The sequence below is a fragment of the Gorilla gorilla genome, chromosome 20, assembly GCF_029281585.2.
Source record: "Gorilla gorilla gorilla isolate KB3781 chromosome 20, NHGRI_mGorGor1-v2.1_pri, whole genome shotgun sequence".
In the NCBI taxonomy this organism is placed as follows: domain Eukaryota; kingdom Metazoa; phylum Chordata; class Mammalia; order Primates; family Hominidae; genus Gorilla; species Gorilla gorilla.
In genome coordinates this window covers 15,938,319-16,072,042 of record NC_073244.2, presented here as the reverse complement: position 1 = coordinate 16,072,042, position 133,724 = coordinate 15,938,319, and the positions used below count along the sequence as shown (strand labels likewise).

General features: G+C 50.8%; 3 protein-coding genes across 7 annotated transcripts in view; 2 read left to right on the top strand and 1 right to left on the bottom strand.

The window, feature by feature from the left end:
• Positions 1-15,059: 15,059 nt before the first annotated feature.
• Positions 15,060-23,947, bottom strand: RDH8 (retinol dehydrogenase 8). Its single transcript, XM_004059971.5, has 6 exons — positions 23,830-23,947; positions 20,206-20,364; positions 18,489-18,668; positions 16,536-16,629; positions 15,901-16,084; positions 15,060-15,805 (listed from the first exon to the last, which is right to left on the bottom strand). The coding sequence occupies exons 1-6, from the start codon at positions 23,930-23,932 to the stop codon at positions 15,590-15,592; spliced, it is 936 nt and encodes a 311-aa protein (XP_004060019.2). The 5' UTR covers positions 23,933-23,947; the 3' UTR covers positions 15,060-15,589.
• Positions 23,948-26,860: 2,913 nt separating this feature from the next.
• COL5A3 (collagen type V alpha 3 chain) lies at positions 26,861-77,091 on the top strand. Of its 4 annotated transcripts, none has more exons than XM_055371590.2 (67): positions 26,861-27,131; positions 31,141-31,299; positions 31,387-31,576; positions 31,658-31,814; positions 33,227-33,331; positions 33,658-33,807; positions 35,493-35,606; positions 35,704-35,850; positions 39,267-39,314; positions 39,391-39,432; positions 39,983-40,045; positions 40,719-40,793; positions 40,892-40,975; positions 41,146-41,202; positions 41,289-41,342; positions 41,793-41,846; positions 43,580-43,633; positions 43,714-43,767; positions 43,953-44,006; positions 44,319-44,363; positions 44,506-44,559; positions 45,334-45,378; positions 45,542-45,595; positions 45,729-45,773; positions 47,838-47,891; positions 47,994-48,038; positions 48,183-48,236; positions 50,586-50,630; positions 50,738-50,791; positions 50,923-51,030; positions 51,457-51,510; positions 54,880-54,933; positions 55,867-55,911; positions 56,140-56,193; positions 56,307-56,351; positions 56,962-57,015; positions 57,117-57,170; positions 57,591-57,644; positions 57,769-57,876; positions 58,028-58,117; positions 58,380-58,433; positions 59,285-59,392; positions 59,514-59,621; positions 59,704-59,757; positions 60,378-60,431; positions 62,306-62,413; positions 62,490-62,543; positions 62,739-62,792; positions 62,902-62,955; positions 63,088-63,141; positions 63,685-63,792; positions 65,320-65,373; positions 65,550-65,603; positions 65,899-65,952; positions 66,877-66,930; positions 67,117-67,224; positions 67,397-67,450; positions 67,971-68,024; positions 68,207-68,314; positions 68,620-68,673; positions 68,760-68,795; positions 69,275-69,328; positions 69,937-70,147; positions 70,257-70,369; positions 73,758-73,826; positions 75,762-76,001; positions 76,095-77,091. In XM_055371590.2, the coding sequence occupies exons 1-67, from the start codon at positions 27,044-27,046 to the stop codon at positions 76,239-76,241; spliced, it is 5,238 nt and encodes a 1,745-aa protein (XP_055227565.1). In that variant the 5' UTR covers positions 26,861-27,043; the 3' UTR covers positions 76,242-77,091. The 4 variants fall into 4 exon arrangements, with proteins under 4 accessions (XP_055227565.1, XP_055227566.1, XP_063557049.1 ...); XM_055371591.1 differs by having other exon boundaries at positions 26,867-27,131; positions 31,390-31,576; XM_063700979.1 differs by lacking the exon at positions 35,493-35,606 and having other exon boundaries at positions 26,867-27,131; positions 31,390-31,576.
• Positions 77,092-97,869: 20,778 nt separating this feature from the next.
• The window catches only part of OLFM2 (olfactomedin 2), an 83,137-nt gene continuing 47,282 nt past the window's right edge, over positions 97,870-133,724 (top strand). The window contains exon 1 of one of the 2 annotated variants that reach the window (XM_031004562.3): positions 97,870-98,082. In XM_031004562.3, the coding sequence (XP_030860422.1) occupies positions 98,020-98,082 (63 nt within the window). In that variant the 5' untranslated portion in view covers positions 97,870-98,019. Of the gene's footprint in view, positions 98,083-120,520; positions 120,889-133,724 lie in introns of those variants that run through there. The other variant, XM_004059970.5, reaches the window with a different exon arrangement.

Here is a 133,724-nt window from a genome sequence, read left to right as displayed (position 1 = left end):
CAGGCTGGAGTGCAATGGCACAATGTCAGCTCACTGTAACCTCTGTCTCCCACGTTCAAGTAATTCTCATGCCTCAGCCTCCCAAGTAGCAGGGATTACACGCATGGGCCAGCAAGCTCATTTTGTACTTAGTACAAAAATACTAATTTTTGTATTTTTAATAGAGACAGGGTTTCACCATGTTGGCCAGGCTGGTCTTGAACTCCTGACCTCAAGTGATCCACCCGCCTCGACCTCCCAAAGTGCTGGGATTACGGGCATGAGCCACTGTGCCTGGCCATGAAGGTCATATCCTAAAGCCTTCCCCGCCCCCAGCAAGGAGCTTTGCACACCCAGGACACTGAACTCAGGGCTTGCTTGGGATTGGCTGGCAGGAGGAGAGCAAACATCTTTCTACCCTAGCCTGGATGGATTTTCCCTACTTTTGCCCTTGTGAAATTGGCAAAACAGGGCAGCTGCACAAACAGGGGAGGTGCTGGCATTTTTTCCCTGTTTCCCAATTCCGGGAGTGAGCAGCATGTGGCATTTGACCATCTGACCCCAGGATCCACCATAACGAAACCTCCTGAGAAATCCATGGGTCAAAGTCCTCTTCTTGGGCTTCAAATCCTTGCACTATATGGATTTCTTCATCCTTGCAGGAGACAGTTATGCTTGGTAAATTGTGACCATTGTCTATTGTTTCCTAAGTCATGCCAGAGTCTCTGGGTTCCTTTTCCAGAAGACAAATTATACATATTAAACCAGGGAAGGAAACACATCATGCTTGAAGCATTCCTGGAAAAAGGCTTTCTCTGTCCTCAAATAATTCTCACTGTTTAGCGGGCTTATTAAAGAGAATGTTGAGACGGCTTTGTGGTGTCTGCCTCTAAGAAGCAGTTGGGCTTGATGATGAGTCTGTTTGAATCTGCACCCTACAGTGATGTCAATTCAGCCAGCTTGGGAAATTTTGCCTATTGAAGGGTCCCTTATCCCCTCATCAAATGATAATATATATATTTTTTTCTTTAAAGACGGATCTCACTCTGTTGCCCAGGCTGTAGTGCAGTGGTGCGATCTCGGTTCACTGCAACCTTTGCCTCTCAGGTTCAAGCCATCTCCCGCCTCAGCCTCCTGAGTATCTGGGATTACAGGCGTGCACCACCACATCCAGGTAATTTTTTGTATTTTTAGTAGAGACGCAGTTTCACCATGTTGGCCAGGCTGGTCTCAAACGCCTGACCTCATGATCTGCCCACTTCAGCCTCCCAAAGTACAGGGATTACAGGCATGAGCCACTGCATCCAGCAGATAATATACATTTATCTGGCAAAGATTCATCAAGCATTTACTTTGAGCCTGGCCCCTACTTAGCATGCTGGGGACACAGCAGTGAACATGACAGACAAAATCCCTTCCTGTGTGGTGTGGACATTTACTGCAAACTTACTTACGAAGGGCATTTTCTACTGAAATCTCATAGTCTCCCATGAATTGGGGCTTAATGTGTGCCCATTTCCTAGATCATGCCTTTGTAGAGAGCTGAAACCAAGGATGTTAGAAGCAAAGGGAGGAGTAGGATCTAGTTATTTATTCCTTGGGCATTTGTCAAGCACCTACTAGGTGCCAGACATTGTTCAATGTGCTCTATGTCCCCTGATAGAAGTCTTGCAGCTGGGCCAGGAGTGGTAGCTCATGCCTGTAATCCTGGCACTGTAGGAAGCTGAGGCGGGAGGATTGTTTGAAGCCAGGAGTTCGAGACCAGCCCAGGCAACATAGTGAGACTCTGCCCCTACAAAACGAACAAACAAACAAACAAAAAAACCAGGTGTGGTAGTGCACACCTGTAGTCCCAGCTACTCAGGATGCTGAGGTGGGAGGATTGCTTGAGCCCAGGAGGTCAAGGCTGCAGTGAGCTGTGATTATACCACTGCACTCCAGCCTGGGTAACCCTACCTCAAAAGAAGAAGAAGAAAAGAAGAAGAAGTCATCTTGCAGCTATGCTGAAGTAATTCTCACCCATTGCAAAGATGAGGAGATTGAGGCCCCAAGAGGCTAAACAATTTGCCCCATGTCAGGCAGCTGAGGAGCAGTGAGTCTTCAGCTAATGCTTTTAAGTTGATGTTTTAGAGAGCAAAGACTCAATAGAATCAAATTAAAGCCTGGCTCAGGGAAGCAAATTATAGTTAATTTGGAAGGTTCTAGAACATTAGTGTCTATTTACTGTCCCAGGGTCTCAGGAATCTCCACTGGTTCTGTTTTTTTTTTTTTTTTCCCAGAGTCTCACTCTGTTGCCTAGGCTAGAGTGCAGTGGCACAATCTTGGGTTCAAGTGATTCTCCTGTCTTAGCCCCCCAAGTAGCTGAGGTTACAGGTGCAGGCCATCACAACCGGCTAATTTTTATATTTTTAGTAGAGACGAGGTTTCACCATGTTGGCCAGGCTGGTCTCAAACTCCTGACCTCACATAATCCGCCCACCTTGGCCTCCCAAAGTGCCAGGATTACAGGTCTGAGCCATCGTGCCTGGCCTCCACTGGTTCTGTTTAGCTCTGCCTGGGCTGGGGGTGAGTGTTCCCCTTCACCAGGTGTTCACATCCTCCCTCTGTTAGGGGCAGGGATTGCAGGAGTCTGGGACAGGCAATTGCCCAAAGGCAAAGGGCATCAGGGCCTGTCTCCGCAGTCCTTCCCTTCTTTTCCTCCAGTCTGAGCCCTGTCTCCCAGTACCAGTGTCTCCATCTACACAGTGGGAATTGCCAGGTAGAACTATCTGAGCCATTTTTAAAATTTTTATTTTTATTTTTTGTTTTTAGAGACAGTCTCCCTCTGTCATCCAGGCTGGAGTGCAGTGGCACAATCATAGCTCACTGCAGCCTTGATTTCCTAGACTCAAGTGATCCTCCCACCTCAGCCTCTAAAGTAGCTGGGACTACAGGCAGGCACCACCATGCCCAGCTAATTTTTTTGTATTTTTGGTAAAGACGGGGTCTCCCTATGTTACCCAGTCTGGTCTTGAACTCCTGGGCTCAAGCGATCCTCCAGCCTCGGCTTCCCAAAGCCCTGGGATTACAGGTGTGAGCCACCATGCCCAGCCTGGAGTGTATATTTTTACTGTAGCCACATTCACCTGGACTGTCTGTTTAAATTCTCTTAGCAATCTAATGAATTAAGGATCATCACTGGTCCATTTTACAGATGAAAAAACTCTCCAGACTCAGGGGTTGACACCTGGAATTCCAGCGCTTTGGGAGGCAGAGCCGGGAGGATCGCTTGAGACGAGGAGATCGAGACCAGCCTGGGCAACATAGCCAACCCTATCTCTACAAAATTTTTTAAAAAAATTAGCTGGGTATAGTGGTGTGTGTGACTGTAATCCCAACCGTAAGGTCCTCTGAACAGACTACGCCATGGTCAAGCCATTGTGACCCCTGTGAGCCACATGTACAGGCCTCCTGGGGTCACAAAGGCTGGAGCAACAAGGAGAACCACCAAAGAAACAGCTAGTTCCTGCCTTAACTTATTAACCGACCTTGGAACATTCCACCATTGTGATATGTTCCTGCCCTACCCTAACTAATCAATCGACGTTGTGATATCGTGCCTTGTGACCTCCCCCCACCCTGTGGCTATAAACCTTGTGACATTCTTCCCCTGCCCGAAAAAACTGCCCCTAACTCTAACTTTCCACTACCCTACCCCAAACCTATAAAACCAGTTCCACTCCAATCACCCTTCACTGACTTTTTTTTCGAACTCAGCCCGCTTGCATCCGAGTGAATAAACAGTCTTGTTGCTCACACTTAGCCTGTTCAGGGTGCCTCTTCAATTAGACGCGCGCAGAACATTTGGTGCTGAAAGTCCGGGATAGGGGATCTCCTCCGGGACACCTACCCCCTATTCCCCTGCACTCTTCCTCGAAGAGACTCCCTTCCACCTTGGGACTTCAGACCCACCCCTGCAAAATGACCCCACTCCTGCCTACAGATCCATTAAGCTGCCTCAGTCTCTCTTCGTCTCTCTCTCTTTTTCTTTCAGACAAGGAACCTCCTTTTATCTGTGTTTCTGAAATCCAACGTTGGTCACAGCCGTACAACCCAGGACTTCCATTCGGGATGCCCACTGAAGATCCCAGTGGTTGCTCTATTCTTTGTCTCTTTCTTTCCCATCCAATCTTCCCTCTTCTATCATGGGCAACCTCCCGCCATCCATCCCTCCTTCTTCCCCTCTGGCTTTTGTCCTCAAAAATCTCAAACCTCTTCAGCTTTCACCCAATCTAAAGCCTAAACGTTTATTTATTTTTTTCTGTAACATGCCTGGCCCCAGTGTAAATTAGACAACAGCCCTCGGTGGCCAGAAAACGGCACTTTCGATTTCTCTGTTTTGCGGGACTTAGACAACTTCCGTCACAAAATGGTCTAATGGTCTGAGGTACCCTATGTCCAGGCATTTTTTACACTATGATCTCTCCCTGCCGTCTGCTCCCAATGTGACCTGTCCCAAGTTTTCCTTATCTCCCTTCCGTCTACCCCTCCTTCTTCCATTGGCAATGCCGATTCCTCTTTGTCCGTTAATCCCTCTGATATTTCTCCCCCTCACCCACCCGAACTCGTTCTAATTCCCCCTCAGAACCTGATCCCTCTTCTACCCACAACCCACCCCCTTATGCCCCTCCCATCACCACCCCTCCTCACACCTTATCTGGCTTACAATTTGGCCCTGTGGCCGGTGCCCCTGCCCCTGCCCAGCAATTTCCCCTTCGAGAGGTGGCAGAAGCCGAAGGAATAGTCCAGGTTCATGTCCCTTTCTCCCTGTCAGACCTCTCCCAAAACAGTCAACGCCTAAGCTCTTTCCCGCCTGACCCCACCAACTATATACAAGAATTCCCATACTTAACCCAGTGCTATAATCTTAACTGGAGTGACTTAAACGTCATCCTCACCTCTACGTTCACTCCTGAGGAGCGAGAGCGAGTTTGGACACTAGCTCAGTCTTATGCTGATGACCACTGGTGCCTTGAGCCTGGCCTCCAAAAAGGTGCCAGGGAAGTACCCCGTGAAGACCCCCAGCGGACCTACCACGCAGGGGTCCAGGGCATAGCCAGGCGGGACTATATGATCTCTTGCCTAGCTCAAGGGCTTCAGAAGGCTGCATATAAAGTCATCAGTTATGACAAACTAAAAGAGACCACTCAGAACAAATATGAAAATCCAGCTTAGTTTATGGCCCATCTAGCTGCCACCCTCAGGCGATATACAGCACTAGACCCTGAAGGGCCAGAAGTCCGCCTTATTCTTTTTTTTTCTTTTATTTTCCTTTCTTTTTTGAGAAGGAGTCTCGCTCTGTCGCCCAGGCTGGAGTGCAGTGGCCTGATCTCCGCTCACTGCAAGCTCCGCCTCCCGGGTTCACGCCATTCTCCTGCCTCAGCCTCCAGAGTAGCTGGGACTACAGGCGCCTGCCACCACGCCTGGCTAATTTTTTGTATTTTTGGTAAAGACGGGGTTTCACCGTGTTAGCCAAGATGGTCTCGATCTGCAGACCTCGTGATCCGCCCGCCTCGGCCTCTCAAAGTGCTGGGATTACAGGCGTGAGCCACCGCGCCCGGCAGCCGCCTTATTCTTAACATGCATTTTATCACCCAGTCAGTTCCTGACATTAGAAAGAAATTTCAAAAATTAGAGTCTGGCCCTCAAATCCCACAACAGGATTTAATCAACCTCGCTTTCAAGGTGTTCAATAATAGGGAAGAGGCTGCCTGGCAGCGGCGTATTTCAGAACTGCAGAGGCTTGCCTCTGCCCTAAGACAAACCCCAGCTGCACCGCCTACGTGTAAGAACCTCAAGGCGTCCAAACGGCAGCATCTAAACCCCCGCTCCAGGACCTTGCTTCAAGTGTTGAAAACCTGGCCACTGGGCCAAGGAATGCCCGCAGCCCGGCATTCCTTCCAAGCCATGCCCTGTCTGTGCGGGCCCTCACTGGAAGTCGGACTGTCGGACTCTCATCGCCACTGCCGGAGCTCCTGGAGCTCAAACCCGAAACTCCCTGACCAACTCCTTCGCAGATCTCCTCGGCTTGGTGGCTGAAGACTGACGCTGCCCGAACGTCTCGGAGGCCCCCTGGACCATCATGGACACCGAGTTTTGGGCAACTCTTACGGTGGAGGGTAAGTCCGTCCCTTTGATTGATATGAGGGCTACCCACTCCACATTACCTTCTTCTCAAGAGCCTGCTTCTCTTGCCCCCATAACTGCTGTGGGTATTGACGGCCAAGTTTCTAAACCCCTTAAAAGTCCCCAACTCTGGTGTCAAATCGGGCAACACTCTTTCAGGCATTCCTTCCTGGTTATCCCCACCTGCCCAGTCCCCTTATCAGGCCAAGATATTTTAACTAAATTATCTGCCTCCCTGACTATTCCTGGACTACAGCCACATCTCATAGCTACCCTTTTATCCAATTCCAACCCTCCCTGGCAACCTCCCCTTTCATCTCCCCACCTCAACCTTAAAGTGTAGGATACTTCCACTCCTTCCCTTGCAACTGTCCATTCACCCTTTATCATCCCATTAAAACCTAACCACCCTTATCCTGCTCAATGCCAATACCCCATCCCACAACAGGCATTAAGGGGCCTAAAGCCTGTTATTACCTGTCTACTACAGCATGGCCTCTTAGTTCCTACCAACTCCCCTTACAACTCTCCCATCCTACCTGTTCAAAAGCCAGATAAATCCTACAGACTAGTCCAAGACCTTCGCCTTATTAATCAGATTGTCCTCCCCTCCATCCTGTTCCTTCCTTGGCTAAAAATTGTTGGCTATGCATTTCCCTCTCTTCCTCCTACTACACAGCTGTCCCTGCCCTACCAGCTGACTGGGCAACATCCCCCATCTCCCTACACCTCCGAACCTCTTTCAGTGACCCCCACCTTTGCCCTCCCGAACAAATTCTTTACTTTCTAGACAAATTCAGTAAAAATTCCCCTGACATGTTTTAACAACAAGCTGCTGCTCTCCTCCGTACCTACCTAAAAAAGCTGTCTGCCTATATCAATTCCACACCCCCTGTTCTTGGACCCCTCACTACACAGAAAACTATCCCCATTGCTGCCCCCTTATACGTCTCCCAGCAATTACCTACTAGAATTCCCTTAGGGAGCCTCCCATCTTCCTTATGTTCCTTTACCCTTCCATGAAAACAGAACCTCTCCCTCTGCACAACAACCCTATCAAACCCCACTACAACCTTTAACAACTGCTGCCCTTGCTGGATCCCTAGGGGTCTGGGTGTAGGACCCCACTTCCAAAACACACTCTCACCATTTTACTCTGCACTTCCAGTTTTGCATGCCTCAAAGACTCTTTTTTCTCTGTGGCTTTTCCACCTACATGTGCCTCCCTGCCAATCAGACAGGAACCCATACTCTAGTTTTCCTTACTTCCAAAATCAAGTTTGCAAATGGTAGTGAATAGCTGCCTGTTCCTCTCTTAACCTCAGCACGACAAAAAAAAAGTCATTCCATTAATTCCGTTTGTAGGACTAGAAGTCTCTGCCGCTTCAGTCGGGACAGGAGTAGCAGGCCTTACAACATCACTACTTTTCTCAGTCTCTCCAATGACTTCTCCGCTAGCCTTACCGATATAACTCAAACACTCTCTGCCCTCCAAGCCCAGGTCGATTCCTTGGGTGCAGTTGTCCTCCACAATCGCCGAGGCCTCAATCTGCTTACTGCTGAAAAAGGAGGACTCTGCCTATTCTTAAATGAAGAATGCTGCTTTTACTTAAATCAATCTGGCCTCGTATATGATAACATCAAAAAATTTAAAGACAAAGCTCAAAAACTTGCAAATCAGGCAAATAATTATTCTGGACCTACCTTGCCATTCTCTAGCCTAGCTTCAAGGCTCCTTCCACTAACAGGCCCTTTCATCCTTCTCCTCCTCTTGATCGGACCTTGTCTTTTCAGGCTAATCTCTCAGTTTATACAAAATTGCATCTAAGCTATTACTAATCAATCAATACGGCAAATACTCCTCCTAAAACCTCACAATATCGCCCCCTACACCAAGATCTTTCTTCAGTTTAATCTCTCCAACTTTAGGTTCCCATGCTGCCCCTAACCCCGCTTGAAGCAGCCCTGAGAAACATTACCCATCATCCCAAAACATCACCGATCACCCCTCCATACCATCCCGAAAATTTTCACCCCAACATCCCAACATTACACTACTCTTTCTCGTTTTACTTCTTTCTCATTTTATTTTTCATTATTAAACATAAAAAGACAGGAATGTAAGGTCCTCTGAACAGGCTACACCATGGTCCAGCCATTGTGATCCCTGTGAGCCACACGTACAGGCCTCCTGGAGTCACGAAGCCTGGAGCAACAGGAGAACCACTAAAGAAGAAACAGCTAGTTCCTGCCTTAACTTATTAACCAACCTTGTGACATTCCACCATTGTGATCTGCTCCTGCCCTGCCCTAACTAATCAATCAACCTTGTGATATCGTGCCTTGTGACCTCCCACCTCGTGACTATGCACCTTGTGACATTCTTCCCCTGCCCGAAGAAATTGCCCCTAACTGTAACTTTCCACTACCTACCCCAAACCTATAAAACCAGTTCCACTCCAACCACCCTTCGCTGATTCCCTTTTCGGACTCAGCCGAAAAGTGAGTAAACAGCCTTGTTGCTCACACTTAGCCTGTTCAGGGTGTCTCTTCAATTAGAAGCGTGCATAACACCAACTACTCAGGGGGTTGAGGTGGGAGGATCGCTTGAGCACAGGAGTCAAGGCTACAGTGAACAGTAATCCTGCCACTGCACTCTGGCCTGGGCAACAGAGTGAGATTGTGTCCAAAAATTAAAAAAGGAAGAAAGAAAGAAAAAGAAAAAATGAAGGCAACCAGGGTGGTGGCTTACTCTTGTAATCCCAGCATTTTGGGAGGCCAAAGCAGGAGGATTGCTTGAGCCCAGGAGTTTGAGACCAGCCTGGGCAACACAGTGAGACCCCATCTCTATAACAGAAAGAAAGAAAGAAAGAAAGAAAGAAAGGAGAGAAAGAAGAGAAAAAGAAAAAGAAAAAGAAGAAGAAAGAGAAAGAACGAACGAATGAAAAGAAAGAGAAAGAAAGAAGGAAAGAAAGAAAGAAAAAGGAGAAAAGAAAGAAAAAGTGGCACTAAAAAGGTAAAGGATCCTGTCCCAAATTGCACAGCTAAGAAACTGTGGCACAGGGAGGTTGAGTGTCTTGCTCAGGGTCACACAGCAAGTTTAGTGATGGAAGCTGAGTTCGTGAACCCGGATGGTAAAGGGAGCCCAAGAAAGGTAGGGGGTAGACCTAGCTCCACCCGGGTCCACCTGAGCTGCAGACAGTGGCCTAGAACAGACCGGCTGCTGGTGCGCAAGTCCACGTGGCCTCTCGTACTTGGACACCAGAGGGCGCAAGCGAGCCTCCGGCCCGGCGGGCAGCTGCGCTCGGCCCCTCCCTCAGGAATGCCAGTGCTGGAGGGAGGGGACCTTGGCCGCCCGCCCGGAGCAGCTGCGCCTGCCGCTCAGATTCCGCCCGCCTTCCCCTCCCTGGGATCGGGAGTTTGCACCGAGAAGGCGCGGGCGGGAGGGGTGGACTTGCAGGGATGTGTCCTTGCAGAGATGCAGCCTCTGGTTTTACTCCCTCCTCCAGGGCTTTGAGCTCAGAGCTTCCCAGGGAAGGCCGGGCAGGACCCAGGAGACCAAGGAATAAGGCTACCATCAACATAACTATTAAGGGCTCTAATTTATTAGACACCGACTACATTCCAGCCCTTAATATAACTTTCTCCCTGGCAAGTTCCATTTCACAGATGAAGAAACTGAGGGTCAGAGAAGTACCCTGTCTTGTCCAGGTAGGAGGTGTCAGGAGCTTCTCAGGGTGGACTGTACTGCCAGGATGTGCCAGCTTGGTTAACTCCTTGAGTCATTTTTTGGTTTCCACGGTGCTGGTGATGTGGGTAGAGCAAATAGACAACAGTCCCCTGCCCATGGAGCTGACATTTTAGTGGGTGGAGACAAGCAAGAAACAGTGGTATATGCCTGCTGGGCGTGGTGGCTCATGTCTGTAATCCCAGCACTTTGAGAGGCCGAGGTGGGAGGATCACTTGAGCCCAGGAATTCAAAAGCAGCCTGCTCAATAAAGCAAGACCCCTGTTTCTATTATTATTTTTTTTTAGAATGAAAGAAAGAGAAGGAAGGAAGGGAGGAAGGGAGGGAGGAAGGAAGGAAGGAAGAAAGAAAAAAAAAGAGAGAGAACCATGTCAGATCATGGGAAATAAAACACGTAAGAAAATAAAGGGACAGTGTGCTATCTTGAGGTGAGCCTGGAGGACCTCTTGGAGGAGGTGGTATTTGAGGGTATTTGAGCGCATGAAGGAAATGAGGAAGGGAACCTTGTGGATATTTGGGAAAAGCATTCTATGTAGAGGGAACAGCAAGTGCAAAGGTATTGAGGTTGGAGTGTTTAAGAAACAGCAAGTAGGCCAGGCGTGGTGGCTCACACCAGTAACACCAGCACTTTAGGAGGCCAAGCCTGAAGGATCACTTGAGTCCAGGAGTTTGAGGTTGCAGTGAACTATGATCATGCCACTGCACACCAGCCTGGGTGACAGAGAGAGACCCTGTCTCTAAAAAGAGATAAAGACAGACAGACAGACAGACGAAACGGCACAGCAAAGAAGTCAGTGTTGCTGGAGTGAGTGGGTGATGGGGAAAAAGTAGGAGATAATTTGAGACAAATATTCAGTGGCCAGATGATGCAGTTTTGATCTGAGTCTAAATAAGAGGGGAAGCATGCCGGACATCATGGCTCACACCTGTAATCCCAGCACTTTGAGAGGCCAAGGTGGAAGGATTGCTTGAGACCAGGAGTTCAAGACCAGCCTGGCCAACATAGTGAGACTCCCCCCCTCTACAAAAAATGTTTAAAAAGTTAGCTAGGCATGGTGGCACGCACCTGTGGTCCCAGCTACTCAGGAGGCTGAGGTGGGAGGATCTCTTGAGCCTAGCAGGTCGAGGCTGAGTGATTGCACCACTGTACTTCGATCTGAATGACAGAGCAAGACCCTGTCTCAAAAAAAAAAACAAAAAGTCTAAATAAGAGGAGAAACCACTGCAGAGGTTTGAAAAGGGCATTGACATTGTCTTTGTGTGTGTGTGTGTGTGTGTGTGTGTGTGTGTGTGTGTGTGTGTGTGTGTGTTGTTTTTGTTTTTTTTTTGTGAGACGGAGTCTCACTCTGTCGCCCAGGCTGGAGTGCAGTGGTGCAATGTCGGCTTGCTGCATTGGCATGATCTCGGCTCACTGCAAGCTCCGCCTCCCGGGTTCATGCCATTCTCCTGCCTCAGCCTCCCGAGTAGCTGGGACTACAGGCGCCCGCCACCATGCCTGGCTAATTTTTTGTACTTTTAGTAGACACGGGGTTTCACCATGTTAACCAGGATGGTCTCGATCTCCTGACCTCGTGATCCGCCCACCTCGGCCTCCCAAAGTGCTGGGATTACAGGCATGAGCCACCGCATCCGGCCTGTCTTTGTGTTTTAACAGAATCAGTCTGTGTATGTCCTTTCTTATTTTATTTATTTATTTGAGACAGGGACTGTCTCTCTCAGCAGGCTGGAGTGCAGTGGTGCGATCATATTTTACTGCAGCCTCCAATTCCTGGATGCAAGAGATCCTCCTGCTTCAACCTCCTGAGTAGCTGAGACTACAAGGACATGACACCACACCAGGCTAATTTTTAAAAATTTTTTGTAGAGATGGGGTTTTGCTATGCTGCCCAGGCTGGTCTCAAAATCCTGGACTCAAGTGATTCTCTTGCCTCCACCTCCCAGTGTTGGGATTACATGCGTGAGCCACTGTGCTATCAGTATGTTCTTTGTTTCTGTGTCTTGAAATTTAAAAGTAAAATAATAATAATGGCCAGGTATGGTGGCTCACGCCTGTAATCCCAGGACATTGGGAGGCTGAGGCAGGTGGATCACCTGAGGTCGGGAGTTTGAGACCAGCCTGACCAACATGGAGAAACCCCATCTCTACTGAAAATACAAAAATTAGCCGGGTGTGGTGGCACATGCCGGTAATCCCAGCTACTCGGGAGGCTGAGGCAGGGGAATCACTTGAACTCGGGAGGAGGAGGTTGTGCTGAGCCGAGATCGCACCATTGCACTCCAGCCTGGGCAACAAGAATGAAACTTCATCTCAAATAATAGTGATAATAACAATTCCACAACATAAAAATAAGGCCAAACACCCTTAACAGATAAGTTAAAAAAGAAAAAAAAAAAGCAAACTGGGAATGAAAGGGTCTGCACTTTGTATCAGACTCCTTAATTTCTTCAATATATAAAGTTTCTAGAATTGAATAATAAAAACATCAACAATCCAACAGAAAATAAATTGGGCAAAGGTGTGATCAGAATGCCCACTAAAAATGAAACACAAAAGGTTCTTTAACATTTGAAAAGATATTCAGCTTCTCTCATAATAAGAGAAGTACAATTTAAAACCACACCAAGATACCAATTTTTATCCATTAGATTTGCATAAATTCAGAAGACAGATAACACGGTGTGTGCCAAAGGTATTGCCAAGCAAGGAGGCTAACATATGGACATTGGTCCTCCAGGACGGACAAGAATTTGATAATGTTCAGAAAAATTACAAATGCATAGATACTTTGGCCAAATAATCTCATGACAGAAACTCTTGCACATGTGTGAGATGATATGAGGTTTGTCATTGCTGCCATTTATGTAATAGCAAACATTTGGAGAGAATCCAGAGATCTATTAGTAGAGAAAAGAGTTGCATAAATTATTGCTTATCTCCACAATGGAATAAACTCCAGATCTGCAAAGAATGAGGATGTCTGCTTGGGCCGATATGGAAAACCCTGCGACCAGGCACAGTGGCTCACGCCTGTAATCCCAGCACTTTGGGAGGCCAAGGAGGGCGAATCAGTCAGGAGTTTGAGACCAGCCTGGCTAACACAGTGAAACCCTGTCTCTACTAAAAATACAAAAATTAGCCAGGCGTGGTGGCACAAGCCTGTAGTCCCAGCTACTCAGGAGGCTGAGGTGGGAGAATCACCTGAACCCGGGAGGCAGAGGTTGCAGTGAGCCGAGATTGCGCCGCTGCACCCCAGCCTGGGGGAGAGAGTGAGACCCTGTCTCAAAAAAGAAAAAAAAGAAAATCCTCCAAGGTATACATGATTCAAGGAAACAACTAAAGTTCACATTTATTTGTATAGTATGCTGCTTTTAGTGAAAAAGCTTTTTAAAAAGTATATATTCCATTTTTTTGTTTGTTTGGTTTTTGTTTTGAGACAGAGTCTCACTCTGTCACCCAGGCTGGAGTGCAGAGGTGCAATCTCAGCTGACCACAACCTCTGCCTCCTGGGTTCAGGCAATTATCATGCCTCAGCCTCTGGAGTATCTGGGATTACAGGCGCGCACCACAATGCCTAGCTAATTTTTGTATTTTTAGTAGAGATGGGGTTTTTCCATGTTGGCCAGGATGGTCTCAAACTCCTGACTTCAGGTGATCCACCTGCCTTGGCCTCCCAAAGTGCTGGAATTACAGGCGTGAGCTACTGTGCCTGGTCTATATTCAGTTTTTTTTTTTTAAACTAAAACACTCTATGTCTGTTTTCAAAGTTGTGGTAAAATATGTGCACTACAAAATTTACCATTTTTGGCTGGGCGCAGTGGCTTATGCCTGTAATCCCAGCACTTTGGGGGGCCAAGGTGGGAGGGTCATCTGAGGTCAAGAGTTTGAGATCAGCCTGGCCAACATGGAAAAAACCCATCTCTACTAAAAATACAAAAATTAGCTAGGCGTGGTGGTGGGTGCCTGTAATCCCAGCTACTCAGGAGAGTGAGGCAGGAGAATCGCTAGAACTCAGGAGGCAGAGATTGCAGTGAGCTGAGATTCTGCCACTGCACTCTAGCCTGGGTGACAGCGAGACTCTGACTCAAAAAAAAAAAATTACCATTTTAACCATTTATAACTGTACAGATCAGTGGCCTTAGGTTCATTCACACTGTTGTGCAACCATCACCGCTATCCATCTCCAGAACTTTCTCATCTTCCCAAACTGAAACTCTGTCCCCATGAAACACTAATTCCCCATTCTGTCCTCCCTCAGCCCCTGGCGCCCACTGTGTGACTTTCTATCTCTATGAATTTGACTACCTTAGGCATCTCAGATAAGTGGAATTTTCTATCTGGTTTATTTCACTCAGTATGGTATTCTCAGTATTTACCCACGTGTCAGAATTTCCTTTCTCTTTAAGAATATACAAAAGTTGGCCGGGCGCGGTGGCTCACGCCTGTAATCCCAGCACTTTGCGAGGCCGAGGTGGGCAGATCACAAGGTCAGGAGATCAAGACCATCCTGGCTAACATGGTGAAACTCCATCTCTACTAAAAATACAAAAAATTAGCCGGGTGTGGTGGCGGGCGCCTGTAGTTCCAGCTACTTGGGAGGCTGAGGCAGGAAAATGGCAGGAACCCGGGAGGCAGAGCTTGCAGTGAGCCGAGATCGCGCCACTGTACTCCAGCCTGGGCGACAGAGCGAGACTCCATCTCAAAGAAAAAAAAAAAGAATATACAAAAGTCTATTTATCCATTCATGAGTTTTTGTTTTTGTATTTTTTTGAGACAAAGTCTCATTCTGTTGCCCAGGCTGGAGTGCAGTGGCGCCGTCTTGGCCTCACTGCAACCTCCGCCTCCTGGGTTCAAGTGATTCTCATGCCTCAGCTTCCTGAGTAGCTGGGATTACAGGCGCCTGCCACCACGCACAGCTAATTTTTGTATTTTTAGTAGACAGAATGTTTCTCTATGTTGGCCAGACTGATCTCAAACTCCTGGCCTCCACTTGCCTCGGCCTCCCGAAGTGCTGGGATTACAGGCATGAGGCACCATGTCTGGCTTGCTTGCTTGCTTTCTCTCTCTTTCTCTCTCTCTCTCTTTGGAGCCAGTAGTTCAACTGGCTTTTTAAGTTTTTATTTAATTTTAAGAAATTGAGCTTTATTAAATAGTAAATGTAACTACAACTTGTGGTTATACATATATATTTAATGAAAAAAATATACATACATTGCTGGTGTGTGCTCAAATACATTTTGCTGATGGAGTGTGTGACCAGGAATGTCCCCTTGGTCCACAGAGCTCTGGTGTATGCATGGAGGTGGGGGGTGGGCTATGAATCATTCCTGTATTCTCAGACCCAGGATCATGAAGTCACGAGGTTGAATGTAACAGAGTCTGTCTCTTCCTTCAAGGCTCATAACAATGCCGCTTCCTCCAGGAAGCCTCCCTTGCTTTCCCAGAGACAGCTGTGGCTTCCTGCTCTGGGCTTCCCAGGCCAAGTTCCCAGGGTCCCTCTCTGTGCTCCAGCTGTGACCACAGAGGAGTCTATGCCTGAAAATAAAGGCCCTTCTGGGATTCTAGCCATGTCTAGGCACAGAGGAGGGGAGGGGGAGTTTGCAGAATGAATAAATGAAGAGTCTGTTCATCCTTTGAATTAGATGTGGAATGAAGAGGTCTGGTTGTTCAGGGATGGGGATCGCGAAGCTCTGTTCTGCTCATCTTGGCCGCACCCGCGTTGGGAGGCAGCCGCAGGACAGACATTGAAGGCCAAGGTTGAGGAGGCGTGGACAGCGGAAGAGGAGGCGGTGGGTCGTTCGCACATACAGGCTGCCAGAGGAGTCCACGGTTTTGAGTGTGGTCAGCGGCGAGTAGCGGATGTTGGTCTGTTGGCGCAGGGGTGGTCGAGTCGAGCTGATGACGTTGACGATGGCCTGCAGAATGGAGGCCCTGAGCGCTGGGACCCAGGGAGGGCCTCACCCCGCAACATACCTGAGCCACGTCTTGGGGCTCTGGGCCCTTCACTCACCTGAACCACGTCCTGTGGGCTCTGTCCCACGGAGCGAAACAGCTCCCTGGAGGCTGGGAGATAGAGGTCCCGGAAGTAGTGCAGGGTCTCAGGGTCAGTGCCTGGGAACTCAGCCGTAGAAACCTGCGCCAGAAGCTTCCCCTCAAACTCGGTGACCACGGGGCCTGGCTCCACCAGGGAGATGCTGGCGACCAGGCATGGGTAGTGTAAGTCTGATGCCCCAACCACTCCCTGACCTATTTTGTCCAATTTTTTTTTTTTAAAGATACAGGGTCTCACTCTGTTGCCCAGGCTGGGGTGCAGTGGCATGATCATAGCTGTCTGCAGCCTCCAACTCCTGGGTTCAAACAATCCTCCGCCTCAGCCTCCTGAGTAGCTGGGACTGCAGGTACACACACCACCACCCTTGGCTAATTTTTAAATTTTGGGCTGAGATGGGGGTCTCACTATGTTGCCCAGGCTGGTCTCAAATGCCTGACCTCAAGCGATCCTCCCATTTCAGCCTCTCAAAACGTTGGAATTACAGGTGTGAGCCACGGCACTCAGCTTCATTGTCTTCATCTCTCCTCTCCCCCTTTCGATCGCACCTCCCCATCACTGCCTCCAAGCCCCCTCTGCCCACGTGCCCGCCTCACAAGATGTTGAACTGCAGCAGCTGGATAGCGAGGCTTTCGAAGAATCCCTCCAGGGCGAACTTGGAAGCTGCATAGACATCGTTGAAGATGACACCTGTGAGGGTCAGAGGGAGGAGAGCTCTTTGGGGGTCTGGGAGGTGGGCTTTGTGGGTTCCAGGGTGATGGGGTCTTTGGGAGACAGAGCAAAGAGGATGTGGGAACCAGAGAAAGCAGATACATGGTGCCAAGATGATGGGTGTATGGCATTGTGTGATGGGGTCATATGGGGTCAGAAAGAGGTTGTTCTCGGGTGCCGGGTGCCACCTCCTCCCAGCTCCACCTGGTCCCAGGAAACTCCCCTATTTCCCTCCATTCTCTAAACCTTTGGGGCCGCTTGGGGATCCCCTTCATTTTTCTCTTCATTAGGGCCCTTGTCTCTCTTCCTCCCTCCCTTTCTTCCTCCCTCCCTTTCTTCCTCCCTCCCTTCCTTCCTTCCTTCCTTCCTTCCTCCCTCCCTCCCTCCCTCCTTCCTTCCTTCCTTCCTTCCTTCTCTCTCTCTCTCTTTTTCTTTTTCTTTTTTGATAGGGTGTTGCTCTGTTCTGCAGTCTGGGGTGCAGTGGTGCAATCATGGCTCACTGCAGCCTTGAACTCCTGAGCTTAAGCGATCCTCCCACTTCAGCCTCCTGAGTAACTGGGACTACAGGCACACACTAGGATGCTTGGCTGATTTTTTTATTTAATTTAATTTTTTTTGGCGGGGGGGAGACGGAGTCTCACTCTGTCATCCAGGCTGGAGTGCAGCCTCTGCCTCCTGAGATCAAGTGAATCTCCTGCCTCAGCCTCCTGAGTAGCTGGGACTACAGGTGCACACCACCACGCCCGGCTAATTTTTGTATTTTTACTAGAGACGGAGTTTCACCATGTTGGCCATTCTGGTCTCCAACTCCTGACCTCAAGTGATCCATCAGCCTCAGCCTCACAAAGTGCTGGGATTACAGGCATGAACCACCACGTCTGGCCAAAGTTTTGTTGTTGTTTTTTTTGTTTGTTTGTTTGTTTACTTACTTATTTATTTATTTTTTAGACAGAGTCTTGCTCTTGTTGCCCAGGCTGGAGTGCAATGGCGCAATCTCAGCTCATTGCGACCTCTGCCTCCGGGGCTCAAGCAATTCTCCTGCTTCAGCCCCCCGAGTAGCTGGGACTACAGGTGTGTGCCACCACACACGGCTAATTTTTTTGTATTTTTAGTAGAGATGGGATTTCACAATGTTGGCCAGGCTGGTCTTGAACTCCTGATCTTGGGTAATCCACCTGCCTCGGCCTCCCAAAGTGTTGGGATTACAGGCATGAGTCACCGTGCCTGGCCCAATTTTAAAAAAATTTTTAGTAGTGATGAGGACTCCCTGTGTTGACCAGGCTGGTCTCAAACTCCTGAGCTCAAACAGCCCTCCTGCCTAGGCCACGCAAAGTACTGGGATTATAGACGTGAGTCACCATGTCTGGCCACTTTTTCCTTCTGAACTTCAGAATCCTTCTGAACACAATTCTCCAGGCTAATTTATTTTATTTTATTATTATTATTTTTTTGAGACAGAATTTCACTTTGTTGCCTAGGCTGGAGTGCAGTGGCACGATCTTGGCTCACTGCAACCTCCACCTCCCAGGTTCAAGCAATTCTCGTGCCTCAGCCTCCTGAGTAGCTGGGATTACAGGCACATGCCACCATGCCCGGCTGATTTTTTTGTATTTTAGTAGGAACGGGCTTTCACCATGTTGCCCAGGCTGGTCTCAAACTCCTGAGCTCAGGCAATCCACCCGTCTCAGCCTCCCAAAGTGCTAAGATTACCGGCATGAATCACCGTGCCCGGGGTCCATGCTAATTTAGAATATGATCTAAAACCCATTCGCCATCCTCCCAGTCTGGGGAGGATCAGACACTGGTGGGATTTCCAGGGTTGGGTCCCCACAGCTCACCCTGCAGGCCCATGACACTGCTGATCACCACGATGTGGCCCTGCCGCCTCCTCTTCATGCCTGGAAGCACAGCTTTGACGAGACGGACAGCTCCGAAAAAGTTGGTGTCAAAGACATTCTGCATGGCAGCAAGGCTGAGCCCCTCCAGGGGCCCCACCAGGCCCATTCCAGCATTATTCACTAAGAGAAGAGGTACTAAGGGTTACCTTAAAGTCCCTCACTCTTCTAGCATTACTTCTAGACACTCCCTGAAACACCTCACCCCGTACTCCAAGTCCAAGGCCAGTCCAGGGTATCTTGGATGGACAAATATGAAACCTTGGTGACCTTTAAACACAGTTTAGCATTTGTCATAGGGGATCCTCAGCCCTGAGTGGGAGGAAGGGCTGCTGGGAATAGTGCCCCCCTTAATCTATGAGCAATTCAATTCTGACCCCAAATTACATCAAGACAGCGACACCCACCTTCCTGCGAAGGTTAGGGACCTTATGACTTATTTCTGTATCATGCTGTCTTCCCCAAGTGACTCATCCAAGTAATTTCCCCAACCACATATGGCTTTCTCCATATATGAGAATTTCTATTCCATGAAATCTGCCCCACCTCCAGGCCTCAGATTGTTACTAGTGTCTCTAATATTTTTGTTTTTTAAAAAAATTGATTTTTGAGCTAGACATGGTGGCTCATGCCTGTAATCTCAGCACTTCGGGAGGCCAAGGCGAGTGGATCACCTGAGGTCAGGCTTCGAGACCAGCCTGACGAACATGGAGAAACCCCGTCTCTACTAAAAATACAAAATTAGCCAAGTGTAGTGGCGCCTGCCTGTAATCCCAGCTACTTGGGAGGCTGAGACAGGAGAATCACTTGAACCCAGGAGGTGGAGGTTGCAGTGAGCCGAGATTGCGCCATTGCACTGTAGCCTAGGCAACAAGAGTGAAATTCCATCTCAAAAAAAATTGATTTTTGGCCAGGTGTGGTGGTGCATGCCTGTAATTCCAGCACTCTGGGAGGTCGAGGTGGGCAGATCACTTGAGGTCAGGAGTTTGAGACCAGCCTGACCAACATGGTGAAACCTCGTCTCTAAGAAAAATACAAAAATTAGCTGGGCATGGTGGCAGGCACCTGTAATCCCAGCTACTCAGGAGGCGAGGCAGGAGAATTGCTTGAACCTGGGAGGTGGAGGTTGCAGGGAGCCGAGATCACACCACTGCACTCCAGCCCGGGTGCAGAGCAAGACTCCGTCTCAAAAAAAAAAAATTATTTTTGAGACAAGGTCTTGCTCTGTCTCCCCAGACTGGCTCTATCATAACTCACTGCAGCCTCAAACTCCTGGGCTCAAGGGATCCTCCCACCTTGGCCTCCCGAGTAGCTAGGATTAGGCATGCACCACTATGACTGGCTAATTTTTAATTTTTTTGTAGAGTCAGAGTCTCACTATTTTGCTCAGGCTGGTCTTGAGCTCCTGGGCTCAAGCAATCCTCCTTTCTCGGCCTCCCAAAGTGCTAGGATTACAGGTATGAGCCACTGCACCCAGCCCTTAATAAATCAATTGGTAGGACCAACTGGTCTACCCCTCTCGGCCAACTGGTCTACCCCTTCTGCCCAGGTTCAGAGATTGCTGAAGAAGCCAGAGAGCTGGTGCTCAGACCTTGCCGTATTGAGGGTCTATACTCAGACCAGGATGGGGCTTAGTGAATCAGGGGCTGTGAAGTCTCACCCAGCACGTCCACTTCTCCCTGGATACAGCTGAGACACTGGGCCACCGACTCATCACTGCACACGTCCAGCTGGGCCACGGTGAGGGTCTGCCCCAGAGCCTCCCCAGCAGCTGCCTCCAGTGTCTCCTTCTTCCCCAGGTCCCTCATGGTGGCCACCACTGGGGGGCAGAGAGTAAAGCAGGGACAGGCACTGAGCTCCTTTCCCCTTGGTGTGGGCGCCGCGTGTCTGTGATCTTGCATTACAAGTCACAGAGAGATGGAAACTCACAAGTTTACACACCTACATTTATCACTCAGCCAACAAGTGCACACTTGTGTACACGCATCTCCACGTACCTATATCCATCCTTCCAACCATGAGTTCAACAGACATTTATTGAGCATCTACTATACACTATGCCCTATTCTGGGTGCTGAGGCTATGGCATGAAATAAGATAAAGTCACCAGGTGTGGTGGCTCAAGCCTGTAATTCCAGCACGTTGGGAAGCTGAGGTGGGAGGATTGCTTGACCCCAGGAGTTTGAGACCAGCCTGGGAAGTATAGCGAGATCCCATCTCTACAAAAAAATTATATACACAAATTTGCCAGGTGTGGTGGGTGGCCCCCACCTGTAGTCCTGGCTACTTGGGAGGCTGCGGTGGGAGGATTGCTTGAGCCCAGGAGGTTGAGGCTGCAGTGAGCCGAGATGGAGCCACTGCACTACCGTCTGGGTGACAGAGTGAGACCCTGTCTCAAAAAATAAAAAATAAGGCCGGGCGGCCCGGCGCAGTGGCTCAGGCCTGTAATCCCAGCACTTTGGGAGGCTGAGGCGGGCAGATCACGAGGTCAGGAGATGGAGACCATCCTGGCTAACATGGTGAAACCCCGTCTCTACTAAAAATACAAAAAAAAAAAAAAAAAAAAAAATTAGCCTGGCGTGGTGGCAGGCGCCTGTAGTCCCAGCTACTCGGGAGGCTGAGGCAGGAGAATGGCGTGAACCCGGGAGGCGGAGCTTGCAGTGAGCCGAGATAGCGCCACTGCACTCCAGCCTGGCAACAGAGCGAGACTGTCTCAAAATAAATAAATAAATAAATAAATAAATAAATAAATAAATAAATAAGGTAAAGTTTCTGCCTTCATGGAATTTATAGCCTAGTAGGTAAGACAATAAAATATATAAACATAAAACAGATTGCCATGAAAAAAATGCATACACAACTATAGCCAACATATGTGCATATATGAACACTGAAGTGAATAGCCATATATATATATATATATATTTTTTTTTTTTTGGGACGAAGTTTCACTGTTGTTTGTTGCCCAGTCTGGAGTACAGGGGTGCAGTCTCGGCTCACTGCAACCTCCACCTCCTGGGTTCAAGCAATTCCCCTGCCTCAGCCTCCCAAGTAGCTGTGATTACAGGTGTACAGGTGCCTGCCACCACACCTGGCTAATCTTTTGTATTTTTAGTAGAGATGGGGTTTCACCATATTGGTCAGGCTGGTCTCGAACCTCAGGTGATCTGCCCACCTCATCCTCCCAAAGTGCTGGGATTACAGGTGTGAGGAGCCAGAGAGCCACAGCACCTGGCCAAGTTTATGCTCTTTTTTTTTTTTTTTTTTTTTTGAGATGGAGTCTCGCTCTTGGTGCCCAGGCTGGAATACAGTGGTGAAATCTCAGCTCACTGCAACCTCTGTCTCCCGGTTCAAGCAATTCTCCTGCCTTAGCCTCTCAAGTGGCTGGGATTACAGGCACTGCCACCATGCCTGGCTAATTTTTGTATATTTATTTATTTATTTATTGAGACAGAGTCATGCTCTGTCGCCTAGGCTGGAGTGCAGTGGCATGATCTCGACTCACTGCAAGCTCCACCCCACAGGTTCACGCCATTCTTCTGCCTCAGCCTCCCGAATAGCTGGGACTACAGGCATCCACTACCACGCCTGGCTAATTTTTTGTATTTTTAGTAGAGACGGGGTTTCACCATGTCAGCCAGGCTGGTCTCAAACTCCTGATCTCAGGTGATCTGTCCACCTAGGCCTCCCGAAGTGCTGAGATTACAGGCATGAGCCACTGTGCCCAGCCTCAAGCTTATGTTCTTAAGCAGGACCTCAGCATATGTACTATGTCTGCACACGCACCAGCATACGTGTTTGATATCCCCCAATGTGTGCACCCATAATCACCCATGAACACTCCTGGGGGCATTTGCCTCTTGTCTTCGGGCCAGTGTGATTTGTGGGTAGCAGGCACGTGAATGGGGTCACTTGCATCTACATGTGATATAGTGGGAAACATGGGTGCAAGGGATGGGCTGCCTGAGTTCAAATCCCAGCTCTGCTACTTTGCAGCTGGGAGACCTTGAGCAAAGACCTTTCACAGTCTGCACCTTAGTTTCCTCATTTCTAAAATAGGGCAGGCCAGGCACGGTGGCTCATGCCTGTAATCCCAGCACTTTGGGAGGCCCAGGCAGGCAGATCACCTGAGACCAGGAGTTCGAGACCGGTCTGGCCAACATGGTGAAACCTTGTCTATTAAAAATACAAAAACTTAGCCGGGTGTGGTGGTGCATGCCTTAATCCCAGAAACTCGGGAGGCCAAGGCATGAAAATCACTTGAACGTGGGAGGTGGAGGCTGCAGTGAGCCAAGATGCACCACTGCACTCAGCCTGGGTGACAGAGCAAGACTCTGACTCAAAATAAATAAATAATAAAATAATAATAAAATGGGGTGAATGATTGTGCCTGCCTCATGGGTGTGATGTGAGGATTAAATGACTTCCTGGATTCAGGGCACTTAGAATGCAGCCTGGTGCATTACATTAGCCTCCAGCAGTTTCATACACCCATCTGCCCGCCCATAGGGACACACGTTATTCCCTGCACACTGGCACTCAGGCTGTCATGCTCAAAGCTGTGTGTGTCTCTAAAACAGAGGGCAGAGGGCTGGGAGAAGCAGCCCTGCCAACTGGGGCAATGCCCTCACCCCCAGTCGCCTCTTTGTAAGTAACAACCCTTTGCCCACTTTGACTCCAGCATGCTCCCTCTGGGTCAGGGGTTCTCCTGGTTGGTTAGGATGCAGGTCCCAGGGATTTATTCTAGAGGTGCAGAAGGGCAAGTTCTTAGAACTAGAAGGCCATCCCTTCAACCCCCAAGGTCAGGAGCACTTAAGAAGCTTATCTCAGTAAAAGCAGTAATCTGGGGAGACGTGGAAGAGTGAGCATCAGGGTAATGATTATTCTAATCTAGGAAATGCCCTAGTGAAACCCTTCTAAAAATAACACCCACCCACCCCCTGCCACTCTCAGCATGCTTTATTTTGTGTCTCAGCACTTATTCCCACCAGATATAGCAACAATTTCTTTTTATCTGTTTATCACCCATTCTCCCTCTCCTCCCCACATGACACCCATCCCGAGGGCTGAGATTTTTGTCTATTTCATCCCCAGTTGTGTTGCCAGCATTCAGAGCACCCAGAAGGTGCTCAAGAAATATTTCTAGGATGAGGGGATGATTCCTGGAGGGAATCCTGGGTCTCCCCAAGCCCACAAGTGCAGCTGGGAGAGATGGGTAGGGGAGACAGTGCTGGGGAAGCCGTTTCCACCCGGCTGCCTCCTAGTGCCACCCTGCACTTCTTACCCTGGTAGCGCTTCTTGGGGTCATGGGCCAGTTGCACTGCAAGTTCCAGACCAATTCCTGATGAACAGCCGGAGATCAACACAGTCCGGGGTGCAGCGGCCATGTTGATCCCCTCCCTGGACTCGTGACCTCTGCCGGGCAGCACCTGACTCTGACCATTCATCCTGGGCTCACCTGCTCCCTCCTAACCCCCTCCCACAGATCCCCTGCAGGGCAAAGCCTCTGTCCTCCCCCGGAGACCCTCAATTCTGGACTGACCCTGAACAGGCAGTAAGAGAGAATCTCTTAAATCCTCTCTTCAGCTCATTTTCTTCATCTGCCAAACATTTCTTCTCCACACCTACTATAGACATCACTGGTTTTTGTTTGTTTGTTTTTAAGAGACAGCGTCTTGCTCTATCACTCAGGCTGGAGTGCAGTGGCACCATCATAGCTCACCACAGCCTCAAGCGATCCTCCTATCTCAGCCTCCAGAGTAGCTGGGCTACCGGCGCACACTACCATGCCCAGATAATTTTTAAATTTCTTTTTCTTTTAGACATGGGATCTTGCTATGTTGCCCAGATTGGTCTCGAACTCTTGGCTTCAAGTGATCCTCCTGCCTTGGACATTTGTAACTGTTTTCTTAATTTATAATTTCTATTATGACTGTAAATTATTATTATTATTTTGAGACAGAGTCTTGCTCTTGTCACCCAGGCTGGAGTGCAGTGGTGCAATTTCAGCTCACTACAACCTCAGCTTTCCAGGGTAAAATGATTCTCCTGCCTCAACCTCCTGAGTAGCTGGGATTACAGGTGTGTGCCACCACACCCAGCTAATTTTTGTATTTTTAGTAGAGATGAGGTTTCGCCATGTTGGCCAGGCTGGTCTTGAACTCCTGACCTCAAGTGGTCCAGCCGCCTCAGCCTCCCAAAGTGCTGGGATTACAAGCATGAGACACTGAGCCTGGCCGAGTATAAATTATTTAGGGTTGGGGAGAGTTTCTGTGAAAGTTGGGGGGAATTAGTGTCTGTATTCTGGGTGAAGAATCTCTGATTGAAGGGAGAGAGTGAGAGAAGGAGACAGAGAATGTGGATCCAGAAGTGTTTCATAGAGGGAAGGGGTGTAGAACTGTCAGAAGATGTAGTTAGACTATAGGAAGAACTTCCAGCAAGGCAGGGCAGGGCAGGAATTTTGTGAGAGTCTTTTAGTTGGAGAAGTCTCAGCCTCAGATGTCCCTGCGGTGGGAGGAGGCACAGCTTACAGAGACACCCTCTCCTCCTCCCACCCTGGGGGGCCCCCATCTCCCCCTCAGGCTTGATGGGGCCCCAACCCCTCCTCTTCAGGGACACAGAGACTCTTTGTCTGGGGAGTCAGAGGCTGGGAGGGAGGCACCGCTTGCGTCTCCCTCTTCCCCTGGGGCGGAGGTGGGGGAAGCAGGGTTCGGGGAGCAGTTCAGGGCTCAGAATACGCCTCTTGGTTCCTCCCCTCCCTGGGGAAGCACCCTCACATCCTGCGTGTCTGCGCTTGTCCAATTGCATAAAAGCTCTATTTGACCTCATGGGGGCCTCTTCATGCTGGAGGTGGGGGTCCCAGCACGGTGAGGGGGGCCTCTGCCTCATCCCAAGAATGGCTAGAATCCACCCCTTCCTCCCCGGTGGCTGTGCGTTGCTTTGCGACAGAGACAGATTCCCACCACCTCCCCACCCCCCGCCGGCCTTTTTTTTTGAGACAGACAGAGTCTTGCTCTGTTGTCCAGGCTGGATCGCAGTGGCACAACCTCAGCTCACTGCAACCTCCACCTCCCGTGTTCAAGTGATCCTCCCACCTCAGCCTCCCAAGTAGCTGGGACTACAGGCGCCAGTCACAATGCCTGGCTAATTTTTGTATTTTTAGTGGAGATGGGGTTTCATCATGTCGGCCAGCTGATCTCTAACTCCTGGACTCAAGCGATCTGCCCGCCCCAGCCTCTCAAAATGCTGGGATTACAGGCATGAGCCACCGCACCCAGCTCAGACTCCCTCATTTGGTGGGGATTTGGGATTGAGGCCGGGGCATCCACTGGAGACCTGAGTTGGGGCGGGGGGAGATGAGGGTTAGGGATGGAGATGAGACCTTTTATTTGAGGAATCAAGAATTTGGGGAAAGTGAAAACTGTGTTTTGGGATCTGTGGTGAGAATTTGGGACCAGGACACGTGACTCAGGGATTTGAGTGGAGAGATGAAGGTTTGGAGTAAGGCTGGGGACCCCATTTTGGGATCTGGGGTGAGGTTTGAGGTGGGAGGAGGACCCATTAGGGACTTGAAGGAAAAGGCTTTGGGGCTGAGGATGGTACCTCCTATTGTGCAGCTGAGGGACTGAGGATAAAGCAGGTGGGTGAGTGAGAGTTCGGGGTGAGGTTGGGACCCTAGTTGGGGCCTAAGTGAGGCAGAAAGGACTTGGTGCCAGGGGTGGTGGCTCATGCCTGTAACTCCAGCGCTTTGGGAGGGCAAGGCCGGAGGATCGCTTGAGACCAGAAGTTCAAGACCGGCCTGGGCAGCATAGCAAGACCCCGGTCTCTACAAAAAATATATATTTTAAAATTAGCTGGGTGTGGCAGTGTGTGCCTGTGGTACCTGCTTCTCAGGAGGCTGAGGCAGGTGGATGGCTTGAACGCAGGAGTTGGAGGCTGCAGTGAGCTATGATTGCACCACTGCACTCCAGCTTGGGTGACAGATCAAGACCCTGTCTCCAAAATAAAATGTAAAAATAATAGAAAATAAAAAAGTTTTGGTATAAAGCTGCACCTCCTCCTAATTCTAGGGCCTGGATGGAGGCTGAAGTCTTGAATGAGGTTAAGGTCTCCTTTGAGGGGATCTGCTAGGCGGAAAAGGTTTGGGGTAAGACTGGAACCCTCGAACTCTAGGGCTGGGTGGGAGTGACCCTTCTCCTCCACTGTGGGGTGGGGCAGGAACAACCCAGCTCCTGGCGCTGGGCTCCACCCCAGCCAGCCAATCAGCGCTCAGCACAAAGTTTCCCAACTTCCCAGTCCAGCTGTCAGCGCTCCCCCTCCACAGAGCCCCGCCTGGCCAGGCGCTGGAGCGCAGGGCGAGGCCAGGGCGGGGTTTCGGGCAGTTTCCCGCGGACCCTGAGAGGAGCGGCCGCCGCGAGTGACTGCACCGAGCCCGAGAAGTCGCCGCGCCCCGCAGCCGCCCCGACTGGTCCCCCGCCTTGCCCGTGGGCCCCGCCGGGATGGGGAACCGCCGGGGCCTGGGCCAGCCGCGGGCCGGTCTCTGCCTGCTCCTGGCCGCGCTGCAGCTTCTGCCGGGGACGCAGGCCGGTGAGCCGGGAGGGAAGAGATGGGACCCAGGGTCCACGACTCAGAGAGGCCCTAAAAGAGCGAGGGGTGGAGGGGGGTGGAGGGGCGTGGAGGGGAAGGGCGTGGGCGCCGCGTGCGGCCCCGGTGTGATGTGGGCGCATGAGTATCTGACTCTGGGTGATTTGTGGGTGTGACAGCTCGGGGTGGGGGTGGGGATGTGTGAGTGCGTTTTCTGGCGAGCGCGTGGGAATGCATGCAATGTGCAGGTGTGTGCATGTGTGTATGTGTGTGTAGCATGTGTGTGCATTTGGAGTGAAGTTGCGTATGTGCTTGCATGTGGAGGTTGATGGTGATAGTGTGACTGTGAGTGACAGGGCAGTGCTGGGAGGGTGTGTATTGCGACAGGTGAGTATGCACTTGTGCACTTGTCTATGTCCTGATTTTCGAGGGTAACCGTGTGAGTGGTTATGCGTGTGATTGTGTGTCTCTGAGTGCCCCTAAGAGGGGTGTAGTTATGATTTTTGGGTGCAAATAATTGCCCATGAGGATGAAGGTGGGTGGGGACAAGTATTGGGGGGTGCTCTTCGGGAACCCACAGTTTCCTTTGCGTCTCTTTAAATGGCTTCACCTCATTCTCCCTTTTCCTCCTCTGCCCCAAATTGGCGAGCGCCCATCTCCTCCCCTCCCTCCCTGTTGCCCCCTCCCCCACCCCGCGGTCCCCAGAGCCGCGATCAGCACCATGGACAGGGCCTCGGGGAGGGCCGCGGTGAGGGGCGAGGCGGGGCGGGGCGCAGGGCGGGGCAGGAGTGGAAGTTGCTCCCCCCCTCCCCACCCCAGCTGCTGGAGCCTTGGGTGTTTTTCCCGAGGAATTTCTCAGGAGCCCCCAAGGGGTCCCGGGGGCCGCCGGATGGGTGAGTCAGCGCTGACGCACGCCCAGCTGCGCGCATCTGGCTGGGCGCCCTGTCCCGCCCCGCAGGGTTCAGAGTGGGGGGCGCTTCGGGAGTCAGGGGATGGCGTAGCTTCTCAAGTGTTGGAGATGGGGCTTCCCTGATCTGAGAGACCCTAGACTAGGTCCTCCTGGAAATCCCTTTCTAAGGTGAGCTCAGTCTCCCAACACACACACACACACACACACACACACACACAGACACACACACACCACAGCACACTTCTTACTTTGGAGTCCAGGAAGGTGCCTGTCCATATGGTTAATCCCTGATTGGACTATGCCGCATTCCCACGCTCACACATCCACATGGTCGTGGAATCTCAGGCATCCACTCTGAATATAAGTCCCCTGGGACTCCAGGAATGTGAAACACCGTGTCCAGGCAACCCCCTTCAGCCACCCGCCAAATGGTCCCAGCTTTTATGACCCTCCCACTCGCTCAAATTCTCACACATGCTGCCCCTGACATCCGAACAAACACTGTCAACATTCACAACCCATCACCCACTCACCCGCTGGGTCACACTCTCACACAGAACGGCACTCCCCCATCAGAAGTCCGAGGTGTTAAAGTCACAGACACACCTGCAAGCTCACTGCAAGCGTTACATGGCCACACGTCAAGCAAGTGTATCTAATCCCTCCATTAGAAGACAAATATTTGCACACATTGACACCTGGAGAAACGACATATACCCAGCTATTCTCTGCCTGTCTCACTCAGACTCACCCACGCTTGTACAATATCATGCACATACACATATTTGCACACACATCGCACACCTGGGGGGTTCCCAGCCATGCCCTGACTCAGTCCCCACCTCTGTCCCTCCACATCCCAGACCCCACCCAACATCCCCGTGGGGGCCCTGACCAGCACAGGGGAGAGTGGCAGGGGGCAGGCTGGGCCCCTGACAGACCCCCACACCCCTTGTCCCCTGTAGGCAGGACTCAATGCAGCTTGTGTGCCTTTTTGTCATAATGCCAGCTGTGAAAAGAAAGGGCAGTCAGTTTCTGAAAGGTCATTCCAGAGGGGACACAAGTTTCAAGCAGGAGAGCTTTGAGTTGGATGCCGGGAAGGACTTTCTTAATGTAAATGAGTGGTAGTTGAGGGAAGACCCTCTTTCCTCTGCAGAGAGGTTAGGGTGCGGGTCAGGGGAGAGCCTCCAGGCTGGGTGAGGTCGTCGGTCTCAATCCTGCCCTGGGCCCCAGGCTGAGATGGGGCAGCTGGGATGATTGTTCCGTAGGGAAGTGACTCTTGTGGTCAGCAGAGCCTGGGAGCCCAGATCTCAGCCCCAGGGGACTGCAACCCAGATTTCTCTTAATGACAGCCCAGCCACAAAACAGGCAATTAGAGATGGGGGCTGGGGTGATGGGTTGGGGAAGGCGGGTGGAGAGAGAGAGAGATTGAGAAGAGAGAGAGAGAATGAGAGAAAGAGAGAGAGAGAGAGAGAGAGAAAGAGACTTGGACACAGATGGAGGCCTGGAAAGACCCGGCACAGAAAGTGGGACAGAGAGAGGGTGGGCAGGGATGGGGAGAGAAGGAGATTGGAGGCAAGAGGAAACAGAGGCTGAAACAGGCCTCCGAGGAGTCTGGAAAATGAGGGTTCTGACCTAGGAAGAGTGGGAATGGGGGTCCTTCATCCAAGCCCCTGTCTCCCCAACGTCTTACCCCCCCACCCCAGCTCCCCGTGGTGAGATCAGCAGAGCCGCCCCCAGGGGTGAGGTCATGGCAGATTCTGGAGAATCCAGCTTCTGCCAAGAGGCTGGGGCAGGGGGTCAGTGGGACAGTTTGCTGAGGGTGGGGGGATGGGGGAATCAGACAGGGGCTCGGGGCCCAGGGGAAGCCCCCACCCGCCCCTGCCCAAGCCATGTGGTTCCACTTAGCACTGGCTGGGCTGCCTGCTGGGGTGGGGCTGGTAGCATGGCCTAGATTAGGAACTGTTGGGCCAGACAAGTCCTTTCCTTAGCTGGGATGAAAGAGGGAGAGGGTCAGACAGGGGAGGTCTGGAGGTTATCGGAGACAGCTGGTCAGAAGGAGGAAGTCAGAGAGATGAAATGAGGAGGTCATGGGTCAGATGGAGGAGATCAGGATAGGCAGTGGGAGAAGGTCAGGGGGTAGTCAGAGGGAGGAGGTCAGAGGGGAAAGTTAGAGGGAGTTGATCAGAAGGGAATGTCAGAGGGAGGAGGTCAGAGGGGTATGTCAGAGGGAGGAGGTCAGAGGGGAAAGTCAGAAGGAAGAGGTCAAAGGGGAAAGTCAGAGGGAGGAGGTCAGAGGGGAAAGTCAGGAGAGGAGATCAGAGGAGACATTCAGAGGGAGGAGGTCAGAGGGGAAAGTCCGAGAGAGGAAGGTCATAGAGGAGGGTCAGAGGGAAGAGGTTAGAGGTGAAAGTCAGAGGGAAGAGGTCAAAGGGGAAATTCAGAAGGAGGAGTTCGGGGTCAGACAGAAAAAGGAGATCAGAGGGAATAGGCTGGGGTCAGGCAGAAGAAGATCAGAAGGTCAGAGGGGGTAACCAGAAAAAGAAGTTAGTGGGCATGGTCAGAGGCAGATGGTCAGAGGGAGGAGGTCCAAAATGGCTGTAGACAAAAGGAAGAGGTTGTGGGTGATGGTGGTCAAAGGAGGAGGTTAGAGAGAGGGAGGAGGTGGGGGAAGAAAACACACTGGAAGCCCCTCCTCTCCACCTGGGTTTCGCCTGGCAAGGGGGCTCCAGGCCTGGGATGTAGCCCTAGGGAGCCTGCGCGGGGGAGCGGGGAGAGGGGGACCATTCCACTCTGGGGCTTAGGCCAGGAAGCTTTGATTCATCCCAGAACTAGGTCAACTTTTTTTCTCACCAAAAACCAAGGGGAAAAAAAAAAACAGAGTCAACAGGCTGCTGAGGTCGGAACATCTGTGGGGTGGTGAGGAGGCGGGGGGTGCTGGGGGCCCAGGCCGGCTCCTTCTTCCTGAGACACAAACACATGGTGTGAGGGAGGGAGAGGCTGAGCCCCCTAAAAAACCCCTGAGCCTCTATCCTGGAGTCCTGGGCTTATTCTAGCTGTTCCCCACCTCTGCCTGACACCCCCGGCTTCTCTCTGCTGCAGATCCTGTGGATGTCCTGAAGGCCCTGGGTGTGCGGGGAGGCCAGGCTGGGGTCCCTGAGGGGCCTGGCTTCTGTCCCCAGAGGACTCCAGAGGGTGACCGGGCATTCAGAATTGGCCAGGCCAGCACACTTGGCATCCCCACGTGGGAACTCTTTCCAGGTGAGTTGGAGTAGGAAGCCTGGGTACCTCCCCGGAGGGAGGCACTGCTGGGCCCTCTGAGCTGCCCTGTTCCCTCTGCCCACCCAGAAGGCCACTTTCCTGAGAACTTCTCCTTGCTGATCACCTTGCGGGGCCAGCCAGCCAATCAGTCTGTCCTGCTGTCCATTTATGATGAAAGGGGTGCCCGGCAGTTGGGCCTGGCACTGGGGCCAGCGCTGGGTCTCCTAGGTGACCCCTTCCGCCCCCTCCCCCAGCAGGTCAACCTCACAGATGGCAGGTGAGCATGGGTAGAGTGGGCAGGGGTCCGTGGATAAGGGGTGGGGTGAGAAGCACCCGCACTGAGGCCGTCCCCTTGCAGGTGGCACCGTGTGGCAGTCAGCATAGATGGTGAGATGGTGACCCTGGTAGCTGACTGTGAAGCTCAGCCCCCTGTTTTGGGCCATGGCCCCCGCTTCATCAGCATAGCTGGACTCACTGTGCTGGGGACCCAGGACCTTGGGGAAAAGACTTTCGAGGTAGGAGTTCAGTGATGGGGGAAACTGAGGCAGAGGGTGGGATGTTTTGTCTACAGCCTGAATCTGGAGAGGATATTAAAGAAGGAAGATGTCAAGCTTCAATCTATCCCCAGGAAGCTAAGGGAAGCGAGTTCATGCTTTCGTGCACCGTTGCAGCGTGTGATTGTGAGACTGCAGAGCCACAAGACAATAATTTTTTTTTTTTTTTGAGATGGAGCCGTGCTCTGTCACCCAGGCTGGAGTGCAGTGGCTCGATCTCAGCTCACTGCAACCTCCACCTCATGGGTTCAAGCGATTCTCAGCCTCCCAAGTAGCTGAGATTACAGGTGTGTGCCACCACGCCCAGCTAATTTTTGAATTTTTAGTAGAGACAAGGTTTTGACACGTTGGCCAAGCTGGTGCTGAACTCCTGGCCTCAAGTGATCCACCCACCTTGGCCTCCCAAAGTGCTGGGATTACAGATATGAGCCACCACGCCCGGCCAAGACCATAAACTGTGACGATGCCTACTTGGCTTGTTGTGGGAAGATCCAGTTGTGCCAGTGCATGCTTGTGTGTGCTGTTGCAGTGCATGACTGTGAGATTGCAGAGCCACAAGACCATAAATCGTGACACAGCCTACTTGGCTTGTTGTGGAAAGATCTGGTGGTGTTGTGTGTCTGAGACTGTGACCTGAGATGGTGCTGGTTGCTGTGATAGTGTGTGATTGTGTGGGGGCGGTTATGACTTTGGGAGCCAGCAAGCAGCTGTGTTGTGTGGTTGTGTGATATGTGTTCTGGGTGTGGAGACCTTTGTTAGCTGTGTGTGACCGTGATGTGTGTCACCTCTGGGAGGTCAGGGACCTGACCTATCTCATGTTCCTCCTTATCCCCAGTACCAGATCTTCCCACAACAAGCCAAGTAGGCATCGTCACAATTTATGGTCTTGGCCGGGCGCGGTGGCTCATATCTGTAATCCCAGCACTTTGGGAGGCCAAGGCGGGTGGATCACTTGAGGCCAGGAGTTCGGGACCAGCCTGGCCAACATGGCAAAACCTTGTCTCTACTAAAAATTCAAAAATTAACTGGGCGTGGTGGCACACGCCTGTAATCTCAGCTACTTGGGAGGTTGAGAATCACTTGAACCGGTGAAGGAACTAATGCACCTCTAGTGGGGCAGATGTGTGGGATGTGGCTTGTGGTTGGGATCGGGTGTACCCCTGATAGGATCTTTCCTTCTCTTAGTTACAGGGCATAGAGAGATCACTAGGGCTGTGATGGGGTCATCTCTTCCTTATACTTAGCGTGCTCTGGGTGGGGGATCGTTGCACCCTGGTGCCAGGAGGTGGGCAGGACTGCTGGGGGTTGGGGGGTCAGAGTAAGCCTATGGCTGTATGGCTGCCTTCCTTGACTCCTACACCCCCAACTCCCAGGGAGACATTCAGGAGCTGCTGATAAGCCCAGATCCTCAGGCTGCCTTCCAGGCTTGTGAGCGGTACCTCCCCGACTGTGACAACCTGGCACCGACAGCCACAGTGGTGAGTGAGGGACTCCGTGACTCCTAATCTCAGGACACAGGCTGGGTCCTTCCTGGCTCCAGATCTCTAGAAAGAGTGAATTCTCATCCCCCAGACATGGGGTTAAGTGACCCGTGACCTCCAACACATCCCAGGCATGAATGACTTTGACCTCAAGTCATATTCCTGAGCCACCCTTGACCCCAGGTTACATGAATAACGTTGACTCCAGGTCACAGGGCTGAGTGAGGACCCATGGGCCATGAGCCAGCCTCACCCCAGGTGACCTGAATGATGGGATCTCTGCTGGTGGGATGCTCTAGACCTGACTGGAACCCTTCTCCCAGGCTCCCCAGGGTGAACCAGAAACCCCTCGTCCTCGGCGGAAGGGGAAGGGAAAAGGGAGGAAGAAAGGGCGAGGTCGCAAGGGGAAGGGCAGGAAAAAGAACAAGGAAATTTTGACCTCAAGTCCACCTCCTGACTCCCCAGAGAACCAGGTAAGGGCTCTGAGACCTCTCACTTCCGGTTTTGACCACCTGACTTCCGGTCTTGACTGTCTGACTTCTGGTCTTGGTGCTTGACTTCTAGTCTCCCATCTCTACTAATCTCTGGTCCCTCATCTATGATCTTTTTCTCTGGTCTCGGATCCATGAGCTCTGACTTCTCTCAGCTGACTGATGACTGTCAGGGTGACTGATAACAGGGTGGGGGTGGGTCCCATCTTATGACCTCTCCCATCTCTGACCCCCTCAATCTCCAGTACTGGGGCACTAGAGGGAGGGGACAGAACCAGATAAGTTCCTGATTTTAAGGGAGTTCTTGATGAGGGCTACTGTTTAAGGGGGGATCATTGGCTGGGTTGAATGACGTGTTCATTAGTTAGTGTGTCATTGTTTGGGGTTCCCTGCTTGGGGTCACTGGGGACAGTTATTCATTGGGAGAGTCATTAATTGGGGGCATTATTTGGCTTCCCTGATAGGGATTGCTGGATAGTGGGGAATCATTGAGGGAGATATTAATTGAGGTCAGTGTTTGGGGTGCACCTAGCTGGGGATCACAGTGGAAGGTCATGGATAGAAACCATTATTGGTGTTACTGATGTCCCTAGTTTAGGGTCAATGACTGGGGGGTTGTTGGTGGGTGGTCACTGACTGGAAGTCATAGTGGGGTCACTCATTGGGGCCACAAGTTGGAAGAGTGATTTTCAGGGGGTCGCGGATGGGGTAATTGGTTTGGGAGTCCCTGAGGGAATTATTAGTTAGGAAGTCATTGATGGGTGGAATTACTGTTTGGGGGTCATTGGTTAGGACGCTTTTGTTGTGCTCATTTATGGGTATTCACTGTTGGAGCATCACTGGTTAGAGGAATAATTGATTAGGGGTCACTGATGGGGGTTATTAGTTGGAGAGTCACTAATTAGTGCTAATAGTCAAGAGAGTGTCACTGGTTGAGGTCACTGGTTAGGAAAATCACTGAATGGAGCAGTAACGGGTTGAGGCCATTGATGGGAGTGGGAGGGGTTGTTTGTGGGTCTCTGGTTCTAGAATCACTGGGGTCTGTTGATGTAGGTCATTCTTGGTGGGTCACTGGGTTGGGGGGTCCTTGGTGGGGGTCATTGCTTGGGGTCTTTGGCTGGTGGGGGAGTCACTGGTTGCACTACATCTCAGTTCCAGATCTTCTTGGCCAAGAATACAAACACCAGGAGTAGTGGGCCCTTCTTCAGCCCCTTCCTCAGCCTTGTCCCCTCACCTGGGACCCCACCACCCTCTTCCCACACCCCCCCCAACCCCTGCCTTGACCCAGTTCCTCTGCAGCTGTCCAGGCCAGAAGGAGCCGCCACTCCCTCTCTGGCTGTGGCCTGCTGGCCGCTGAACTCTGCCTTGGGAGAGGACATGTGGGCTAGGCTTCCGGGAGCCTGGCCCTGAATGTTGGACCTTGACCTTGACCACTGGGCTTCAGGGCCAGCCTGACTCAGCACCTCCTCCATCCACGGTGGCTCCCTCTGCTGGCAGCCCTGGTCCAGCTGGCACACTTTTGTCTCCATTGGCCTCTGGTGCTCTTTGGGGAGCCTCCTCTGTCCCTGTCCCCGGACAGGGAGCTCCTGGGGACAGTGGGAGGGTGCCTCCCTTTTGTCTTGATTGCCCTCACCCGAGACCCAATGCTCCCTCCATCCCTGCTCCAGACCTCCACTGACATCCCCAAGACAGAGACTCCAGCTCCAAATCTGCCTCCGACCCCCACGCCTTTGGTCGTCACCTCCACTGTGACTACTGTACTCAATACCACGATCCTAGAGGTTGGATGGGGCTGGAAGAGGGGAGACCCCAAGGGTTACGGGGGTGGCAGAAAATAAGGAGGTTAGGGAAAACTTTGGTCTTTCCTAACGTTCTCAGGGGAGCTTGGACCCTGACAGTGGAACCGAGCTGGGGACCCTGGAGACCAAGGCAGCCAGGGAGGATGAAGAAGGAGATGATTCCACCATGGGCCCTGACTTCCGGGCAGCAGAATATCCATCTCGGACTCAGTTCCAGATCTTTCCTGTGAGTTTCTAGGTGGCTGGGGTTAGGTGCAAGAGAGTGGGATTCCTATTAAAAATTTTTTTTAAATTTATTTATTTAGGCAGGGTGCAGTGGCTCCCGCCTGTAATCCCAACACTTTGGGAGACCGAGGTGGGCAGATCATTTGAGGTCAGGAGATTGAGACTAGCCTGACCAACGTGGTGAAATCCCATGTCTACTAAAAATACAAAAAATTAGCTGGGAGCGCGCTAATTAGTGGCGCGCGCCTGTGATCCCAGCCACTGGGAAGGCTGAGGCAGGAGAATTGCTTGAACCCGGGAGGCAGAGGCTGCAATGAGCCAAGATCGTGCCACTGCACTCCAGCCTGGGCAACAAAGTGAGACTCCATCTTGAAAAAAAAACAGAACAATTTAAAAAAATTATTTAATTTAATTTTTTCTTTTTTTAAAAAAACTTTTATCTTAAGTTCAGGGGTACAAGTGCAGGCTTGTTACATAGGTAAGCTTGTGTCATGGGGTTTTGTTGTACAGATTATTTATTTCGTTACTCAGGTATTAAGCCTAGTACTCATTAGTTATTTTTCCTGATCCTCTCCCTCCTCCCACCCTCCACCCTCCGATAGGTCCCAGTGTCTGTTGTTCCCCTCTATGTGTCCATGTGTTCTCATTTAGCTCCCACTTATAAGTGAGAACATGTGGTATATGGTCTTCTGTTCCTGTGTTATTTTATTTACTTACTTTTCTCACATCTTGAGGTCTTAGAAGGGATTTCTACCTGGAGCCACGAAAGGCCAGTCTCTCTTTTGACTTCTGCACCTGCTTGTGTCAGGCACTGTGCTAATAGTTGACTCTGTGACTAGAGAGAGGCGCTTGGCTTTTACTCCAAGCACCAGGAGATGCCACTCGAGCACTTGTGAAGGAACATGATCTGACTTGGAGCTTTAAAAGCTCCCCCTGGGCCGGGGGCAGTGGCTCACGGCTGTAATCCCAATGCTTTGGGCGGCTGAGGCGGGAGGATCGCTTGAGGCCAGGAGTTTGAGGCCAGCCTGGGCAACAGTGAGACCCATCTCTTAAAAAAAAAAAAAAAAAAAAAAAAAAAAAAAGAGCTCTCTGGCTGCTGAATGGCACATGGACAGTAGGGGGAGCCAGAGGGGCAGCAGGGAAGCCCGCAATCTGCAGTCGGGACGTGACCTGGAGGAAGATGGGAGGGAGGGACGCAGAGAAGTGGACCAATTTGGGACATGCTCCATTTTGGTCTTGGAGAAAGATGGATACGCATTCGATGTAACCGAACCCAAGCTCGGTGGCTTGATGTTTGAAAGGAAAACAAGAGAGACGAGAATTGGTGGAAGGAAAAGCAGGTTTATTCCAAGAGACAGCAAACCAAGAAGATGGTGGACTGTTGTTCCGAAGCACCATCTTAAGTCAGTACAAATTTTAGGCTTTTTTTAATGTTAAGGTCAGGGAGAAGAGAAGAGGGTAGAGATCAAGAGGTAACTGAGGCCAGGTACGGCGGCTCACACCTATAATCTCAGCAATTTGGTAGGTTGAGGCGGGAAGATCACTTGAGCCCAAGAGTTTGGGACAAGCCTGGGTAACATAGCGAGACCCTATCTTTACGAAATATACAAAAAATTAATCGAACGTGGTGGTTCGTGCCTCTGGTCCCAGCTGAAGCAGGAGGATCGCTTGAGCCCAGGAGGTGGAGGCTTCAGGGAGCCATGATCACACCACAGCACTGCAGCCCGGGTGGCAGAGCAAGACCTTTCTCTAGAGAAAAGAAAAGAGGCTTGGGCCGGGCGCGGTGGCTCACGCCTGTAATCCCAACACTTTGGGAGGCCGAGGAAGGCTGATCACGAAGTCAGGAGATTGAGACCATCCTGGCTAACATGGTGAAACGCTGTCTGTACTAAAAAATACAAAAAATTAGCCGGGCGTGGTGGCGGGCGCCTGTAGTCCCAGCTACTCGGGAGGCTGAGGCAGAATGGCGTGAACCCGGGAGGCGGAGCTTGCAGCGAGCCGAGACTACGCCACTGCACTCCAGCCTGGGCGCGAGAGGGAGACTCTGTCTCAAAAAAAAAAAAAAAAAAAGAAAGAAAAAAGAAAAGAAAAAAGGCCAGGTGCAGTGGCTCCCAGTTTGAGTTCAGCCTGGGCAACATAGCAAGACCCTGTCTCTACAAAAAAAAAAAAAAAAATTAGCTGGGCATGGTGGTGTGTGCACCTGCGGTCCCAGCTACTCAGGAGGCTGAGGGAGGATCACCTGAGTCTGAGGAGATCGAGGTTGCAGTGAGCCATGACTGTACCCCTGCATTCTAGCCTGGGCAATAGAGTGACCGTGTGTCAAAAAAAAAAAAAAAAATGCCAAGCAAAGCAAGCAAGCAAGAGAAGGAAGGAAGGAAGGAAGGAAAAGAGAGAGAGAAAAAAGGAAAAGCCTGCCTGGGCAATAGGGTGACTCTGAAAAAAAAGAAAAAAGAAAGAAGAAAGAAAAAGAGAAAGAAAGAGATAGAAAGAAAAAGAAAGAGAAAGAAGAAAGAAAGAAAGAAAAAGAAAAGAAAGAAAGGAAGGAAGGAGCCAAGCATGGTGGCTCACGCCTGTAATCTCAGCACTTTGGGAGGATGAGGCGGGTGGATCACCTAGGTCAGGAGGTCGAGACCAGCCTAACCAACATGGTGAAACCTCGTCTCTACTAAAAATATAAAAATTAGCCAGGTGTGTTGGCGGGCACCTGTAGTCCCAGCTACTGGGGAGGCTGAGGCAGGAGAATCACTAGAACCCAGGAGGTAGAAGGTGCAGCGAGCTGAGATCACACCACAGCACTCCAGCCTGGGGTACAGAGCAAGACACCATTTCAAAAAAAAAACAAAAAAAAAAAAAACAAAAAAAAAAAAAAAGAAAAAAGAAAGAAAAAGAAGAAGGAAAGAAAGAAAGGGAGAAAGGAAAAGCCTAAGTGTTCCACAGGGGAGGCACATAGACACATAGTTGTAACCAACTTGCCCTTGCTACCTTGTTACCTGGAGTGCTTGTTGTGTGCCAAGCATTGTTTTAATTCATTCATCTTTGCATGCGATATACACAGGCATCATTCATCCACTGACTTTACAGGTTGACCAGTTACCTGTAAGTGGCCATAGGGGTTGACTAAGTTTCCCAACTTAGTTAGATCACTCAGTTAGTAAGAGGCAGATGCAGGATCAGTATTGGGCAGCAGTCTCTGGATTTCACGCTCTTCATTCACCTTGGCATGGCATTGCCCGGTGGATGCGGGGGGCTGAGCTTCTCAGTGCATATTGGTTACAGTAGAGGAGAAGGGCCTCTGAGGGTGGACTCCGTGTATGTGTGTGTGTGTGTGTGTGTGCACGTGTGTGTGATCAGATAACTGAAGGGCTTATGTCCAAGTTCACATCTCTTTTCTCCCCATCTCCCCTGACCCCACCCCAGGGTGCTGGAGAGAAAGGAGCAAAAGGAGAGCCCACAGTGATTGAAAAGGTGAGGGGTCTGGATTGTGAGGGGGTTGAGAGGCTTCATGATGACAGCGGTCACCGACACTCATTTCTCCCTTCAGGGGCAGCAGTTTGAGGGACCTCCAGGAGCCCCAGGACCCCAAGTAAGTCATGGCTGTGTTTCCTTCTTCCAGTCTTTCCCTTCCAGCTGAGGGGTGTTTAATCCCCTGGAGTGAGGAGTTGGGGTGTAATGTTGCCTGGCCAAGTGGAGGGTAGTGGACATTTGAGGCTTAAAGGATGAGTCAAAATAGGGAGGATGAACAACATAGAGACTGGGCAACATAGCAAGACCCCATCTCTTTAAAAATAGCCATGTATTTTTTTAAAAAATAGTGGCACCCAACTGTAGTCCCAACTACTTGGGAGGCCAAGGTGGGAGGATTGCTTGAGCCCAGGAGTTGGAGGCTGCAGTGAGCTATGATCACGCCACTGCACTCCAGCGTGGGTGACAGAGTGAGACCGTCTCTAAAAAAAGAAGAGGGGTCCGAGAGTAGCGTTGGGGGTGAGTGGGGGTCAGCATTGCATTAGGGGAGTTGGAGTGGCTCTGTAGTGGAGTAGGGAGGTCAGCCTAAGGTTAGAGTCAGTGGTAGGTAGAAAGTCAGCCTAGCTCAAAATTTGCACTTCCTGTGACTCCAGTTTCTCTGTCCCCAACAGGGGGTGGTTGGCCCCTCAGGCCCTCCCGGCCCCCCAGGATTCCCTGGTGACCCTGGTCCACCGGTAAGAGACTCCCACTGGGGTGTACACTTCTCAGAGGAGTGAGGTTTGGGGCTGGGAGCGTGACAGTCTGAACATAGATATGAGGGTGTGGCACTCGGGAACACCATCCCGGGGCTGGCACTGACCTCTTCTGTTCTCTGTCTCCCATCTGTGAACTATTTCTCTGGTTCACCTTGTGTTGCTGGGGCCTACTCTTTGCTTTTCTTCTTTTGCCTGTCTCTGTTTCTGAGTGTCTTTTATCTCTGTCTTTCTCCTGTTGTGACTCTGTCTCTGTCTCTCTTCTGTCTCTCTCTGTTGGTCTCTGTCCCTCTCCCTCCCTCCATCTCTCTATGTTTGCCTCTCTCTCTATTTCTCCATCTCTGTCTGTCTTTCACTGGCTCTTCTGTCTCTGTCTATCTCTCTCTGTCTCTCTTTGTTTCTGTCTCTGTATGTCTCTCCATCTGCCTCCATCCTTCTCCATCCCTCTCTCCCCTTCTCTTTGTCTCTGTTCCATCTCTGTCTTTTCCTTTCCACTTCTCTCTCTTTCCTTGCCATGATCCCTCTTTGATTCTGTGTCTCTCTCCATCTCTCCCTCTCTCTCTCTTTCTGACTCATCCTTCTGTGCCTCCCCTGTCCTCGCTCTCTCTCTCCCTCTCTCCCTGTCTCCACCTCTCTTCCCCCATCCCTCTCTCAGGGCCCTGCTGGCCTCCCAGGAATCCCCGGCGTTGATGGGATCCGAGGCCCACCGGGCACTGTGATCATGATGCCGGTAAGAAGGAGATGGAGTGGCCCAGCCTTGGGGAGTGGAGTCCTGATCCAGGAGGGGGCCTCTCCTGGGGGCTTCCCTCACCACTAAATTCCTCCCAGTTCCAGTTTGCAGGCGGCTCCTTTAAAGGACCCCCAGTCTCATTCCAGCAGGCCCAGGCTCAGGCAGTTCTGCAGCAGACTCAGGTGAGTGGGAGGTGTGGACATAGTGGGAGGAACCCCAGAGAGTGATAGAGCCTCGGCGTAAGGAGGGGCTGGGCAGGAGAAGGGGGTTATTTTTCTCCCGAAGATGCCTCTGTGGGGAATGTTGGGGGTCTTGTGGGAGGCCCCAAGCTCTGACTCCTCTGTCTTTCCAGCTCTCTATGAAAGGCCCCCCTGGTCCAGTGGGGCTCACTGGGCGCCCAGGCCCTGTGGTGAGTAAGGCGACTGCGTGGAGGGGGCGGTGCATGCATTAGTGAAGAATCATCTAACCACACTCCTCCATCTCTCCTCCCCCAAGGGTCTCCCCGGGCATCCAGGTCTGAAAGGAGAGGAGGGAGCAGAAGGGCCACAGGTGAGACTTGTGGAGATAGGGCAGGATAGGATGGGAAGAGCCTTCCCCCAGGACCACAGGATACAGTGCTGGATGGGGAAAATGCCAAAGGGGCTGGGGATACCCTTGCAATTGATGACTTTCCTAGAGAATGGTGGCTCACATCTGGAATCCCAGAACTTTGGGAGGCCGAGGTGGGAGGATTGCTTGAGGCCAGGAGTTCAAGACCAGTCTGGGCAACATAGGGAGACCCTGTCTATACAATAAATAAATATGTCCTTCCAAGCTGGGTACAGTGGCACACACTTGTCTCAGCTACTTGGGAGGCTGAGGAGGGAGTATTGCTTGAGCCCAGGTGTCTGGCCTGGGCAATACAGCAAGACCCCATCTCTAATTTTTTTTTTAATACAATAGAATAAGTCCCTCTTTCTTCTTATTTTCCTTTCCTTCCTCCTTTTCTCTTTCTTCTAGGGTCCCCGAGGCCTGCAGGGACCTCATGGACCCCCTGGCCGAGTGGGCAAGATGGTGAGTGACAGCTAGGTCCCCAGACCACCCCTTATCCATCCCTCAACACCCAACATGAGCCTTGGCTTTGTGACCTTGGGGTCTGCTGGTGTCGTTAGTGGGAAAAGAGTGCTGAAGGCAGGGAATGGCAGCTCCACTGAGTGTGTGTCAAAGGAATCCGGCCAGGCCGTAGAGTCAGGAAGGACTTGCCTGCAGGAGTGATGCTTGCCCTGAGATCTGAAATAGAACCAGATGAACAGATGGGGAAGTGGAAGAAACAGCACGGCAAAAAAGAGGCCTGTCACATGGAAGGAAATGACAAACAAGTCAACTTCAGATAGAGTCATGCACCACATAATGATGCTTATAAGATGATTGGCTGCGTGCAGTGGCTCATGCCTGTAATACCAGCACTTAGGGAGGCCGAGGCAGGTGGATCATTTGAGGTCAGGAGTTTGAGATCAACCTGGCCAACATGGGGAAACCCCGTCTCTACTAAAAATACAAAAATTAGCCAGGCATGGCAGCGTGCGCCTGTAATCCCAGCTACTCAGGAGGCTGAGGCATGAGAATGGCTTGAATCCAGGAAGCGGAGGTTGCAGTGAGCCACTGCACACCAGCTTGGGTGGCAGAGTGAGATTGTGTCTCAAAAAATAATAATAATAATAATAATAATAAATAAATAAGATGCTGGTCCCATGAGATTATAATACTGTATTTTTACTGTACCATTTCTATGTTTGGATATGTTTAGACATACAAATACTTACTATAGTGTTACAATTGCCTGTGATATTCAGTACAGTCGCACATTGTTCAGGTTTGTAGTCTGAGAGCACTAGGTTATACCGCATAGCCTGGGTGTTTGGTAGGTTGTACCATCCAGAGTTGTGTAAGTGCATTCTATGATGTTCACACAATGACAAAATTGCCCACTGATGCATTTCTCAGAATGTATCCCTGTTGTTCAGTGACATGTGACCATATATATATATATGTATGTATGTAAAACATATATGTAACTCCAGCCTGGGCAACAGAGCAAGACGCCATCTCCAAAAAATAAAATAAAATAAAATCAGCCATGGCATAGCGGCTGATATCTGTAATCCCAGCACTTTGGGAGGCTGAGGTGAAAGGATGGCTTGAGCCCAGGAGTTTGAGACCAGCTTGCGCAACATGGCAAAACCCGGTCTCTACACAAAATACAAATAAAAAATTAGCCAGGTGTGGTGGTGCGCACTTGTAGTCCCAGCTACTTGGGAGGCTGAGGTGGGAGGATTGCTTGAGCCAGGAATTCGAAGCTGCGTTGAGCCATGATCATGCCACTGCACTCCAGCCTGGGCAAGAGAGCAAGACCTCAGCTCTAAAATACATAAATAAATTTTTAAAAATAATATCTTAGCCTTGGCATGGTGGCTCATGCCTGTAATCCCAGCAGTTTGGGAGGCTGAGGTGGGTGGATCACTTGCATTCAGGAGTTCGAGACCAGCCTGAGCAACAGGGTGAAACCCCCACCATCTCTACCAAAAATATAAAAAATTAGCCAGGCCTGGTGGCATGCACCTGTGGTCCCAGCTACTCAGGAGGCTGAGGTTGCAGTGAGCTGAGAACGTGCCACTGCACTCCAACCTGAGTGACAGAGTGAGACCCCGTCAAAAAAAAAAAATCTTGATGATGAAGTTGGGTTCCTAATTTGGCAGAGGGGTACAGGGAAGGCTCATCCTTGACTCTTGGGCTTACTTTCTCCATAGGGCCGCCCTGGAGCAGATGGAGCTCGGGGCCTCCCAGGGGACACTGGACCTAAGGTAGGTGATGGGGGCTGAGATAAGACTTGGTGGGAGCTGTCAGGCTTATGGGGTCAAGGCTCACTGGTGTCTCTGGACAGGGTGATCGTGGCTTCGATGGTCTCCCAGGGCTGCCTGGTGAAAAGGGCCAAAGGGTGAGTGTGTGAGGTCCCTCCCCCAAGTCTAAGCCCTCCTCCCAATATTCAAGCCCCCCCAACTTCTCCCTCAGTATCAGAGTCATGATCCCCGTGTCCCTCCTCACACCCCATCTGCCTTCCCAGGGGGATGGTCTCTCCGCCCACACCCTTCCACTCTGAACTCCCCTCTGTTCCCTCTCCAGGGTGACTTTGGCCATGTGGGGCAACCCGGTCCCCCAGGAGAGGATGGTGAGAGGGTAAGTTTGGAAGAGAGTCAGGGCCTGGTTTGGAAAGTAAGTTTGGAAGCCTGAGTGAGAATCAGAGAGGAAGATCTGGAGGTCTCAGTGGCCAGCTTGAGAGCTAGGGACAAATTGTGGGGTGAGGAGGTGAGACTTGCAGGTCTAGGATTGGAGTCAGGGGCCTGAATGGAATCCCATGAACTTAGTCTGCAGGTTCTCAGGGATCCTGGTCTAATTCCGAGACCCCCTGGAAGGGGCTGCCCAGATGAGGGGAGGTGGCTCTCCGAGGGTTGTACCTTCCTGTTCCCAAGTAATGACGCTTTTCCACAGGGAGCAGAGGGACCTCCGGGGCCCACTGGCCAGGCTGGGGAGCCGGTGAGTATCAGGGATCCCTGGGCCCCTTGCTTGGTGCAGGGGAGGGAGTCAGGACTCCCAGGGCCCCAGGACTCATAGGCCCCCTAGAGCTCACATGGCCACACAGAGATGATGTGGAGATAATTCGCCTGCTCCCTTGCAGGGTCCACGAGGACTGCTTGGCCCCAGAGGCTCTCCTGGCCCCACGGGTCGCCCGGTGAGTGTCACTGGCTCTCTGCATCCCTGTCTGTCTTTTTGTTTGTTTTGAGATTAGGGTCTCGCTCTGTCGCCCAGGCTGGAGTGCGGTGGCGAGATCTCAGCTCTCTGCAACCTCCGCCTCCTGGGTTCAGGTGATTCTCATGCTTCAGCCTCCTGAGTAGCTGGGACTACAGGCACCCACCAGCACACCTGGCTAATTTTTGTATTTTTAGTAGAGACAGGGTTTCACCATGTTAGTTAGGCTGGTCTCGAACTCCTGGCCTCAAGTGATCCTCCCAAAGTGCTGGGATTACAGGCCTGAGCCACTGTTCCTGGCCCGTCTGTCTTTTTTTTCTCGCTTTTCTGCCCTCTGCATGTCCATATCTGTTGCTGGCTTCTCTGCCTGCTCACATTTTTTTTTTTTTTTTTTTTTAGACAGAGTTTTGCTCTTGTTGCCCAGGCTGGAGTGCAATGGCACGATCTCTGCTCACTGCAAACTCCGCCTTCCACGTTCAAGCTATTCTTCTGCCTCAGCCTCCTGAGTAGCTGAGATTACATGCCTGGCTAATTTTTGTGTTTTTAGTAAAGACGGGGTTTCACAATGTTGGCCAGGCTGGTCTTAAACTCCCGACCTCAGGTGATCCACCTGCCTCAGCCTCCCAAAATGCTGGGATTACAAGCATGAGCCACAGTGCCCGGCCCTGCTCACCTTTCCACCTGCATCTCTCGGTGTCTCAGACTCAGGCTCCCAGCTTGTTGCTCTGTCTTGGTCTCACATCCTCTTTTCCCCTAGGGTGTGACTGGAATTGATGGTGCTCCTGGTGCCAAAGGCAATGTGGTACGTGCCCTGTGCCCTTTGACCTCTGACCCTTCTGACACTCTGACCCCGATTGTCCACATCCCTATTCCCTTCCATGACTGACCCCCCACCAAGTCAATTTCACTAACGCCTCAACACCATGACCCCTCTTAGCTTCACTGAAACCCCACTTTCTCCCCAGGGTCCTCCAGGAGAACCAGGCCCTCCGGGACAGCAGGGAAACCATGGGTCCCAGGTGTGAACTGTCTTTCCCAATAATGGGGCATGGGAGTGGTCAGTTAAGACCTTAGACCATGACCAGGCTTCCCAACCTCCACACTCACCGCTTCTTTCTTATGCCTTCCCTCATCTTCTTTTTCTGTCCCCAGGGACTCCCCGGTCCCCAGGGACTCATTGGCACTCCTGGGGAGAAGGTGAGTGACAGCTCCACCTACCGCGACCTCCTCAAGTCTTCTTCCTTCAACTCTGTTGCCAGGAAAATCTTCCCACCAAGACCCCTCTGTTAGCTCTGGATAGTGATAAACTGCAACATTCCCTAAACCAGCCCGGAGTTACAAAGTGTCCTTGTTGGGGAAGGATTGGTTGCAAGAAACAGAAACCCACCAAGGCTAGCTCACATAAGGGATATTGTCAGGATACAGAGAGCCCACAGAAGCCTGTCACAGAAGATATTACCAAGAGGCACAGGCCCTGTGGGTCTCATCTTTGTTCCCTGGCACATCTGCTTCCGCCTTCCCTGGCAGACACACTTCTTTCTGCACATATCTTTTTTTGGGGGGCGTGGACAGGGTCTCACTCTGTCGCCCAGGCTGGAGTGCAGTGGCTCAATAATGCCTCACTGCAGCCTTGACTTCCCCAGGCGAGGTGGTTCTCCCACCTCATCCACCCGAGTAGCTGGGACTATCAGTGCATGCCACTGTGCCTGGCTAATTTTTCTTTTCTTTTCTTATGTTCTTTTTTTTGTAGAGATGGGGTCTGCCTGTGTTGCCCAGGCTGGTCTTGAACTCCTGGGCTCATGCAGTTCATCTGCCTTGGCCCCCCAAAATGCTGGGATTACAGGCGAGAGCCATCATGCCTGGCTGGGCATTTTTAAAGAAAGGGGCGTGGCTGTGAAGCTTCTATTTCAACATGTCTCTTGCACTGTTTTAATTTAATTTTATTGGTCAGGTGCGGTGGATCACACCTGTAATCCTAGCACTTTGGGAGGCTGAGATGGGGGGATCACGAGGTCAGGAGATCGAGACCATCCTGGCTAACATGGTGAAACCCTGTCTCTACTAAAAATACAAAAAAATTAGCCGGGTGTGGTGGCGCGCGCCTGTAGTCCCAGCTACTCGGGAGGCTGAGTCAGGAGAATGGCATGAACCTGGGAGGCGGAGCTTGCAGTGAGCCGAGATCGTGCCACTGCACTCCAGCCTGGGCGACAGAGCGAGACTCCACCTCAAAAAAAAAAAATTAATTTTATTTATTATCTTTGTGGGTACATAGTAGGTATATACTTATGGAGTGCATGAGATGTTTTGATACAGGCATGCGCATAAGAATCATGTCATGTAGTATCCATCCCCTCAAGTATTTATTCTTTGTGTTACAAACAATCCAGTTATACTATTTTAGTTTTTTTTTGACAGAATTTCACTCTTGTTGTCCAGGCTGGAGTGCAATGGCATGATCTCAGCTCACTGCAACCTCCACCTCCCGGGTTCAAGTGATTCTCCCACCTCAGCCTCCCAAGTAGCTGGGATTACAGGTGCCCACGACTACGCCCAGCTAATTTTTGTATTTTCAGTAGAAACGGGGTTTCACTATGTTGGCCAGGCTGGTCTTGAACTCCTGACCTAAGGTGATCCACCCTCCTCGGCCTTCTAAAGTGCTGGGATTACAGGTGTGAGCCACCACGCCCGGCCTCTTTTAGTTATTTTTAAATGTACAAGTAAATTATTACTGAAGCCGGGCACAGTGGCTCACGCCTGTAATCTCAGCACTTTGGGAGGCCGAGGTGGGTGGATCACTTGAGGTCAGGAGTTTGAGACCAGCCTGGCCAGCATAGTGAAACTCCATCTCTAATAAAATTACAAAAATTAGCCGGGTGCTGTAGTCCCAGCTACTCGAGAAGCTGAGGCAGGAGAATCACTTGAGCCTGGGAAGAGGTTGCAGTGAGCTGAGATCATGCTACTGCACTCCAACCTGGGCGACATATAATTGACTATAGTTACCCTGTTGTGCTATCAATCTTGTACTGTTTTTTTGTTCTTCCTTGCAACCTTCCCAGAGGCAGTGGATTTCTGAGGATCAGAGAGGGAAATGGGCTTGCCTGGGGTCACACAGCAAGTTTGGGCAGAGCTGGGATAGATTTCCTGGCCAGTGAGGTCTGCTTATTTCTTAACCTTGAGGCGGCTGCATGTCTGCGTAGATCCTAGTGGTGCTCCAGGGCTTTGAGCACCTCTGTCTCTCCCCTGCTGTTCATCTTCTTTCAGGGTCCCCCTGGAAACCCAGGAATTCCAGGCCTCCCAGGATCCGATGGCCCTCCGGTGAGAACCACGAGCTGGGAAAAGGAGGAAGGAGAAAGGGGAGTCTTGGGAATTGGAATGGCAAGTTTTGGTCTCTGACAACTTAGAATGTTTCTTCCCCAGGGTCACCCAGGACATGAGGGCCCCACGGGAGAGAAAGGGGCTCAGGTGAGTGATCAGGAGGTTAGGCTGGGTTGGGGACGAGGGTCGGGAGGCAGGGCCTGCAGTCAGGGGCCACAGAGGAGAGAGATGAGGACTCTTAGAATGTGGAAAGGACTGTCTAGAATGGCACTGACCTTATTTTCCTCCCAGGGTCCACCAGGGTCAGCAGGCCCTCCGGGCTATCCTGGACCTCGGGGAGTGAAGGTAGGTGATACCGGGGCTTGCAGATATGAGTGATTTACCAGCTTTGGGTTCAGGCATACGATGCAGCTCCATCAGAAACTTCTGGATGTGTGGAGAGGGGAATCAGTTGGCCAGGCCAAATGTAGTGGGACTGGGGTTTGGAGCTGCACAGCCAAGGACAGCCTTACAGTGTGGTTGTCACCTTGTTGTTAGAACAGCTAAGCCCATTAGAGGCCAAACACATTTCTTTCTTTTCTTTTTTCCTTTTTCCTTTTCTTTTTTTTTTTTTGAGACAGAGTCTCGCTTTGTTGCCCAGGCTGGAGTGCAGTGGAGTGATCTCCACTCACTGCAACCTCTGCCTCCTCCTGGATTCAAGCGATTCTACTGCCTCAGCTTCCTGAGTAGCTGGGACTGCAGGCATGCACCACCACTCCTGGGTAATTTTTGTATTTTTAGTAGAGACAGGGTTTCACCATGTTGGCCAGGCTGGTCTCGAACTCCTGACCTCAGGTGATCCACCCTCCTTGGCTTCCCAAAGTGCTGGGATTACAGGCATGAGCCACTGTGCCTGGCCCGAGGGTTGTGTTCTAACCCAAGCTCAGAATCACATAAGCACAGTATGCTGGGTTAAGCCAAGAGCTGCAACCTGGCTAAATAGAGGTGCAGGGGCATTAGAGTTCATATCCATATGGAAGCTGAGTCCAGTGACATTGTAGCCAAATACAGATGTAATTTACCTGAACATGTGTGCATTAGACAAGCTTAGACACACTATAATCAAGGAATTGGCTATACTGTAGCAGGCACAGAGTCTGGCAAGCATCACCCTCAGAGTTACATTGTAGCCAAGCATAGTTACATTTTTAATCTTTTTTTGTTTTTGTTTTTGAGACCTGGTTCTGCTCTTGTTGCCCAGGCTAGAGTGCAATGATGCCACCTGGGCTCACCGCAACCTCTGCCTCCCAGGTTCAAGCGATTCTCCCGCCTCAGCCTCTCGAGTAGTGGTATTACAGGCATGTGCCACCATGCCTGGCTAATTTTTGTATTTTTAATAGAGACAGGGTTTCTCCATGTTGGTCAGGCTGGTCTTGAACGCCTGACCTCAGGTGATCCGCCCGCCTCGGCCTCTCAAAGTGCTGGGATTACAGGCATGAGCCACCACACCCGGCCCTAAATGTTTTATTTTTTAGAGACAGGGTCTTCTCTGTTGCCCAGGCTGGAATATAGTAGCATAATGATGGCTCACTGCAGCCTTGAACTCCCGTGCTCAAGTAATCCCCTCACTTTAGCCTCCTGAATAGCTAGGACTATAGGCGTATCCCACCAGGCTTGGCAGTTTTTTCATTTGATTATTATTATTATTATTATTATTGAGACAGCGTCTCACTCTGTTACCCATGCTGGAGTGCAGTACCACCATCACAGTTCACTCACTGCAGCCTGGAGCTCCCAGGCTCAATCAGTCCTCCCACCTCACCCTCCCAGGTAGCTGGGACTATAGGTGCATGTCACCACATCCGGCTACCTTTTTTCTTTTTTTTTGTACTTTTTGTATAGATGAGGTTTTCCTATGTTGCCCAGGCTGTTCTGGAACTCCTGGGCTCAAGCAATCCTCCAGCCTCTGCCTCCCAAAATGTTGGGATTACAGGTGTAAGCCACCATGCCCAGCCTCTAGTAACATTAATTGACCCCTATGTTGTAGTTGAGTCTAGTTACATTGTAGCCAACCCCTATGTTGTAGTTGAGTCTAGTTACACTGTAGCCAAAGCTGGAGAACAACTTGTAGCGAAGCTCAGTTACATTGTGATCAAGTGAATTTCTCTGTAGCTGGAGACTAACCACATGGGTTGTATTGTATCCAAGCGCAATTTCATTGTAGCCCGCTGAGCTCAGAGATGTTGTAGCCAAGTGCAGTTTTCAGAGTTTGGTGTGAGCAGCATCCAGACTTGAACTAAGCGCTCTCTCCATAGCCAAGCACAGAGGTCATCTTGTTGCCAAGCACAGAGTCGCCTTGTAGCTGGCACAATGGGGAACATGCCTTTGCCTTTATAATGAGGTCCGGGCCTGGAATGTTCATCCTCTTTCTCCTGCCAGAAGGAACTGTGGACAAAGCGTCTCCAGGAGATGGGAATCACTTACTTGGAAATTTGGCCTTCCCTGCACACCCCCGCACAGATGACCTTGAGAGGCCTCCAGTGGGGAGGGAGGGGCCTCTGGGGAAAGATCATTTCTTCTGAAGCTGCCCCTCCCAGCTTCTGCCTAGCATCCTCTTGGGACTATCCTGGCTGCTTTAGAGCAGGGGACTGAGTCTGGGTCACTTCTTAAGCAGGGAAGAGGCTTGAGAGCTTTTTTTTTTATTTTATTTTCCAGGGCACTTCAGGCAACCGGGGCCTCCAGGGGGAGAAAGGCGAGAAGGTGAGGAGAGAAGGAACTCATCAGAGGAGAGGGAGTCCCAATCATGGGGTCCTGGTTGTGTCCCTTCCCCGAGGCCCTCACTTCTGGCCTCTGTCTCTCCCACCCAGGGAGAGGACGGCTTCCCAGGCTTCAAGGGCGATGTGGGGCTCAAAGGTGATCAGGTAAGACCAGCTCCAGATGAGGGGTGGTGTGGGTCCGGGGGGCTCGGGGAAGATAGGGAGGGGATGAACTGGGGCTAGACAGAGCAGGAAGGACAAAAAATGGATATTAAAGACTCTCCTTTTTCCTCCAGGGGAAACCCGGAGCTCCAGGTCCCCGGGGAGAGGATGGTCCTGAGGGGCCGAAGGGGCAGGCGGGGCAGGCTGGCGAGGAGGGGCCCCCAGGCTCAGCTGGGGAGAAGGTAAATGACTCTCCACCCTCTAGCCTCCCACAGTCAAGGTGTCCCCAATCTTTTCCCTCTGCCCTTTGCCCTTTGCCCTTTTATTATACCTTCGACCTCAGGAGGTTGCTACCAACCTTGTCATCTTTAATTCCTCAGCTCAGCATTACAGAGCAATTTAATGCACGCAACTTATGTGTTCATCTCCATAACCACCACATGCAATAGGCATTTTCATCCCATTTTACAGACAAGGAAAACTGAGACTTGGAATGGCTGAATGACCTGCCCAAGGACATGCCCCTAGCAGGCAGGAGCAAGGACTTGAACCTTGTTTCCCCAACTCCCATCCCATTAGCCCATTCACCATGCCCCAGCCAGCCTGACCTTTCCGCCTCTGACCTCCAGGTTGCAATTTCTGACCTTTGTCCCATAACCTTTCTGCAGGGCAAGCTTGGGGTGCCAGGCCTCCCAGGTTATCCAGGACGCCCTGGACCTAAGGTAGGAAGCTGGGGGTGGGGGGTGGAGATGGATATGGGCAGGATTCAGAGACTAACATCTGGGGGTCCAGGCTGTGGTCTTGGGGGATGAGCTGCCCACCCCAAGGGTCACTGAGAGAATGTAAAATGTGGGCTTTGGCCAGGCATAGTGGCTCTTGGCTATAATCCCAGCACCCTGAGAGGCTGAGGTGAGAGGATTGCTTGAGCGAGCCCAGGAGTTCGAGACCAGACTGGGCAACGTGGCAAAATGTGGTCTCTATGAAAACATACAAAAATTAGCCGGATGTGGCTGGGCGCGGTGGCTCATGGCCGTAATCCCAACACTTTGGGAGGCAGAGGCAGGCAGATCACTTGAGGTCAGGAGTTTGAGACCAGCCTGGCCAAAGTGGTAAAACCCTGTCACTACTAAAAATACAAAAAAAATTAGCCGGGCATAGTAGCATGCACCTGTAATCCCAGCTACCCAAGAGGCTGAGACAGGAGAATTGTTTGACCCCAGGAGGCAGAGGTTGCAGTGAGCCAAGATCACACCGGTGAACTCCAGCCTGGTGACAAAGCAAGATTCCATCTCAAAAAAAAAAAAAAAAAAATTAGCCAGATGTGGTCCCAGCTACTTGGGAGGCTGAGATGGGAGGATCACCTGAGCCCAAGGAGATTGAGCCTGCAGTGAGCTATGATCGAGCCACTGCACCCCAGCGTGGGTGACAGAGGGGGACTCTGTCTCAAAAATTTTTTTAAAAAGTGAGCTTTGACATCAGACAGACTTGGGGTCAAATGCCCTCTTACCCGCTATGTGATCTTGGGCAAGTTTCTTGAGCCTGTTTTCTCTGCTGTGAAACAGACATCCCAGTAATTTCCACCTTATCAATTTGATTATAATAATGTTGATAATGCTGATGATGACAATGATTATAAAACTGTAGGATCCTTTTATTTGGTGTGATTAAGTTTCATTCACCAACAAAGTCAGTTAAAGGGGAGAATCATAGAATCATAAAATACACATCTTACATATCTTGAATTAATTATAACTTATAGTCAAATGTACTTATGCAAAAACGTACTTATATGAAAACATAACATTTGTTTGCCAATGTTTTGATGGGTGAGGACACTGATGAGATTCATTTTTCTGCCTAAACTAGTCCCATATTATATCACTGATGAATTCTGTTTCTCTAGAGTAGAGCAGGAACCTAAAGACATTTGGGGCTGGGCGCATTGGCTCATGGCTGTAATCCCAGCACTTTGGGAGGCCGAGGCGAGTGGATCACCTGAGGTCAGGAGTTCACCACCAGCCTGGCCAACATGGCAGAACCCCATCTCTATGAAAAATACAAGAATTAGCTGGGTGCAGTGGCGGGTACCTGTAATCCCAGGTACATGGAGGCTGAGGCAGGAGAATTGCTTGAGCCCGGGAAGCAGAGGATGCAGTGAGCTGAGATCGTGCCACTTACTCCACCCTGGGCAACAGAGTGAGACTCTGTCTCAAAAGAAAAAAAATAGACATTTGGGAAGATAATTGAGTGCAGAATCCTCCTAGAGTTTCACATTTTTGCGCTGTTGAGCTGATAGTTATCTTGCCTACGCTGGATTTGACAGTGGTTTTTTTTTTTTTTTTCAGTGATTTCCCTTTACATTGACTCCTTTTCCTTTAACTTAGATTTTTTTTTCTTTTTAACGATTGAGAAAAAAACTTTTAACTTAGTTTTGATGGACAACTTTATTCTCCTTCCTTCCTTCCTCCTTTCTTCCCTCCCTCCCTCACGGAGTCCCCCTCTCTTTTTTCTTTTCTTTTCTTTCTTTTTTCTCTTTCTTTCCTTCTTTCTTTCTTTCTTTCTTTCTTTCTTTCTTTCTTTCTTTCTTTCTTTCTTTCTTTCTTTCTTTCTTTCTGTCTTTCTCTCTCTCTCTCTTCTTTCTTTCTTTCTCTCTCTCTCTCTTTCCCTTTCTTTCTTTCTTCTTTCTTTTTGCTTGCTTGCTTGCTTTCCTTTCAGACAGGGTGTCACTCTGTCATTCAGGCTGGAGTGCAATAGTACAATCATAGCTTATTGCAGCCCCCAATTCTTGGACTTAAGCAGTCCTCCTGCCTCAGCCTCCTGAGTAGCTGGGAACGACAGGTGCGCACCACCTGATGAATTTTTAAATTTTTTACAGAGACAGGGTCTCGCTATGTTGCCCAGGCTGATCTCAAACTCCCAGCTTCAAGTGATTCTCCTACCTTGGCCTCCCAAAGTGCTGGGATTACAAGCGTAAGCCACTGTACCTGGCATAGACTAAGATTTTAGAAAGTCCTTGTGTGCATGTGTTCAGGATCCTTGAAGAGTGTTGGGGCCAGGTTGGTGGCTCACACCTGTAATCTCAGCACTTTCAGAGGCTGAGGTAGGAGAATCACTAGAGGCCAGGAGTTCAAGACCAGCCTGGGCAACATAGTGAGACCCCATATCTACTAAAAATTTATTTCAAAAATTAGCTGGACATGGTGGCGTGAACCTGTAGTCCTAGCTATTCAGGAGGTTGAGGTAGGAGGATCACTTGAGCCCAAAAGGTTGAAGCTGCAGTGAGCTATGATTGCACCACTGCACTCCAGCCTGGGTGACAAAGTGAGACTCTGTCTCTTAAAAATAAAACAAACAAAAAAAGAGTATAGAGACCATGGAACCCCCAGATGGGAAGGGAGAGTAGAGGGAGCCTGAAATGGGCTTTCAGGCGGGATGCCACCACAGACTGCGTAACTTGGGCAACTGTCTTTTCTGATCTGAACTCAGTCTGCACAGTGAGGTGTGGGAGAGGATATCAGAGCCTGTGATGTCTTCCCCCAGGTGGAGGAAGGGTTCCTCCAGCACAGACTGGAGTCAGTTAACAAATATTAAAAAGCACTCACTGTGTGCCAGGCAGTGGCGAATAAGACCAGTGAGCTATGTCACAGTGGGAGAAAACAGGCATTGAATAAATAAGTCAATAAGGGTCATTTCAACGCAAGTGTTCTTGGGAAAACAAAATAGCACAATGTGACAGACAGAGGGTGACTTGGGCAATGTGGAAGCCAGGATGGTGGCAGAAAGGCATTCTAAGGAGGTGACATCTGAATGAGATCGAAATGGTCAGGAGTGGCTGACTTTGTGGAGGCCTAGGAGACGAGCATTTCAGCCAAAGACAGCAGCCAGTGCAAAGGGCTGCAGTGAAATGAGAAAGGAGGAGAGGAAGGGAGAGGAGAGAAGAGGGCTGCCTTGTAGGAGGCTGGGGCTGTAGAGACCAAGGAAGCTTCTGGAATCAGTGACCTGGAAATGCCTCAAAGGATGGTATGAGGGGCCAATTCCACCCACCACTCACTCCTCACCCTCATGTCTTCTTTCTAATTCTCTCCACTCAGGGATCTATTGGATTTCCCGGTCCCCTGGGACCCATAGGAGAGAAAGGGAAGTCGGTGAGTCATGACCGGGGGTAAGGGAGAGGGGAGAACTTGTCTGAGGGGAACAGCATGTGTGGTTGTGTCTGATGATGGGTGGACCCTGGGTGTTTGTGTCTATGCCTGGAAGCATTTGTGTGCACACATGCTATTATATGCAATGCATGACACATGTAGGTGATTACACATGGTATTATCATGAATATGACTGTAAGCACATGTATATGTGTTTCATGTATCTTTCAATATAGATGAGACAGGGTTTGAATGCCGCAGCCTGCAGGCCTGTGCCTGGGTGAACAAGGGCATGAATCTGCATGCACTTTGCATGATGGTGGGCATAAATGTGTGCAAGAAGCTTGTACATATGTGTGAAAGGACATGTGTATACACATGTATGTGTTCCTGTGCACACTGAGTGATGGGTATACATGCATGTATTGTATTTGTGTTGCTATGTGTGTATCGTAACAGTGTTAATGAACATTGTATGTACGTACATGAGTGTATGTATACTGCTGTGCTTACCAAGACAAAGTCCTCAGCTGAATCCAGGCCTGCATGTGTTTACAGTGGGTATACATGTGTGCAAGAGATGTATTGCATGATGAGTTCTGTGTCATCTTCAGGCTGTGGATTGCCAAATGCATGCCATGATTACATGCAATCATGTATGCATACTGCACAGCTGTGATCAATATATGTCTTGTGGGCAAACATGCTTGCACGTTTGTACTCTGTAGATGCAGTCATAGTTGTAATTGTGTGTTTGAGATCTTTGTGTGGTTTTGAGTATAAGTTGTATTTGTGTGTATGTGTATGACTGAAAAGCTTGTGAATAAATATGTGGCAGACAGCTTTCTGGGTCTGTGACTGCGTGTCTTTTTGTGTTTGCATCATACCTTTGCACCCTAACTCTCTTCTGCTTTCTCTCTTACAATTCATTTTCAGGGAAAGGCAGGGCAGCCAGGCCTGGAAGGAGAGCGGGGAGCACCAGTAAGAAAATAGACAGTGCCCCCTACCCTGCTGGGACTTGGGGACAGGGCTGGGAAGGGAAGGTAGTGGAGAGGTCATCTGTGGGCAGGGAAAGGGTTTGGGTTATATCAATGTCCCTGGTCGGGCAGGAGAGGGAGTCACAAGGGGAGGGGACCTGGAAGACTTGGTCTCATCTCCCAGGCTCCCCCACCCCCTCATATCTGATCTTTGCCTTTTTTTGTTGTTCAGGGTTCCCGTGGAGAGAGGGGGCAACCGGGTGCCACAGGGCAACCAGGCCCCAAGGTATGGGATGGGTGGGCAATCAAGGCCCCCCATGCCCCAGGCTCAGCCAGTCCCTCCAAATTCTTCCCAGTTGAGTTTGTTCTGGGGCCTGAGTCTCATTCACTCTGTCCTAGGGCGATGTGGGCCAGGATGGAGCCCCTGGGATCCCTGGAGAAAAGGTGAGTGTGTGTGTGTGTGTGTGTGTGTGTGTGTGAATGTGTGTGTGTGTGTGAGAGAGAGAGAGATTCTGAGTGGAGGACAAGCCCAAGAGATGAAGAGACATTATAATGCAGTGGTAAGAGCACAGCTTAATTGGGTGTGGTGGTGCACGCCTGTAGTCCCACCTATGCTGGAAGCTGAGATGAGAGGATTGCTTGAGCCCAGGAGTTGGAAGCTGAAGTGAGCTAATCACACCACTGCACTCCAGCTTGGGTGACAGAGCAAGACTCCATCTTTAAGAAAAGAAAAAAAGAAGGAGCACAGCCTCTGAAGTCAGAGAGCCATGAGTTCAAGTCCTGGCTCTGCCACTCACCTACTGTGTGACCTTGGGCAAGTCACTTAACCACTCTGTGCCTTAGTTTTCTCCTCTGTAAAATGGGAGTAACCTCAGTCTCCAACCCAAAGGGCTACAGTGGTGAATAAAATGACTGACTTGTGGAGAATGCCCTGCCCATGCCTGGCATGCAGTAAGCACTCAATATGTGCTCGATCCTGCTGTCATTATGTGGGGCTCAGGGAGTGGGCAGGGAGGCAGGAGGGATGAGATAATGATTTCTGGTTCCATTTCAGGGCCTCCCTGGTCTGCAAGGCCCTCCAGGATTCCCTGGGCCAAAGGGCCCCCCTGTGAGTGAGGTCACCCTCATTGGGGGTTGGGTGGGTGGAGGATGTGGGAAGGGATGAAGCCCTGTATCTGTGCCCCAACTCTTTCCCACCTCATCCCCCAGGGTCACCAAGGTAAAGATGGGCGACCAGGGCACCCTGGACAGAGAGGAGAACTGGTGAGTAACCTCTCAACCTTTGATTCCTGATCCTTTTTTTTTTTTCTTTTTGAGACAGAGTCTCACTCTGTCGCCTGGGCTAGAGTGCAGTGGGGCAATCTTGGCTCACTGCAACCTTTGCCTCCCAGGTTCAAGCAATTCTCCTGCCTCAGCCTCCTGAGTGGCACTACAGGTGCGTGCCACCATGCCCGGCTAATTTTTGTATTTTTAGTAGAGACGGGGCTTCATCATGTTGACCAGGCTGCTCTCAAACTCCTGGCTTCAAGTGACCCACCTGCCTCTGCCTCCCAAAGTTCTGGGATTACAGGCGTGAGCCACCGGGCCCAGCCAGATTCCTGATCCTATCAGGCCTTCCCTGTCTCCCGCTCCTCCATCCCTTCCCCATGTAACACCGCCCCCGCATTTAATTTTTCTCTCTAGGGCTTCCAAGGTCAGACAGGCCCGCCTGGACCAGCTGGTGTCTTAGGCCCTCAGGTCAGAGTGGACTCCATAAACCTCCCTTGTTTTGTACCAGTTGGGGGATATTTAGGGGAAAGCTGGACTCCTGAGCGACTCCCCTAGGCCACCCCCACTCAACAGGAGCCTTCTTCTTCACCAGGGAAAGACAGGAGAAGTGGGACCTCTGGGTGAAAGGGGGCCTCCAGGCCCCCCTGGACCTCCTGGTGAACAAGGTCTTCCTGGCCTGGAAGGCAGAGAGGGGGCCAAGGTGAGACACTGTCCATTGGAGATCTTGGTTGAACATCCAAGATCAACCAAGGACTCAGAATCAGTCTCATGGGGGAGGGGGCCCTGAGTCACAGATTGGAGGGAGACATCCCCTCCCTGGAGCTTGACTTCCCTCCTTTGCACTCCTGTAGGGGGAACTGGGACCACCAGGACCCCTTGGGAAAGAAGGGCCAGCTGGACTCAGGGGCTTTCCTGGCCCCAAGGGGGGCCCTGGGGACCCGGTGAGTATCTTTGGAGACCCTCCTGCATGTCCCTTAGAGAAGGAAAGGATGGGGGGGTCAGGGGAGGGATGGGGAATAGCATTTGGGGTGCAGGAAATGATGAAAGCAAAAAAATGGTGGAGGGAACTGGGGAAGGCAGAGCCCTCAAAGCTCAGTGTCCAGTCCCAGGAGAGAGGTGGGGACTGTGAGCTCCCCACAGAGGAAGACAGGACCTGGGGACACCCTTGGGAGTCTCTTAACTGTGAATTATCTCCTCCTTCAGGGACCTACTGGCTTAAAGGGTGATAAGGGCCCCCCAGGGCCCGTGGGGGCCAATGTAAGTATAACCCCATGTGCTGGGTGGGGGCAGGGTGGAGGGGACTCAAGGTGTCTTGGAAGCTTGACATTGTCATGATAAAACCCATGATGGAGGCCGAGGCAGGCAGATCACTTGAGGTCAGGAGTTCAAGATCAGCCTGGCCAACATGGTGGAACCCCGTCTCTACTAAAAATACAAAAATTAGCCAGGCATGGAGGCGGATGCCTGTAATCCCAGCTACTCTAGAGGCTGAGGCAGGAGAATCGCTTGAACCTGGGAGGTGGAGGTTGCAGTGAGCCAAGGTCAGTTCTGTTGCTCACTGGCTGGGCCGTTGTATTCCCTGGCAAGCCTCAGTTTCCTTGTCTGTAAAATAGCCATGATGAGAAGCCTTATCTCATGTATGATCACAAACCTCATTGAGATCATTTATCCAACAAATACTTGCCTGTGCATTGGCCATCAACATATAAAAACCACTTTTCTTGGGCCAGGTGTAGTTGCTCATGCCTATAATCCCAGCTCTTTGGGAGGCTCAGGCTGGAGGATTGCTTGAGCCCAGGAGTTTGAGACCAGCCTGGGCAACATAGCCAGGTCCTGTCTCTACAAATATATATATATATATATATATAGGCTGCCAGGAGGACTATGCTTTTGTTCTAAGTGAGATGGGAGCCATGGAGGGTTCTTGAGCAGGAGAAGAATATGCCCTGCCCCTCAAGTGCTCACAGGCACCCTCTGGCTGCTGCAGGAAGGGAACAGGTTAGATACAATCCTGGTAACCTCAGAACTCAGTGCCTGGTGGCTTAAAAACCCTCCATAAAGGACAGCTACTACTGGTATTATACCTGACTCATCACCCCTGTTCTCAGGGCTCCCCTGGTGAGCGCGGTCCTTTGGGCCCAGCAGGAGGCATTGGACTTCCTGGCCAAAGTGGCAGCCAAGGCCCGGTTGGCCCTGCAGGCGAGAAGGGGTCCCCGGTAAGTGACTTGCCCATCCCATTCCTAGGGCCTCCTCAGGGTCTGGCCCTGCCACATCCCAGGACATGGCTCCTGCAGGACATTCCTGCCCTGACATCCCCCTTTCCATTCCCCACAACAGGGAGAACGTGGCCCCCCTGGCCCCACTGGCAAAGATGGGATCCCAGGGCCCCTGGGGCCTCTGGGACCCCCTGGAGCTGCTGGGCCTTCTGGCGAGGAAGGGGACAAGGTGAGGGGTTCACAGAGAGGAAGGGTCCAGGGGAGGATGGGGGTGAATGGAAGCTGGGTCCCTCATCCCATTTCCTCTGCAGGGGGATGTGGGTGCCCCCGGACACAAGGGGAGTAAAGGCGATAAAGGAGATGTGGTGAGTGAAGATCCCCAGTGAGGCAGGGTGGGGTGGGTAGCAGAAGAAAGAGGAGGCCAGGGATGTAGAGATCATTCTCCATGGGGTAGGAGAGGCCATGGAGTTTTCTGCCTTCTCGGGTACCATCTTGACAATTACATGCAACAGAAGGTACTTGAGCTGCCTGGAGGGATGGGTCCACAGAACCCAACTGCAGACAGGATAGGGATAGCTGGGGCTCCCAAAGAACTGGAAAGGCACTGGGGTGCGGGTAACCTCCTTCTCCATTCTTAGTGACACGTCCTTCCCTCTGCCTGTGACTCTGCATGGCAGGCACTGAGGCATCTGATACCCAACTTCCCCCCACCCCGAATGTCAGCTCCAGTGGCTTGCATCATTGAGCCAGCTTCGTCCCTGGGTCTTGGTGGAACTTGTGGCCAGGGCTGGGCTTAGGACAGACGTCTGTCTGATCCCATCCGTTGGTGGCTGAGAAGACAGGATTTGGGGGGATGTAGCTGTTGCTGCCTGGTAGGGGAAGTTGTTCTCATAAAGGGGGTGTGGGAGGCAGTGATTGATAGCTCCAGTGCCCTCTCTAATCTTAAACCTGAGGAAATTTTTGATTCTGTTTCCTGTTCTCCCAGGGCCCACCTGGACAACCAGGGATACGGGGTCCTGCAGGACACCCAGGTCCCCCGGTGAGTGCCCCCAGCTTTTCAGTCCTTCTCTGGATCCTTGAAGGGAGGGATAGTGGGAGCAAACGACAGTAGAAGCACACTGACTTAATCCAAACCTCAAACCCAACCCTGATCTTCCCTCAGTACTGACACCCAATGTGAACTCAATCCAAGAATCGGAGTCAATCCCAATCCAACCATGTTGTCCCCTCAATACCAACACTCAATATGAACTCACCCTCAGAATCTGATTCAATCCCAACCCAACTATGTCTTCCCCTCAGTACCAACACCCAGTATGAACCCAATCCCAGATTCAGAGTCAACCCCAACCCAACCATGTCTTCTTCTCAATACTGACATCCAATGTGAACTCAACCCCAGAATTTGGCCCAATCTCAACCCAACTATGTCTTCCCCTCAATGCCAACACCCAATGTGAACTCAACCCTAGAATTTGGCTCAATCCCAATCCAACCATGTCTTCCCCTCAATGCTGACACCCAATGTGAACTCAACCCCAGAATCTGATTCAATCCCAGCCCAACCATGTGTTCCCCCTCAATACCAACACCCAATGTGAACTCAACCCCAGAATCCTGCCCAGTCCCAACCCAACCATGTCTTTCCCTCAATACCAAAATCCAATATGAACTCACCCCCAGAATTTGGCTCAATCTCAACTCCAACCATGTCTTCCCCTCAATGCCAACATCCAATATGGACTCAACCCCAGAATCTGGTTCAATCTCAACCTTATGCTCAACTTTGATCTGCCCCTCTATATTGATGTCCAATATACACTCAACCTTAAAATCAGACTAAATTCCAACCTAAACCCAGCTCTGAACCCCCACTTCAGCCCTAGTCTCAACTCTACTCATGACCTTAACCTCAGTTCTACTCAAACCTTATCTCCAGCCAGGTGCGGTGGCTCATGCCTGTAATCCTAGTACTTTGGGAGGCCAAGGCGGGTGGATCACCTGAGGTCAGGAGTTCAATATCAGCCTGGCCAAAATGGTGAAACCCCATCTCTACTAAAAGTACAAAAAAAAAAAAAAAAAAAAAATTAGCTGCGCATGGTGGCGGGCCCCTGTAATCCCAGCTACTTGGGAGGCTGTGCCAGGAGAATTGCTTGAACCCAGGAGGCAGAGGTTGCAGTGAGCCAAGATAGCACCACTGCACTCCAGCCTGTGTGATAGAGGGAGACTCCATCTCAAAAGAGGAAAAAAAAAAAAAGCCAGGCACAGTGGCACACACTTGTAATCCCAGCTATTCAGGAGACTGAAGCAGGAGAATTGCTTGAACCAGGGAGGCAGAGGTTGCAGTGAGCAGAGATCGCGCCACTGCACTCCAGCCTGGGTGACAGAGTGAGACTCCTTCTCAAAACAAAACAAAACAAAAACAAAAACAAACAAAAACAAACAAACAAACAAACAAAAGCCTTATCTTCAAATCTCTTAACCAAGCCCTGACCCAGACCTGTCCTTTTTTGTTTATTACCATACAATAGAAACATACGGCCCTATCCTTAACCCCAACTCTGACCCACTCTTCCAATGCTGACCCCAGACCTGAACTCAAACTTTGAACAAGACCCTGGGCCCAACCTCAAACCCAACCCTAAATTCCATCTCAACCCCAGTTGAACCCTGCCCAAGACCTGAACCTCAGCTGCAAATCCGACTCACTGTTTAACACTTTGACTCAACCCTTGACGTCATTCCCAAGCCCTGTTCCTTAACCTAGACCCCAACTCCAACTCAACACTGACCCTCTCTAAACTTAATCTGAACCCTGACTCCAACCCTTAACCTCATTCTTGACCCTTGAGCCTCACTCTGCCCTAATCACTGACCCAGACCTTAAATGTGCCCCTGTTTGTGTTCTTCCAGGGAGCAGACGGGGCTCAGGGGCGCCGGGGACCCCCAGGCCTCTTTGGGCAGAAAGGAGATGACGGAGTCAGAGGCTTTGTGGGGGTGATTGGCCCTCCTGGACTGCAGGTGGGTGTCTGGGTTTGGGGGTGGCACTTCTGATTCTCCCTACCTGGTGCCCCAATCTTGCTTCTTTGTTCCACAGGGGCTGCCAGGCCCTCCCGGAGAGAAAGGGGAGGTCGGAGACGTCGGGTCCATGGTATGCACTCCCAGAGGAAGGTGGGAGGGGGAGGATGGTGGGGTTATAGGTTGGCGGCAGGCATTAGATTCATTTGAGGGACATTGTCATTTTAAGGGCCCTGAGGGTCACCAGCATTGAGAGTGGTATCTGTGGTCAATGTGGCCTTTTGGGGGGGGCCTGGGGTCACTGGATACTAATTCTGACCTTCCACAGGGTCCCCATGGAGCTCCAGGTCCTCGGGGTCCCCAAGGCCCCAGTGGATCAGAGGTGAGAACTCTTGGGGGGCCAGGAAGGCTCAGAGATGGGGACACCCATTTCCTAAGAAGAGGATGTTGGGATTCCACAGTCCCGCTCTTACCCCTTGCTGTCTCTCCAGGGCACTCCAGGGCTGCCTGGAGGAGTTGGTCAGCCAGGCGCCGTGGGTGAGAAGGTGAGCGAGGGAAGGCAGGGGCTACACGGGGGGAAGAGATAAATCTAGTCCTATTGGGCAGGGACGTTCTGGGGAGCCCCTCCCTGTCTGCTAGGATGGGACCTCTCCCCACTCTCACTTTGCCTCCTGCAGGGTGAGCCAGGGGACGCTGGAGACCCAGGGCCTCCAGGAGCCCCAGGCATCCTGGTGAGTGACTGTGTGATGTGGTCCCTGCACCCAACTCAGGGAACCCCTGACCCCTGGGCATCTTGGGCCACTTTGACCTCTGGACAGTCCAAGATCATCCACTCACCCCTGTCCTGTGGCCATCCCTGATTACCTTGAGGAAGGACACCTGGAAGGTCTCAGATAGGGCTGCTATGTACAGTTCTGCAGGTTGCACACTGCACAAGACTACATGACCCAGGGGATAGGTGAGGGCTCAAATCTGAGTCATGAGTCCTGACTTGAGGATGAGTTGCCCAGATGCGGCCCCTCTTCCAATTCGCTCAAGGGCAGCACATGGGCTAGGCCAACCTTGCACATGACCAATGGACACCTAGACCATCCAGACCTTTCACTGTCTTAAGTCCTAGCTCCTTCTGACCTTTGACCCTTGGACAACCTAGGCCACTCTGAACCCTGACCCCAGAAAAGTCCCAGACCACCCCAATGCCTGAATCCAAGTATGCTAATCCTTGATCCCTGGAGAGTCCAGGCCACTCTGACCTCTGACCTCTTTCTGTAAAGGGGCCCAAGGGAGACATTGGTGAAAAGGGGGACTCAGGCCCATCTGGAGCTGCTGGACCCCCAGGCAAGAAAGGTCCCCCTGGAGAGGATGGAGCCAAAGGGAGCATGGTGAGTCCTGCGGGGAAGTGGGGGCAGACATGGGAGGGGGCACTTGAATGTACTTGAAGCTCTCCCAAACTTTTTTTTTTTTTGAGATGGAGTCTTGCTCTGTCACCAGGCTGGAGTGCAGTGGCACGATCTCAGCTCACTGCAACCTCCGTCTTCCGGGTTCAAGCGATTCTTCTGCCTCAGCCTCCCAAGTAGCCAGGACTACAGGCACGCGCCACCATACCCAGCTAATTTTTGTATTTTTAGTAGAGATGGGTGTTCACTATGTTGGCCAGGATGGTCTTGATCTCCTGACCTCGTGATCAGCATGCCTCAGCCTCCCAAAGTGCTGGGATTACAGGCATGAGCCACCGCGCTCGGCCAAAACTCTCCCAAACTTCTAGCCAGGGATTGCATCCTCTAATTTACTGATCTCATGAGTAACCCCCAGAACACGGATGAATGAATGAATGGGTGGATGGATGGATTAATGAATGAGTGGATGAATGTATGAATGAGTGAATTAATGAATGGACAAGTGAATAACTCAGTGGATGGATGAATACGTGAATGAATAAATGGATGAATAAATGAGTGAATGGATGAACGAGTGAATGAATGGATGAACGAGGGAATGAATGAGTGAATGAGTGAATTAATGGAAAAATGAATAAATCAGTGGATATATGAATATGTGAATGAACAAATGTGCACGAATAAATGAGTGAATGAATGGATGAATGAGTAAATTAATGGATGAATAAGTAAATTAATGGATTCATGAATATGAATGAATGGATGAATGAATGAGTGGCCGAATGGACAAATGAGTGAATGAGTGAGTGAATGGATGCATGAATGAATGGACAGAGGCGTAAGTGAACAAAATGACTGAAGAGATGAGTGAATAAACGAATGGATGGATGGATGAGTGAATTAGTGAGTAAATGTGTGAATGAAACATAAACGTGCAGTGGTTATACATCATTGAATGGCAAGAAAGTTGATTTCACGGCAGATCATTCTAACACTGTTGCGAAGATTAAGGTTGAATTGGGTCAGATTTGGGGTGGATGTGGGATTTGGCTTTGAGGCGAAGGCTGAGGCCCTTCTGTCACCACAGTAGAGTTTGGGGTGGGTGGAGGTCAGGAAGGGGCTTTAGCATCTGTGGGACCTCGACTTGAATGGCATTATTTGGTGTGTCCCTTCTCTGAGTGTATGAATGAATGGATGGATGGATGAATGAATGAATGAATGAATAGACGAATGAATGAATGAATAGACAAATGAATGGCCAGTTTTCTCTGTGAGTCCCGAGCTGAGAGGCTGTGAGGAGGCTGCAGTGAGACCACGCGTGCGGCATTCTTAGCTCAGCGTCTGCACCCATGAAACACGAGAATGTTCGCTCTACCAAGCCAGGGATTTTATGTTTTGTTCACTAATGTGTCCGCAGAAACCAAACTGTTCCTGGATACAGTTGATCTGTTCCATAAATGCATGATTGCTCCACAATTCAGAGATGTGATTATTAATCATTCTGTGTTCCAGGGCCCCACGGGGCTCCCCGGAGATCTAGGGCCCCCAGGAGACCCTGGAGTTTCAGTGAGTGTGACCCCCTCCCCAATCCTGGCATATTTCCTAATTCTGTCCCCATCTTCCTACCCCCACAGACCTGGGCACTGACAGTGGAACCAAAAACGTTCTTTTGCCTCCCAGCCCCACCCCAAATTTTCACGTACCCTCATCACCCCTCCCAACTCTGTCTTCCCCCCATGCAGGGCATAGATGGTTCCCCAGGGGAGAAGGGAGACCCTGGTGATGCTGGGGGACCGGTGAGTGGGAAAACAGAGGGTGTGGTGCTGAGGGGGTTGGGGAGCTAATGAGTGAGTGAATTGGGGAGCAGGGGAGTGGGCTAGTGGGGTACCCAAGGCCCCTGCAGATGCTCCCGCTTCACCTCTCTGGGGACCCCCAGGAATGTGAGCAGCTTGAGGGAGTAGGTGGGAGGTGGGAGTACCCGGTGCTGGGGTGAGGCTTGGGGAAGGCTGTCCTCTGGTCCAAGGCGTCCTAAAACAGTCAGGCTCAAACAATGTTAGCTGAGACCACAGCTGGTGTCCTTGTCTCCTCCAGGGTCCGCCTGGAGCTTCTGGGGAACCCGGCGCCCCCGGGCCCCCCGGCAAGAGGGTGAGTGATAAGCCACCTCCTGGGTCCTCAGCTTATCTACAGACCCCACTCACCTTACAGACCTCACTCATCCCACAGCCCTCAACTCACCCCACAGCCCCCACACACCCACAGACCCCAACTCACCCCACAGCCCCCACTCACCCACAGCCCCCACTCACCCCACAGCCCCCACTCACCCCACAGCCCCCACTCACCCCACAGCCCCCACTCACCCCACAGACCCCGCTCACTCCACAGCCCCCACTCACCCCACAGCCCCCACTCACCCCACAGCCCCCACTCACCCCACAGCCCCCACTCACCCCACAGACCTCAGTCAACCACAGACCCCACTCATCCACACACCCCACTCACCCCACAGCCCCCACTCACCTTACAGACCCCCACTCACCCCACAGACCCCACTCACCCCACAGACCCCACTCACCCCACAGACCCCACTCACCCCACAGACCCCACTCACCCACAGACCTCATTCACCCCACAGACCCCACTCACCTTACAGACCCCCACTCACCCATAACCCCCCAATCACCCAGACCCCACTCACCCCACAGACCCCACTCACCTTACAGACCCCCACTCACCCCACAGACCCCACTCACCCACAGACCCCACTCACCCCACAGACCCCACTCACCCACAGACCTCATTCACCCCACAGACCCCACTCACCTTACAGACCCCCACTCACCCATAACCCCCCAATCACCCAGACCTCACTCACCCCACAGACCCCACTCACCCCACAGACCCCACTCACCCACAGACCCCACTCACCCCACAGACCTCATTCACCCCACAGACCCCACTCACCCACAGACCCCACTCACCCATAACCCCCCAATCACGCAGACCCCACTCACCCCTCTGACCCTCAGTCAGCCCCTAGACCCCCCCTCACTGTCTTTCCCTTCCCAGGGTCCTTCAGGCCACATGGGTCGAGAAGGCAGAGAAGGGGAGAAAGGTGCCAAGGTGAGTCCCCCTGACAAGGGGAAGGGTCCCTGCACTACTCTAGGCCAACAGTGGGGCCATCAGGAGAGGGTGGACCTGTGACCACTCCGTGCACCTACTCCCTCCCGATCCCAGATGCTTCTTGGCAGGGGTCAGGAGGCAGGAACCCTCTGACTCTGGCCCCTCCCTTGCCTGTGTCCATTTCAGGGGGAGCCAGGTCCTGATGGGCCCCCAGGGAGGACGGGTCCAATGGGGGCTAGAGGGCCCCCTGGACGTGTGGGGCCTGAGGGTCTTCGAGGGATCCCTGGCCCTGTGGTGAGTGGAGCGGGGCAGGGGTGCGACAGGGTGGATCCAGCTCCTCTCTGCCTGCTCCCAGCTTGTGATCCCATCACTGTTTGGAGGGGCTGCCCCTGGTGCATGGTGGTGGGGGGGTCCACACTGTGTTCTGACAGGGTGCAGCCCACCCCATGTTCTGTTCCATTCTCAGGGTGAACCAGGCCTCCTGGGAGCCCCTGGACAGATGGGCCCTCCCGGCCCCCTGGTAAGAGACTTGTTCATCCTTGAGGTTCTGGCTCTGAGGACCACTCTGGGCACCTAGTGACCACCTAGTGAGCATTGGTGCAGGCTAGCCCTCACTGACCATCCATCTGAGTGTCCATACTGCCTGTCTCTACTAACCATCTGCTCTGACCTTCCACCTTGATGGTCTACACTGCCCATCTCTATAACCCTCTGCTCTAATACTCCACCTTGATGGTCTACACTGACCACACTGACCCTCCATCTTGATGCCTGCACTGACTCTCCATCTTAATGGTCTACACTGATCACGCACGCTGACCTTGGCCACTGACCACTCACGTTGTCCATCCTCCAGTCAACCCCTCATTAGCTCTCATCATCCCACCTTGGTGGCCTAGTCTGACCATCCCTTGACCTCATCCCTGGTAATTCCCATTTGAAATCTGCATAATTTCCCATTTGACCATCCCCTAACCACCCACACAGACCTCGAGAGTTCACATTTGAGAATCCCTAACTGACCCTTGCTCTTCTCCCAGGGGCCCTCTGGCCTTCCAGGGCTGAAGGGAGACACTGGCCCCAAGGGGGAAAAGGTAAGGACATCATTCCATTATTCTCTTCCCCATCTCCTCCCCTCTTTCCCTCCCTCCCTGGCTGGGGGGCTGGGAGATTGGCACATCCTCTGCTCCCAAACCCATCACCCTAAGGCTCTAGGAGAAAAACCTCCCTGAATCCTCCCACGACCTCCCCTGCCTGTGCCTCTTTTGTCCTTCAGGGCCACATTGGATTGATCGGTCTCATTGGCCCCCCGGGAGAAGCTGGTGAGAAAGGAGATCAGGGGTTGCCAGGCGTGCAGGGACCCCCTGGTCCCAAGGGAGACCCTGTGAGTGTCCTGACCTGAGTGGGAAGAATGCATTTGAAGGAGGGGGTGGGTTGAGAGACTGTGGGTGTGGGGTCTGGGAAACGTGGGTCTGGATTAATGAGGGTGTGTGTGGGGAAAATAGGGGGATGTATCTGGGAACTGGCAAGTTGGAGGCTGTGTCTGGGGTTTGGGGTCTCTCTGTGGGGGAATTGGAGGCTTGTCTAGGGTTCGGGGTCTTCCTTTGGTAGGATTGAAGGCTTGTCTGGGGGATGTGTCAGGGCAATAGGGTGTACCCCGCCATTACTGACCCGATGTCCTTTTCCTAGGGTCCCCCTGGTCCCATTGGCTCTCTGGGCCACCCTGGGCCCCCAGGTGTGGCGGTGAGTATGCAGGGAATCTTTTGTGGGATGAGGTCACTATGGCGGTCCAGGCCAGGACCTCAGCTCTCCCTATCTGTACCCTACAGGGCCCTCTAGGACAGAAAGGCTCAAAGGGGTCTCCGGTGAGTACACCCTGCTTCCGTGGGCTTACACATCCCAGCTCCCCACCCCCTTCACTGCACCAGAACCCTCCATGCCTTTGCCTTCATTTATTTATTTATTCATGCAATCGTGCGTTCGACAAATATTTATTCAACACCTACGGTTGTATTTCATCAGATCCAAAATGCCATCAATTATAAGATGTACCATTATTTTACAAACTGCTAGGAAAGAAAACAGTTCTGCCAAGTAAACTATGACTTGCCAAAGATGTTAAGAAGCTGATTTCAGAGACATTAAAACATGAAAAGAAAATTTGTGTCTGATGCCTAATGCTGAAAACTGCATGTCTCTTCCCCAAGCCTGTATGTGTGTGTGTGTGAGTGTGTGTGTGAGTGTGTGAGACTGTGTGTTTGAGCGTGTGTGTGTGTTTGTGTGTATGTTGGTGGGAAGGGTCTCCATAGACAGCGTTCATTCTCCAAGTGACTTCTCCCTACAGGGGTCCATGGGCCCCCGTGGAGACACTGGACCTGCAGGCCCACCAGGCCCCCCGGTGAGTTCCCTGGGGTGGGGAGGGGGAATGGACACCAAAACCTGGGGGGAGAGCAAGGACTATGTCTGGGTGTCCCCAGAGGGTCCTTCCGTGCCCAGCACTGGGCCAGGCACACACTAGGTGTTCAGAGGATGTAGGTGAAGAGGGTAGTTCCCTGCAAAACCCCAAGGAAGGTCTGGCCTGGGAGGGGGGACTTGGGGGGACACCCATGGGGGCTCTGACCTAGGTCTTGTCTCTCGGACCCCATCTCTCCCTCCCTGTCTCTGTCCATCTCCCTTATCTGTCTCTGTCTCGATACTGGCGCCACTATTTCATCTTCTGTCTCTCTCCCTGCTCTCTCTCCCTGTCTCTGCTATTCTTGCGCTTTCTCTTTTGTCCTCTTACAACTTGGCTTCTCCCCATCTCTGAATCTGTCTCTCTCTTTCCTGTGTGTCTCTCCCTGTCTGCTTATCTCTCCTTTCTCTATCTCTGCCCCTTGTTTATCTCTCTCCCTCCTCTTTCTCACTTGTGTCTGTCTGCCTCTTCATCTCTGCCTGTCTCTCTTTCTCCCTCTCTCTCCCTCCCCCATCTCCCCTCTCTTCTCTTCCGTCCCCATCCCCTACGCCCAGGGTCCCCCTGCCGAGCTGCACGGGCTGCGCAGGCGCCGGCGCTTCGTCCCAGTCCCGCTCCCAGTCGTGGAGGGCGGCCTGGAGGAGGTGCTGGCCTCGCTCACATCGCTGAGCTTGGAGCTGGAGCAGCTGCGGCGTCCTCCCGGCACTGCGGAGCGCCCGGGCCTCGTGTGCCACGAGCTGCACCGCAACCACCCGCACCTGCCTGATGGTGAGGTCCGGTCTCCCCGCCACTTGGATGGGCGGAGTCGGGGTGTGGGGAGGTTTGGGGTCCGTCGGGTCCCATCCGGACTCACCCACCCTGCCTGGCTCTGCGGCAGGGGAATACTGGATTGACCCCAACCAGGGCTGCGCGCGGGACTCGTTCAGGGTTTTTTGCAACTTCACGGCGGGAGGAGAGACCTGCCTCTATCCCGACAAGAAGTTCGAGATCGTGAGTAACCCAAACCTCTCATCGCCTCCCCCAGGAAGGGCTGTCCCCTGCTCCCCACACCCACAACCACCTTGTCTGGGACGTTATCCTTCCTTCAACCGGCATTTATTGAGCACTTACTGTATGCCAAGTCCTGCCTCAAGAGCTGGGACTACAGCAGAGGATCAAAAAGAAAAAAAATCAGGCCAGCCTGGTGGCACATGCCTATAATCTCAGCATTTTGGGAGGCTGAGGCGGGAGGATCGCTTGAGGTCAGGAGTTCGAGACCAGCCTGAGCAACATAGCAAAACCCCATTTCTACAAGAATTAAAAAACTGGCCGGGCATGGTGGTGCGAGCCTGTAGTCCCAGCTACTCTGGAGACTGAGGCGGGAGGATCCTTTGAACCCTAGAGGCAGAGGTTACTGTGAGCCGAGATTGTGCCACTGCACTCCAGCCTGGGAGACAGAGCAAGTCTCCAGCTCAAAAAAAAGAAAGAAAAGAAAACAAACTATCTCTGTTTTATGGAACTCATACCTTCCATGGGAAGACAGACAAGGAAAACTCCAAAAGAAATCGATAGGCTGGATGTGGTAGCTCACACCTGTAATCCCAGCACTTTGGGAGGCCAAGGGGGGCAGAACACCTGAGGTCAGGAGTTCGAGACCAGGCTGACCAACATGGTGAAACCCCATCTCTACTAAAAATAAAAAAATCAGCTGAGCGTGATGGTGGGCGCCTGTAATCCCAGCTACTCGGGGGCTGAAGCAGCAGAATCACTTGAACTTGGGAGACAGAGGTTGCAATGAGCCAAGATTGCACCATTGCACTCCAGCCTGGGCGACAGAGTGAGACTCCACCTAGAAAAAAAAAAAAGAAGGCCGGGCGCGGTGGCTCACTCCTGTAATCCCAGCACTTTGGGAGGCCGAGGCGGGCGGATCACAAGGTCAGGAGATTGAGACCACCCTGGCTAACATGGTGAAACCCTATCTCTACTAAAAAAATGCAAAAAATTAGCCAGGCATGGTGGCAGGCGCCTGTAGTCCCAGCTACTCGGGAGGCTGAGGCAGGAGAATGGCGTGAACCCGGAAGGCGGAGCTTGCAGAGAGCCGAGATCGTGTCCCTGAACTTCAGCCTGGGCGACAGAGCGAGACTCCATCTCAAAAAAAAAAAAAAGAAAAGAAAAGAAAAGAAAAAAGAAAGTATCTACTTCATACAGTGGCTGTGCAATTCAGATACTGATGCAAAAACAAATATCAGTGAACTGTTTTGTTTTTTTGTGTGTGTGAGACAGAGTCTGTCTCTGTCTCCCAGCCTGGAATGCAGTGGCGTGATCTCAGCTCACTGCAACCTCTGCCTCCCAGGTTCAAGCGTTTCTCCTGCCTCAGCCTCCCCAGGAGCTGTAATTACAGGCATGTGCCACCATGCCCAGCTGATTATTTTTTTTTTAGTAGAGACGGGGTTTCACTACGTTGGTTAGGCTGGTCTTGACCTCAGGTGATCTGCCCACCTTGGCCTCCCAAAGTGCTGGGATTACAGGCGTGAGCCACCACACCTGGCCTGCAGGGAACATTTACTAAACCCTGACTACATGTAGTGCTGGGCTAATACCTCTATCTGCAGGTAAAGCACTTAGCAAGAACCTGGCCAGTATAAGTGTGAAATAATATTTATTGTTATTGTTATTTTTATCTGTTTTTCAGACAGGGTCTCACTCTGTCACCCAGGCTAGAGCACAGTGGTGGGATCACAGCTCACTGCAGCCTTAACCTCCTGGGTTCAATGATCCTCCTGTCTCAGCCTCCCGAGTAGCTGTGCATCACACAGGTGTACATCACCATGTCTGGCTAATTTTTTAAATTTCTTATAGAGATGAGGGTCTCACTATGTTGCCCAGGCTGGTCTTGAACTCCTGGCCTCAAGAGATCCTCCTGCATTGGCCTCCCAAGGTATTGTGATTATAGGCATAAACCACCACACCCGGTCTATTCTAATTTTTTTAGACAGGGTCTTTCTCTATCACCCAGGCTGGAGTGCAGTGGCATCATCATAGCTCACTGTAACCTAAAGCACTGGGATTAAGCAGTGGGAGAAAGCCACTGTGCCCAGTCCCATATTGTTTTGTTCTTTTGAGACATAGTCTCACTCTGTTGCCCAGGCTGGAGTGCAGTGGCGTGATCTTGGTTCACTGCAACTTCCACCTCCCCAGTTCAAGCAATTCTCCTGCCTTAGCCTCCCGAGTAGCTGAGATTACAGGTGCCTGCCACCACACCCGGCTCATTTTGTATTGTATTTTTAGCAGAGACGGGGTTTCACCATGTTGGCCAGGCTGGTCTCAAACTCATGGCCTCGAGTGATCCACCCATCTCGGCCTCCCAAAGTGCTGAGATTACAGGTTTGAGCCACCGCACCTGGCCCCATGTTGTTATTTTTAACTGGCTTATTTTCTCCTGGTTTAGTGGGAGCTCAGATGCCCAGTGGATGGGAATTTAGACAAGCTTGGACTTCCCACTGGGCCTGGAGTGCAGGACTTGATCCCTAAACAATTACTAACATCTGAGGACCTCCTCTTCACTCACCTGCTTAGCCTAAAGGGAGAGGCTGAGGCTGGGCACAGTGGCTCATACCTGTAATCCCAGCACTTTGGGAGGCTGAGGCTGAGGTGGGAGGATCGCTTGAGCCCAGGAGTTCAAGACCAGCCTGGGCAACATAGAAAGACCCCCTCCACCCGCTCCCCCCCCAAAAAAACAGGCATGGTGTCACACTCCTATTATCCCAGCTACTTAGGAGGCTGAGGTCAGAGGATTGCTTGAACTTTGGAAGTCGAGGCTGCAGTGAGCCAGTGATCACACCACTGCACTCCAAGACCCTGTGACAGAACAAGACTCTGTCTCAAAAAATAAAAATTTAAAAAAGCTGGGCATGGGGGTACATGCCTGTAGTTCTAGCTACTTGGGAGGCTGCAGTGGGAGGATTGCTTGAGCCCAGGAGTTTGAGGCTGCAGTGAACTATGATTATGTCACTGCACTTCAGCCTGGGTGACAGAGTGAGATCCTGTCTCAAAAATTAATTAATTAATTAAAATAAAATGGTGCCATTGGAGACCCAGAGCTCAATCCCACTGGGGAGCCCTGGGAGACTGTGTAGCACAGGCACCTGAGAGTTATCCCCCTTGGAGGCGAGGGTGCTGGGGTATTTATCCACCAACTCCCATTAGTCATTGGGTGAGGGCTGCCTCAGGGGCATGAACTTCCTTCCCCCATTGTGCACTGGCAGAGCTCGTCCATCCCAGAAGCCAGAGAACATCCTGACATAGTCACAGCAGCCTACGGTGTGAGGAGGGAAATGCAGACGAGATCTAGATGGCACCAAGGGCGTCAGCTATAGTGACCCTCCCTTTTCTCCTCCAGGTAAAATTGGCCTCCTGGTCCAAGGAAAAGCCTGGAGGCTGGTATAGCACATTCCGTCGAGGGAAGAAGGTGAGTCACCAGAGGCTGAGGTGGGGAGTGACATGAAAATTGATGGGAACCAGCAGGGGGGCTTGAGGGGTGGGTTCTGAGAGGTGAGATGAACAGGATAGGCTTTCCTGTACCTTCCTAGGGATCGCAAGCTGGAGGTGGGGTGGCAGCAGCATCAGATGTGTAACAGGCAGTCAATTGCCATACAGAATGATGGTGCCAGGATAGGGGAAGCACAGGGCGTGGTGGAAATTTAGAGGCAGTGTTGGAAAGACCGGAAGGCTTCCTAGTAGAGATCACAGCTCATCTGAAGCCTAAAGAATGCACTGTGTTAGCAAGCTAGGAAGGACAAGGACAAGTGTTCCAGGGAGAGGGAAAGGCATATGCAAAGGCTCAGTCAAGACAGGGTCTGGTGAATTTGAAGAAGAAAAAGCCACATGGCTGGGTACAGTGGCCTGTAATTCCAGCACTTTGGGAGGCCAAGGTGGGTGGATCACCTGAGGTCAGGAGTTCAAGACCAGCCTGGCCAACATTGTAAAACCCCATCTCTGCTAAAAATACAAAAAATTAGCCAGACATGGCGATGTGTGCCTGTAATCCCAGCTACTCAGGAGGCTGAGGCAGGAAAATCACTTGAGCCCTGGAGGAAGAGGTTGCAGTGAGCCAAAACCGTGCCACTGCACTCCAGCCTGGGCAACAGAGCAAGATTCCGTCTAAAAAAAAAAAAAAAAGCATTATTAAGATATTTTGTATTTTTTTCAGATTAGCTCTTCAAAATCTGATGGAGATTTTACATTTATAGTACATCACAATTTGAATGCTAAATTTTATTGGGAATATTTGCTCTATATTTAGATTTCATAAAACCATTGAACAACAGTTCAAAAAGTAGATTCAGACTCAAGTTGTTCCAAGCATAAGCTTTCTGATAACTGGATTGAAGCTCAGTCATTAGTTGTGAATTTTTTTAAGTAAAAGAATTCAGGGCCAGGCGCAGTGGCTCACGCCTGTAATCACAGCACTTTGGGAGGCCAAGGTGGGCGGATCACGAGGTCAGGAGATCGAGACCATCCTGGCTAACATGGTGAAACTCCGTCTCTACTAAAAATACAAAAAATTAGCTGGGCGTGGTGGCAGGCGCCCGTAGTCCCAGTTACTTGGGAGGCTGAGGCAGGAGAAAGGTGTGAACCCGGGAGGCGGAGCTTGCAGTAAGCTGAGACCATGCCACTGCACTCCAGCCTGGGCGACAGAGCGAGACTCTGTCTCAAAAAAAAAAAAAAAATTAAATGAAGTTAAAAAAAAAAAAGTCCCAGCCAGGCATGGTGGTGTGCACCTGTAGTCCCAGCTACTTGGGAGGCTGAGATGGGAGGATGACTTGAGCTCAGGAGATGGAGGCTGGAATGAGCCAGGATTGTGCCAGTGCACCCCAACTTGGGCAAAAGAGCAAGACCCCAACCCTTACCCCCCCAAAAAGGAAAAAAAATTAAATAAAGTAAAAAAAAAAATCCCTCCTTCAAATCAGCCACATTTCAAGTGCTCAAAATCCACGTGGCTATTAGACATGTGGCTGCCATATTGGACAGGGCAGAAATCTGGTATTCAGGGACAGTGAGCTCTGTAGATCCAGCGACTCACAAGAGTGGAGGCAGAGTTGTGTCTTCTGGGTGGGGATGAGTGTGTTAAAACCCTGGATTGGTGGATGAAGCAATCAGAATTTGGGAGGTCAGATGGAGTGGGCATGGAGGCCTACTGGATGGAGAGGTGGACAGAGTGGATGTTCAGGTGACTCTTGGGATTCTGCCAGGGATCTCTAGGTGGCTGGTGGGAACTCCTCAGAGATGGTGACATGGGGGGGGGGGTGGCTTGTCTGCCAGTGGATGGAGATTCCGGGGGGTGGCTTCTGCAGAAAGAGGCTCATGGAGCCCCTCATCCTCTGCCTTGCCCTCCTCCTACCAGTTCTCCTACGTGGACGCCGACGGGTCCCCAGTGAATGTCGTGCAGCTGAACTTCCTGAAACTGCTGAGTGCCACAGCTCGCCAGAACTTCACCTACTCCTGCCAGAATGCGGCTGCCTGGCTGGACAAAGCCACGGGTGACTACAGCCACTCCGCCCGCTTCCTTGGCACCAATGGAGAGGAGCTGTCTTTCAACCAGACGACAGCAGCCACCGTCAGCGTCCCCCAGGATGGCTGCCGGGTAAGAGGGTGGGGCAGTGGCCAGCTAGAGAGGGGAGGCAAGACGTCGGCCACCTTCCCGGTAACTCACCATCTCTGTCTTCTCTGGGGACAGCTCCGGAAAGGACAGACGAAGACCCTTTTCGAATTCAGCTCTTCTCGAGCGGGATTTCTGCCCCTGTGGGATGTGGCGGCCACTGACTTTGGCCAGACGAACCAAAAGTTTGGGTTTGAACTGGGCCCCGTCTGCTTCAGCAGCTGAGAGTGTCCGGGGTGGGAGGGACCGTGAGGGAGCCCCAGAATGGGGTGCATTTGGTGCTGAGGCTTTGAAGCCACCGTATTTATCGTTACCTGTGACTATGGAGCCAATGGGATGTGACTTCGCTCATCACGGTCAGTCATTCCTTCTCCTTTCCAGGGTGCTGGGGGCTGGGGTTCCCTGGCCCAAGGGTCCAGCCTCCTCTCACCCCATTCCAGGTGGCATACTGCAGTCTGGCTCTTTCTCCCCTCCCTCCCCACCCAAGCCTCACCTCCCCACCCCTTGAACCCCCATGCAATGAGCTTCTAACTCAGAGCTGATGAACAAAAGCCCCCCCACCCCCCAATGCCTGCCTCCTCACTCCTCCGTCACTGCCCTTCACACCTTTTGGTGCTACCCCTCCCCAGAGTTAAGCACTGGATGTCTCCTGATCCCAGGCTGGGACCCCTACCCCCACCCACTTTGATCCTTTCTACTTCCACGGTGAAAGGACTGAGGTCAGACTACAGAGGGAAGAGGGACTTCCCTTGACTGGGTTGTGTTTCTTCTCCTGCCTCAGCCCAGCTCTGCAAATCCCCTCCCCCTGCCCCCCACCTCCCCAGGCTCACCTTGCCATGCCAGGTGGTTTGGGGACCAAGATGGTGGGGGGTGAATCAGGATCCTAATGGTGCTGCCCTATTTATACCTGGGTCTGTATTAAAAGGGAAAGTCCCCCCTGTTGTAGATTTCATCTGCTTCCTCCTTAGGGAAGGCTGGGATATGATGAGAGATTCCAGCCCAAGCCCGGCCTCCCATCGCCAGGCCATAGGGCATAATTTGCATCTCAAATCTGAGAATAAACTGATGAACTGTGTTTCTGTCTCTGTGTATTTCTTTCTAAAAAAAATTTTTTTTTAATTTATTTATCCTTGAGACGCAGTCTTGCTCTGTCACCCAGGCTGGAGTGCAGTGGTGCAAGCTTGGCTCACTGCAACCTCCGCCTCCCGGGTTCAAACAATTCTCCTGCCTCAGCCTCCCTAGAAGCTGGGGTTGCAGATATGCACCACCACACCCGGCTAATTTTTATAATTTTAGTAGAGATGGGATTTCACCTTGTTGGCCAGGCTGGTCTTGAACTCCTGACTTCAGGTGATCCGCCCGCCTTGGTCTCCCAAAGTGCTGGGATTACAGATGTGAGCCACCATGCTCAGCCCTTGTTTGCTCGTTTTTAGAGACTGGGTCTCACTCTGTCGCCCAGTCTGGAGTGCAAGGGCATGATCATGGCTCACTGCAGCCTCCAACTCTGGGACTCGAGTGATCCTCCTTCTTCAGCCTCTTGAGTACCTGGGACCACAGGCATGCACCATCACACCCAGCTGGGTTGTTTTGTGTGTGTGTGTGTGTGTGTGTGTGTGTGTGTGTGTGTATGTGTGTTTGTGTACAGATGGTGTCTTTCTTTGTTGCCCAGGCTTGTCTCAAACTACTAGCCTCAAGCAATCCTCCCACCTCAGCCTCCTGAGCTGCTGAGATTACAGGTATGAGCCACCTCGCCCAGCTCTTGATCTCTTTCATCTGATGTGGCCCATATCTGTCTTGGGATCTGGCTCTTGTCTCATCTGAGGTACCTGTCACCACCTGTATTAATTAGGTATGTCTTTTGGGAATGCAATTATAATGAGACTCACTGGAGATTATAGGCCTATTTATTCACCCAGGCTCCTAGAGGAAAAGGTGAAAATTGTCAGCTTGGGCTGGGAGGCCCAAGTCAGCTTAAACCAGAAGTTTGGCCTCTTTACAAAAAAATTTTTTTTAATTAGCTGGGCATGGAGGAGCATGCCTGTGGTTTCAGCTACTCAGGAGGCTGAGGTGGGAGAACGACTTGAGCCTGGGAGGCGGAGGTTGCAGTAAGCTGAGATTGCACCACTGTGCTCCAGCCTGGGTGACACCACAGCAAGACCTTGTCTCAAAAAAAAAAAAAAAAAATTTGGTTTGGGATGATTTGAATTAGGAGTAAGATGTTGGTTTGAGGTATATTTTTAACTGATTTATTGAGATAGAATTCATTTACCCATTACCATATAATTCATTACCATATAATTCACCCATTTAAGCTGTGTAATTAAAAGAAATCCTATACCCATTAGTGGTCACTCCTCATGTCTTTCCAACCTCCCAGCTGTAGGCAACCACGAATCTGCTTTCTGTCTCTAAGGATTTGCCTATTCTGGACAGAAATGTCCATTTCATATAAATGGAATCACGCTAGGTGAGGTGGCTCACTCCTGCAACCCCAGCATTTTGGGAGGCCAAGGCAGGAGGATCGCTTGAGGCCAGGAGTTCCAGACCAGCCTAGGCAACATAACAAGACCCCATCTCTACGAAAATGAAAATAAAAACATTAGCCAGGTACAGTGGTGCATATCTGTAGTCCCAGCTACCCAAGAGGCTGAGGCGGGAGAATCACTGGAGGCCAGGAGTTGGAGGCTGCAGTGAGCTGTGATCTCACCACTGCACTCCAGCCTGGGAAACAGAGTGAGACCTTGTCTCTAAAAAAAAAAAAAAAAAAAAAAAAAAAGGAATAAATACAAATAAATGATATAATGATATATGGCCCTATGTATCTGGCATTTTCAGCAAAACGGTTTCCAGGAGTTTTTTGTTTTGTGGGCAGTCTCACTCTGTCACCCAGGCTGGAGTGCAGTAGCGTGATCTCGGCTCACTGCAACCTCCCCCTCCAGGGTTCAAGCAATTCTCCTTTCTCAGCCTCCCGAGTAGCTGGGACTACAGGCACGCACCATCATCCCTGGCTAATTTTTGTATTTTTAGTAGAAACGGAGTTTCACCATGTCGGCCAGGCTGGTCTCGAACCCCTGGCCTCAAGTGATTCACCCACCTCGATCTCCCAAAGTGCTGAGATTACAGACATTAACCACAGTGCTTGGCTGGTTTCCAGGTTTATTTGCAGCATGCATCAGTACTTCATTCCTTTTTATTGCCAAGTAATATTCAGTCGTCTCCCACCTTCGGCTAATTCATTCATCGTTGATGGGCACTGTTGGCTTGAGTTTAGTTAGGAGTGATGGAGAAATGGTGTGAGTTGAGTTGGGTCAGATGGGATTGGGTGGGTAGAAACTTCAGGTTGGGGTGAGTTTTCTCCCTCAAACCCAAGGCTCTCACCCTACTACTCCTGCCACCAGCTCCTTAAGGCCACCTGAATACTTGTCCTCATTCATTGAATCAACGTTGCTAAGAGTCCTGACTCCATGAAGACTGTTGGTGCCCAGAGGTTGATGATTCGTTCATTCATGTTTTTTTAGAATCATTTTTTTTTCTTGCTGTTGCCCAGGCTGGAGTGCAGTGGTGCAATCATAGCTCACTGCAGTCTCCAACTCCTGGACTCAAGTGATCCTCCCACCTCAGCCTCTCAAGTAGCTGGGACTATATTCATGTGCCACCACACCCAGCTAATTTTTAAACTTTTTTTTTTTTTTTTTTTTGAGACAGAGTCTTGCTCTGTCGCCAGGCTGGAGTGCAGTGGCGTGATCTCGGCTCGTTGCAACCTCTGCCTCCTGGGTTCAAGCAACTACCCTGCCTCAGACTCCCTAGTAGCTGGGACTATAGGTGTGCGCCATCATGCCTGGCTAATTTTTTGTATTTTACTAGAGACGGGGTTTCACCATGTTGTCCAGGATGGTCTTGATCTCCTGACTTCATGATCCACCCATCTTGGCCTCCTAAATGCTGGGATTACAGGCATGAGCCACCGTGCCCAGCCAATTTTTAAACTTTTTTAAAGAGACAGGGTCTGGGGGGAGGGGGGAGGGACAGCATTAGGAGATATACCTAATGTAAATGAGTTAATGGGTGCAGCACACCAACATGGCACATGTATACCTATGTAACAAACCTGCACGTTGTGCACATGTACCCTAGAACTTAAAGTATAATTAAAAAAAAAAAAAAAACAGAGAGACAGGGTCTCGGCTGGGCACAGTGGCTCACACCTGTAATCCCAGCACTTTGGGAGGCCGAGGCGGGTGGATCATGAGGTCAGGAGTTTGAGACCAGCCTGGCCAATATGGTGAAACCCCGTCTCTACTAAAAATACAAAAATTAGCTGGGCATGGTGGCATGTGCCTGTAGTTCCAGCTGCTCTGGAGGCTGAGCTATGAGAATTGCTTGAACCAGGGAGGTGGAGGTTGCAGTGAGCCGAGACTGTGCCACTGCACTCCAGCCTGGGTGACAGAGCGAGACTCTGTCTCAAAAAAAAAAAAAAAAAAAGACAAGGTCTCACTGTGTTGCCCAGGCTGGTCTCAGGCTCCTGGGCTCAAGGTATCATTCAGCCTCAGCTTCCCAAAGTGCTGGGATTACAGGCGTGAGACACCATGCCCAGCCTCAACTAACACTATTAATCTTAGTCATAGTTGCCATTTATTACTCATATGCCAGACACTGTTCATCAAATGTTTTACCTCGATTAATTGAATTATCCCACATAACAACCTTTGAGGGATGTTCTATTATTATCTCTGTGGTGCAGATAAAGAAACTGAGGAACAGAGAGAGGTGGAATAATTTATCCAAAGTCTAGAACTAGAAAGTGATGAAGACCATCGGCCAGGCACGGTGGCTCACGCCTGTAATCCCAGCACTTTGGGAGGCCAAGGCGGGTGGATCATGAGGTCAGGAGATCGAGACCATCCTGGCTAACCCAGTGAAACCCCGTCTCTACTAAAAATACAAAAAATTAGCAGGGCGTGGTGGCGGGCGCCTGTAGTCCCAGCTACTCAGGAGGCTGAGACAGGAGAATGGCGTGAACCCGGGAGGTGGAGCTTGCAGTGAGCCGAGATCGCACCACTGCACTGCAGCCTGGGCGACAGAGTGAGACTCCGTCAAAAAAAAAAAAAAAAAAAAGAAGAAAGTGATGAAGATCATCAATAGATTTTGCTAAACAGAGCTGGGCATGGTGACATGCACCTGTAGCTCCAGCTATTTAGGAGCCTAAGGTGGGAGATCTGGAGTGAGTTTGAGCCCAGGACTTCAAGTCAACATGGGCAACATACCAAGATCCCATCTCTTAAAAACGAAAAACAAAAAACACAAAAACATTTTGCTAAACAAAAAGCCATTCTCTGTCTTAAGGGAATTTTGGCTGTTGCTGTTTTTCAAAATTACACCCCTGGTCTCAGCACTTTACATGTATCCTCTTTCTTAATTATCACAGTCCACTTTAATATCTCCCTTTCCTTTTATTTATATTTATATTTATTTTATTTTAATTATTATTTATTTATTTTTGAGAAGGAGTTTCGCTCTGTCACCCAGGCTTGAGAGCAATGGCATGAACTCAGCTCACTGCAACCTCTGCCTCCTGAGATCAAGCGATTCTCCTGCCTCAGCCTCCCGTGTACCTGGGATTATGGGCGTGTGCCACCATGCCCAACTAATTTTTGTATTTTTAGTAGAGACGGGGATTTCATCATGTTGGTCAGGCTGGTCTCGAACTCCTGACCTCAGGTGATCCACTCGCCTTAGCCTCCCAAAGTGCTGGGATTACAGGTGTGAGCCACCGTGCTCGGCCTATTTCTTTTATTTTATTTTATTTATTGTATTTATTTATTTTTTGAGACAGAGTCTTGCTCTGTTGACCAGGCTGGAGTACAGTAGCATGATCTCAGCTCACTGCAGCCTTTGCCTCCTGGGTTCAAGCAATTCTCCTGTCTCAGCCTCCTGAGCAACTGGGACTACAGGCACGTGCCATCACACCCAGCTAATTTTTGCATCTTTAGTAGAGACGGGGCTTTCACTATGTTGGACAGGCTGGACTTGAACTCCTGACCCCAGCCTTTTATTTTTTTGAAACAGGATCTTTCTCTGTTGCCCAGGCTGGAGTGCAGTGACACGATCATAGCTCACTGCAGCCTCCAACACCTGGGCTCAACCAACCCTCTTGCCTCCACCTCCTGAGTAGCTGGGACTACAGGTGCGCTTCACCATGCTCAGCTAATTTTCAAATTTTTTTTGTAGAGAAAGGGTCTTGCTATGTTGCCCAGGCTGGTCTCAAACTCCTGTCCTCAGGCGATCCTCCCGCCTTGGCCTCCCAAAGTGTTGAGATTATAGGCATGAGCCACGGGGCGCTTGCCCCCATGCCCCCATGTCTGTTTGTTTGCATTTTACAGGAAGGAAACAGGTTCAGAGAGGGGAGGCGTCTGCCCACAGTACACAGCCAGGCATTTGAATGCAGGTCGGCCTGTCTCGGTTTTGCAACTCCATTCCCATCCCAGTGCAGGCGTTTTGGAAAGGAGGGACAATTTATAGAGTTTAATGAGGACTCTTTAATGAGCCCAAAGCTCGTTAATGAATGAGAAACCCAACCCCATAAATGAAACGTTAATTGACAAAGGTGTGAGAAGGGAATTCTGGGCCTTGCTAAGCTCCTTGTGTTTATTCAGCATTAGTGCCAGCACCCAGGCGGCTGCCCGGAAAACCCCCAGCTGATTTGCATATTTAGCAGCCATAATTAATCACACTGCTAGTGCTCCCTGAGCAATTACTGACACCCAGTGTTCCAGCCAGGGGTGGAGTGGGGTGGCCAGAGTGGGGGCCGCCTGTGGCTTTATACAGAGATGGCTGTGGTCGGGCGTGGGGCAGATATGGTAGGGGAGTGTATTTGTTTAGGAGTTGGGGTCTTGCTCTGTCACCAGGCTGGAGTGCAGTGGTGTGATCCTGGCTTACTGTAGCTTCCACCTCCCCTGCGCAAGTGATCCTCCTGCCTCAGCCTCCAGAGTAGCTGGGACTGAAGGTGCATCCCACCACTCCCCACTAATGGTTTTTAATTTATTTTTTTAGAGACAGGGTCCTGTGCTGTCACCCAAGCTGAAGTTCAGTGGCTTGATCATAGCTCACTGCAGCCTCAAATTCCTGGCTTTAAGCAATCCTCCTGCCTCAGCCTCCCTCATAGCTGGGACTACAGGTGCGCACCACCATGCCCGGCTATTTCTTTTGTTGTTGTTGTTGTTGTTGTTGTTTTTGAGACGGTCTCGTTCTGTTGCCTGGGCTGGAGTAGAGCCTCAACATCCCAGTCTCAAGAGATCCTCACATCTCAGCCTCCTGAGTAGCTGGGACCACAGGCTCGTGCCACCACACCCACCTAATTTTTAAATCTTTTGTAGAGACAAGGGCTCACTATGTTGCCCAGGCTGGTCTGGAACTCCTGAGCTCAAGCGGTTCTCCTGCCTCAGCCTCTCAAAATGCTGGGATGACAGGTGTTAGCCAGGGTGCCGGGCCTAGCAGGGAATTTTACACACGCACACCGATAACTTCGTTTTGTTTTGTTTGAGATGAAGTCTTGCCCTGTAGCCCAGGCTGGAATGCAGTGGCAGTGGCACAATCTTGGCTCACTGCAACCTCCGCCTCCCAGGTTCAAGCAATTCCCCTGACTCAGCCTCCTGAGTAGCTGGGACTACAGGTGTGTGCCACCATTCCTGGCTTTTTTTTTTTTTAATTTTTATTAGAGACGGGGTTTGGCAATGTTGGCGAGGCTAGTCTCAAACTCCTGACCTCAGACGATCTGCCTGCCTTGACCTCTCAAAGTGCTGGGATTACAGGCATGAGCCACCGTGCCCGGCCACAACTTTGATGGGGACACTCACACACAATTATATATCAGAACCAAGGACCCTCAAAGTCAGACTTTTCTCTTGTCACCCCTGCCACGGCTGCAGGTCATGTTCCAAACTCCCATACACACACCCACATCCTCAGCCAGGTTCAGACACACTGGCACCAATAGCAGGGCACACACACAGTCACATACTCCCAGCTGTGAAAGGAAAATTGCAACTTGGGGCTCCAAACTCAACTGTGGCAAAAGGGAAAAGTGAAGCTTGGGAACTGAGTCAGGCGAAAACTGCTTTCCTTTTGTTCCCAAGGAGATAGCTGTAATTTCACTTGCTTACTCTGTCTTACGTAAAATGTAGATTTACTGAGCTGGAGCCGATTGCATAATCTACCCCTCTCTTTTCACATGTAAAATGCAGATTCACTAAGCGGTAATCAAAGCCTCACATGAATGAAACCACTTGCCTCACTGCCTACTCTCTCCCCTATTTTTCCCTTCCTCCTTCCCCTCCTTTTTGCTTTTTCCCCTTAAATTTGTTTTAATTTTTTTCTCTTCTTTGAGATGGAGTCTTGCTTTGTCACCCAGGCTGGAGTGCAATGATGTGATCTCGGTTCATTGCAACCTCTGCCTCCCGAGTTCAAGCGATTCTCATACCTGAGCCTCCCAAGTAGCTGGGATTACAGGCACGTGCTGCCACATTCGGCTAATTTTTTGTATTTTTAGTAGAGATGGGGTTTTGCCATGTTGGCCAGGCTGGTCTTGAACTCCTGGCCTCAAGTGATCTGCCCGCCTTGACCTCCCAAAGTGTGGGATTACAGGTATGAGCCATAGTGCCCACTCTAATTTTTTTTCTTAAAAAAATTTCTTTTTGGAGATAGGGTCTCGCTGTGTTGCCCAGGCTGAAGTGCAATGGTGCCATCACAGCTCACTGCAGCCTCAAACTCCCGGGCTCAAGTGATCCTCCCACTTCGGCCTCCTAAAGCACTGGGATTGCAGGCATGAACCACTACACCCAGTCCCCTTTAAATAGTGAAGTCCTAAAAACTCTCTTTGGACAAAGCACAGGCGGCAGATCCTACTGTAACTTGTGTTTCTTTTTCCCAGGCGTGTCCTTAACCTTGGCAAAACCAACCTCTAAATTGATTGAGATCTGCCTTTGTTACTTATTGGTTTATTTATTTATTTATTTATTTATTTATTTATTGAGACAGAGTCTCGCTCTGTCGCCCAGGCTGGAGTGCAGCGGTGCCATCTCGACTCACTGCAAGCTCTGCCTCCCGTGTTCACGCCATTTTCCTGCCTCAGCCTCCTGAGTAGCTGGGACTACAGGCGCTCGCCTGTACGTCTCAAAAAATAAATAAATAAAAAATAATAAAAAAAAATATATATATGTATGTATATAACATAACGTTTTCCATTGTAACTAGTTTCAAGTGTATAGTCCAGTGGCTGGAGTACAATCGCATTACTGTGCAACCATCACCACCACTCATCTCCAGAATGTTCTCATCTTCCCAGGCTGAACTACTGTCCCCATGAAACACTCTTTCCCCATTATCCCACCCCTCTGAGTGTGGGAATGGCTGTTCCCAGAATGCTTTTCCAAATGTACTGCATATGGACTGCTGTATCCATGGATGACACACATGATTTGGCAGATTTTTAAATGATCTCTAACTGGTTCAAGGTTGAACACGTTCTTTTGCAACTTGCTTTGTTAGCTCAACTGGAGGTCTTGCCTGTCCTTGTAGATACAAGTATCTCTCTCTCTCTCTCTCTCCCTGTCTCTCTGAGACAGGGTATTGCTCTCTTGCCCATGCTAAAGTGCATGCTAACGTGTGACCTTACCTCTGTATAGTTACTCATTCTATGCATGAACTCTTAGGTTTTTCCCATTTTGTTTCTGTTTAAACATTCTGGCATGCGTCTTTTTTTTTTTTTAGACGGAGTCTCGCTCTTTCACCCAGGCTGGAGTGCAGTGGCGCTATCTCAGCTGACTGCAAGCTCCGCCTCCCGGGTTCACGCCATTCTCCTGCCTCAGCCTCCTGAGTAGCTGGGACTACAGGCGCCCGCCACCATGCCCGGCTAATTTTTTGTATTTTTAGTAGAGACAGGGTTTCACTGTGTTAGCCAGGATGGTATCGATCTCCTGACCTCGTGATCCACCCACCTTGGCCTCCCAAAGTGCTGGGATTACAGGCGAGAGCCACTGTGCCCGACCATGTGTCTTTTTTTTTTTTTTTTTTTTTTTTTTTTTGGGACAGACTGTCGGTCTGTCACCCAGGCTGGAATGCAGTGGCGTGATCTTGGCTCACTGCAACCTCCGCCTCGCGGGTTCAAGTGATTCTCCTGCCTCAGCCTCCTGAGTAGCTAGGACTACAGGTGCGCACCACCACGCCCGGCTAATTTTTGTATTTTTAGTAGAGACGGGGGTTTCACCATGTTGGCCAGGCTGGTCTCGAACTCCTGACCTTGTGATCCACCCACCTCGGCCTCCCAAAGTGCTGGGATTACAGGCATGAGCCACTGCACCCGGCCCAGCCATGTGTCTTTTTTTTTTTTTAAGAGACAGGGTCTTGCTCTTGCCCAGGCTGGGGTGCAGCGGTGCCATCATAGCTCACTGCAGCCTTCAACTCCTGGGCTCAAGTGATTCTCCCACCTCATCCTCCCAAATAGAAGGCGCAAATCACCATGGCCAGGTAGTTTTTTAATTTTTATTATTATTATTATTTTACAGAGAGGAGGTCTTGCCCTGTTGCCCAGGCTGGTCTGGAACTCATGGGCTCAACCCATCCTTCCGCCTTGGCCTCCCAAAGCGCTGGGATTGCAGGCAAGAGCCACTGCACCCGGCCACAGTGTGTGTCTTTTATGCACATAGATAAGTGTCTCTAGGGTGTATAGATTGCTAAGAATAGAAATTCTGGGTTATGGGGGAGGCACATGTTCAGCTGTCCTGGGTGTGGACTTTGTGCTGGTCACTCAGACTTCACCCTGTCCCTTTCCTCTCACCATTCTTCTGAGGCTTCCCTGTTGACCCTAAGATAAAGCCCAAGTCCTCTGACCTAGAATCTTGGGCTTCCCCTGTCACTGTCCCTCACCAGGTGACCTAACTCTCTGAACCTTGCAGCCCCAGGGTCTTCTCGCTGCCCACTGAGCCCTGCTAGCTCCTCTGCATCCTGCAGATTTCATCTCCAGCATCCGCCCCTCATGGCAAACAACCCAGGCTACGTCAGGGCCTCCCATACACGCCCAGAGAACCTTGCCCACATGTGCACACAGCACGCTCTTGACTCTAAGTTATTTGAGGATAGGGCTGGTTTTTTCTTTCCTTTTTTTTTTTTCTTTTTTTTTTTTGAGACAGAGCCTCACTCTGCTCCCCAGGCTGGAGTGCAGTAGCGTGATCTCGGCTCACTGCAACCTCCACCTCCTGGATTCAAGTGATTCTCCTGCCTCAGTCTCCCCAGTAGCAGGGACTACAGGCACACACCACCACATTTGACTAATTTTTTGTATTTTTAGTAAAGACAGGGTTTCATCATATTGGTCAGGCTGGTCTCAAATTCCTGGCCTCAAGTGATCCATCTGCCTTGGCCTCCCAAAGTGCTGGGATTACTTGCAAGAGCCACCGCGCCTGGCCAGAGCTGGCTGTTTCAGAGCCACAAATCCAGTGCAGCCTGGTCCAGGTGTCAGTTCTTGATCTCTACTTGTAGCTTAAATGGAGGGGTCCTGGCCTCTACTACAAGATGGGGAGAGGAGGCTGCACAGAGACAAGGGCTTGAATCCTAGCTCCTCTACCTCCTTGCTGTGTGACCTCAGGCAAGTTGCTTCACCTTTCTGAATGTCAGTTTCCTCCCCTATGAAACCCTCCAAGGAGGATTGCTTGAGGCCAGGATGTCGAGGCTGCAGTGAGCCATGATTGCGCCACTGTACTCCAGCCTGGGCGACAGAGCAAGACCCTGTCTCAAAAAAAAAAAAAAAAGAAAAAAGTCCAGGCCGGGTGGCTCATACCTGTAATCCCAACCCTTTGGGAGACCAAGGCGAGTTGATCACTTGAGCCCAGGAGTTCAAGACCAGAACAGCCTGGGCAACATGGTGAAACCCCATCTCTATAAAAAATACAAGAATTAGCTGGGCATGGTGGTGGTGTGCACCTGTAGTACCAGCTACCTGGGAGGCTGAGGTAGGAGGATCACCTGAGCCTGGGGAGGTCGAGGCTACAATGAGCTGTGATTGTTCTACTGCACTCCAGCCTGGGTGACAGAGTGAGGCCCTGTCTCAAAAAAAGAAAGAAAGGGGCCCGGCTTGGTGGCTCATGCCTGTAATCCCAGCACTTTGGGAGGCCGAGGCAGGCGTATCACCTGAGGTCAGGAGTTGGAGACCAGCCTGACCAACATGGTGAAACCCTGTCTCTACTAAAAATACAAAAATTAGCCAGGCATGTGGCAGGAGCCTGTAATCCCAGCTACTCGGGTAGCTGAGGCAGGAGAATCGCTTGAACCTGGGAGGTGGAGGTTCCAGTGAGCTGAGATCGCGCCATTGCACTGCAGCCTGGGCAACAAGAGCGAAACTCTGTCTCAGAAAAAAAAAAAAGAAAGAAAGAAAGAAGAAAAAAGAAAAAGAAATCTTCTCCAGGACTATCGCAGGGGTTGAAATGAGCCCCCTGCTGGGCCTGGCTTGGGGCAGACCACTCTGCCTTAGAACGGCTGTGGTTCTGAGCCAAGTTCCGGCCGCATGGCCTTAGATCAGGGCCTTGCTCCTTCCTGCTTTGGTAAGGCTGGGAAGCGTTCCTGGGTCTCCTTGTCCCGCCAGCTCATGCCTCAATTCCCAGGCCCCTAATAGGAACCACATGCGCTGGATGCCTGCCCTCCTCCCCCTTCCCTCCTCCTCCCCCAGAGAGGCCTCCTGAGTCATCCTCTCCACCTCACTCCCTCCTTGCAGCCGCATTCCCACGCTGCCCTGGCCTGGCGTCCTCGTGTCAGAGGGCTGTGTTGTGTGTCCCCGCGGGTCTGTTTGTGTGTGAACTCTGCCTCTACTGTGCCTTTGTGGGCGTGACTCTGTGTCTGAGTTATGGATCAGACACTGTGAGCGTGCTTTGTACAAATTCCATGCTTCTGTTTGCCTGTCTGTGCAAGAGTGTGTTGGCATGTGAACTGTCTGCCTGTTTTATGTGATTGTATTGTGAGTGTTTGAGTAAACGGATGTATAAACATGTCTATGCTGGAGACCTGTGTGTGAGCTGTGTGTCTGAATTGTGGGTTTTGTGGAGTTGTGTGTGTGTCTATTTTCTTTCTCTCTCTCTCTTTCCTTCCTTCCTTCCTTGCTTCCTTCCTTCCTTCCCTCCCTCCCTCCCTCCCTTCCTTCTTTCCTCCCTCCCTTCCTTCCTCTTTTTCTGCTTCTTTCTTTCCTTCCTTCCTTCTTGCTTTCTTCTTTCTTTCTCTTTCTCTCTTTCTTTCTTTCTCTCTCTCTTTCTTTCTTTCTCTCTTTCTCTCTCTCTTTCTTTCTTTCTCTCTTTCTCTCTCTCTCTCTCTCTCTCTTTCGTCTTATTCTGTCACCCAGGCTGGAGTGCAGTGATCTCAGCTTACTGCAACCTCCATCTCTCGGTTTCAAGCAATTCTCCTGCCTCAGCCTCCCGAGTAGCTGGGATTACAGGCATGCGCCACCATGCGAGGCTAATTTTTGTATTTTTAGTAGAGACGGGGTTTCATCATGTTGGCCCGGCTAGTCTCAAACTTCTGACCTCAAGTAATCCGCCCACCGCGGCCTCCCAAAGTGCTGGGATTACAGTTGTGAACCACAGTGCCTGGCCCCTTTCTTTCTTTCTTTTTTGAGACAAGGTCTCACTCTGTTGCCCAGGCTGGAGTGCAGTGGTACAATCAGCTCACTGAAGCCTCAATCTCTCAGGCTCAAGCAATTCTCCTGCTTCAGCATCCAAAGTAGGTGAGACTACAGGCACGAGGCACCATGCTCAGATAATTTTTTATTTTTAGTAGAGATGGGCTCTCGTTAATTAAAAGAATTACCAGGGTGAGGCCGGGCATGGTGGCTCATGCCTGTAATCCCAGCACTTTGGGAGGCCGAGGTGGGTGGATCACGAGGTCAGGAGATCGAGACCATCCTGGCTAACATGGTGAAACCCCGTCTCTACTAAAAATACAAAAAAATTTAGCTGGGCGTGGTGGCAGGCGCCAGTAGTCCCAGCTACTCGGGAGGCTGAGGCAGGAGAATGGTGTGAACCCAGGAGGTGGAGCTTGCAGTGAGCCGAGATTGCGCCACTGCACTCCAGCCTGGGCGACTGAGCAAGACTCCATCTCCTCCCCCCCCCAAAAAAAAGAATTACCTGGGCGAGACCCCAATTACTTCCTTTTTTTTTCTTCTTTTGAAAAAAAGAAAAGAGACAGGGTCTTACTCTGTCACCCAGGCTGGAGTACAGTGGCACCATCACAGGTCACTGCAGCCTAGAACTCCTGGGCTCAAGTGATCCTCCCACCTTGGTCTCCTAAAGTGCTGGGAGTACAGGTGCCAGCCACTGCACCCAGTCAATAGGTTGGCTTTGAGTCAGATGGAACTGAGTCTGAATCCTGTGTCTGCCCTTTATAGCTGGGTGACCTTGGGCAAATTACTTAACTTCTCTGAGCCTCAAACTTTTCATTTATTTATTTATTAGAGACAGGGTCTCGCTCTGTCACCCAGGCTGGAGGGCAGTGGTGCAATCGCAGCTCACTGCAGCCTCGACCTCCTGGGCTCAAACGATCTTCCCTCCTCAGCCTTCCAAGTAGCTAGTACTACAGGCGCAAGCCACCATACCTGGCTACTTTTTGTATTTGTTGTAGAGATGGGGTTTTGCCATGTTGCCAGGCTGGTCTCAAACTCCTGGGCTCAAGTGATCTGCAGTCCTCTGCCTCCCAAAGTGCTGGGATTATGGGTATGAGCTGCTGCACCTGGCCTGCGTTTTTAAATGGGGGATAACAGTGCCTACCCTATAGGGTTGTTGTAAGAACTCAAGGAATTAATGTATGGAGAGGATGTATCCCAGTGGTGGGTGCTTCACTGGAGCTCAGTGAGTCAGGAAGGTTCCTGTTGAAGAGATGTTTCCAGCATGGTCCAGGAGGGAGTACTGAGTAGGTAGGTCATGAATAGCTTGGAGTATTGGGGCTTCGTGAATTATGAGGTTCTCTTCAGACAGATAAAGGGAATGAATCTTCCAAGCACATATCAATCATGGTTTAGTTGCAGGAAATGAGAACCAAAACCAGGGAACTTGGTGCTTACAGAACCAAGGCTGGAGAATAGGGATCTAGGGAAAGCTGATAGAATGACTTGCTACAAAACACCACCTCCTGGCTGGGAGCAATGGCTCACCCCTGTAATCCTATCCCTTTGGGAGGCCAAGGAAGGCACATCACTTGAGGTCAGGAGTTCAAGACCAGCCTGGCCAACATAGTGAAACCCTGTCTCTACTAAAAATACAAAAAACTAGCTGGGCGTGATGGCATGTGCCTGTAATCCCAGTTACTCTGGAGGCTGAAGCAGGAGAATCGCTTGAATCCAGGAGGTGGAGGTTGTAGTGAGCTGAGATTGTACCACTGCACTCCAGCCTGGGCAACAGAGCGAGGCTCCATCTCAAAACAAAAACAAAAACAAAACAAAAACCATCACCTCCCAACTCACCCATGCAGGAGCTTCTGCCTCTATTATTAGCAGGGAGGTGGAGAATTAACCCCTAGGGTGGGGATTTTTGACTTTAAGACTACATCACCATAATTAATGAACAAAATATGGGATATCCACACAATGGAATATTATTGAACCATAAAAAGGAACAGCATGGCTGGGCGTGGTGACTCATGCCTGTAATCCTAGCACTTTGGGAGACCAATGCGGGTGGATCCCTTGAACCCAGGAGTTTGAGACAAGCCTAGGCAAATGGAGAGACTCCATCTCTACAGAAAATACAGAAAATTAGCAAGGTGTGGTGGCATGCAACTGCAGTCCCATTTACTGGGATGGACTGAGGTGGAAGGATTGCTTGAGTCTGGGAGGTGGAGGTTGCAGTGAGCCAAGTTCCCGTCACTTCACTCCAGCCTGGGTGACACAGTGAGACTCTATCTCAAAAACAACAACAACAACAACAGCAACAGGAATAACAAAACAATGAAAACACCAGGAAAGTTGCAATTCAGAGATACGGAGGCAGTCATCATTGTTACTGCAATGGACTCTCAACAAAAACGGGTTGTTCTCACAATTGGAAACAGGAACATTCCTGCAGGAAAATCCAGTGTCTCCCAATTGTGCTTAGCAGCTGCCTCTACCAGCATAACAGGAAGATTAATTCCACCTTCTTCCACCACCCACGTCTCATGCTTCTAATGGATGAAACCTAGTTGGCCTACAGAAGTTTAGCTGCAAGGGAGTCTGGAAGTATTTTCGCTTTGCAGGCTCTATAATAAGGAATGCATACTAAGGGGTTGAAATGATGCCAAGAACCGCCCCCCACCCAAAACCATATATTTTGGTTTTGCTTGTACAGTGTCCTTTCTGTCTTTTAGTGGTCAACATTCTATATCCTTCTCTACCTCCCACTTCCTATCCAATGTAGGTTGAATAAGGCTAACTGCACTCTCTGGCTCCGTGGCGGTGATCTATGAGCCAGACCTAGCCAAGCCAAATAATGAATTCCTCTGAATACATAATTGGTTCAGGATGGGCACACAACTTGGGATGCATAATGAGACATTATTTTGCAAGCTCTCTTTTTGCTGATGCTGCTGAGCTTGGAAGAGAGAAGCTTCTGGAAACCATCTTTGTCATCTCTTGGCTAAAAGTGAATCCTTCCCAGAAGACAGCATGGAATGAGAAATGAGAGATGAGAAATGATTGATGAGGAATGGAGAGAGACAGAATCCTGATGATATAACAGAAACCCTGGATCCAGCCATGACTGAATTCCACTACCCTCATTTTTGTTTAAGTTATATGAGCCAATAGATTTTTTTTCTTAATCCAGTTCAAGTTGAGTTTCTGCTAAATTCTACCAAAGGACCTCTAAATAATATATTCAGGGATTAGCAAGAGCAAAGGTATGTGTTGGCAGGCATTCACTTCATGATCATTTTCTCTATGAAGTGGGTGGTGCAGGGTGTGAGGAAACAGATGTGGGCTGTGAGAGGGGACAGAAACCCATGGCTGTCCAAGTTCCTGTCTAATTGGCTGTCCAAGTGCCAATTAGAAAAACCCAATGGCCAGATGGCAAGATCCAACGCCCTGCCTCCCTGCTTCCTGTCATGGAGAATGACCTGTGCCTAGTGCCAGACCCTGAGTCCCCAGTTCATCCATTTTGCCACAATAGATCCTTGAGAAGCGGATCCTGATGTCTGTTCAATGATGGCCCACAATTCTGACCACTGCACCATAGACAGTGCACTCTTCTTAACATTAACCCCAGTGCTGACCTTGAAGCTGATATCAGTGCAACTAGGATGCTGAGTGTGACTTTGACCTTAGTATGACTCAATCATAATTTTGACCATAGCTTGGCCAGGTCATTATCCACAGCAAGCTCAGGACAAGGACCATAGCACTAGGACAGAGCACAGCATAACCAGGAAACTGACTGTAGTACTAATCACCACACTGACCACAACACAACCAAGAATGACCAGGAGTGACCACAATTCTGACCACAATGCTGACCCTGGCAGAACCAGGATGTTGACGGCAGCACAGATCCCGGTTCAACAGGACACAAACCACAATGCCATCAGGACACCCAGGGGGCCACTAACCATACCAGTCAATGACCAACGGCATTGAATGCATTGACTAAGGTCCAGTCAGAAAAACAGCCCATCCCAGCAAATTCAATAGAAAGAATTTAATATGGGGACTTTAATTAGCCACACACTGAGGTATTAGGTAGGTAGGTTTGTTTGTTTGTTTGTTTTTGTGGGTTTTTTTGAGACAGGGTCTCACTCTGTTGCCCAGGCTGGAGTGCAGTGGAGTAATCATAGCTCACTGCAGTCTCAACCTTCTCAGGCTCAGGTGATCATCCCACCTCAGCCTCCTGAGTAGCTGAGACTACAGGTGTGCACCACCATGCCTGGCTCATTTTTGTATTTTTGGTAGAGATGCAGCATCTCTACAGAGATGTTGGCCAGGCTGGTCTTGAACTCCTTGGCTCAAACAATCCACCTGCCTCAGCCTCCCAAAGTGTTGGGATTAGAAGTGTTAGCCATGGCACTCAGCCGATAGGTAGGTTTTGTTTTTGTTTTTGTTTTTTTCTTTTTTGAGACAGAGTTTCACTATTGTTGCCCAGGCTGGAGTGCAATGGCATGATCTCAGCTCACTGCAATCTCTACCTCCTGGGTTCAAGCGATTCTTCTGCCTCAGCCTCCTCAGTAGCTGGCATTACAGACACCCGCTACCATGCCTGGCTAATTTTTTGTATTTTTAGTAGAGACAGCATTTTGCCTTGTTGGGCGGGCTGGTCTCAAACACCTGACCTCAGGTGATCCACCTGCTTCGGCCTCCCAAAGTGCTGGGATTACAGGCATGAGCCACCGCACCTGGCCCTATTAGGTAGGTTTTAAGCGCAAACTGGAGCAGGTGAATCAACTCTAGTTGCTAGCTATCATCTTTGCAAGGACTGAAACAACAAAGGGAGGTGGCAGTTACCTGAATCCAGGAGCTGCAGTTACCTGGCCAGTCACCTGCCCCCACCCCCCACCATGGTGGGGAATACCTAATGGGACTGAGACCACAGAGGAGGCACAGCAGCCATGGCTAGAGACACTCAAAGTGGGCGGGGGGCGAAATCCTCTGGCTTCTCCTTCTTGGCACCCTCCAATCTGCCTGTAGACCTCCTATTGGCTGAGCCTAACCAGATGCAAAGAAGCCTGGGAAATGTAGTGTGTAGAGAACCTGAGAAAAATAATTTGCAGGAGCCATTGCCCTGATGCAGAGGGGAGCAGGGGAAAAGTGGGGAATAGATCTAAGTGCATATCGACCAAATTCCAACCATATAACACAGGCTGTAGCTTAGTTGTAACTGTGATCATCTCAGTGACCAGAGCCCAAGGAGGACACTGTTCATGGTCCTGAAATGCAGCATTCATGAGTCAAGAGTGCTGACTCTTGACCGTGAGACCCACTCTTGGTCAAGAGCTTGTGGGTCCTACCAACCAATGTCCTCCTTTTATGCAATGCCAACTGCAGGCTTGGCCTGAAGGGCCCACAAAGGACTGTCTCCCATTTGGGAAAAGGAGATAGAAGAATAGGATGGGTGCGGTGGCTCGTGCCTGTAATCCCAGCACTTTGGGAGGCTGAGGCAGGTGGATCACCTGAGGTCGAGAGTTCATGACCAGCCTGGTCAATATGGTGAAACCCCATCTCTACTAAAAATATGAAAAATTAGACAGGCATGGTGGCAGGCGCCTGTAATCCCAGCTACTTGGAAGGCCGAGGCGGGAGAATCCCTTGAACCCGGAAGGCAGAGGTTGTAAGCTGAGATCAAGCCACTGCACTCGAGCCTGGGTGTGAGAGTGTGAGACTCCATCTCAAAAAAAAAAAAAAAAAAAAAAAGAGAGATAGAAGAATAAACGGGATGTCTTCGCAGGCTCAGACTCTATTTTGTGTCCACATCCCATGATGAGTGTCCTCAACCCATTGCATGGTTGGTTGTTGCAAGGCTTGCTGGGGAGTGAGTGCTAGCTAGGTGCTCTCTTTGCTTAGAGTCACAGATGTCTCCCAATAACTGCAAAAATCAGGTCTTCTAAGAGGGGGAAAGCTTTTTCCCTAAGGTCACATGGCCAAGAAGTGGCAGCACCAGGGTTGAACCCAGATCTGTGGGTCACCAAGCTCTTTCTCATTGACCTGACAAAACCATCATCGACATGTTTTATCCCCAGTAGGGTTCAGACAGGAATGATCCAGGGTGGTCACAGGCAGCCGTTTCACATGACTAGAGGCTATGGGCTGATAAGATCCTGAAAACCAGGGTGTGGACCAAGCTGGCTAAGACCTACTGGACCCAACATGGTGTTACATTCTACCTAGGTTTCACCTAGGATCTCATTATGCATTCATTAAAATACTAAAATTACCCACCCACCAGCACCCTTGACAGTTCCAGGGACACCCAAATTTGGTGTAAAAATGGGTGGCACCACAGTCCACCTTTTTCCAGTTTTCATGAATATTCCGTCCCTTGGTTAAAGAGATACACAGTGGCCTGTTGTGGTGGCTCATGCCTGTAACCTCAGCACTTTGGGAGGCCAAGGTGGGTGGATCACGAGGTCGGGAGTTTGAGACCAGCCTGGCCAATATGGTGAAACCCCGTCTCTACTAAAAACACAAAAAATTAGCTGGCTGTGATGGCGCACACCTGTAATCCCAGCTACTCAGGAGGCTGAGGCAGGAGAACTGCTTGAACCCGGGAGGCAGAGGTTGCAGTGAGCCGAGATCACACCACTGCACTCCAGCCTGGGTGACAGAGCGAGACTTTGTCTCAAAAAAAAAAAAAAAAAAAAAGAGACACATAAAGGTAGCAGTCCCAAACCACCTTGCCCATCTCTCTCTCTTAAGTACACCCACTCCCTTTTCTCAAGTGTGGACTTTTCCCTTAACAAAAAAATCTCCGAACTTTTCATTATTTTCTGATTCCTCCTTGAATTCATTCTTGCGACGGTGTTAAGAGCCTGGACACCAGCTGGGGTCGAGGCCCCACCAGCATCTGGGGAGACCCCTCCTAGCCCAACAGTATCAGGGTCACAAAAATGCCAGGCTTCCTGGCCTCGAATATTTTATGCCCGATTTCTTTCTAATCTGACTTATTTGCCCGCCCCCCTCCTCCACCTCTGCCTACATATATCCGAATCCCTAGAGGGGCTGTGGGGAGGAAAGACGACTAGGGACACTTTTTTTTTTTTTTTGAGACAAGTTTTGCTCCTGTTGCCCAGGCTGGAGTGCAATGGCACGATCTCGCTCACTGCAACCTCTGCCTCCCGGGTTCAAGCGATTCTCCTGTCTCAGCCTCCCGAGTAGCTGGGATTCCAGGCATGCACCACCACGCCCGGCTAATTTTTGTATGTTTTAGTAGAGGTGGGGTTTTGCCATGTAGGCCAGGCTGGTCTTGAACTCCTGACCTCAGATGATCCACCCTCCTCAGCCTCCCAAATTGCTGGGATTACAGGCGTGAGCCACCGCGCCCGGCCTAGGGACACTTTTGGAGGAGTGAGAGGCAGAGAAAGGCTGGAAAGCCTCCCGAAAGAGAGGCTAGACAAGGACGCCCTTCATATGCAAATGGCTTCGCGTGGAGGCGGTGTTAATATTTTGATTCTCTCGGGGGATGTGGTCTTTCATCTTGGGCTATTGAAACAGGAGCGAAGAGAAACTCTTCCAGGTGTGGCGGAGGCGGGGAGGCTTCCAGCGGGAGGACAGGTGGGGAAATGGGGCGCCCGGGGAGAGTGAAAACGAGAGGCGCCTTTTTGAGGCCAAGCCCACCCACGTGGCCATTTCCATTGGCCTCTTGCCTGATTCTCGGTCTCCTGTCCCCCCCAACCTCAATTTTTTCCTCTTATTCCCCGTCTCCATCTATGCCTCACCCCTCTTGTCCTGGCATTGACCCCTCCTCCAACTTCCAATTTCAGATTCTGCCTCAGTTTCCCTGTTGACTCTTGAGTTTTTAGGGAGGGGCGTTCATCATTTCCCTTCTCTGCTACCAGGCCTTCCTCCTATTCCTCTCCCCCAACCATTCGTCCCCGTCCCACCTGCAACGTGGGAAATGCCCCCGGAGGGTGAAATTTACAAACACGTGACGGGCACCCCTCCCCCACCTCCGCGACCCGCTCCCGGAATGGCCTGGGGGTTGGGGGGCACTGCCGAGTCCTGTCCTCAGGTCCCCTCGCCGGTGCTGGCTCCCCCACTTCCCCGCCCCCCACCCGACCCTGCTCGAGCTGCTCCAGAAGAGGAGCTGGGGGCGGGGCCGGGGGCGGAGCCCGCAACAAAGACTCGGAGCGAGCGAGGGGGCGGGGGTGGGGCGGAATCCCGGCCGCCGGCGAGGCGGGGGAGGCGGCGGCTCAGGGTCGCCCCGGCCGGGCGGGCGGGGTCGCGCCTGGTGGCGGTGCCCGCGCCGAGGCGCCGCTAGGGCGGGCGGGGTTCGGGACGCCGGGCTGGGGGCGCGTCATGTGGCCGCTCACGGTCCCGCCGCCGCTGCTGCTGCTGCTGTGCTCAGGCCTGGCCGGACAGGTAGGGGCCCGACGGGCAGGTGCGGGCGAGGGTGGCTCCGGGAGAGGAGGGGGGCGCGGAGGGTTCCCGGAGAAACGGGGTTGGGAGGCTCCACAAGCCCCCCCAGCTGCAGGGCGGCGAGGGGCGGGGGTCGCAGCGGGGGAGGGGCCGGGACGTGCACTCTCTGGCTTGGGAGAGGACAAGGGGGGGCTTCAAATCCAGCCTCAAGCTGGGCTGGTTTGGGGGGTGGCGTCTTTGGGGTTCTCAACACCTCCATGGCCCCGAGCCCCCACCCCGCCATCTCGCTGGAGCTGAGTGGGGTTGGGAGGGAAACTTCAGGGGGCATTGGAGGGGGTGGTTGCTTACCCTTGACTTCCTCTTCGGGGCCGAGATGCCCAGTTTCTGAAGCCCCCCACTCCTCGCCTGCAGCCCCCAGTGTGGGGCAGGGGGCGGGACTCACGTGAGAGTGACTGACGGGGACGCGTGTGAAATGCTGTGGGGGTGCAGGGTAAACGTGTGTGTCTTTGTGTCGTGGTTGGGTGTGACCGGGGGGAGTTTGTGTGTGTGGCGGTTGGGGGGCTTGTCCAACTAGTTCCTGAGTTGGGGTATGATCAGTACGTGAGACAGAGTCTGTGTGTGACCGTGTCCTCATTACTGGCTCCAGATGACTGGGTGTTGTACAATACGTGTGTGGCCAGGTGTGTGGCCGTGTGAGCGCCTTGGAGTGAGCGTGTGCTATTCTGTACCTTTGGGTAAATCACTCTAAAAGGGTGTGTGTGCGTGCAAGCGCTGTGTGTGCAAACGTGTCCATCCATGCACGTGTGTGTGTGTGTGTCTTGGTGCCTTGCTCACAACCGCACACGCCATTCATACCCTTACAGAAGCAGGTCTCCCTCCCCATGGCACCTTTCTCTTGGGCAGGCTCAGGGAGGCTTGCAAAATGTGGGGCGTCCACGCTCTCTTTTGCTATTGGAAAGCCCCTCTCCTCCTCCATCTTGGGAGTGAGAGCACCCCCAAGTTCTCAGATCTGTAGGAGTTCACAGGGAAGCTGGGATCAAAAATAATAAAATAGTCATTATGATAACAGTGATCATTCATTACGTGCTAATTTGAGAGGTGCTGTTTCAATCACACAGCACAGACTAAGGCATTTAACCCCCTCTGCCTCCTCCCTACTAGAGCATGGTATTGTTACCTCATTTTATGGATGGGGAAACTGAGGCACAGAAAAGTTAAATCACTTGCTCAAGCTCGAGAGTGACAGAGGTGGGACTGAACCGAGGCAGTCCGGCTCCTGAGCCCACACGATTACCCTCTTGTTAAATAATCCGCTTCATGGGTGTGGACAGCGTCCGTGAAGACATTGCTAGGTGGGCTTTTAGGTAGATAGGCAGGGGAGAAACAATTTGGGCACCTTCCCCTTATCAAGAAGAGAATCAGACCCTTGTACTCACCCCGAGGGGGGTGTTGGGAGGAATGGAGGTTAGACTCCAGATAGAAGGATTTCCAGGCCACGAGGAGAGATTGTCGGGTCCCCTGCCTCGCTCCTTCATTTCCCCACGCATCTCAGCACCCACGCGCTGGGTGGGATAGGGAGTGTGCCCAGCCCCAGGCATGAGGACACACACAATAGGTACTCAATGGATGTGTGAGCCGGAGAGAAGCCAAGAGACACACCTGGGAGACAAGAGACCAAAAGAAGCACACACTTGAGAAACCAGTGGAAAAAAAATGAGCCAGGAATCAAGTTGAATTATCCTTGACCTAGCAGAGGAGACAGAGAGCCACCCCCTGTGGCTTCTCCTCCACCCCCTGCTAGGGGGACCCTAGATTTTCTGGCTTCTCACCAAGATTGGCTAGGATGCCAGAGTTTGCTGCCAGAGTTGCAATTGGAAGGTGATTCCTACAGCCCCCAAGGCTGGGAGGGAGTTGCTTTGGGGGCGGGACTAACGAGGTCAGTGGAGGCGGGGCTAAAGGACAACGGGGGCGTGGCCAAATGAGGTAATCCGTTAGGGCGGGGCTGGTGGAATCCTGCCGCGGGCTGCAGTGCCTCCAGGCGGCCACCGCGGGAACTACATGGTTGTGAAACAGTCTCGGCGCCCCATACACCCCCTTGGCTTTGGCCCACCAAGCCTGGCACCCCAGGGAAGGGAGGGGTCTGCAGAGAGGATGCTCTACCCACTCTTCGCTCCCTCCATCACTTTCCAAAGACTTCTTCCCTGTCCCTGATGGGCCCAGGGGTCCTTCCTAGAAATCATTGGTTAATCCATTCAATGAACAGATATGATTATGCACTGGGGATACAGCCACCAACTGAGTCATCAAATCCCTGCTCTCCTGGAGTTGACCTAGCAGAGGAGACAGAAAAGAGCCGAATAACCATGTAATACGGTGTCGGCAACTAAATATACATATAATACAATGCAAGTAGCATGAAGAATAACAGATAAAGTATAGAAGATTAGACTGGAGCCGGGTGCTGTGGCTCACGCCTGTAATCCCAGCACTTTGGGAAGCTGAGGCAAGTGGATCGCCTGAGGTCAGGAGTTCGAGACCAGCCTGGCCAACATAGTGAAACCCTGTCTCTACTAAAAATACAAAAAATTAGCTGAGCGTGGTGGCAGGCGCCTGTAATCCCAGCTACTAGGGAGGCTGAGGCAGGAGAATTGCTTGAACCTGGGAGGCAGAGGTTGCGGTGAGCTGAGATCGCCATTGCACTCCAGCCTGGACAACGAGAGTGAAACTCTGTCTCAAAAAAAAAAAAAAAAAAAAAAAAAAGAGAGTGATAGCAGTCGGGCACGGAGGCTCGCGCCTGTAATCCCAGCACTTTGGGAGGCCAGGGTGAGTGGATCACTTGAGGTCAGGAGTTTGAGACCAGCCCGGCCAACATGGTGAAACCCCGTCTCTACTAAAAATGCAAAAAATTAGCCAGGTGTGGTGGTGCACACCTGTAGTCCCAGCTATTCAGGAGGCTGAGGCAGGAGAATTGCTTGAACCTGGGAGGCAGAGGTTGCAGTGAGCCGAGGTCATGCCACTGCACTCCAGCCTAGGCAACAGAACAAGACTGTCTCAAAGCAAAAAAACAAAAAAAGATTACAAGGTGGGGTCTATTTGAGCCAGTGTGGTCAGGGAAGTTGTCTCTAAGGAAGTAGCATTTCAGGTGACATCTGAAGGAGGTAAGAGAGGGAGCCTTGTGGGTGTCTGGGGGAAGAGCATTCAAGGTGGGAGGAACAGAAGGTGCAAAGGCCCTGGGGTAAGAACAAGCTCGGTGAGTTTCAGAAGCAGTGTGGACGCTGGTGTGGCTGGAGAGGTTGCGGGGGAGATGAGGCCGGGGAAGCCAGACCACTTAGGAACTTGTAAGCGGTGGGCAGAAGTTTGGATTTGACCCAGAGAACAGGAGAACAGGAAAGCAGGGCCTGTCAGAGGCATTGTCCATTCATCCAGGATCTATCCAAGATGTTCTGGGTTCTGGCCTGGGAGTGACTACCAGAGAGCTTGACAGTTCTGAGCCCCACTATTTTCCTTGTGGAAAAGATGCCTTCCTGATCCCTGCAAAGGCCTCCCTAAGATCTAGCTACATCGTTGGCACTATCTGGGTTTGGGACCAACTCTTTCCTGGGGCTTTCAGAGGATGGGGAGAAGGAATAATTCAGTTTAGATCACGTGCCTCAAGGACTTCACACTTGCTGTTCCCTCTGCCTGTGACACTGTTCCCCCCGGTAGCTATTTATCTCTGATTTCTGCTTAAATGTCACCTCCTCCAAGAGGCCCACCCTGAACAGCTAAGTGAAATAGCCCCCTGCTGCCACTCTCTGAGTGCTTACTCCATGTTCTTTTTCTTTCTCTCTCTTTCTTTTTTTTTTCTTTTTTGAGACTGAGTCTCACTCTGCTGCCTGGGCTAGAGTGCAGTGGCGCAATCTCGGCTCACTGCAAGCTTTGCCTCACTGGTTCAAGTGATTCTCGTGCCTCAGCCTCCCGAGTAGCTGGGACTACAGGCACATGCCACCTGAAGCCCAGCTAGTTTTCATTGTATTTTTAGTAGAGACAGGGTTTCACCATGTTGGCCAGGCTGGTCTTGAACTCCTGACCTCAGGTGATCTGCCGCCCAAAGTGCTGGAATTATAGGCATGAGCCACCAGGCCCGGCCATATTTTTCTTTATAGCCCTCGTTTCCACATTTCTATGATTCTTCTATTCATTCATTCTCTATTTCCCCACTAGAGCGGCAGTTTATCAGGGTTCAGCTAGCTTTGTTGTTTCTCCAGTGTCTAGAGCAGAGCCTGACACACAGTAGGTGCTCAAGAAATATCTGCTGAATGGATGAATGGATGGATGGATGGATCCCCTCACACACACAGAGTGTCTTTCTTTCTCAAACCACAGGATTCTTTTATCAAGAGAGTGTCAGGGGAACACTCGCTCCTGGATGGAAGGCACCAAGAAAATCCATTCTTCAGGCCAGGTTCACACCTGATACCTATGATCCCAGCATTTTGGGAGACCAAAGCCAGAGGGTCTCTTGAGGCCAGGAATTTGAGACCAGCCTGGGCAATACAGCAAGATCCCATCTCTACAATAACTTTTTCTTTTTATTTCTTTTTTTTTTTTTATTTTTGAGATGGAGTCTTGTTCTGTCACCCAGGCTGGAGTACAGTATTGTGATGATCTCAGCTCACTGCAACCTCTGCCTCCCGGGCTCAAGAGATTCTTGTGCCTCAGCCTCCCGAGTAGCTGGGACTACAGGGGCGTGCCACCACACCCAGCTAATTTTTGTATTTTTAGTAGAGATGGGGTTTCACCATTTTGGCCAGGCTGGTCTCGAACTCCTGACATCTTGATTTGTCTGCCTCGGCCTCCTAAACTGCTGGGATTACAGGCGTGAGCCACCATGTCCGGCCTCTACAATAACTTTAAAAAAAATTGGCCAGGCTTGTAGTTCTACTCAGGAGGCTGAGGTGTGAGGATCACTTGAGCCCAGGAGTTTGAGGCTGCAGTGAGCTATCATTGCACCACTGCACTCCAGCTTGGGCGACAGACTGAGACCCTGTCTCCACAAAAGAAAGAAAACCCGTCTTCTTTACCTGTGCCTGACATTCCACCGATAGGGCACTGCTGTTTAGGGGTAAGACGATGTTCTCCTGGTGCTCCTTTAGAGCATGTAAATGTCCCAGTGGAGGGAAGTAAAAGGAAATTTAAAGACTCCGAGTTAGTGTAGGAAAGAGCCCCTTGGGGCTGGATTTAAGATTATGGAGCTTGAGCGACATCTAGTGGTCGAGTGAGGTTTGTGCAGGGACCTGTGCATCTGTGTGACTGGTGGGTGAATGTGTGTGGTTTTGCACCTGTGCGTGGGCATGTGCGTATGTGGGATGGGGGTGCCCAGGTCAGGGTAAAACAGGTGAGATACTCGCCGCGGGTGCAAACATTTTAAAAAGTTGATGATGATGATGATGATGATGATATTTGAAACAGAGTCTTGCTGTGTCGTCCACACTGGAGTGCAGTGGTGCGATTTCGGCTCACTGCAATCTCCGCCTCCCGGGTTCAAGCGATTCTCCTGCTCAGCCTCTCGAGTAGCTGGGATTACAGGCGCACAGCACCACAGCTGGCTAATTTTTTTTTTTTTTTTGTATTTTTGTGTTTTTAATAGAGACAGGGTTTCACCACGTTGCCCACGCTGGTCTCGAACTCCAGACCTCAGATGATCTGCCCGCCTTGGCCTCCCAAAGTGCTGGGATTACAGGCGTGAGCCACGGTGCCGGGCCTATTTCTAAGACGGGGTCTTGTTCTGTCTCCCATGCTGGAGTGCAGTGGTGCAGTCATAGCTCACTGAAGCCTCCAACTCCTGGGCTCAAGTGATTCTTCTGCCTCAGCCTCCTGAGTAGCTAGGGTGACAGGTACATGGTACAGAGTTCAGCTATAGTACAAAATTTAAGGGTATGCCCCCCAAAAAAATAAAAACCAGTAACCAAGATAAATAATATTTTAATGGAACATTTTAAGAAAGATCTAAATTGATGCAAGAAAAATCTATGAGGAATAAAAACAAATTTTTAAATAAATATGGGCTCCACCTCTGCACTTGCATAACTTGCCTCACTCTGATTTTGGCCCCATAGGCATGTGTCTGTGGTGTCATGCGTGTATGTGTATGTTTGGTGACTGTGTGCATGTTCAGGGACCATGAGCACAGGGACATGCTTGTATCATCATCACACCAGTGACTGTATCCATGTAGGCCAACCATATGGTATGTGTGGATTTCTTTCTTTCTTTTTTTTTTTTTTTTGAGATGGAGTTTCGCTCTTGTTGCCCAGGCTGGAGGTCAGTGGCGCGATCTCGGCTCACCGCAACCTCTGCCTCCCGGGTTCAAGTGATTCTCCTGCCTCAACCTCCCGAGTAGCTGGGATTATGGGCATGCACCACCACATCCAGCTAATTTTGTATTTTTAGTAGAGACAGGGGTTCTCCATGTTGGTCAGGTTGGTCTTGAACTCCTGACCTCAGGTGATCTGCCTGCCTCAGCCTCCCAAAATGCTGGGATTACAGGCGTGAGCCACCACGCCTGGCCTGGTATGTGTGGGTTTCTGATGAGCCCAGTGGCTGGTGTGGGCAATGACTTTGTAGCCCCAGGATTCAGTGTTAGTGCCTGGGAGACAGTAATGTGTTGTTTTCATTTGTTCCTACATGCATGTATTCACTTATTTTATTTTATTTTATTTTATTTTGAGATGGGGTCTCACTCTGTCACCCAGGCTGGTGTGAAGTGGTGCAATCTCGGCTCACTGCAACCTCCACCTCCCGAGTTCAAGCTCTTCTCCCGCCTCAGCCTCCCAAGTAGCTGGGACTACAGGCACACACCACCACACCCACCTAATGTTTGCATTTTTAGTAGAGACAGGGTTTCTCTATATGGTTGTTCAGGCTGGTCTCAAACTCCTGACCTCAGGTGATCCACCCACCTCAGCCTCCCAAAGTGCTGGGATTACAGGTGTGAGCCACCGCGCCCGGCCCATGTATTCATTTAGAGAGCATTCATTGAGAGCCTTCTGTATCTCAAGCGTTGTACTATGCAACAAGCACTGGGTGGTAGTTTGTGCTTTCAAGGGGTGGAGTAGATTTAACTTCTGGAGGAGTTGAGTCTGGCTGTGTTGGGAAAAAAGCTGTCATGACAGGAACACTTTATTCCCATATCTAGGGAACTCTTGTCTGAGAACATTGACATGTCTTCCCTGCCAAGGTGGAAGCCCATTCTATCTCTTTTTTTCTTTTTGAGATGGGGTCTTGCCATGGTGCCCAGGCAGGCCTCGAACTCCCGGGCTTAAGCAATTCTCCTGCCTCAGCCTCCCAAGTAGTTGGGATTACAGGTGCACACCACCTCAGTGTGTCTTGCAACTTCAACCATCCAGAGTGCAGCCACAAACCAAGAAGTCACCAGGAAAGAGCAGAGAGTAGGGAGAGTAGATTCCATGAAGACTGTATACAAAAGCTTATTCTCTTTCTCGCTCTCTTTTTTTTTTTAGACAGAGTCTCACTCTGTCACCCAGTCTGGAGTGCAGTGGCACGATCTCATCTCACTGCAACCTCCGCCTCCTGGGTTCAAGCAATTCTCATGCCTCAGCCACCCAAGTAGCTGGGACTACAGGCGTGCAGCACCATGCCTGGCTAGTTTTTGTATTTTTAATAGAGACGGGGTTTTGCCATGTTGCCCAGGCTGGTCTTGAACTCCTGGCCTCAAGTGATCCACCCACCTTGGCCTCCCTAAGTGCTGGGATTACAGGCGTGAGCCACTGCATCCAGCCTGGAAAAGGTTGTTCTTGTTGCTCCTGGGGACCCAGTAGACTCTCAGTCCCTGTTTACTCTTACTTTACACATAGTTCCAACAATTCTGGGCAGCTAGTAACTAGCCTTGCTTAATAGACGAGAAGACAGGTGTCATTGCACAAGAAGAAAGAAACAAAAAGGCAAAGCCAGTTCAGCCATCAGATGAAATGGCAAATAGCTTCTCACTTTTTAGGCTCTAAGAGAGTCCTGGTGAATCCCAGGAAAAATACATGATGAGCACATGGTGAGCCGGGTTCTTTTTAAATTTTATTTATTTATTTTTTTTTAAGAGGCAGGGTCTTGCTCTGCTGACCAGGCTAGAGTAGAGTGGTGTGACCACAGCCCACTGTAGCCTCAACCTCCTTGACCCAAGTGATCCTCCTACCTTAGCCTCTCAAATAGTTAGGATTACAGGTGTGTACCACTACATCCAGCTAATTTTTCTCTTTCTTTTTCTTTCTTTTTTTTTTGGTAGAGATGGGGGTCTCACTATGTTGCCCAGGCTGGTCTTGAACTCTTGGCCTTAAGTGATCCTCTTGCCTCAGCCTCCCAAGGTGCTGGGATTACAGGTGTGAGCCACAGGGCCCAGCTAATTTTTGTATTTTTAGTAGAGATAGGGTTTCACAATATTGTTCAGGCTGGTCTCGAACTCCTGACCTCAAGTGATCCGCCTCAGCCTCCCAAGGTGCTGGGATTACAGGCATGAGTCACTGCACCTGGCCCAGATTGTTTCTGTTCCTAATTTCTCTAGTAATTTCTATGAGAAAGACACTGATAGAGGCACTCACTCAGGAGGGAGGGACGTGACACAGTCCGCTCTGAATGGCTGTCAGTTGCCAAATTTGGGAGACAGATGCAGCCTACACATGGTACAAAGTGCCAGATGTCAAGAGTCAAGTGGGCTTCCTGGGGGAGGTGGCATTTGAGATGGGCCTTAAAGGATGAGCGAGTGAAGACTAGAGGGTGGACACAGAAGAAAGTCATTGGTCATGCTGACAAGACCTGGTGGGTTTACCCTTATTTTACACGATTCTAACCATGTTTAAAAGAGGGGAAGTTTCTGGAAATGGGAACTAGGGTAAGTGTGTGGTTGATGCCTATGGTGGGTGCAGATAGGAGAAGGGAAGTGAGCTTGAAAAGGTTGTGATCTGACTGTAAAGGCTTCGAAAGCTGGGTTAAGGATTTTAGAATTTATTTATTCATTTATTTATTTATATTTTTTTCGAGACAGAGCCTTGCTCTGTCGCCCAGGCTGGAGTGCAGTGGTGCGATCTCAGCTCACTGCAACCTTCCCCTCCCAGGTTCAAGCAATTCTCCTACCTCAGCCTCCCAAGTAACTGGGTTAACAGGCGCGTGCTACCACGCCTGGCTAATTTTTGTATTTTTAGTAGAGACGGGATTTCACCATGTTGGCCAGGCTGGTCTCAAACTCCTGACCTCGTGATCTGCCTGCCTCGGCCTCCCAAAGTGCTGGGATTACAGGCGTCAGCCACCGTGCTGGACCTTATTTATTTATTTTTAGAGATAGAGTCTTGCTCTGTCGCCCAGGCTGGAGTGCAGTGACGCAATCACAGCTCACTGCAGCCTCAAACTACTGTGCTCAGGCAATCCTCCCACCTCAGCCACCTGAGTCACTGGGACCACAGGCGTGTGCCACCATGCCCACATAATTTTTTTTGTTTATTTTTTGTAGCAACAGGGTCTCACTATATTGTCCAGGCCGGTCTTGAACTCCTGGGCTCATAAGATCTTCCTGCCTCAGCCTCCCAAACTGCTGGGATTACAGGCGTGAGCCACTGCACTTGGCCTAGAATTTAGTGAGCTGGTAATAGTGACTCATAGAAGAGGTTGTGCGTGTTTAAATGGAAGACTTTAAAAATTTTTAATTGCGGTAAAATACACATAATATAAAATTTATCACTTTAGTCATTTATTTATTTATTTATTTATTTATTTATTTATTTTTGAGATGGAGTCTCGCTCTCTGTCCCAGGCTGGAGTGCAGTGGCGCGATCTCAGCTCACTGCAAGCTCCGCCTCCCAGATTCAAGCGATTCTCCCGTCTCAGCCTCCGGAATAGCTGGGACTACAGGCGGCTGCCACCACGCCCGGCTAATTTTTTGTATTTTTAGTAGAGATGGGGTTTCACCATGTTAGCCAGGATGGTCTCGATCTCCCGACCTCGTAATCTGCCCGCCTCAGCCTCCCAAAGTGCTGGAATTACAGGCGTGAGCCACCATGCCTGGCCTAGAATTTCCATCCTTTTAAAGGCTGAATCATATTCCATGTATGGATATACCACATTTTGTTTATCCATTCATTCATCAATAAATAGACACTGGGTTGTTTTCAGCTTTTTTTTAAAAAAAGTCTTAATTTTAGAGAGGAGGTCTCTCTCTATCACTCAGGCTGGAGTGCAGTGGCACCATCATAGCTCGCTGCAACCTCTATCTCCTAGGCTCCAGGGATCCTTCCACCTCAGCCTCCCAAGTAGCTGGGACTACAGGTGCATGCCACCACGGCTGGCTAATTCTTAAATTTTTTCTGTAGAGATGGGGTCTTGTCATCTTGCTCAAGCTGGTCTTCAACTCCTGGCCTGAAGCAATCCTCTCACCTCAGCCTCCCAAAGTGCTGGGATTACAGGTGTGAGCCACCGCGCCTGGCCTGGTTGTTTTCACCTTTGGGCTTTTTTGAATAATACTGCTATGATCATGGGTGTACCAATATCTCTTTGAGACACTGAGTTCAGTTCTTTTGTGTACGTATTCAGAAGTGGCATTGCTGGGCCAGGCGCGGTGGCTCACACCTGTAATCCCAGCAATTGGGAGGCTGAGGTGGGTGGATTGCTTGAGCCCAGGAGTTTGAGACCAACCTCAGCAACATGGTAAAACCGTGTCTCTACAACAAATACAAAAATTAGCTGTGCCTGTGGTCCCAGCTACTTGGGAGGCTGAGGTGGGAGGATTACTTGAGCCCAAGAGGTCAAGGCTGCAGTGCACCATGATTGTACCATTGCCTGGGTGACAGGGTAAGATCCTGTCTCAAAAAAAAAAAAGTATTGCTGGGTCACATGGTAACTATGTTTTAAGTTTTTGAAGAACTACGATAATGTTTTCTATGGCGACTGCACTATTTTACATTCCCACAAAGGGTTCCTATTTTTCCACATCCTCACCAACACTTGTTATTTTTGTTGAAAGCCTCTGACCACAACGTTTTTGTCAACTGAACAATATATAACTTTTTTTTGTTTTGATTTGTTTAGACAGGGTCTCACTCTGTCCCCAAGGCTAGAGTGCGGTGGTGTGATCTAGGCTCACTGCAGCCTCTGCCTTCCGGACTCAAGCCATTCTCCCACCTCAGCCTCCCAACATGCTGAGTAGCTGGGACTATGCACCGCCATGCCTGGCTAATTTTTTGTAGAGCTAGGATTTCACCATGTTGCCCAGGCTGGTCTCCAACTCCTGGGCTCAAAAGATCTGCCTGCCTCAGCCTCCCAAAGTGCTGGGATTACAGGCATGAGCCACGGCGCCCAGCCATAACTTTGTTTTATGTGTGTTTCTGTTTTAGAATATCATATATATATATATCAATCATATCTATATATATACACGCATATATATATATCACATATATATTTATTTTTTTCTTCATTAACATTGAACTCCCGGCCAATAGCACTAGATCTGATGCCTGAATGAAGCTTCTGTAACACGTCTTTTCTCCGTGACACACGTCACAGCCTTCTTGACTTAGAAACACTAGACTACACTTCAGCATGGTGCGTGGGGGCCACTGAAGATAGCAAAGTCACCAACAAACAGCACAAAAATATGAAAAGCTTGGCACTAAATGGACCATAAAAAAGACACTTGCATGTAGTATCAGAGCTGGAGGAAGAAAGCAGAGTGTCTCCTTATTAGATCTCAACAGGGTTGGGTGACTGAGTATGTTGTCAGGCCGGGAGCAATGGCTCACGCCTATAATCCCAGTGCTTTGGGTGGCCAAGGCGGAAGGGTGGCTTCAGCCCAGGAGTTCGAGACCAGCCTGGGCAACAGAGCGAGACCTCCATTTCAAAAACAATTTTTTTTTTTTTTTTTTTTTTTGGAGACAGAGTCTCGCTCTGTCGCCCAGGCTGGAGTGCGGTGGCGTGATCTTGGTTCACTGCAAGCTCCACCTCCCGGGTTCACGCCATTCTTCTACCTCAGCTTCCCGAATAGCTGGGACTACAGGTGCCCGCCACCACGCCCAGGTAATTTTTTTGTATTTTTGTAGAGACGGGGTTTCACCGTGTTAGCCAGGATGGTCTCGATCTCCTGACCTCGTGATCTGCCCGCCTCGGCCTCCCAAAGTGCTGGGATTACAGGTGTGAGCCACTGCGTCCGGCCTTTTTTTTTTTTTTTTTTTTTTTGTAGAGACGAGGTTATTGCTCTGTTGCCCAGGCTGAAATGCAGTGGTACGATCTCGGCTCACTGCAACCTCCACCTCGTGGGTTCAAGTGATTCTTGAGCCTCAGCCTCCCGAGTAGCTGGGATTACAGGCACATGCCACCAAGCCCGGCTAATTTTTGTATTTTTAGTAGAGACGGGGTTTCGACATGTTGGCCAGGTTGGTCTCGAACTCCTGACCTCAGGTAATCCACCTGCCTTAGCCTCCCAAAGTGCTGGGATTACAGGCGTGAGGCACCACGCCCAGCTCTACAAAAAAAATTTGTTTAATTAGCTAAGTGTGGTGCTGCATGCCTGAAGTCCCAGCTACTTGGGAGGATCGCTTGAGCCCAGGAGGTAAAGGCAATCCCACCACTGCACTCTTTTCTTTTCTTTTCCTTTCCTTTCCTTTTCTTTCCTTCTCTCTCTCTCTCTTCCCTTCTTTTCTTTCTTTCCTTCTTTCTTTCTTTCTTTTCTTTTTTTTTTTCCTGAGACAGTCTCACTTTGTCGCCTAGGCTGGAGTGCAGTGGTGATGATCTTGGCTCACTACAACCTCTGCCTCCCAGGTTCAAGCAATTCTCGTGCATCAGCTTTCCAAGCATCTGGGATTACAGGTGTGCACCCACCATACCTGGCTAATTTTTGTATTTTTAGTAGAGACAGGATTTCACCATGTTGGCCAGGCTGGTATTGAACTCCTGACCTCAAGTGATCTGCCCACCTTGGCCTCCCAAAGTGCTGGGATTACAGGCATGAGCCACCGTGCCCGGCTACTCCACCCTGTTTCTAAACAAGAAAAAAAAATTATCACTGTGCATGTCCACAAATGACCACAAATGCCCCAGCGAGTATTGATCTTAGAGTATAAACAAATTGCAACAAGTAGGCGAATTTGCCAATCTGGAATTTTCGAATCATGAAGCTCAACTGTATATATGTAGGAGTGGAATTGCTGGGTCATAGGGAGAAACTGCTGTACAGTCTTCCAAAGTTTCAGAGACTCTTCCAAAAAGTCAACAATGTACTCTTCCACCAGTAGTGTATGAAGTGTTCCAGTTGCTCCATATCCTCCCCAACACTTGGTGTTGTCTTTCTTTTTCTTTTCTTTTCTTTTTTTCTTTCTTTTTTTTGGGACAGGGTCTCACTCTGTCACCCAGGCTGGAGTGCTGTGGCACGATCTGTGCTCACTGCAACCTCAACCTCCCAGGCTCAAGTGATCCTCCCACCTCAGCCTCTCAAGTAGCTAGAACCACAGGCATGCAGCACCACGCCTGGCTAATTTTTTTGTCGAGACGGGGTTTTGCCCTGTTGCCTAGGCTAATCTGGAACTCCTGAGCTCAAGCAATCCACCCACCTTGGCCTCCCAAAGTACTGGGATTACAGGTATGAGCCACTGTGCCTGGCCTTTTTTTAGTTTCAGACATTCTGATGGGTGCCAAATAGTATTGCATTGTGGGTTTATTTATAAATTTATTTTTGTTTTTTTTGAGTCAGGGTCTGGTTATGCTGCCTAGGCTGGTCTCCAACTCCTGGGCTCAAGTGATCCTCCCACCTCAGCTTCCCAACGTGCTGGGAACATTGTGGATTTCATTTACATTTCCTGATGATGAGTGATGTGCCTGATGATGAATTAAGTGCCTTTGCATATGTTTATTGACAACTTGGATATCCACTTTTGTGAAATGTCTAAGTCTTTTGCCCACTTCTCTGTTCAGATGTCTGGTTTTTTCTTACTGATTTGTAGGAATGTGTGTGTGTGTGTGTGTGTATCCAGATTTTACATAGATACATATTCATATTTTACATAACTATAAAATCAGGATATGAGATTTTTATTGGACATAATGACTGCAAATATCTTCTCTGTAGCTTTTCTTTTCATTCTCTTACTGGTGTCTTTTAATCAATAGAATTCCTTAATTTCATTTCATTTCTTTTTTTTTTTTTGAGACAGGGTCTCACTCTGCTGCCCAGGCCGGAGTGCAGTGGTGCAATTACGGCTCACTGCAGCCTCGATCTCCCGGGCTCAAGCGATCTTCCCACCTTAGCCTGCCAAGTTGCTGGAGCTATAGGTGCACACCACCACACCCAGCTAATTTTTGTAGTTATTTTAGAGATGGTGTTTCACCGTGTTGCCCAGGCTGGTCTCAAATTCCTGGGTTCAAACCATCCTCCCTCCCTGGCCTCCCAAAGTGCTGGGATGACAGGCGTGAGCCACTGCATTCAGCCAGGATTTCTTAATTTTAATGTAGTTCAGGCTGGGCGTGGTGGCTCATGCCTGTAATCCTAGCACTTTGGGAGACCGAGGTGGGCGGATCACAAGGTCAGGAGATCAAGACCATCCTGGCTAATATGGTGAAACCCCGTCTCTACTAAAAATACAAAATAGCCAGGTGTGGTGGCGGGCACCTGTAGTCCCAGCTACTTGGGAGGCTGAGGCAGGAGAATGGCATGAGCCCGGGAGGCGGAGCTTGCAGCGAGCCAAGATCACGCCACTGCACTCCAGCCTCGGTGACAGAGCGAGACTCTGTCTCAAAAAAAAAAAAAAATTTAATGTAGTTCAAATAATTTTTTCTTTCATGGCTAGTGCTTGTTAGTGTTCTATTTTAAAAACCTTTGCCTAGCTGGGTGCAGTGGCTCATGCCTGTCTTCCCAGTGTTTTGAAAAGCTGAGGCAAGGGGATCACTTGAGCCCAGGAGTTTGAGACCAGCCTGGGCAACATGGCAAGACCCCGTTTCTACCAAAAATAAAAAAAAATTAGCCAAGCATGGTGGCATGTGACTGTAGTCCCAGCTACTCGGAAGGTTGAGGCAGGATCGCTTGAGCCAGGGAGGTCGAGACTACAGTGAAGTATGATCATGTGACTGCACTCCAGCCTGGGTGACGGTAGGCAAAACCCTGTCTCAAAACAACAACAACAAAATCCCAAAACAAACAAAAGAAAATTATAATTCTGTCTGTTGCATATGGGTATTCTGAGGGTTAAATGAGCTATTACATGTACTTTGCTGCAAATGGTGTCTGGAACATGATAGTACTAAATAAACCTCAGCAATTATTGATATTTTTCCAACAGTTATGAATTTTTTACCACCCAGAAATTTCAAGGGAAATAAACTTTTTTTTTTTTTTTGAGATGGAGTCTCACTCTGTTGCCCAGGCTGGAGTACAGTGGTGTGATCTCTGCTCACAGCAACCTCTGCCTCCCAGGTTCAAATAACTTTCCTGCCTCAGCCTCCCAAGTAGCTGGGATTGCAGGTCTGTGCCACCATGCCTGGCTACTTTTTTTTTTTTTTTTTTGTATTTTTAGTAGACACAGAGTTTTGCCATGTTGGCCAGGGTGGTCTCGAACTCCTGGCCTCAAGTGATCTGCCTACCTCAGCCTTCCAAAGTGCTGGGATTACAGGCATGAGCCACCGCGCCTAGCCCCAGAAGAAACATTTTTTTCAGTGGCTCACCAGCACGATGTTCACAGTGATGATGATGGGGAAGAGGGGACACTTTCTTGAGATATTTCTGCATCAGGATTAGCTGGCTGTGGTGCTGGTTTGAATAGAAGAGGAGGGATGGAGAAGGAGGGGTAAAAAGTAAATAATCTCTCATTTCTGACTGTGGGTACATGATTGCCAGGACCAGAGTGATGCAAGCAAGGAATCTTGGGCTCAAAATTTAAGGAGACACCTATTCTCGTGTTAGTACAGTGCAGGGCACCTCAAAGAGGGAGCTTGCAAGTAAAGTTTAAAAATGCCTCCCCCTTTTGTACAGGCAGGGTCTTGCTCTGTTGCCCAGGCTGGAGTGCAGAGGTGCCATCATAGCTCACTGCAGCCTCAAACACTTGGGCTTAAGCGATCCTCCCACCTCAGTCTCCCAAGTAGCTGGGACTACAGGGACACGCCACCATGCCCAGCTACTTAAAAATTTTTTTTTTGGTGGGGAGGGGCCAGGTGTGGTGGCTTACAGCTGTAATCCTACCACTTTGGGAGGCCGAGGTGGGCAGACCACCTGAGGTCAGGAGTTCGAGACCAGCCGGCCAACATGGTGAAACCCCACCTCTACTAAAAAAAAAAAAAATACAAAAATTAGCTGGGCATGGTGGCGTGCCCCTGTAATCCCAGCTACTCAGGAGGCTGAGGCACGAGAATCACTTGAACCCTGGAGGCACAGATTGCAGTGAGCCGAGCTCTCACCACTGCACTCCAACCTGGGTGACAGAGCAAGACTCTGTCTCAAAAAAAAAAAAAAAAAAAAAAATATGGCAGTGGTCCAGGTGTGGTGGCTTATGCCTGTAATCCCAGCACTTTGGGAGGCCGAGGCAGGAGGATCACCTGAGGTCAGGAGTTTGAGACCAGCCTGGCCAATGTGGCAAAATGCTGTCTCTACTAAAAATACAAAAATTAGCCAGGCGTGGTGGCGTGCACCTGTAATCCCAGCTACTCAGGAGGCTGAGGTAAGGGAATCACTTGAACCCAGAGGGGAAGGTTGCAGTGAGCCAAGATCAGGCCACTGCACTCCAGCCTGAGTGACAGAGCGAGACTCTGTCTCAAATAAATAAATGAATAGGAAGAAATGAGGTCTCTGCCAGGCAAGGTGTCTCATGCCTGTAAATCCCAGCACTTTGGGAGGCCGAGGCAGGTGGATTACGAGGTCAGGAGATCGAGACCATCCTGGCTAACACAGTGAAACCCCATCTCCACTAAAAATATAAAAAGTTCTCCGGGCGTGGTGGTAGGCACCTGTAGTCCCAGCTACTCCGGAGGCTGAGGCAGGAGAATGGCATGAGCCTGGGAGGCGGAACTTGCAGTGAGCCGAGATCACCCCATTGCACTCCAGCCTGGGTGACAGAGCGAGACTCCATCTCAAAAAAAAAAAAAAAAAAAAAGAGAGAGAGAAATGAGGTCTCACTGCGTTGCCCAGGCTGGTCTCAAACTCCTGGCTTCAAGCAATTCTCCCGCTTCAGCTTCCCAAGGTGCTGGGATTACACGCGTGAGCCACCGTGCCTGGTGGATCTTCCCTTTTCAGCAGTTTTATGGAGGTATAATTTACAGAGCATAAAATTCACCTGTGTAAGCGTGCAATTGAGTGACTTTTCGTAAATTTACAGAGTTGTGCGGCCATCACCCCGATCCAATTTTAGGACATTTTCATCACCTCCAAAACAGCCCCCGTGCCCATTTGCATTCCATCTCCACTCCCACCCCCACTTGCAGGCAATCTCTCGTCTACTTTCTGTCTGTACTGATTTGCTGTCCCTGGACATTATGTATAAATAGAATCATAAACTATGTGGTCTTTTGTGTCTGGCTCCTTTTACTTAGCAAAATGTTTTTGAGGATCATCCACATTGTAGCATATATCAGGAGCATGTTCCTTTTTATGGCGGAATGGCATTCCATTGTATGGATGTACCGCAATTTGTTTATTCACTCACCAGTTGATGGGTATTTGGATTATTTCATTCATTATGACCAGTGCTGCTATGAATATTCATGTGTAGGTCTTTTCATGGACATATGCTTTGGTTTCTCTTGGGTAGATGGAATTGTTGGGTCTTTAAAAAGAGTTTTAGGGTCTGGCGTGGTGGCTTATGCCTACAATCCCAGCATTTTGGGAGGCTGAGGCAGGTGGATTGCCTGACCCCAAGAGTTTGAGACCAGCCCGGGCAAGATAGTGAGACCCCATCTCTACAGAAAACTTAAAAAATTAGCTGGGCACGGTGGTGTGCCTCTGTAGTCTCACCTATTCAGGAGGCTGAGGTAGGAGGATCACATGAGCCCAGGAGTTTGAGGTTACAGTGAGCTATGATTGTACCACTGCACTCCAGCCTGGGCAACAGAGTGCCCAGCCCCTCGCCTTAAAAAAAAAGATAAAAGAACTAAAGTGGCCAGGCACGGTGGCTCATGCCTGTAATCCCAGCACTTTGGGAGGCCGAGGTGGGTGGATCTCTAGAGGTCAGGAGTTCAAAACCAGCCTGGTCGACATGGTGAAACCCCATCTCTACTAAAAATACAAAAATTACCCGGGCATGGTGGCATGCACCTGTAAACCCAGCTACTCGGGAGGCTGAGGCACGAGAATTACTCGAACCCGGGAGATGGAGGTTGCAGTGAGCAGAGATTTCGCCACTGCACTCCAACCTGGGCAACAGAGCGAGACTCCATCTCAAAACAAAACAAAACAAAAAACAACTAAAGTAGGGTAAGTGGCACAGAGTGGTGGGGGGCTCAGATTGTAGATGAGGTGGCCAGGGAAGGTCCTTTGGATAAGATCACCATATCACTGAGGGTCTTGTTAGGGAAACAAACTACTCTACATGTTTCAGAGAGGGGAAATTTAATACAGGGAATTGGTTAAGTGGGAGAAGAAAGAGTTGAGAAGCCACATGGGATGATGAGGAAATCTGGCATAAGCTACAGCAGAAAGCTACTGGAGGGACATGGCAAAGAGAGGATGTGATGAGGAAGGGACCCTTGGGGAGGAACTGGGACTATGGAGGAGGTGTAGCCACTGTCAGAAAACACCCTCCACCCCAAGCAGACACAGGAGAGAAACACCCTGGCTTCTGCCTTCCTCTCCAATCTCCGATCTCCCTCCAGTGGCTCCCATTGGATAAACTGACCAGGAAGCCAGTATGCAATGGAATCTGGGAAATGTAGTTTTCTGGGGGAAGGGCAGGGCCTGGCTCTGACCCACACAATGACAGCAGAGATATAAATTAAATAAAGGACCGGGAATGGTGGCTCGCATCTGTAGTCCCAGCTACTTGGGAGGCTGAGGCAGGAGAATAGCTTGAGCCTAGGAGTTAGAGGCTGCAATGAGCTATGATTGAACCACTGCACTCCAGCCTGGGTGACAGAGCAAGACTCTGTCTCTAAAAAATACATTAATTAAGTAAAGGAACAAGCCATGGGGGGCATCCTTGATGTATTTTGTGTAGAAGGAACAGGAAGTTCAAAGGTCCTGAGGTTGCAGTGTCCCAGATGGAGCCAAAACCTTGAGAGTGGGTGTGATGGTCCAGGCAGAATGAGAGCGGCAGGGAACCCACGACAAAGCCCTGAAAGATACAGAGTTTTAGGGAGTAGCAGGAGACAGCGACGGCACAGCCAGAGAGGTGGGTGCAGACCTAGGAAGTGATACCGTGTCTCTGAAGTCAAGGGAAAAAGGAGTTTCAAGAAGGGGATGATGAGTGGGGACTGACTGACTGTGAGAATGATCTAATGAGGACTGGCATGAGGGTATGGACCTGGCAAATTGGCACCTTTGGTGAGAGGAGTTTTGGAAACGTTGGGGAGGTGGGAGGCAAGGAGTTAAATGCAAGCAAGTGCAAACTCGAGCACAGACCACTCCTTGGAGAAGCCTGGATGCACTGAACTAAGGCAGTTTCCCACAGCACCCATGGCCAGAGAGTGAGAAAGTTTGTTTGGGTTCCAAATTGTCTAAGCCGGGAGGCCTGGAGCCCGGTTGGTCTTAGGGTCTGAAATCAGACAGTCCTGGTTTCAAAAGCTGGGCCCCCACTTCCCTGCTGGGTTCCCCTGATCTGGGTCCCTCTCCTCTCTGAGCTCAGTTTCCTCACCTGGAAATAGGGGTGTCACTGTACTGTTTATGGATGTTGCAGCAATTGTTAACATTGCATCTGCAAAGTGTTCAGCACTCATCAGTGAAAGCTTTAGAACAAGCTGGCAAGAACTCATCTTTTTTTTTTTTAGACAGGGTCTCACTCGTCTGTCGCCCAGGCTGGAGTGCAGTGGCTCGATCTTGGCTCATTGCAACCTCTGCCTCCTGGGTTCAAGCAATTCCCCCACCTCAACCTCCCAAGTAGCTGGGATTACAGGCGTGCACCACCATACCCGGCTAACTTTTGTATTTTTAGTAGAGACAGGGTTTTACCATGTTGGCCAGGCTGGTCTCGAACTCCTGGCCTCAAGTGATCCACCCTCCTCGGCCTCCCAAAGTGCTGGGATTACAGGCATGAGCCACCATGCCCGGCCTCAAATAATAACAACAATGGTAGCTACTATTTGAAAAACTTACCATGTCCCAGACACTCGTAAAGTATTTTACAAACATCATCATTCCTTATTCTCCCCCTGGCTCACTCCAACTACACTGGCCTCCTTCCTGGTCCTCGAACACTCCTGCCCCAGGGCCTTTGCACTTGCTGTTCCTGTTGCGTGGAACTCTCTTCCCCCAGATATCCAGATGGTTCCCTTCCTCTCTTCAGGTCTCTGCTTAAACGTCCCTTTCTCGCCAGGCGCGGTGGTTCACGCCTCTAATTCCAGCACTTTGGGAGGCCGAGGCGGGCAGATCACGAGGTCAGGAGATTGAGACCATCCTGGCTAACACGGTGAAACCCCGTCTCTACTAAAAAATACAAAAAATTAGCCGGGCGTGGTGGCGGGTGCCTGTAGTCCCAGCTACTCGGGAGGCTAAGGCAGGAGAATGGCCTGAACCCGGGAGGCAGAGCTTGCAGTGAGCCGAGATTGCGCCACTGCACTCCAGCCTGGGCGACAGAGCAAGACTCCATCTCAAATAAATAAATAAATAAATAAATAAATAAATAAGTAAATAAAAAAGTCCCTTTCTCCAATCACCCTGTTTAAAGTTTACTTCCCCTTCCTCCTAATATCTTATGTACTTTACTTTTTTCCCCTATTTCTTGACTGTCTCACCCCATAGAATATTCATCTTCACATCCAACCCGGAGGCTCACTCGTGGAATGCCAACACTTTGGGAGGCCAAGGTGGGAGGATCGATTGAGGCCAGGGGTTCGAGACCAGCCTGGGCAACATAGCGAGATGCCCATTTCTACCAAAAAAAAAAAAAAAAAGAGAGAGAGAGAGAAAAGAAAAAGAATATTCAATTTCACACAGGCAGGCATTTTTGTCTGTTGTTCACAGTGCCTGGGACATAGTAGATGCTCAGTAAATTACCTGATTCTCAGGATGACCAAGCCCTTTACACGTGTTAGGTCTCCACCACCCACTTTGCAGATGGGGAAACTGAGGCAGAGAGTAACAGTCATCCCTACAGGTCACACTTGCATCTTGGTGTTGTCCAGCTCAGAAAAAAAGACGGTTCGAGACCCCCAGCCCCACTCCCCGCTCATGCTTGGCGCTCCTCCCCAGCCAGAGCCCTCAGCCCCAGGCCGCCGCCTGGAAAGGCCTGAGTCATCGCCGCCTCCAGACGGCGGCGGCCGCGGGCTGAGGGCGACGGCGGCGGCAGAGCGAGGTGATGCGGGGACGCCAGGAGGGGGCGTGAGTGCAGGCAAAACAGAGGAAATTAAAACCAGCCCGGCGCTCCTCTCCGCGGCCCAGCGGCCGCCGCCGCCGGCTGGTGCGTGGGCGGACGGGTGGGCGGCGAGGGCACTGCGCTTCCCGCTCCCCCGAGGGAGCGGGCCGGGAGCGGGGTCCCCGGGGCCGCGAGGAAGGTCAGAAGCGTGAGTGCCCCGCCCCCACCCAAAGTTAAAGTGGCAAGTCGACACCTGCCCGGGACTCGCCTCCTAAAAGCCGCGTGCCAGGTCTCCGTGGTCCCTGGGTAGGAAGCTGCCCTTGGTAGTCGTGGGAACTCCTCCTGTGGCCGAAGTGACCCCAGGACCGCACCTGCACCCAAGCAATTTCGTCTGCTGGCCCTGGATCATGCCACCCTGGGGGCACGAAATAACCGAAGGATCCCTAGAGTGGTCTCAGTGCCCGGGAAGGAAGCCCCTTCCCCCGGCTAAAGGAGACCCTTGGTGACCCGATTCATGGGAGCGCACGAGCGTGTCGCCCCCCACGCCCCTCAGTGCCCGCTGTCCGAGGTTTTAGGTAGCCAGGGTGGGTGTCCCAACAGTGGGTGGGTGGGGATTTGCGACTCCGGCCCCCTGCCGTCTTTGGGTGGCCGGGGTGAGCCGAGGGCGCCTTTACGCGCGGGGTCCCGCGGCTCGGGCTCGGAGAGGGGCTGCGTCCGGGAGGGAACACCGCCTAGGGGGAGGGGGGCCGGGAATACCGTTGGGGGGCGGGGCTGGGGAATGCCACCGCGGTGGGGGTGGGGCGCTTGGGGAATGCCACCAGGGGGAGGTCCCCCACCCCATGGAGAGGTCCCCAGCGGGGGGGCGGGCGAGGGCGTGGGGTGGGGGGGTGGGGGCAGTCTGGGCGCCCCCCGCCCCCCGCCGGGCTCCGAGCCGGAGGCGTGACGTCACGGCGGCTGGAAGTGCCCGGCGCGGAGGCGCGGGAGGGGGCGGGGGGCCGAGCCGGCGCTTTATAAGAGGAGCCCGCCAGGCACGCGGAGCCGCAGCCCGCGTCCCCGAGCCCCCCCTCACCCCGTCCCGGACCCCCTGCCCCTCAGCTCGCGCTCGTGCCCCCTCCCCCACGCCCCCCGGGGCGCCTGGGTGTCGAGGGACCGAGCGCCCCGCGGCGGGCCAGAGAAGGGACGCGCGGCAGGCGGCCGCGGGGCATGAGGCGGAGGCGCGATGTCGGTGCCGCTGCTCAAGATCGGGGCCGTGCTGAGCACCATGGCCATGGTCACCAACTGGATGTCGCAGACGCTGCCCTCGCTCGTGGGGCTCAACGGCACCGTGTCCCGTGCGGGCGCCTCCGAGAAAATCGTGAGTGGCCGCCGCGCGGGGGGCGCTCCCGGGGGGCGTGGTACCCGTGCCACAGCCGCTGCCGCCGCCGCAGCCCCCGGGGCCCCCACCTGTCCCCCTCTACCCCTGTGCTTCCCACGACCCTGCCCGGCACGCCTGGGTAGGGGACGCCCTCTCGGGGTTCCAGGGTCGGACGTGGAGGCAGAAGGAGCCCCGGGACCCCTAGCCACTTCCGCGCCATTTAGGATGGTTCTTGCTGTTATTATTGATTATTATGATTATTAGTGAGCAATGTCTGAGCGCCGATAGCGTACCAGGCTCGCTCTGGCCCCAGGGCGGAGGCGACAAGGGCTGCAGAATTGAGCTGAGTCCGGGCTGAGTGGGGTGCAGCGGGAGGAGGGTGAGACTCGGGGGTTTAGAAGGACCCTGTCTCTGAAAGAGGGGAGGATCGAAGGGTTTCCGAGTGTCTCCACCTTCAAGGTCTCTGCCTGGTTGCGTCTCGGCGTCTCTGAGTAGTTCCGTCTGAGTCTCTATTCATTTCCCCTGCTTTGCGTCTCTGGGTCTCTTTCTATTAATATTTCTATCTTTCCTTGTGTCTGTCTCTGTGGCGCTGAGAATTTATATCTCTTTTTTTCTCTCTTTTTCTCTCCCCTGCACCCCTTCCGCCATTCTTGCCTCGCCATGTGCTGAATATTTATCCCCATAACTCACCCTCCCTGGGAGGTAGACGGGGCGCAGACTGGTGCCGGAGCTGACACTGCCTCCAGAAGCTCCAGGATTGCGCCTTCCCATCCCATCCCCCTTTGAGGCTTTATTCTCCAGCTTCCCCACTACAGAGCTTCCCTGGATCGGGGAAGAAGGAGAGAACTCAGTGGGGTTCTCCCCGTGGTGTCCTGAGGAGAGAGGGGAGGGGTTTCCTTCACTGCAAACTTCCCTGGGCCTCCTCCAGATATGCCTCTCCCCCCACTCCTCAACCTCTGGTAGCCCCACCCCTGTTCCATCTGTTTGGGGGGCTCCTCCCAAATCATCCCCCAAACCCAGGCTGCGATGCCTGGGGCTCCCTTTCTTTAGCCCCAACTTCACCAACCCTCCCTTGCTTAGCCCCAAATGGTCATCCCGCAGCTTCTTTCTCCTTGATGGGAGCAAAGAAGAATTTGCTCCCTAGGGTCGAATGCAAGGGTGTGTGGTGGTGGTGGGGACACCTGAGAAGGCTTTGTCCAGCCCCTGGTGGGGGTGCTATTGGGCTTGACACAGGTGAGAGCTTTCAGGCTGGATTCTTAGACTTGGCAGCCAATGTGTGAGACGGTGTGTTTCTGTGTGTCTGTCACATCAAGTATTTATTATTTGGGTATGTCCTGGTGTGTCTATATGTGTGTGTTTCGCTGTGTATATGGGGAAATGGGAGTGGAGAAAGTTTATGTGCACTGCCGGCATGGGGTCCGGTGTGTCTTCCTGTGTGTGAGGGTGCATCCCAGAATGAGTGTGGGTGTGTCCCTGAGTGACTGTGCTTGGGTGTGGACGTATCAGCATGTGTATCTGCAATTGCCTGTCCCTGACTATGGGTTTGCCTGTGTTACAAGATTGCATGTATGCATATGAGTTTGTTATACACAAGTATGATACAGGCTTCTTGCCGTTGCCATCTGAGAAGGGAGAGAGATGGTATCTCATTGAAATCAGAAGCCAAATTTCCCTCTACCACCATTGAAAGCAAGTGAGTCTGTGTACATGTGTTCTATGCAGGTGTGTGTAAATGTGTGCATATGGTGTGTCTGCAGAATGTATACATAAGTATATAAGAGCATGTCTATGAGTTATGATTTTGTGTGTGCATATGTATCTGTGCAAACGTGTGTGCAAGTATCTTTGTGTGCATATGTGTGGACAGGTATGTCTTTGTAAGTGTGTGCATATAACTGCAAGTGTGTATTTATGAAAGTGTGTGTGTGTGCCTGCCTTGTATGCATGTGGGTAGGATGCCCTGTGTGCTATGTGTTTTCTGTAAGTGTGTATGTGTGTGTGCCCAAACAGACCTGATCTCCACTCTGGCCCATTCGTAGCTAACAGCATCTTCATCCAATGCTTCCATGAATTCACCTGCTGAAAGCCAATGGCCCTCCCATCCCTGACACCACCCCATCCCTCAGTCTCATTATACTTTGTCAAAAGGGATCTGAGAAGTGAGATGTTAAGGTACTCAGGGTGAGGGCTGGGAGGGGACTGTGACATGAGGGTGTCCATTTTGGGAGTCTGAAAGACCTATGTTGGAATCTAGATTTTGTCCCCAACTTGCTCTATGACTCTGGCCAGTGCCTTTGTCACTCTGAGCTATTGTTTTCTCATCTATAAAATGGGAATGATGTCTTACCTCACAGAATTGTTGTGGGTAACAGAGATCTGCTGTTCAAATTCCCATCGTTCCACGCTTCCATATATCTCTTCATCCATCCATCCATCCTTCCCTCCATCTATTATTTCATCTATCCATCTGTTTTTATGCCCATCCTTCCATCTGTCTTGCTATCCATATCTCCATTCATTCATTCATCCAACCACCTGTTATTCCATCAGTCTGTCCATCTATCCATCAATTATTTCATCTATCCATCCATTTTCTCTCCATCCATTCACTCATACACCCACCCACTATTCCATCTGTCCATCCATCTGTACATCCATCCTTTCACACATCCATCTCTTTATCCTTCCACCCATCTCTTTTCATCTATCCATGGTGCATCATTTGTCTCTCTGTTCTTTCATGGATCCATTCTTCTATCCATCCATCTCTATCCATGCATTCACCAATTCCTCCATCCATCCATTATCCATTATCCAACTCCCTTTTTCTATCCTCTGTGCATCCCTCCTTCCACCATCCATCTGCCTCTCCATCCATTCATCTATCCTTCCATCCATTGTATTTATTCCACAAAACTATTTTTTTAAGAGGTGGAGTCTCACCATGTTGCCCAAGCTGGTCTTGAACTCCTGGGCTCAAGGGATCCTCCCGCCTCAGCCTCCCAAAATGCTGGGATTACAGGCATGAGCCACCAGTGCCTGGCCTATTCCACAAGGCTATCAAGTGCCTCTTCTATGTCAAGAATTTTTATGTTTGAAAACCCCCAGCTCAGTGCCTAAGATATCAGATGCTCAGTTAGTGATACGATTTTTGAGTCAAACATATCTGGGTTTGAATTCTGGCCCTGTAATTTACTAGCTGTGTGACTTTGGGGGAAATTATTTAATTTCTCTAAGCCCCAACTTCCATATTGTTATTATTATTAATATTATTATTTTTAGAGAGTCTCACTCTGTCACCCAGGCTGGAGTGTAGTGGTGCCATCATAGCTCACTGACATCTGGAACTCCTAGGCTCAAGTCATTCTCCTGTCTTAGCCTCCTGAGAAGCTGGGATTCGATTTCCTTATTAGTCAGGGGGAATTTAGAGTCTTTATGAGATGGTAAGATCCTTGAAGACGTCTGTGTTTTGCTCACTACTGAACCCTAAGGTGTGACGCACAGTAGGCCTACAATAAATATTTGTCCAATGACTGAATCCACAATCACACCTTCATAAGGATTTGTGGATTCCTCCTTCAAACAAAAACAAATAAATAATGGGCACATAGTAGGTGTTTAGTAAGGAGGGGTTGTTTTGTTTACCCCTCTAGCCAAGCCTGGAATAAACATTTCTCAAGTGTCTAAATCCATTTCACCTTCCTCAGGACTGGGGAGAACAAATGGAAAGTGACCAGGCACATAGTAGGTGTTCGGTTAGGAGGAGATGTCGGAAGGTTTAGCACCCCAACATGGGGGAGGCTGAGGGGTTCAGGAAACGAAGCAGTATGGATTCCCAAAGTCAGGAGGCGGAAGGTTGGATGCTGGTGTTTGGCTTTAAAAAGGAACTCAGTGGTGTGGTGGCGGTGAGCGTAGAGCCTTGGGGGTCCTGCTTCTCTCTGGCTTCCTCCTCCTGAATTGCAGAAGCAGCTTAGCATTCCTGTGGTTATAGACCATCTCTGGGAAGACGTGGGGAGGAAGCTGCCGCTACTACCTTTGGCCAACTCCCAGCCATAAACCATCCCTGTGGGACAGGAGCCTTCAGCGGAATGGCTTCTTACCTGGGGATCATAAATCCAGGACCAGACTAAGAGCTGTCAGCTGTATTGCCAGCCACGGCCATCATTTCGGGGCCTGAAGTAAAATACCTGAATCTTGTATGTTATACCCTTGACCATCGCCTCCGCCTGGGGGGCTGGAGAGAAGGAAGGGGAGATGGAGGAGGGGTGTGCTATTTGAGGGGGACCTTTTGCTTTATGGGATGAATAAGGAGGAGCTGAGCAGTTCTCAGCAAAAGGCTCTTAGAGTGGCACTGTGGCTCATGCCTATAATTCTCAAGCTTTGGAAGGCAGGGGTGGGAAGATTGCTTGAGGCCAAGAGTTCAAGACCAGCCTGGGCAACACAGCAAGATCCTGTCTCTACAAAAAATTAAAATAGGCTGACCACAGTGGGCTCACATGTGTAATCTCAGCACTTTGGGGGGTCAAGGTGGGAAGATTGCTTGAGGCCAGGAGTTCGAGACCGGCCTGGACAACATAGCAAAACCCCAAAAGAAAATACATTTTTAGCCAGGCATGGTGGCTCACACCTGTAATCCCAGCACTTTGGGAGGCCAAGGCAGGTGGATCACCTGAGGTCAGGAGTTCAAGACCAGCCTGGCCAACATGGTGAAACCCGGTGGCTCACACCTGTAATCCCAGTGCTTTGGGAGGCTGATGCGGGCAGATCACGAGGTCAGGAGATCGAGACCATCCTGGCTAACATGGTGAAACCCCATCTCTACTAAAAATACAATAATTAGCTGGGCATGGTGGCGGGTGCCTGTAGTCCCAGCTACTCGGGAAGCTGAGGCAGGAGAATGGCGTGAACCCAGGAGGTGGAGCTCGCAGTGAGCCGAGATTGCATCACTGCACTTCCAGCCTGGGTGACAGAGCAAGACTCTGTCTCAAAAAAAAAAAAAAAAAAAAAAAATTAGCCAGGTGTGATGGCAGGCACCTGTAATCCCAGCTACTTAGGAGGCTGAGGCAGGAGAACCCAGGAGGCAGAGGTTGCAGTGAGCCGAGATCGCGCCATTGCACTCCAGCCTGGGTGACAAGAGCAAAACTCCATCTCAAACAAAAGAAAAAGAGGAAAAATAAAAAGAATTAGCTGGGCATGGTGGTGCACACCTGTAGTCCCCGGTACTCAGGAGGCTAAAGCATGAGGATTGCTTGAGCCCAGGAGTTGGAGGCTACAGTGAACTATGATCGCACCACTGCACTGGGTGACAGAGTGAAACCCTGTCTCAACAACAACAAAGAATAAGAGAAGAATAAGGGAGGAGTTATTTTAGATCGAGTGGCCTCTCTGAGGAGGTAACACATATGCAGAGATTGGAAGGATGTGAAGGGGGGAAGAGGAGGATTTTGGGAGGCAAATAGTTGTAGGTAGAGGGAACAGCCCCTGCAAAGAGCCTGAGGCAAGACCTTGCCTGGCGTGTTGGAGGAACAGGGAGGAGGCCCATGTCTGGAGCATAGTGAGCGAGCGGAAGAGGGAGAGGAGGTGAGGGAAGGAAGGTGATGGGAGCCATATCATGTCGTGGGGAGGGGGATCTTTCAGGGACTTTAGATTTTTTAAATTTTTAAATTTTATTTGATTTTTTTTGAGATCAAGTCTCACCCTGTTGCCCAAGCTGGAGTGCAGTGGCACGATCTTTGCTTACTGCAACCTCCGCCTCCCGGATTCAAGCGATTCTCCTGCCTCAGCCTCCCAAGTAGCTGGGATTACAGGCGTGCACCACCAAGCCTGGCTAATTTTTTGTATTTTCAGTAGAGACGGGGTTTTGCTATGTTGGCCAGGCTGGTCTCCAACTCCTGACCTCAAGTGATCCACTCACCTCGGCCTCCCAAAGTGTTGGGATTACGGCATAAGCCACCATGCCCGGCCTATATCTGTCTCTTTATCTCATTCATGTCTGTCTCTCCATGTCTCTCTGTGTCTGTCTGTCTCTACCTCTGGGATTCTATCTCCATCTCACCATAGGACCCTGACGGGGACCCTGGGAAACAGACTAGAATTCTTGGACGGGAGAGGCTTCTAGGGCCAGGACCTGTGTTGGATGTTAGGAAGGATTTGGTGACAGAGGGCAGGATGACCAAGACCACCTCTCTTATTTACTTATTTGTTTGTTTGTTTGTTTATTCATTTATTTTGAGAGAGAATCTCGCTCTCACCCAGGCTGGAGTGCAGTGGCACTGTCTTGGCCCACTGCGATCTCCCTCAATCACCTCCCGGGTTCAAGCGATTCTCCTGCCTCGGCCTCCCAAGTAGCTGGGACTATAGGTGTGCGCCACCCTGCCTAGCTAATTTTTGTATTTTTAGTAGAGATGGGGTTTCAGCATGTTGGCCAGGCTGGTCTCAAATCCTGACCTCAAGTGATCCACCCGCCTCAGCTACCCAAAGTGCTGGGATTACAGGCGTGAACCACCATGCCCGGCCCCAGACCACCTCTCTTGAGGGCCCCAAAGAGAGGCATTGGCAGTGTCTGGACCCCCTGGGTATGCTGGTGATGGGGCCAAGTGTTGACTGGAGATGGAGGTGGGCTCCCAAGCTCCGGGTGACCCCTTGCCCCTTCTGCCCCCGAGCACCATTCCCCCTCCCCTGCTGCCACTCGGGAGGGCGTCCCTCTAGGACCCAGCCACCAGGCCCAGTACTGGCTCCAAGATGGAACAGCTGTCTGGGCTGCAGCTGCAGAAGCTCATTTTGAACAAGGGAGATGATTGCAGGAGTGATTGGGGGAGGGAGAGGGAAGGGGAGGGTAGCTAGGGCCAAAAGGAATCAGGCCTGATTGTTGCCGCTGCAGCGAGTGGATTGCCCAGGAGATGGGGGAGGCCAAGCCAGGCGGGAAAAGGCAGAGGGCAGGTTTGTCTGCCCAGCCGCGCGTCCATCTGTCCCCACTCTGGTCCTCCCAGTTGCAAAGTTTCTCTGCCTGCGTCTCTCTCTTCCTGTATTTCAGAGTCCGTATCTCTGACTCTGCAGTTCGGTTTGTATTTGAGTTTCCGCGTCTCCCCTTGCCTAATCTCTCTGCCCCTCCGCCTGGATCTCTGAATCTCTGAGCCTTCCCGCTTGTCCGTCAGTGCTGCTGTCGTGATCAGAAACACAGCTAAGGTTTGAGCAGCTCTTGGGTGCGCTCTTTCTTGTCTTGTCATTTCTGCGATACTCAAGGGCCAGAGACACATAGAGGCAACAAATTCCCAGGAAACGGATGGAATGGTGTCCTTCGATAAAGGGATATTTGCAAAGATATCTCAGTGAGGACTAATTAATTAAGCGAGCCACTTCCCCTGCCCTCTCCCCCACCCTGTGTGCCCGCAGCCTCCTGGGAGGGAACCAGCCAATGAGTGGATGGCAGAGGCTGGTGCTCAGACAGTGTCTCGATGTTTAATTTATAACAGCCTTCTCCCCGCCGCCCCATCAATCCATCTGGAAGGGCAAGGTGGCCATGGGCGTGTAGACTCTGGCAGAGGATGGAGACCTGCCTGGTCCCCGTGAAAGCATGCTTGGGTGTGTGTGTGCCCCTGCGTGTCAGAGCGTGTCACAGCATGTTTGAGCGTGTCTTCATGGCAAGCACGCCCCTTCGTGTAAGGGGAATCTGATGGCCATCAGTTGTGTCTGAACCCAAGGGACGTGTTGGAGTGAATGAGAGCATGTCTTGTGTGCGGAATGTCTGAGCGTGGCAAAGCCATGCCTGACTGTTGAGGTGCGATGGGGCGTGTGGAGCACATATGAGGATATGGCACATGTTGGGGCTGCTCAGGGTATAGCGCCTGTGCCAGGCTGCCAAGGCCTGTACTTGCAGGTAAAGCTTCTCTTCTCAAGGGCATGGCAAGGTAGGTTTTTGGCAGGGGCTCCTGGTAAGAACAGCAGAGACAGGACAAGGATCCACAGCTTCCAAGAGGAGCCAATCTGAATCTTTCCGGCCCCTTCAGCACTAGTGGCTCAAGAAGGTTGAGTTCCAACTTTTTTTTTTTTTGAGATGGAGTCTCATTCTGTCGCCCATGCTGGAGTGCAGTGGCGCAGCCTCCACCTCCCGGGTTCCAGTGATTCTCCTGCCTCAGCCTCCTGAGTAACTGGAACTACAGGCACCTGCCACCATGCCTGGATAATTTTTTTTGTATTTTATTTTATTTTATTTTATTTTATTTTATTTTATTTTGAGATGGAGTCTCGCTCTGTTGCCCAGGCTGGAATGCAGTGGCGCTATTTCGGCTCACTGCAAGCTCCGCCTTCCGGGTTCAAGCCATTCTCCTGCCTCAGCCTCCCGAGTAGCTGGGACCACAGGCGCCCACCACTACGCCCGGCTAATTTTTTATATTTTTCGTAGAGACGGGGTTTCACCGTGTTAGCCATGATGGTCTCAATCTCCTGACCTCATGATCTGCCCGCCTCGGCCTCCCAAAGTGCTGGGATTACAGGTGTGAGCCACCGCACCCGGCGTTTTTTTTTGTATTTTTAGTAGAGACAGGGTTTCAACATATTGGCCAAGCTGGTCTTGAACTCCTGAGCTCAGGCAGTCCACCCACCTTGGCCTCCCAAAGTGCTGGGATTACAGCCATGAGCTACTGTGCCTGACCCCAACTTTTTTTTTTTCCTCCCAAGACAGGGTCTCACTCTGTCACTCAGACTGTAGTGCAATGGCATGATCATAGCTCACTGCAGCCTCGACGTCTTGTGTTCAAGTGATCCTCCTGCCCGAGCCTCCCAAATAGCTGGGACTACAGGTGTGCACCACCACACCTGGCTAATTTTTAAATTTTGCATAGAGATGGAGCTCACTATGTGGCCCAGGCTGGTCTCAAACTCCTGTCCTCAAGTGATCCTCCCACCTTGGCCTCCCAGAGTGTTGGGTTTACAGGCATGAGCCACCATGCCTGGCCAGAATTCCAACTCTTGATATAATAGTTTCTTTTCTGTCCTCTGGCTTCCCACCCCCAGTGTGTGGCTTCAGAGTCTCCAGTTTTCCTCATCTCTCTAGTCCTACCAGGCCCCTCAGAGTCACTTCTCAACCCCACTTCTGCTTGCCCCTTCACACCACACACAGGGGAGCTACCAGTGCTGAGGGCAAGTGTTGCCTGTTAAGTTTAGCTTTCTAGTTATGAAGCCCTCAGTATAATCCTCAGACTGGGCTGGGCATGGTGGCTTACGCCTATAATCCCAACACTTTGGGAGGCAGACGTGGGTGGATCACCTGAGGTCAGGGGTTCGAGACTAGCCTGGCCAACATGGTGAAACCCCGTCTCTACTAAAAATACAAAAATTAGCTGGGCGTGGTGGTACATGCCTATAATCCCAGCTACGTGGGAGGCTGAGGCAGGAGAATCGCTTGAACCTGGGAGGCGGAGGTTGCACAGAGCCAAGATCCTGCCACTGCACTCCAGCCTGGGCGACAGAGTGAGACTCCATCTCAAAACACACACACACACACACACACACACACACAAACACACACAAACACACACAAACAATACTCAGCCTGGGATTGGAGGCCTTAAGGGCAAGACTAACAGGGTGGTTCAGACAGGTCTGATGATGCAACCCTCAGTGTAATGCCCAACCAGGTAATGCAGCCTTCAGTATAATGACAAGTCTGGTGATGCAGCCCTCAGTGTAGTGCCGATGATAGTGATGTGGCCTTCAGTATAAAAACAAATCTGGTGATGCAGCTCCCAGTGTAGTGCCCATCGGAGTAATGCAACCTTCAGTAAAATAACAAGTAGATGTAGCCTTTAGTGTGATGCCAGGATAGTATTGAGGCCAAAAATGTATCTTAAATATGACTTTGGTTCTGCAGATAGATGCTGGCTGGGGCACTTGGTGCAGTGAGAAGGAAAGGAAATTTGTTTATTCTTGGGAGTAAATAGCCAGACATTCTCTGGCTATTCCAGGAGTCCAGGGTTTCCTACCTTGCTGGCCAAGGCTGGCTCCATTAGCCCTCGTAAGTGCCATGTGACCTCAGCAGGACATCAGGCTTATTAGTAGAGCAGAAGTTCTGCAGGAATATTTCAGGTTTCACCGCAATGCTAATGAGTTCGTTGGGGAGACCTAAGATGGCAGCTGACAGATATATACAGATGCCAGTTCCTCCTGAAAGGAGCGTAGGAATGTTCGTGGATACAGGCGGCTGAACAAATGGGTGTGGAGAGTTAATCATGGAAGGGCACAGCTGTTACTTGAATGGATGCAAGTGTGTGGCTTCTGTGTGGTTAACATGTTAGTGAATAACATGTTTTTGGCTCCTGGTGAGCATACATGTGTGTACCTGGCTGTTCAGGAGAGCACACAGAGGGCCATGGGTGTTCACAGGGAGGCGTTCACCTGTGTGATGGGCTCTCACGCTAGCACATGTGGCAGAGCTATTTGTGAGTATGGGTATGTGCACTTCTGTCCATGGCTGCAGAATTATCCAGGATAAAAGCAATGACCAGGTGCAGTGGCTTATACCTATTATCTCAGCGCTTTGAGAGGCCAAAGTGGGAGGATCACTTGAACCCAGGAGTTCAAAACCAACCTGGGCAACATCGTGAGATCCTGTCTCTACAACAAAATATGTAAAAATTAGCCAGGCATGGTGGTGCATGCCTGTAATCCCAGCTACTCAGGAAATCGAGGCTGTCTGTACAAAAAGTACAAAAATTAGCTGGGCGTGGTGGAACCTGCCTGTGGTCCCAGCTACTTGGGAGGCCAAGGCAGGAGGATCACTTGAGCTCAGGAGTTCAAGACCAGTCTGGGCAACATAGGGAGATCCTGTCTCTACAGCAAAAAGTATAAAAAATTAGCCAGGCATGGTGGTGCATGCCTGTAATCCCAGCTACTCAGGAAGTCGAGGCTCCAGTGAGCTATGATTGCACCAGCACTCCAGCCTAGGTGACACAGTGAGACCTTGTCTCTAAAAAGAAACCAGAAAAGGCTGGGTGATCCTCCCACCTGGTCTTGAACTCCTGGGCTCTCACCTGTAATCCCAGCACTTTGGGAGGCCAAGGCAGGTGGATCACTTGAGTGGAGTTCAAGACCAGCCTGGCCAACATGGTGAAAACCCATCTCTACTAAATACAAAACATAAAAATTAACCAGGCACAGTGGTGGGTTCCTGTAATCCCAGCTACTTGGGAAGCTGAGGCAGGAGAATCGCTTGAACCCAGAAGGCAGAGGTTGCAGTGAGCCGAGATCACGCCATTGCACTCCAGCCTGGGCGACTGAGTGAGACTCCATCTCAAAAAAAAAAAAAAAAAAAAGATAAAGGCAAGTAAACACAGATATATCCAGTGTCCTCAATATCAATATAGAGTCGGCTGGGTGCAGTGGCTCACGCCTGTAATCCCAGCATTTTGGGAGGCTGAGGCGGGCGGATCACGAGGTCAGGAGATCGAGACCCTCCTGGTTAACACGGTGAAACCCCGTCTCTACTAAAAATACAAAAAATTAGCCAGGCTTGGTGGCAGGCGCCTGTAGTCCCAGCTACTCGGGAGGCTGAGGCAGGAGAATGGCGTGAACCTAGGAGGCAGAGCTTGCAGTGAGCCGAGATCACGCCACTGCACTCCAGCCTGGGTGACAAAGCGAGACTCCGTCTCGAAATATACATATATGTATATAAAAATATAGAGTCAGTATATAAAGTGATTACACAGGTTGACTTGTGGGCTCACGAATTGTACACAGAATCTATGGAAATAGAATGTTTGTGAACATGTGTGAACAAAAGGAATGTTTATTGCCATCGGCAACAGCACACAGACATACATATCCTCTAATGCACAATGGCATTTCCCTGGATTTCCACTGATGTGCACATATGTGCATAGCTAGTTACAGGCATGTCCAGATACTCCACATGTGCCCTAAACGTGGGAATTCACAGGTGCCTGTGGATAAACAACACAGGCGTCCACATCTGGTTGCAGAATCCCTGTGCACTCCAATGCCTACATGCTGCTCTTTTGGAACACAAATAACCAAATCTCCAGAAATTCTCTGAACTCCTGGCAAAGCGAGATCTCAAAGCCAACAAAGGTGGCCTCAAAAGTGCCCTCAGGCTCTTTTCAAAGGAGTACAGAGGGAAGTTTAGAGTCAGGTGGGTGTCTGAGTTCTCGGCCATCCTAGATAGTGAGCCAGGAATACGGAGCCCTGAGCACAGCCCTGCTCACCACACCAACCTTTCTTTCATTACGTTTTTTGTTTGTTTGTTTGTTTGTTTGTTTTTGAGACAGAGTCTCACTCTGTCGCCCAGGCTGGAGTGCAGTGACGCGATCTCAGCTCACTGCAACCTCTGCCTTCCAGGCTCAAGCAAGTCTAATTCCTCAGCCTCCCAAGTAGCTGGAATTACAGGCACAGGCCACTGTATCCAGCTTCCTTCCTTCCCTCCCTCCCTCCCTTCCTTTCTTTCTTCTTTCCTTCCTTTTTTTTTGTTTTTCTCCTTTCTTTCTTTCCCTCCTCTTTCCTTCTTTCCTTCTTTCTTTTCCTTCCTTCCTTCCTTTCTTTTTCTTTCTTTCTTCCCTTCCTTCCTTTTTCTTTCTTTCCTTCCTTCCTTTTTCCTTCCTTCCTTACTCTCTTTCTTTCTCTCTCTCTCTTTCCCTCCCTTCCCTCTCTCCCTCCCTTCCCTCCCTCCCTGCTTCCTTCCCTCCCTCCCTCCATCCCTCCCTTCCTTCCTTCCTTCCTTCCTTCCTTCCTTCCTTCCTCCCTTCCCCTTCCCTCCGCTTCCCTTTCCCTTTCCCTCCCCTTCCCTCCCCTCTCCTCTCTTGAAACAAGGTCTTGCTCTGTCACTC

Bases quoted from the DNA above. Each gene is read 5' to 3' on its own strand.
- RDH8 (XM_004059971.5), bottom strand. From the start codon at position 23,932: ATGGCCGCTGCACCCCGGACTGTGTTGATCTCCGGCTGTTCATCAGGA. The intron at 18,669-20,205 runs GTGAGACTTCAC...CTCTTCTCTTAG, and splicing joins GGGAGAAGTGGACGTGCTGG to TGAATAATGCTGGAATGGGC. The intron at 16,630-18,488 runs GTGAGCTGTGGG...TGACCCTCACAG, and splicing joins CAGTGTCATGGGCCTGCAGG to GTGTCATCTTCAACGATGTC.
- COL5A3 (XM_055371590.2), top strand. From the start codon at position 27,044: ATGGGGAACCGCCGGGGCCTGGGCCAGCCGCGGGCCGGTCTCTGCCTG. The intron at 50,631-50,737 runs GTGAGGAGAGAA...TCTCCCACCCAG, and splicing joins AGGGGGAGAAAGGCGAGAAG to GGAGAGGACGGCTTCCCAGG. The intron at 56,194-56,306 runs GTATGGGATGGG...ACTCTGTCCTAG, and splicing joins CAGGGCAACCAGGCCCCAAG to GGCGATGTGGGCCAGGATGG.